At 40.9% G+C, this 144,179-nt stretch overlaps 1 protein-coding gene across 2 annotated transcripts; it reads left to right on the top strand.

The window, feature by feature from the left end:
* The first annotated feature begins 7,530 nt into the window (after window positions 1-7,530).
* Window positions 7,531-117,064, top strand: LRRC8D (leucine rich repeat containing 8 VRAC subunit D). Of its 2 annotated transcripts, none has more exons than XM_046645732.1 (2): window positions 7,531-7,817; window positions 114,124-117,064. In XM_046645732.1, exon 2 carries the CDS (start codon window positions 114,126-114,128, stop codon window positions 116,700-116,702), a length of 2,577 nt encoding a protein of 858 aa, XP_046501688.1. In that variant the 5' UTR covers window positions 7,531-7,817; window positions 114,124-114,125; the 3' UTR covers window positions 116,703-117,064. The 2 variants fall into 2 exon arrangements, with proteins under 2 accessions (XP_046501688.1, XP_046501687.1); XM_046645731.1 differs by lacking the exon at window positions 7,531-7,817 and adding an exon at window positions 28,100-28,216.
* Window positions 117,065-144,179: the final 27,115 nt, after the last annotated feature.

Here is a 144,179-nt window from a genome sequence, read left to right on the forward strand (position 1 = left end):
GAGTTCCATGAGGATTTTTAAACAGTCAGCTCACCATTTGGCAACAGCAATTACTCTTTCTTCCTCTTTTCAAATGACCGTACAAATTAGTTTGCTTTGGGGGCTGATTTTGTTTTGTTTTGTTTCAAAGTATTGCCCAATTCCTTTTTTATGGTGCTTTTTCTCAGGATTTTTGTGTCATTTCAACTTTCAATCAACAAAACTATAATTAAGATCCCCACTTGCTATTTTATGTCACGTCTACGTCCCTTCATTTCACTTAAACCTTTTCTTTTAGCCAGATTAGAAGAGATAGCAACTTTACTACACAATATGACAGTTTTAAAGTAAGTAATATGTTACAAGGAAGTGACTGTTTAATCTGCTGTAACATTCTTTTCACTATTGTGTTACTTTGCTTAAATAGTTTCCTTAATAAGAATATAATTTAGGACTTTGGAATTATTATTTTATAATTTTTTCTGTTCACTCGGGTCAGGTTGTTTTCCTTTTCCTGCTTGCTAAGGGACTAGCAAAAAGGCAATATGTTTTGCTGTTTCTTCTTTGCCACATAAACTACTCGGTGCTGTTCTAGTAAAAGGTCTGAATTTGGAGACTCTGACTATGAACGGCTTTTTCTCAGTTAACAGATACTTAGAGAACAGCATATGAAAAAAATCTCCTCCTCGGAAAAATTTCCCTGAGTTCACGTTGATTAGAAATCTGGAAAAAATTCATTCATTCATTAAACCATAATTACTGAGTGCCTACTATGAGCCAGACACTATTCTAAACACATGGGATAATGAGTGAGCAAGACAAACTCTTTTTTATTGAGTTCATAATAGTTTACATCAGTGTGAGATTTCAGTTGTACATTATTTCTTGACTGTCACCACATAAGTTTTCCCCTTCACCCACAGTGGCCCCCCCATACCCCTTCCCCTAGTAACCACTGAACCGTTTTCTTTGTCCCAGTACTTGTTTATATTCCGCATATGAATGAAATCATATGGTGTTTGTCTTTCTCAGTCTGGCTTATTTTGCTTAGCATAATTCCCTCTAGGTCCTTCCATGTTATTTCAAATGGGATGAATTTGTCTTTTTTTCTGGCTGAGCAGTATTCCATTGTGTGTGTGTATATATATATGCCACATCTTCTTTATCTAGTCATCGGTCAATGGGCCCTTGGGTTGCTTCCATGTCTTGGCTATTGTGAATAGTGCTGCAATGAACATAGGGGTGTATATGTTACTTTGGATTGTTGATTTCAGATTGTTTGGGTAGATGCTCAGTAGTGGGGTAGCTGGGTCATATGGTGGGTCTTATTTTTAGTTTTTTGAGGAATCTCCATACTGTTTTCCATAGTGGTTGCACCAGTTTGCATTCCCACCAGCATGTGTGAGGGTTCCCTTCTCTCCACACCCTCTCCAACATTTATTTTTAGTCTTAGTGATTATAGCCATTTTAACAGGCATAAGGTGGTATCTTAGTATAGTGGGGTTTTTTTTTTTTCCAGGAAGATTAGCCCTGAGCTAACATCTGCTGCCAATCCTCCTCTTTTTGCTGAAGAACATCCGTGCCCATCTTCCTCCAGTTTATATGTGGGATGCCTGCCACAGCATGGCCTGCCAAGCGGTGCTATGTCTGCACCCAGGATCTGAACTGGCGAACCCTGGGCCACTGAAGCAGAATGTGTGCACTTAACCCCTGCACCACCAGCCGGCCACCTTAGTGTAGTTTTGATTTGCATTTCCCTGATGATTAGCGATGTTGAACATCTTTTCATGTGTTTATTGGCCATCTGTATATCTTCTTTGGAAAAATGTTCATCTCCTCCACCCACTTTTTGATCGGGTTGTTTGCTTTTTTATTGTTCATTTGCATGAGCTCCTTATATATTATGGAGATTACCCCCTTGTCAGATATATGACTTGCAAATATTTTCCCCCAATTGGTGGGTTGTCTCTTTGTTTTGGTCCTATAAACTGTCTTTTTTTTAAAGGACTTATATTCTAGTAGGGAGAGATCGATATTAAACAAAAAATATATATAATAAGCAAATGATAAGTGCTCAGAGGAAAGTAATAAAGCAAGGTAAGAGGAATGAGAGTAGGCAGAGAGTTCCAATTTTAGATATGGTTGTCAGCATATGCTTCCCTGAGTAAGCAACATTTGGGGCTGGAGGGAATGTAGATCATGTGAGAACCTTGCAAGTCACTGCAAGGACTTTGGTTCTACTCTGAGTAAAATGGGGAGCTATCATAGGGTTTGGGCAAAGGAATGAGATGATTAGACTTACATGTTAAAAGGGTCACTTTGGCTGCTGTTGAGAACAGACTATAGGGAGGGATGGGCCGAGAGTAGAAGCACATAGACTAGTTAAGCAGCTAATGAGTTCATCCAGGAGAGAGGATTGGTCGATGGAACTAAGGTGGAGCAATGGAGGGGTATATTTAGAAGGTAGAGCCAACAGGATTCCCTGATAGTTTCAATGTAGGTTGTGAGAGAGAGAAGAGTCAAGGATGACTCCAAGGCTTTTAACCTAAACAGTTGAAAGGATGGAGTTGCCGTTTACTGAGAGGGGGAAAGCTGTGTGAGTTGCACAGGTTTTGAGGGGAAATCAGGAGTTTGGTTTTGAACTTAAGTTTGAGATATCTATTAGATGTCTAAGTGGGAAAACCAAGTGAGCAGTTAGAAACACAAATTGGAGTTCAGGAGAGAGAACTATGCTGGGGATATAAATGTGGGGTTGTGGGCATAGAGAGGGAATTCAAAGCTATCTGACTGGATGAGCTCCTCAAAGGGAGTCAGTGCATGGTCGTGGAAGGCAAGACAAGGCAGTTCACCAAGGAGAAGGGAGTAGTCAATGGTGTCCAACGCTGCTGAGAAGTCAATTAAGGACCAAGAATTGAGCACCATATTTAGCAAAGTGGAAGTCACCAGATACATTGGGAGCATCAGTTTCAGTGATACATTGAGAGAAAAACCCTGATTAGATTGAGTTGAAGAGAAAACGGGAAGAAAGGATTTAGAGACAGTGGGTTTATACAATTGTTTTGAGATATTTATACAATTCTTTTGAGATGTTTAAATGCAAAGGAGAGAAGAGGAGTGGAGAAAGCAGGGTCAACAGAAATTTTATTCCTTAAGATAGGAAAAGTAATAACATTTTAAAAAAATAGTGCTGGAGTTCACCGAGTAAAGAAGGGAAAATCAATGATATAGAAGACAGGAGACAATTTCTGGAGTTATCATTTGAGATTGGATGAGAGCTGATGCAAAAGTGAAGGGACTGACTTTTGATAAGAGCATGGATAAAGAAGGCAGGGGATATGGGTTCAGATCCTCAAGAGGTTGAATTTGGTGTTTCTTTATGTTTTTGTTTTTAATTTCCCCAGTGAAGGGCTATCAATGAAGAAGCACTAGTTTACCTAGATAGGCAACCCTAATTTTATCACTCTATGAATCCATTTTAGAATGCATAAGGCCACTTCTTTCTGCTCATTGTGGTTGATTAAGACATGTACCCTTAGTTTTTCTGGTTTCAATTTCACCATGTTATTTCTAACTATAGCAGTCTGGCAATTTCTCTTCCTCTTTGGACCTTACTTTATGTCAGAACTCATGGAGAGTTACCCCACACACTCTGCCCAGTTCCATTTCCTCCACACTCTTCTCCTCCCTCAACCTGCTCATTTCTAGTCTAGTCTCCAGAATTGTCCAGAATTTCATTTTCCTCAGCTATGAAGAAGGGAGACAATTTGCTTCCTACCTCTAAGGCTGAGAGTTTAAATTAGTCTAAGAAGTGAAAAGGTTTAACCCATCTAAAGAAATAGAAAGAAGAGGAAATTGGGAGGCAGTGCAGAAGAAGAAAGCTGAGAAGACAACTGCTTTACCCTTTGCTTAGGCTGAGCCCCTCTTCTATAAGTGTAAACATATGTATATGAACTCCCAGATGTCACATATTATGTTAGCTCTAGTATTCATAGAGTCACCATAGATTAAGAAATCTGGTCACACTTATAATACATAGATACACTTATAATAGGTAACATTTCCTGAGCAATGTCTATGTTCTAGGCACTTAGCTAAGCCCTTTCCATACATCATTTAATCCTTGGCCTCAAAATAACTTGATATATGTTATTATTATTTCCATTTCAGAAACCAAGAGAAGTGAGAGAAAAAGAGAGAGGCTCAAATAATTTGAAATCCTGCATCTCTTTAGCTCTTCAGCATTACTGCCACTTTCCAAGCAAACATAGTCTACATTTATCTGTGTACAGTTATGCAGGTATATTCAGACTTAGCCCCTTCCCCCCAGGGCTATTTTTCACTTTACAAGGAATTCATCATGATACTATTCATAAGCTACCCCACTGTATTTGGGACCCATTTATAAACCTTGATCACTGCACAGTATTTCAAAAACACGTATACAGATTATTGAAATTCATATTGCTTACCACATGTTGGGCACTCTACTAGCTGATGAAAAAAGGAACAATGCAAAATCACTCCTCCAAGGGGCTCAGCTTCTTCTCTAGTAGGAAAGTCAATTATTTATTCATTCAATAAGTATTATTGAGTGCCTTATGGCATGCCAAGTGCTATGGTTTAGGTAAACAGAATCACCTCAGAATTACAATACTTGGTAGAAAGAGATGCACATACATTGGCATTTATCTTACATGGTCCTTTTAGACAGTATTGTAAGTGCTTGGACTTCTGGAACCAGGCTGCCTGACTTAAAAGTCTAGCTCTGCCACTTAAAGACTGTGTGATTTTGTGTTACTTATATAACCTCTCCAGGCCTTTGTTTCCTGTCTAAAAAATGAGGACACTAATAGTATCTACCTTAGAGGGCTGCCGTGAGGACTCAAAGTGAATATCTGTAAAGTACTCTGAGCCATCATAGGCATTGCATTAGCTGTTGTTAGTTTGTACAGATTTACCATGTGCTGGAACAGTTGCTGATCCCTGACCACAATAACTCAGCAGAAGACAGTAGGTGCGCTCTAGGTTTTCGTTCCCTAGAACTTCCTTGAAGCCTTATTGCGTTTCCCCCAGCTCATCCTTTCAGACATGTCTCAAGTAGCCTCAGATTCCTTTTCTATCATATTTCCTAACTTTGAATCCAATGTCAAATCAGTCATTGTCTTTTGCTGCCTCCTTCCTGTTTGTTTTCCTTGGGGAATAGGGGAAGCTGACAATTTTTTACATCCTAGACCGTCAGAGTGACCTTTCATTATTTGTCATGGGTAGAGCTTTTACCAATTTTATCTTTAAAAAATTTTTATTATTTTCCTTATTATCAAAGTAATATGTGCTCCACATAAAAACAATTCAAACACACAGCACTTTTTAACAGAAAGTGAACAGCCCAGCTAATCTCACATCCAGACAATCACTGTTAACTGCCTGATATGCATGCTTCCAGGTTTCCCCTAAGCATACATTTAATAACATGTATATTTTATGACAAAAAAAATACAAATAAAAATGGGGTTATGCTATTGATAATGTTCTGCAACTTGCTTTTTTTCACTTACAGATTTTGGACATTCTTCCACATTGGTATCATCTTATTTTTAGTAATGACTGCTTGAGGTTTCCTTCTACAGATCAAGCATAGTTTGCTTAAGTAATTCCCTACTGGGATTTTGTGTTTAGACTTTTACACCATTACACACTTCCTCTATTACAAACAATGCTGCATAAACAAACTTGCACACGTGTAAATATTTCTGAATACATATTTTTTGCAAACATATTCCCAACGTATAAATTCCTAGATGTGCAACTGCCTGATCACAAAGAATACACAGACTTATTTTATCCAAAATTGCCAAATTGTCCTCCAAAGGCAGTCACCCAATTTGCACTCACATTTATAGTGTATGAGATTACCTGTTTCTCCACAGTTGACTATTTTCTGAATATTGCTTTTTTCTTTTCTCAATTTATACCCATCTTGAAATGACATTTCTCTCAAATCTAGAATAATAGTTTAAAACCCAGGGAAGATCAAAACGTGGAACAAAGTGTTTTTACAAACAACAAAACATTCCAAATTAATTATAATAGTGGGATGTTTTCAATCAAAATATCACACCACTAGATGTTGACAGTTGTAAAAGTGCTTTAACCTCCCAGATCGGCAAATCTGGTCCGGGATGAGATCACCCGTCACACAGCCCCCGCCCACACACCTCCTTCTTGGCTGGGTGTGTGGAATAGGAGAGGCTGCTGGCATGAGCGACAGGGCAAGGGAAGTGAGAGAGCAAGAGAAGGTCAGAAGAACTCAAATTCTAGTGTCATCCTGTAAGCAGTCTAGGACAGTCCCTCGAGTGTGCTCTGGACCTCTCTGTTCATACTCTTTCCTGTCAGGCTGCTCATCTTTACTTCCAGCGCCTGGTGAACAAGTGCTCACTATCCAAGAGTCAGTTCTATCACCCCTTCTCTCTGAAGCCTTTCCCGAAACCTTGGAAAACCACTCTCTTTAGTGCCTCGCTACAGCTGCGCCCACACCGTCCTATCTGTAACATTTTGCGCAGCCAGCTTATGAAGACCATTTAGATGCCGAGGGAATGTTGATTGAACATTCAGTGACACGGAGAGATCTTGGGAGAAAAGAGATGAGACTTCCCATTGTTCACACAAACGGGTGGATTCAGATAGAAGGAGAGAGGGATCAAAGTACTGGGGTGGAACCATTGGTCAACAATTCCAAACATCTCTCCTGACTATTTCTCGACCCCTGCTTCTCCCCACCCACGAAAAAGACTGCAAATCTACTTCGATCTTATAACAAAAACCAGAGGGAAAACTATCAGGTTGGAAAACGCCTCCAAGCAGAAGACAATCTTTCATCCGCCTGCGTCAGATACAAGATATTTTTGGCAAAAAGCAGTGGAAAAAAGAGTAGACTCAGATTAAAACAAGAACTTACTGTCTAGTATATTCTAATAACAGAGACCGAACGAACGTGGCCAGGAAGCTCTTCGTGCCGAGATAAAATTGTGTGCGCCCCAAATCCCACGTAAGTACTTTCTCTTTAGGGTTGGAAGCCGCTTAGATTACTTTTACGCAAATTTCCCCCCACCCTATCATTGCATTTCTCCCTAAGTCCTAATATCCGAGTTTTAGTAAAGAGGACAGACTCAGAAGAGGCCACCTTGCCGCGCTCCCCGCTGGCCACAGCGGCTGCCTGGCACCGCGCCCTGCCCAGGTGGCTGTTTGACAGATGAGTGTTTCGGCGACGGCGCTCTGCGGCTGCGGCTCTTCCCCGCCCCACGCACCTGCTAGGCGTCTAGCAGCCTGTCGCCGCCAGTCCCCGACCGTGGGCCCCCTCATTCGCCACACACGCCCCTCTAGTCAGCCCGGCCGGCCGGCTGCGGAAGCGCCCCTACCCTCGGCGGGCGCCACAGGACAACCCAGGGAAAGCGCTCGCAATCACATGGAGGCCCGGGCCCGCGCCATTGGCTGCGGCCGAGCCAGTCGCGGCGCTCGCCGGCTGCGGTTGGTCCCGGAGCTGCAGCGCCTGTACGGGCCCGGAGTCCATGTTACGCTTTGTCTAATTCCCCCCGTTACAGAGTCATGTGCTGCTGCTCCCGTCGCCGCCGCTGCCGCCACCCGTGGTGCCCCGGCTCCTGCGCCGCGCTTCGAGGTGGCAGCCGCGGGCGGGGCCGCGGGAGCAGGGTCCAGGGCGCCGCGCGCCTTCGCCGCCCCGGCGCGTCCCGGTGCAGCCGCCGCCCGCCGCAGGTGATGCCGCCACCTCCCTCCTCAGCGTAAGCCGGGGCTCGGCGGCCAGGCTGCCCGGGCTGCCCCCCAAGGTTGGTGCGCCCCTCTCGGGGCAGGGGCCGGGGGCTGCGCGGGCGGGAGCCGCGCCGGGGTCGAAGCGCGCCCCCCGGCGCCCGCGTCCTGCCCCGCGGCGCCGCGGCCTGAGCCGAGGCTGCAGCCGGGAACTGGGGGCGGGGGATGGGGGGCGCAGGCGGCGAGCGGGGCCGGGCTGGGCTCCCGTCTCTGACCGCCCGGGCCCGGAAGATTGTTCCGCTTTGGGCAATGGGAGCGGCGGGCGCCTCGGCCGCCGGCGGTGGGGCCTCGAGAGGAGCGCGCGGACGGCCTCCCTCCCGCTCGCCCTCGCGCGCGCTCCCCTTCTCGCCTCCCTCCGCCCAGTCGGAAGGGCGGGGAGACCCGGTTAGGGCCCCGCGGGTTCTTCCAGGAGGTGGGTGTTCGGCGTCGGGCCTTGCTGGCCCGGGGCCCAGAAGGTGAGCCCTTTAACTTCTCCAGAAACGCCTCCCCTTCGCCCCCTTCCCTCACGGAGCGAGCTGGGCGGGGAGTGCGGGCCGCGCCCCGCCCCCGCGCCAGGGGGAGGGCGCAGGGGGCCCGCAGGTGCAGCAGCTCGCCGCGGGCCATCTCCGGGTTGGGTACCGGTATAATCCGCTTCTAGCTTGTTTGGAGGCGTGGGCACTCGGGAGCGGGACTTCCCCGCGAATCCTGTCCTGAGTCTTGCAAAGGAGTAGGATTTGGGGGTGGTTGCCCAGAGAACCATCACCTCCGCCTACTGGAGGGTTGAAAGGGACCTTCCTCTTTCTGTCCCCCTTTATCTGGGGTATCCCTTACGGGTTAAGAAATGAGTTCTTTTGGTTTGTTAAAAAGCCAGACACAGTGAAGAAGAGCTGCTCCAGGTCGAGGGGAGGAGAGGTAGGTCCCTGCTAGAGGGGGAGAGGCGGGGTGTGCCACCCCAGCGGTTACGCGGTTGCGGGGGGTGTGGCCCGGGTGGGAAATAGGCTTGCCGGAAAGAAGCTCAAACGTGAGAGGGAGGGAGCTTTCCGGAGGTCGGCAAAGAGATGGGGACTAGGAATGAATTGGGGAGCCCTGGCCGACTGTGAGCCCAACTTGAGCCCCTGTGCTTTGCAGAGTTCATTCTTTCCTCCTCCTCAACTTTGAAAAATATTTCTTATTCTGCAAAGAAAAGTGTAAGGACATATTTTGAAAGAGACACCGGAGTAAAGAGAGAGAGAGAAAACTTCCTTAGCAGCTTTGATAATAAAATTCCATTTAGGCAACGTTTATTGAGCAGCTATTACGTGTACTGTGCTGGACGTTGGAAGACTGGACAGGCAGGGAATTCTGGTCTGCAGAAATGGTGAGGGCTATTTACCTCTATAAACAACCAACGGGCACTTCCAAGTGCCAAGAATGACAGTGATTCAGATCTTCCCCGTCAACGCTTCTGGGGCCTCTGCTTACAGACCTGTGGGAAGAGTCCTGCGCCATAACCAGTAAACGGGGTCTTCAGACAGCATTTATGTTTACGGTCCATAAAAACTGACCAGATACGGATCATCTCCCAGGACAGGGATAGAGTTGTGGCTTCTCCTGTCTTCGACATCAGTTGACTAAAACCCTGTTAAAATGCAAGAGCAAGATAGGAAAGATCCTGAGGTGAAAGTTAGGTGGTTAAAATAGGGATCCTGTAAAGGTGATTTGGAGTATTTGATGTCTAGGTTATTTAGGGAGCCTCCCATAAAATGATTAGGTCGTCCACGGAGCTGGGGGAAAAAAAAATCCAAAATCTTGACTTGGCATGGTTCATTTCTATATGCGAGCATTTTATTGTAGGTTTGTCTCGTTTTTATTGAGGGCGTGTGAGTGTGTACTTTGTTGATTAAAACTGAACACATTAGAAGGTTGGAGAGGAAACTGTCCTTAGCTGACCCAGTCCCCTGGTCCTTTCGTTACCACGTTGAGTAGTGTATGATGCAACAGTTAAAGTATTGAGCCATACTTCTATCTTTTTCTCCCTGCCAAGGTTTACAGAATTAAAAAAAAACTTGGTCAAAACTTGGCCTTTTTTCCTTATTTTTATATTGTACAGGGCATTTTTTGATTACTTTTAGATAATGTTGATGTGTGTGTCATGTTCCAATAGCTAAATTGTTTTGGTAGCTGTGTTTTGGAAATTAGTCTTGGTTCAGTCTCACTACCGTAGGAAAATTGGCACTAGCTATGAAAAAGTCAAAGTTTTGTCGAAACCGTACTCATGATCACACATGTTCTTGAAGTGGTAGTTGGTAAGAAATTTCACATATTTTTAACGTATAATTGGAGCTGGTGTTTGATGTTCTAAGAAACACCAGTCAGTGTTTATTGAGTACCAGCAGTAAGCAGAGAACTAGAGTGGGGGCTACGATGCCTTAGCAATGAAAGAGAGGATTCTTGTCCTAACAGAGAGTGGACAGGTACCGCCGAGGACACCACCAGAAGCAAAGGATTGTGTTTGTCTAGGAGGTCAAGGAATGCTGAAATGGAAAGGGTGTTTGGCACCTGAGGGGAGTGTTCTGTGTGTTGGGGAAGGGGGCAGGAGCACGGATTAGGGGAAGCTTTGAGGTGTGTCATAGGTCAAAACCAGTAAATAGGTTTGCCTGGCTGGAGCAGAGAACAGGACTGATGAAGGAAAGTAGAGGGAAGCTGGTTAGTGGAAAACTTGAACCACAAGGCAGTAGTGTTAATCATTTGCCTCAAGAAGAGTGGTTCTCAACAGGCGGTGGTTTGGCCTTCCAGCAGACATCTGGCAATGTCTGGAGACATTTTTGCTTGTAACTGGGAGGGAGGTGCTGCTGACATCTAGTGGGTAGAGGTCAGGGATCCTGCTAAACATCCTGTAACGTGAAGGACATCCCCCCACAACAAAGAATTATCCTGTCCTGACTGTCAGTAGTGCCAAGGTTGAGAACCTGGCCCTAGAGGGTGAACTTAAAGCCTGCTGTGAAGTTGGATCTTGGAACAGGCACTGAGGAGGGTGGTTCTTGACGCGTGAGTAGGGACGCTGAGGTTAGGAAGCCAATCTACGAGACTTCTGTTGTGCGTAGGCCTGAAGTGCTTAGGATCTGGGCAAATCCTATTCAGAAGAAAAGGGCATTTTCAAGAGATCATGGCAAATGAGCTAGCAGGGCAGTATAATATTGGGTAAGTGGGGAGTCATAGATTCAGATTTGGAATTTTAGAGAGGCCCTGGTCTGACTTCTTTATTTTAGTAAATTCTTACACTTGCTAGGCAGCCTCTGTTTAAACACCCCCAGGAACAAGGAACCCTGTACTTGTGAAGACATATCATTATATCTTTGGACTGTGTGTATGATTATTATTTGAAGTGAAGACTGCCTCCTTGAAACTTTGTTCCATTGATTCTATTCCTTTAGAATGACCCCCTTCCACAGGACAGCCCTTTGAAAGCACAAAGACAGTATGATGTCCCCCTTCCCCCAATTAACTTTTCTCAATGCAAAATAGTCCCAATTCTTTTCTCAGTCCTGTGTGGGACATGGTTTCTAGCTGTCTTCTCAGTTTGTCAGCATCTCTCCTGAAGAGTAACGAGTGTCTGGAATTGAAGATGATAATTAAGATGTGATCTGGTCAACAAAGAGTACAGTAGGACAGCTCTTTCCTGAGACCAAGGCATAAGCATCTACTTATGCAGCTTAAGCTTACAAAACTGCCTTTTTTTTTTTCCAAGCAGTGCCTAGCACAGACTCATGTATAGGTTCTGGATAGTCAGAACTCCCAGATATTTGTTGTTTGGGCTGCTGCATCCTGTATTTGTTGAGCAGATTTTTTTTGAGAAGTTGAGTGGAAGTTTTTTGGTCACTTTGTTTGTTTTTTGTCCCTGTTCAGTGCTATCCTGTTTATTTTGGTCCAGTCTTCAGGTCTTTTGAGATTTTAAAATCTTGATTCTGCCTTCTAATCAATATGACAGAGGAGTGGAGGATGACTTTGCCAAAAGCTTTGTAGTCACTTGTATTAATACTATATGAAACATGGTAGTTTGGCAATGCTGGTCCTATTTGAGAGCCGAGGGTGCTAAGTGATGGAGATGAATTGCAGGGGTTGCTTTTAGTTTAGGGGCTTCTGAGAAATCTGTGTTCGTGGCCCAACTACATTGCATTTAGCTCTTGCAGATGTTTGCACCTAAGGTGCCCTTTTGAAATTATTTGAGTCTGTTGCAAGCTTCTGAAATCCGTACTCCATCCTCTGGGGTCTTTGTAATTCTGTTTAGACATCTGGAAGAGAATTTGTAATGTTCTGTGCAAATCTGAAGCTTGCCAGATCAGAGTTGCTTTTGAAATTTGTGAAGAGGTAAACAGGATGATAACTGGTACTGGCAAAAACCATGTATGAGCTTGCTTCCCACTCAGGATAAGTTTTTTTTCCTTTTCTTTTTGCCACTATGCCCAAAATACTTAATTAGTGATAGCTTCACATTTGGGGAAGGAAAGAGGGTTGGGACTTAGAAACAAGCCTTTTTCCCAGAACTAGGCTTTAGCTTGTCATCGATGTAATTTTATACTTATCAGATTTCCTGTGTCTTCACTGAGAAGACATTAGGAAATTACGATTCTGAGGTGTCTTTTGAAGCAGGCAGGTCAGAAATCCTAGGTAACGTAGTGTCAGATTCTCCAAATGTTCTAGATCTATCCAACAAACTAGATTTAAATAAATTACTTGGTTCAGGTGGTAGCCATCCAACAGTGTCGAGAGTGTTAGAACAACATTCCGGTTCTCATAGCCAATATGTGCACCCTCTTTGTTGTGAATGTCCATTGTGCCCAATCCCTTGCTGGTGTGTTATCTGTCCAGATGGTACAGTCTGCCTGCTCTCACTTCTGTACTGGCCACATGGGAAACCTGTCTATATCCTCTGGAGATGAAGGCTATGCCTGTGAGAAGAAGGGATGTTTTCTGAATAGATGAGATTTCTCAAGGGGGAAAATACTTGAAAACCCTCAGATATTGTCCTTTTATATTTTCAAAGGCTGTATCAAAGTTGAAGTCATCTTGGAATTAAGGATGCAGTGTATCATTTTGAAAAGAAAGAAATAATTTTATAGATGGAAGGGATCGATGCTTGAATTTGTGGGTGAGCAAATGGAGGCACAAGGAGGTGATGGGATTAGCTGCAGCTTACACATGTAGTGACAGAGCAGGCATTAGAATCTATCTGCCTTAAAGACCACAAATAATGGCCTGAGGATAAAGATTTCTCCTCTGCTTGGAGGTGTGTAAACAGTGGGGTCCCTCAGGTCTTATTTACATAATTGATCCAAAAGAAGATGCACACAGTGGAATTTCTAGGTTTACAGTTGACAGTAAGCTCTTCTGAATTATGAAATCTCTAACCAATGGGGATTTACTCCAGGGAAACCATACTAGGATATGTTAGTCATCAAAAGATTTGCAGGTGAGTTTCTTTGTGGACAAATATAAGGTCAGGTATTAATCTTGGACCTGTCGTAGGATGGTATTTTGGTGGGAGAACCCAGGGAAGGGCTTCGAAAATACTTCTGTAATGTCGTCCCAACTTGCTGTTGCAGATTAAAAAGGACAGGAAATGCTAAGCTTCATCAAAAAGATTTTGGAAACAAAATAGAAAATACAGTATTAAGTTTCTACTATGCTCTCTTCATAGCATGGACACCTGACTTTAGGAAAGACACCAGGGCTGGTTGACCAATGTAATGGTATATATGTAGAAAGTATAGACATTCCTGCTAGATGGAAGCTCCATGAGCACAGGGCCTTGCCCATCTGTTTTCTGATAAAAATCTTAAGATTTTTAGTATCTGGAAAGAAGACAGCTGGGAGGAGAGATTATTGAAGCCCATAAAACCACTACGATAGGGACAGAGGAAACCTGGATTATTCACCTAATCCCAGCAAATTAGAATGTGGTATTTCAGTTGCCTGCTTCCTTGTCTTACAGGTTCCAGTGCTCTGTCAACGTGGTAAAGGCATAATATACCTGTCTTGTTCTCCACTAATTTCCTAGTGCTCCTCACATGTCAGGCCCTCCATCCATACTTGTTGCCTGAAGGAATGCATAAAGAGGTATACCTTAAAGCCTTATAAGACGTCAATTCAGGCTGAATGCAAAAAAATATGGTACCAGTTTTTCGAAACTCTGGCTGCCATCAAAATCAGTCTGGGGAATATTTTAAAGTTACACAGCCCAGACCCTCCTCCATTCCTGTTGAATCAGAATTTCTGGGAGTGGAAGTTCATTTTGAAAAGAGTCTTTTGTGCCCACAAGGGAGTCTGATGTGCAGCCAGGACTGAGAACCATCATCTTACATAGTTGTACACAAAGGCTGGGGTCTGAGTGAAGATGCTTTCCAAAAGGTTTTGAAACATCTGTGGCTGAGCAGCCCACAATTCGTTATTAAGACAAACAAGGAGCTTTAAGGATACATCTGTATCCTTGGAAGGTGATGACCAAGACAGCGGATGGTCCACAGTGTGGCCCTTGGTGCCTCCATGAGATACTGCATCCTGGACTGGATAGCGTGATGGGGCCAACTCACAATCCGTTCTTGAACAGTCTTTTCTAGAGTGGGTGCACAGTTTCGTTAGCCTGTGGAAAAGTAAGAATAAAGACAATGCAGCAATCTTTTCCATTTTAATTTTAGTGCTAAGTTTATTCAATTGAATTTGAAGGGCCTTTTTATTAAAAAAAAAAAACTTGGGTTGTCCTACTTTGAGGAGTTAATATTTTTTTTTCCTTTTATGAAAGGATGGTGATGGTTTGCTTTTTGTTGTCACTTCTTGGTCATCTAAAACCTGGCAATTTTAGGATAGTCTTCCTTTTGAAATTTTACTGATCTAGGAAATCAAAAGTGTAGCAATTACCACTGCTCTGAGGTTTCCAAGATGTCTGTATCCTCCTCTTGACACCTGCTCTTGGGGAAGGCTCATATATATCGATGTTAGATTCCATTAGAACATTTCTTTTCTTAAAAACCTTTTTACTTTCCTCCTCTGCTTGCTGGGAATAGTTAGGAACATTGCCAAAGAAGGCTTCACTTCCCCAGCAACTCATAAATTTCGCTGCTAAATCTCAGCATCAAGAGATCACCAACACTGCAATGAATTGTACAAAGCAGGGAGAAGAAAGGAAGTGCAGACAACCCTTCTCTCTGAAGGATATTGACCACCAGGAAGCCGTCTCTCTAGATCTCACACCATGGGCACAGGACTGTTTCATGGCCATCACATTGTGTATGAAATGCCATCAGTCAAAATTCTCTTCACGGATTGTTCCCAACCCAGTTCTAAGAGATGTTTGAAAATTAAAATTCTTTGGAAAATGGCTCCCATGGTGCTTGCAATGGCACCCTACTGAATAAGCTTTTAAAATCAGTTTATTATATATAACTAGTTTTTTTAAACTTAACTGGTCAGGAAGTAATTGGACACTTTATGGAATACTCAAAGTTAACAATAATAGCTATTTATTAGGCATTGACTGATTGTCCAAACCTATGCCCCTGGAATTTACATGCATTCTCATTTAATCCTCAGAACAGTCCTGAGTGGGAGGTGGATTTATTCCCACTTTACAGATGAGGTAACTGAGGCTTGAGAGGTTATGTGATTTGCAGAAAAATCATACAGAAGTGATGGAGGTGGAACAGTAGTCTTGTTTATTCCAAAGCCTATTCTCTTATCTACTGTTCGCGTTTCTCTTAGATTTCTTTGTATTCATTTTATAATACCTATTAATATCTCTGTTAAAAAAACAAAAATGAGAGTCAGATTTTGAGGTATAGAGACAACTCATCTAATTTGTGCTCCTCATTTATGGATCAGCTCTGAAAGGTGAGAACCCAGCTGTGAAGAGTAGAGCTGTGCTGGCACCCAGGTCTTCAATGTTCTCATCAGCCCACAGCGGTTTTAGAAAATATCAACCTGTTGGTAAAACCACTTGCGTGAAAGTTTATCCTAGAATTGAGAGAGTAGTTTAAAACCACTTGTTTTGGTGCTTTCTCTAGCCCTATTCTCTTTTGTCACCAGTATTGGTGATAGAATGCCACTTGTAATAACACACGTTAAGCACCCTCCTCCCAATTAGATCTGACCTTACAGTAACTACTGTACACAAATATTAAAGATGTAGCTAATATTTGTTAAGGTGTTATATCCAAATACTTGCTGACTAAATGCTATATGCCATTAGGAACAAGTAATCATGATCCATCTTCTCTCAAACTGCTAAGGTAGAAAGTTTAACATAATGAATCTACTCTACTGAAATGATCACACTTGTCTGTTTTACTTAGAGGTTTATTATGCTCAAGTGTGATCATTTCAGTAGAGTAGATTCATTACGTTAAACTTTCTACCTTAGCAGTTTTATTTTTCGTATTAACATGAGCCATTAATGAGGTACAAATTGGGAAATGGTCTGCAGTGTTACACAGCTTGCACAAGTGCTCCCCCTTCCTATACACACTCGTACGGAGAGAGACTTTCCTCTTTCTTTAACTTGGTTCTTTTCAAATATTTTTCTATTGTGGAATGTTTTCCTTTTTGCTTAGTTTTATGTTCTTTTCCTTATACATTATTTGTACCTGGAAAATTCTGTACCAAACAGAAACTTTATAATTACATCTGTAATTTCTGCACTAACCAAAGAGAGAGAGAGCGAGAGAGAGAGTTGGAGACTAGCTATGGCCTGGGGGTCTCCAGCAAAGACCAAACAAGGCCTCCTGTGAGATGATTTATGGCAGCTGGGACTCAGCCTCAGGGAGGGTGATCAGGAGGGAGTGGGGGGTGGACCTGGGCTCAACTAGAAAATGCAGGTCCTGTCTAAAGGGGTCTGCTTAGCAGATCTATTCAGCAGCCAATTGTTGCCATATGGGAATGTGGGCCAATCTTGCCAGATCTTCTGATTTTTCACTGTAAGTCAGAAATCTGGATTATTACTTAAGTATCTCCTGATTTTAAAGATTGGCTAACTCAACATTTTAAATAAGAACTTCTTGCAGACCAAACAAAATAGCTTTGTGGGCTGGATATGGCCCACGAGCTTAGGCCCTTAGAGGTAGATAGCCCTTTCGTGGCCCAATAAACAGAAGCATAGGATTTGAATAAAAGCACAGGACACTTTTAATATCAGTTTAAGTGGAAACAAATCAAAACTTGATTTCATTGTTTTATGCTTCTCTCCCCACCCCAAGCAGAACAAAACAAAACAAAAGCCCCGTACTTGTAATGGTAACAGTTTCTGCCCTTTAAATTTGGTCTGGAGTGGGTGCATTTGAAGATTGTCCTGTCTGAGGAGTTGTAGATTCAGGGAGAAACATGTAGAGTTTGAGAGTGAAGCAGCTAGAAGATGATAACAGGTATGGGGGCGGGGCAGGAGGCGCAGTAATAAGAATGAAGGGTAAGTGCCACTTGGAGGTGAAGAATGGAGCTTGGAGGTGAAGAATGAGGTCATCTACCCCAGAAGATGAGGGAAGAGGAAGATTTATTTATATCTTAAAATTGTTTGAGGGACAATAGGGAAGAGAGGGAGAAAAAAGAGGAGTCCTTACATGAGAAAGGGAAAATTATGACCGGATAAATATTTAGAAATAGTGCAGAATCTATGTGGGTGGGCAGGATGCTATTAGTTTGCCATACCCAGTGTGTGCACGTTCATTTGTGTTATGGCTCCTGCAAAAGGAGAATTGGCATGAAAAGGAGGGGAAAGTGTTTATGTCAGAACTGAGAATATGGAGTAAGGGAAAGAAGAGGGGAGCACAGAACAGCCAATAGCAAAAAGCCAGAAAGCTGGAAAAGGTTTGCATTGTAGAAAGTTGGCTATGTTCGAGGAGAAACCAACAATTTTTTTTCCCAAATCACAGCATTGACTAAGGGGGTATGCATGGCAGCCCCCAATTCCCAGATGCCTCTGGACGCCAGCTTGTTTTGCTTGTGGAGTGCTGGTGTGCTCAGCGCCTCTTGCAGCAGCCCCCACAGTCCTTTGTGTGAGGTTCAGGGCTGCATGGCTGGGCTGCATCTGCCCCATCAGGCATGCTGCTCGGAGAATGGCGTAGGCTGAATGGAGAGGGGTTTGAGCCCCTCTCCTTGACTGGGTGCCCCTGTGCAGGATGGGACCCCAGGCCTGTGTTGTCACCCAACTAGGGCTCCTGTCCTGACTTTTATCTGCTCTTCTGGGGAAAATCCTTGTATCATTGGAGTATAATTTGTTGTACATACGTCCTCTCTGAAAGAGAAGGGAGGTGGTATTTTAGTAGATCTCTATCACCAGCTGAGTCGAGACTCTAGCCTGAGAGGGGATTTTTAAAAGCATTTTTCTCTTAATCGTCCCAAGTATAGCACATTGTTCCTGGAATTTCAGCATTTTCTGGGAAAGAAACCTTTTGATTCATCAGCAGGTTTTATTCAGCATTAGGGCTGTCATCCCTGTGTGACCTGAACCTTGTCTTTCTCAACTGGTGTAACTTTAAATGTTTAACACTTCAGTTGCTTTCAGAATAAAAAGCACATTTTAAAAATGCACCCCACATTAGTTGGTTTAATGCAATGAGGGTCTTAGTTTTTTGCTCATTATGGAAGCCAGTTTGTAGTATTGGGAGAATGGGTATGGATTTCCTTGCACTGTTGCTGGGAAGAAGAAAAATTCTTAGAATTCCACTGTTTGTTCTTCCAGAGACTCTAGTCCACAGATGGAAATCATGGAAGGTCCTATCAGGAAGCGAAACTTGTAAATAATCTTTATGCTGGTTTGGCACATTATGGATCAGCGAATTGTACAAGAAGACTTCTTTCACATTTTTATAAAGATGCACTTGAGAAAAGAACACAATCCTAGAAACTAACCTATTCTGGAAATAATAATAGGAAACACTTAACGTGGTACTCACGCATGCCTGGCACTGTGTGGAGCGCTTTATGTATATTAGCTCATTGACTCCTCACAGCGTCCCATTTTGTAGCAGAGGACACCAAGGCCCAGGTGCCCAGTCTGACTGCACTTCCCCATCACTGTGAGCATCACCGGGAGCAGCCAAGGAACTCAAGCCCACATAGCTAGAAGTGGGAGAGCTGTGATTTGAACCCAGGCAGTCATGGCTTCAGGATCTGTGCTTCTGAGGACCGCATTATTGCCTCTGGTATTTTCTCACAACAAGGATCACAGATTTGTTTTAGAGAGTCTTTTGCTTTCCACATCACCTCAGCTTTAAACTCAGGATCAGGGTTTGATTAAAAAAAAGAAAGGAAATTATACTCCTTCCCTAATACCTCCTCCCCAAACCAAAAAAACAGACAAAATTATGGGAAGACAGTTTCCATCCAGGAAGAGAAAGCTAAAGGGGCTTCCTGGAATGCTGTGCTAGAATGCTGGCCTGGTCACTCTCAGGGCTGCAGTTGAGGGCGTGTGCTGTGACAGTCCTTACTCTGGGCACTACATTGTTTTTAGGAGCAAAAAAACTATTTTAGCTTGACAGCTAGTGGATTTGGTGAGTTGAGAACATTTTTAAAATTACTTTTCACACTTACTGTAGGGCAATGGGAAGGACCAAAGATTTGGAGTCTAGAAGACTTGAGTTCTGGTCCTGGCACTCTCTTCTGCTGTCTGTATGACGTTGAATATGTCAAGACTTTGGTTTTATCCACTGTAAATGGTGGAGGAGACAATAACAGCAATATGATTGGTTTGGAGAGGAGAAGAATCTCTTAGATATCACAATATTTTATTAACCACAATAGCCATGTGTGTTAGGCAGTGCGTGGACCAGCGTGTCCTCTGTGAGTCTTGGGCGTCCTTTTCCATGGGTGAGTGGTGAGGCGGATGCTTGGGAGAGTTGGGGAAGGTCTGCCTTGATCTGAGCCTCTTTCCTTTTCTGTTCTCTCCTTACCTGTGTTATAGTGTGGACCGTGGTGCGGGTGTCGACTCAGTTTCTGGCCTGAACTCCTTTTCTTGGTTTTTCCCCCTCCTACTTTGGGCTCGCCTCCAGTTTGCCTACAAAGTACTGTTTGTTGTAAGGGTGAAGCGGGCGATTCTCTGGGCAGCGACGCTGTGGCTGCAGGCAGTTACTGTAGTCCAAAGCAAAAAGCCAAGCTGGAGTAGGAGGGACACTGACTGGGCTTGTTAGTTAGAATTTTGTACGAAAGGAAGAGGAGTAAGAGATGACTTCTCAATAGAAATATTATGAAATGCCCTTCATAACAGAACAAAATTGGGTAAGGAGAAAGGGCTTTAAGAAATCACTGCTTATTACTTTGAAAGCAAATGCTTTTTTTTGTTTTAATGAAAACAAATGCTTTTTGAGCACTTACTGTATCTGCAGTGCATTCTAGTACGATAGGAAATAAATTAGTAATAAAAACAGCTGTCGTTTTGGTGCATTTTAGGTGGTCCACTTTGGGCTCCCTTTTCATGTTTTATCCTCACATCAGTTATGAAGGCAGGTATCTTTTTTTTTTTGTCCCTTTTCAAAGATCATAAAATTGAGGCTCAATGTGTTTAAATAACCTACCGAGGGTTGCAGTGCTAGTAGGTAATTGGAAGAACTTCAGTTTGAGCCTAGGTGTGTCTTTCATCCACAGTCGGAAAAGTGAGTAAGATACACCCTGCATTCGGGGGGAGACCAGCCTGTAAACAGTTGAGTATAAGTCAGCACGGAGTGCAGCGTATGCTGTAATTCCTGCACGAGCTAAATGCTTTTGACCTTCTCTCAGAGGAAGGAGAGGCTGATTTTGACTGGAAAGATCAGGGAAGATTTCACAAAGGAAAATGACAAGCGGGGCCTTGAAGGATGAGAAAGATGGTGACTGGTAGGGAAAGAGTGGGAGAGCTGAGGGCACATTGGGGCAGCCAAGTATGGAGACGTGGAAGAAGTAGGTGATGTGTTTGGGGAAAGGTGCTGTGACAGAGTAAGAGATGCAGGAGGAAGGGAGGACAGGAAAGTAGTTTGGGATGGATTACACAGGGCCTGGAGCTCCGACTAAGGAGTTTGGACTTCATTCCGTTGCCTTTGAAGGTTACTCCATTAAAGGCTCTTGAGCAGGGAAATCATTTGCTCTCGTCCCTGACTCCAGTGACTGTGGTGGTGTAGTGAAGAAGAGTAGAGTGTCTGCAGCAGAGGGCCCCAGCCGGGCTGCACCTTAGGGTCACCTGGGAGTTTCCTAAAGGTACAAACTCTGAGAACAGCCTCCCCACCCCAGTGACTCTGATGCTGTGGATCTGGGGTGGGGCCTGGGAAATTGTGTTTAAAAGGCCCTGCATGTGACTCTGAGTGCAGCCAGTGGAAGGAATAGGACATCTTGGAGAGGGTTCTGGGCTGAGGCTAATTGTGGGTTTGTCATTGTGTGGATGATTTTTAAACCATGGGGTGGGGACCAATAATCACACCTTGGGGAGGATCTGTCTATTTGGTTTTATGCTTTGCTTTTTATTCTCTATAAATATTAAATAATAATCTCAGATCATCGTCATTTTCATATAAATTTTCCCATTCATATCTAGAATGTAGTATGGCTCTAATCTTTATGTCTTTGTGCTATATTTCCCTTATTTTTGTTTATTTAGAAGGAAATGCAATTTGTAGGGTTTCCTTGGTGACTGCCTCTTCATCATAGAGCTCAGGCTCTATGAGAGACCATCGATGAACAGTCACCAAGGAAATCCTACGTATTCCATTCTAAATAAACAAACAAACAAAAAAAGATGGTTACAGAGCTAAAAGTTCAGTTCTTCAATCTCTTAGGAGTTGAATGAAATGATGCTCACTTGCACATTTCCTGGGACCCAGCCCAAATTTAGACTATTTTTTCCAAATGTTACAGACCTCTCTTACTCCCATTTCTTGAGTTCTAAATCAACTACTGACTTTCAAAGTATAATTTTTGCTGGGAAGGCAAACACTTCTACCAAGGGAGAAGTGATTTCTCAACATTAAAGAAATTAGAAATTATAATTTATGCTTAAAAAAATAATGTTAGTCCAAGTTTTAGCTCTCTTCTCTCTTCCTTCTCCACTGTTCTTTATTCTGTTGTATGTTTGCAAACCATTCTCATGACCTTCTGCCTGTGCAGCATATTTGTAGTGGGGCCAGATTATACATACACCACTGATTTTTTCATCTGACCTCTAAATTCAGTCTTTGAGCCTCTTGATTTCTTTGAGTTTTGCTAACAAAGTCTTCTTGTTGAAAGGAATATTATTTCCCATGAAACTTTACTGGTGGCGTATGAAATAATAAGATCATACTTCCTAAAGTTCAGACCTAAGGTCCTAGAATTTTAAATATATCAAGCTTACTATTGCTTACTTTATTTACTTATTTACTTATTGCTTGCTTTACTTTATTTACTACTGCTTGACTTTGCACAGTCTTGGCATTTCGGGTCTAGAGGCGGTTCCTAGCCATTGGGCATCTTGGCCCCTCCCTGAAAATTAAAGGGATCTCAAAAATGAAACCGAACTTCTTGTTTTCCTTTACCTCTCTGTTAATTTAACTAAGTCAAATGGCTTGCCCTCATTTGCCCTTTTCATACCTCCCAGATTAATGTTATGTGCAAATTTGATTATAACAGTGTATAATTTCTGTTACGTTTACATACACATTGAATGCTGTTCCCTGTGGTTCTTTCCTTCATCATACTAGTAGATAGATCCAGGCTTTTTCTTTCTAGCCTGCTTAATTCCTGTGTAGTTCTTGTAGCCACATAAGTTTCAGTTGATTTAGTGATCCTGATTTCATGAGACACTGTATCAAATGCTTCTCCAAGATCAAAGTACACGGGGTTCATTGCGTTCCTTTCTTTGCTAATTCAGTTGTGCTGTAGCCAGACAGTCCTGGAGCCTTGCAATCCAGGATTCTGGTCAAGGTGAGGAAGCAGCCCTTCTTCTTGGCTTTTCCATTCTGCAGATATCTTTTCAATATTCATTATTCAGCAACCATGTAGCAGGCTCTGCATCCTTGACCCCCTGCAACCAGTGGTTACATTCTTGTTGCAAAAAGGAAAACTTCTGAGCCTTTCACACTGCTCCTTCTGCCATATCCATGGGATAGTCCCCGTGAACTTTCATGCTGGAGAAAGCAAGCCCAATCCAACTGTGCCCTGTCGGTAGTAAAATGTGTTGGTTGAAAGTAGACTCTGTGGCCAGCCAGGCTGCCCAAGTTCTGGTATTTGCTAGCAGTGTTATTTTGAGCAAATTATTTAATATCTCTGTGTCTGTTTCCTGATCTGCACTATGGAGGTAATGGTAATTCCTGCCTCATAGCATTGTTGTCAGGAATAATTGAGTCAATGCATGTAAAGTGGTTGGAATTCGTTTAGCTAGGTTTAGTTTAATAGTTGATGAATAATCTGTCAAAAGTTTATAATAACGTTTCTGGATTTTCCAGGCACTTTGTTTCTCTTTCATGCTATTTGCCTTAGTCGTTCCATTGCAGGCAAAGGAAAGGAAAGGAAAAATCAAACTACCCGATTTTGCCATCCTCAATTATTCATAAACTGCTTTTCTTCTTCAGGTCTTCCTTACAGTAGGTAATTGATAATTGATACGTTCCTTAGACAGTGATGTGTGTAGCTTATTCTCTTTCAGCACGTATATTTTGCTACCTTCTGATGTGTTGTACAGATGCTTATATATTTTTAAGTCCTTTTTAAGACCATAATTCTCTTAGTCATGAACATTATGTTTATTTGATTCGTTAGGACCAATCCATTTAAGTTGTTGGATTTTTAATGTATATATTTTAATGGATGCCCAAAGAGAATTAAAAAATATTTTTTTAAATAAGGAAGCAGAAACACCCACCACAGAAGATGAATAGACAAAACATGCCTTCCAAAGAAAAATGTCGCATAGGACAGTGTTTAGTCTACACAATAGACATCACCATCAGCAGTCAGTAAATAACCCAAGGCTGCTCGTTGCTGGCAGTCTATGTTGGACGCATTTTGAATGCTCTTAACTTATGTACAGGTATTTGCATTTAGTCAAACTTTTGTGGTTTCTTGCTATTCTTTCATATTTATGCCCACTAAATCACAGTACATCAGTCAGTATGGCCCACTTTACACATATATTTGCATACTAACTGAAGAATGAGAGAGAAGACTTGGAAAACATGTATTAAGATTTTGTCCATCACAGTTTCACCAGTGGATCTGCCTTGTTTATATTTTATAAAATAATATTCAGCTGCAGCGCAAGAGCATATTTAACTTAATTTATACTGACTTATATTGTTGGGGCTTAAAATCAGTTGGGCTGTTGCAAAACACAAGTTTAGAGTTTACACTTTACAAAAATTTGGCAAGGTGATAAAGTGACATGCAGTTGAGAGAGAACATTGCAAGTTGTGTTTTAAAAGTGAGATTCTTCTGAGTAAAGAATGTGTAGCACAGAATAATAAATCCACAGCCAAAGTGCACCCACTCATTTCTCTTCAGTTAAAAGGAGGAAGAACAGACACGGGGTGAATTTTAGCTCTATTACCTACTGCTTTGAGAAAATGACTTAACATCTGTGAGCTCCACTTCTAACACCGTGATAAAGACTCCTTCCTGCACAGGCAGTTCTGAGAATTCAGTCAGGCAGGGCACGTGAGGGTCCTATGTAAATGTTGCTAATTCTGTGCGACGTGGGTGAGTTCATATGTGTGTGTTTGGAAGCTGAGGAAACTGAATCACCGAGCTGAGGGACTTACAGCTCAGGCCTGTAGCTACCCTGGCCCGTGTTTCTTACTCTCGCTGGGTCTTCCAAGTCATGCTGTGGGCTGCTGTAAGTAGCTTTCCTTCTCTCCTTGCTCAAAACCGGGAAACTCTGTGCCCAGGAGGGAGCGTAAGCCATCTTGCAGGCAGATTTTTAAAAAGATGATTTGCGCCTTCTTGCTACATTTTTTCCATGAAATGACACTCTGGCTCATTGAAGATGGCTAACAACCCTCTGTGAGTAAATGCCAATCAAGCCAGCCAGTTGGCTCTGAGGACATCTTCCTTGAAAGCCAGGGCCTAGGTTTTGCAGAGGCCAGAAGGTGAGTGTGAGTGCCAGAGACCTCCTTCACAGAAAAGCCTGTTGATTGTGCTACCCTGGAGGTGAAGACAGAGACAGGGACACGGATGTGAAGGCTGCTGGTACAGAGGCAATCTCTTAGGTAACCAGACAGCTTGTCATTTTCTTATTCTTGTTTGCAAAATTCAGCTATAATAATGGCCAAGCATCCTCATAGAGAGAAATCTTGTGAGAAACGTTAACTACCAAAGTAAGGTCTTTCTCTTTTAAGATGAAGAAAAATAAACAGCATCGTTCTTAGGTGTGAGTTTATCACTTTCTCCTCCACACCCATTAGTCCTCAGAAAAGCTATCTCTTGTCAATTACTTTGGAGCCTCTAAAATGGCTTTCACAATGTCGCTCTCTTCATCCATGGACTGTAGTACTTAGGGAGTGGAGATTTTCAAAGTCAACCCCCAAAATTCTTTCAAAATTAATTTGCCCTTTTGTGGCATTATTTGTGCCTACATGGGAGCATATTTTTGCTCATCTTATGAGATTGTGATTTCCATATTGTTTTTCCTACTCAACAGCATTAAGGAAGAAACACTTCTCTATGAAAAGCAGAAGGGGCAAGAGAATAGCTGAGCCATGGGAAAGTACGACGATGCTCACGCCTTGTGGTTTTTAGGAACGTCAGGAACTGATGTCATCTTAGGAGTGTTGTATTATTTGACCTATGAACTTTGGGATCCATACATGTTAATTTTAAGCATGTTTCCTTTGCTCTTTCTTAAGAATTTTAATTTTTTTCCAGAGTTTTTCCTCCTAGGCTCTTGGAGTTATAATGAGTAACAGAAATGAAGGTAGGGTAACAAAAGATATTTTAAAATAGAATTGGATGTAAAAACATGGTAATTATTGACAGGGTTTTTTAAATGAGAGAAGGGAGAGAAGTTTTGAGCTGAATGCCCTCCTTCCCTCCCACCAGGTTCTTTGTGGGAAAGAAATGGCAGTGCTTTGGGAAGAAGCATTATGTTTGTGAAAGGAGATGAAGAGTTGACAGGTGCAGGGTAAGCAAGGGACAGAGAGAAGGGAAAAGCTGGCAGCAGAGGCAGAGCTGGACCCTAAAACGATGCTAAGACCCCTCAAGAAGTTGTTAGTAATGAGCCCTCATTCAACTGTGTGTGCCTGAAGGATAGGAATGGTCTCAGCCTTGCCCAGCCACTGCCCTCACGCTTGGACTGCCCTTGCCTGACATTCACTCTCCAACTCCAGAGTGTGTGCTGCTTTGTGAGGTGGTGGGGAAGGGCAAGTGGGATGCGGTTCATCTGGAGGCAAGACGGAACCACTCACTGTCTCCCTCACTCTCTCTGCGTGTGTCTGGGGTCTCACATTGCCCATTTTTAATCACCGTTCAGTAATATGCTGTTTCTTGGCTTGTCAGGATAGTAGCAGCAAGCTACTGACAGGTGAGTGTGAACTAAGTGCTAAAGCAGAAGGAAATGGAAAATGAGAGGATTTCTACGGGTTCACTAAGTTGAGGCCATGCATATTTCTTTTTCTCCTTAAAAAGGCCCGGATAGAGAAAAAGAGTTCAGGGAACAAGTGTTAGCTGATTAGGTTCTGAACTGGACAGACTTTGTACCTTGACATATGAGTTGCTATCCCAGAACCTTTTGAACTTTTGCCACCAAGTAATTCTGAAAAGGCTGACAGAGCCAGTAGTAGATAACTGAAAAGGGCACAGTGTCCTCTGCTCAAGTATTCAAGGTACATATTATTCAGATGGATAAGGAACCTAGCTAGTTCAACAGAGTAATAGCATGTAAATTGCAGGGTCATTTGGAGATGAAGGAATGGATCACAGATGGTCACTGTGCTTGATTTTTCTCCCGGAATTCACTATGGTTTTGAAAATTAGCAGTGTGTAGAGGAAATAGCCCAGATTTTACACTTAGGAAAGACCTATTATTCAACTCTCCATTTGACCGCTTTCTAGCTGAGACACTGGGACAGTTACTTGGCTTCACTGACCCTGTTTCCTCAATTGGGAATATGAGCATAGGACTTTTGCAGATCTGTTGGGGAACGTTAAGACCAAGAGGAGATTGAAATGAGATGCCGTCTAGCACTGAGTAGGAGCTTAATGTCAGTCAGTTTCTTTGTACTTCAGTCAAAATTTAGCTTTTAGTGAAGAATAAACATCCTTTATAGTCTGTTCTCCATATCGAGTTTTGAAACATGAATAAATTTTATTTAAGTCATCAGCTCGATGATAAAAGAACTGTTTATCAGAGACAGTCCTATAAGTGCCATGTAACTGGATAGATTTGTGGCAAGGGCAGGCAGGGTACAGATGGAGCCGTCCACACCTGGAAGCCCAGAAACCCGGCACTGAACACATATGTGAACTCCTAGAGCTGGCACACTCTGCATGTGGCAGATTCTTAAACCATCTGTTCATTATTTTTTAAACACTACCCTGACGTTTGCCTAAGTCAGAGGGTAACAAAACTTTGGAACTGCTCTGTGATTCATACACAGAAATACTGAATTGTTTTTTCGAGGAATGCACTTACACGATTATCTTTCGTGTGGAATTGGTGTATATAAACGTTAGGAGACTGTGAGGCTGAGGAGCCCAGTAGAGAGAGAGCCTAGGAACCCGGAATACTTTTTTTTCCTTTGCAGTTCGTGGCAGCTGTGTGCACGCTCTGTCTTTTGCGTCAGCGAGGCGCAAGACAAGTAATTTCCCATCCTGAGGCTCTTTAGGCTGCTGAGCTGTAGTGGATATACTGGGATGTGGCTCTTAACTTTAAATTTTTGCATAAATCCAGCCTCCACTCCCTTGGAAAGGCTGTCTTGTCTTTTACACCTTCTACAGGGGATTTTTTTTCCGGGGCGGGGGCGGGGAGGCGAGGAAAGGAGGAAAAGGCAGGCAGACTGCACTCAGGGCCGGGAGGAAGCGCGGAGTCCATCGCCTTAGGTACAGAGGGGAGAACCCAGGCCGGAGCTGGAAACGGAAGGGCTGCGAGCGCGCGGCGGGCGGCGAGGCCGCCGGCAGGGGGAGGCCCGCCGGCCGCGGGAGCCACCTCGCGGGAGGCGGCGTGGCGGGTCGCCGCCGGCCCGGGGGAGAGCGCCTGGTCCCGACCATGGCGATGCTGGCGGCGGTGCTTATGCAACCCGCAGCCCCCTCGTCCTCGCTCGCCGCGGGCTGCGTCCCTCCCTCCACACTGCCGACACTCGGATCTCTCTCGCTCTTTCTCTCCCCCGTGTTTTCAAACAGGAAGTGCACGGCTGTCTGTAGCGTGCTGCCGGGTCCCAGGATGGAGGAGTGAAGAAGTCTCCGCGTCGCCGGTGCCAGCCTGCGGAGCCCGCCAGAAGCCGAGTCCCCGGAGAGCGCCCTGAGGGAGCAGGGTGGCCGCCTGGTCCAGGTGCGTGGGACCGGGCTGTCACTGGCCGCCACCCCCAGTGTCGCTGAGCCTGATCTCTAGCTCTGCGCTGCAGCCTCACTTGCATGCTTCTTCTTGGTTGCGCCCCTTTACTGCTTTCTCCCCCAAGGTCTCTGCCAAGCTCTGTCGCTGCGCCTCCCGGGTGTGCTGAACCCGGGTGGGAGGGCTTGGGACCGCGCGCTGCGCCCGCGGGACCTGCGCGAGCTTACCTTGGGCGGGAGCTGCTGGGCTGCCTGAGCCCGGGAGGCCTCCGGAGTCCTCAACTGCCCTCTCCACCCTCTCCTCCTCCTCCTCCTCCTGCTGCCGCCTGAAGCGGCGGCTCTTTGTTCCTCCCTCGCCGGCCTGGAGTTATCTACATGTCTGTCGGGGAGGCTTGGGTGTTACTAAGAGTGTGAGAGGTGGGGCCGTAGGGCTTTCTCGAGAAAGAGGATGAGTTGGGGGTGAAGTGTATGGAGAGCAAGAGTCTTGGTGTCCAGGCTCGGAAATCCCACCTCCTCAGCCTGAGGAACCCCTCTCTTTGCTTTCTGTTTGGGGAGAGCCAGGCCGTCAGGAACTGAGGGAATTAGTGATGCAGACACACACCGGAAAGGTAGCGACCAGGAATGAGCGACAGCTAGTTCTGAAGTGTTTAGTCTGGTGTCTGGCTTGTTAACTCCAGTTGTGGTTTCCTAGCCGGGCTCCCTTGCTGAGACAGAAAGCACTTTTAAAGGTAGGAGCCAGACATCTTTATTCATTAAATTCCATTTTTCATCAGAGTAAAATTGTGAATGACTTTTCTCAAATTCACTAGGTAGATTGTAATTTCACATGCCTGTCTTCCTCCATCTCACATGTTCATAGGTGGACAATAAAACGCTAGAGAAAAGATTGGTTTTGTGTACAGACTTCTTGGTTCTTGCTTTTCCTGGCAGCTCCTCTCTCTGCAGACCGAATTATATTGGCTTCTCCCCCAGTGAAATCCTGGCCTTGTTACTCCACCTATATTTATCTACCTGGTGAGACTCCAGTCTTGTGGAGGGACACTAAGGGGGGTGAGGTTGAGAAGAATAAGTTTGATGGGAAGATTGTATGGTTTCAAATTAAATATTTGAATAAGGTTAAAGCCAGTAGCATCTTCTTACCTCTATTTTGGAGGAAGGGATGTGAACAAAGGACTAGAGGGGAGGAAAGTGAGATTCTGCAAAGAGGGAAAGTACCTAATCACCGTACTGCATGCGCTTTGCTCTTTCACCTTATTGGACGGCCAAGCTTCCTCAGGAAGCAGGGTTAGTTGTAGGCTTTAAATTCCTGGTGTCGTATGCCGACTGTGCCATTCTAATTTGAAAATTTTATGATAAGTTATATTTATTCCATAATTAATTTTGCTCTGAAAGGAAAATCTTTTGTAGTCAGGTAGCCTGGTAAATTTGTACTAGCCCATCCTCTCTTTTTTTCCCTAGCCGTATGGTGGTAATTTGAATTATAAGATCCCATTATTCCAATAGTCCTTCAGAACCTTAATCTCTTTCAAAATGCAGCTGCTTTGAGCATTGCAATAATATCAATACGTGGCATAATTGTATTAGCAGTAAGTAGCCAAGATACACTATGAGAACTGAGCAATTTTATCTTTTTCTGGATAGATAGACGTGGACTTCTTAAATTTGAATTTATTTATGAGATATCTGTGTCTATGCCTCTTCTCTTGCCAAATACATCATAAAATTAAAAGTGAAAACTAGTCGTTAAGAGAGACTCTTGAAAGACCTTTACAACCATAGTATTTTGCCTCTATTTTTATACCCAGGTATACTCCTGGCCCTCTGGTTCATTAATTTATTTGAAGACTTTCTTCAGTATCTATCACTCTGCTTTAAGATAAAATAGAACAACCTCTGTGACCTCCCATACCTGTCCCCTATTTTGGAACAGGATTTACTCCCACCCTCATGGTATTTCATAGTAAATAATAATCAAAGAGTAATTATAACTGGCCTTTAGATCCTCGTTTGCTGTCTACAGAACACGTTTTCTGTATCTCATTTATGATTTGTTACTCCTTTTAACACTCTGGTGAAATAGGATTCTTGTACTCCATTTTCTGCAGAGAAAACTGAGGCTGATAAAATGTGGCTTGTCAGTGGTCACATTAGTAAATGGAGGTGCTGGGACTTGAACAAGAGTCTTCTGATTTATAGCCCTTGGCTCTTTTGTAATCTGGGAAGGTCTCCACCTCAGGAAGAGATGACAGTGATGATTCAGGTAGTCCTTAGCCATTCCAAAAGAGAGCTGGTAAACACTGGCTCATCATTAGCCTGATCTCAATCTCCAAATCTTTTTCCACTTCTCTCCACCCAGAACTCGGGGTGTTTGGGGTTTTTTTTCCATGTTTGAAATTTACACTTCCTCTATGTTACTGACTAGAGTTAGCTGTGTTTAGATCCATGTGGTTTGTTTATGTCAAGTCTTAGTGAACAGTATCTTTTTTGAAGGGTCAGATTAGCATATTTTAACTTTTCAGAATAAAAAAACAACACTTCTGGTTTACCCCAGGACAGTTTACGTCCCAGAAAAGAAATAATAAATTGCTAATAAATTAATAAATGAGGTATGTGACTCTCCCATATCCCACTACCATATATACCATACTACCACCATACATAGCCCCTCAACTCGCCCACCCCAGTGCACGATAACCTACTGAAAAGCTCATATTGCAGAAAGACATGGGCAAACCCATATACTCTTTAAATTATATATTAAATATTTTTGTAATATTCCTCAGATGGATATGTTTATTTTTCTTATCTTTGCAGTGCTTAAAATTGATGCTCTCTTTAGCTAGGGTTTTATGTTGCATCAAGAAGAATATAAATTAAAATTAGGAGTATGTTTTCACTGGGAAGTGCTGGATAAAATACTTTTCTCTTCAACACCTGGAGTATCTGTAGTGATCTATAACTTCCCCTCTATGGAATTGTGTCAAAGCATCAGAGAAGGAGAAGAAGGTGGCAGGGAGGAAAGAGAGATAAAGTGAGTGGTCTTTCTTTTGTAAGTGAGGAATGAAATGATATATGTATATTTTCTTAATTACACAGTCCACTGCCATTTCTGTCTGTTTTGGACAGTTGCAATGGCTTGTGAACTAAGAATGAAAAGGTAACTAGCTTTGATGTTAAATGCCAAGGAAAAGTTTATGGCCAAGAGAGAAATAGGAGTGGAGATAAAAGTGTGTTAGGATTTTCATTTTTTCAAAACCCTCTCTCTTTTTCCTTCATGTCTATTATGAAATAAAAATTATCTTCAATAGGAAATTGTAAACTTTAAAGCAGTGGTTCTCAACCCTTGTAAAAATAGGGAAACTTTTATTTAATCCTAAAAGATTTTTGCTTGTTTAGAGTTTTACTCCTTATATCTGATGATTGTTAATATTTAGTGACAAAGTTACTATTTATTATCACTCAGCTGAATATATATTGTAAATAATGACCACAGCATCTTCCTGTATTTGTAAAATAGAAGTACCTATATGTGTGAGACGGGTTCAGTCCTCAGACCTCTGCCAGTGCCCCGAAGTCCACAGGTTGGGAATCAGGACCAAGGTAAATAAAGCAACTACTCCAGGCTGAAAATGCCAGAATGGTGATATGAAAGGTACAGTGTGTTAGCCATCAGGTTCTGAAGAGACCCAGGTGGAATTTTTCCTCTTTGTTGTACATTAAATAGGTGATGTGTAAAGTCTTGACTTTGGATCTGATCTTGTTTCTGGGTTGTTTTTCATGGTCGGCTGTGAGGTCTTGCAGTTGCTCAGTCATGGAAAACTAGTTTTCGTCTAAGAGCGTTTTCCCTACAGCTGCGAATATTCCTTCCTTGTGTTTATAGAGTCAGGACGCTGACACCAGTTGCAGCATCACCCCGTCGTAACTTTCACCAGCCAGAGCCTTAGATTCATTTCTAAGAAGCTGAAAGAGGCCTCCCAACCTTAACCTTTACAGTTTTTGATAAGTATATGGAAGGGGAGATATTACGTATCCCTGTTTTGTAGTGGAAAAAACTGACTTAAAAATTCATATTGAATCAGTCTCTCTGGTTTCCATGCCTGTTGCTGTGACTTTGCTATTCTATTTAAGAAGGGTTAGACAGGGCACCAAAATCTATGAGGGTTAGTACATGATGTTCTCTTTTCTTGTTAAAAAAAAAAAAAATCATTCCTATTTATTGAATACCTTGTATGTCCTAGACACTTTACGTGGATTATCTTTAATCCTGATATTGTGCAGGGTGGGTAATATCCTTGTTTTATAGGTGAAACCGAGGCAGGCAGAGATTGTAACTTATCCAAGTTGTAAGTGGACAAGCTAAGGTTTGTGCAGTCCCCTTGCTAAAACATTTCCCTCATCACGTCTGCTGCTTTTTCTGTCCTTAACCTCCCCTATGAAGAGAAATGGTAACATTTTGTTTAGTCTTACCCATCTTTTCAGCAAAGGTTCAGTTAAAACCAGAGAGAATATGCAGATGTTAGGAATTGGGACATGGAAGAGTCAATATTTTAATAAATATTTTTGGCTTTCATGCCATATGTGTTCATTTTTTTCCTAAGAAGCCTGGGTATATTGGATCTCTTGGTGAGAGTTTCTTGAGGCCATACAGTATTGCTCACAAGCAGTTTTGCTAGATCATAGGATGTAAGGACACCAATTTTACTTTATGTTAAATAGTTTTATTTTAACTTAATTTAATTAAATTAAATTATTAAAAAATTAATTTGATTTTAACTGTGTAGATCTTTGTCAGTTTATATCTCCACCAGTACTGTACAATGATTTCATTTTTTAAAGAAATAAATTTCCTGATTTTTGCTAATCCAGTAGATGTTAATTGTACCTCATAGTTGAATTTTACCTCTTTTTGGTTACAAGTGAGGTTGAGCATATCTTCATTTACTTGACTTCTCTTTTCTATGAATTGAGTCTCTTCCCTTTTTCTTGTAAGAAGTTCCTTGAAGGAGTTCTTCTGGAGTTTCTTGTATGTTCTAGAAGTTAATCCCTTGTTAGCTTTGGCTATTGTGAATACTTTCTCCCAGTATGTCACTAGCTTGGTAACATTGTATTAACAACAACAACAAAATCTTTAATTTTAATGTATTCTAACCCACCAATTGTTGTTTTGCTTTTTTTTGTGAGGAAGATTGGCCCTGAGCTAATGTCTGTTGCCAATTTTCTTCTTTTTGCTTGAGGAAGATTGTCACTAAGCTAATATCTGTGCCAATCTTCCTCTGTTTTATGTGGGATGCCGCCACAGTATGGCTTGAGGAGCAGTGTGTAGGTCCGCACCTGGAATCCGAACCTGTGAACCCTGGGCTGCTAAAGTGGAGCGTGTGAACTTAACCACTATGCCTCGCGGCTGGACCCTGAACCCACCAGTTTTTAATGTTATTATGGTCTGTGCATTTTGAGTCGTTTAAGAAATCCTTCGCTATTGTGTGCTCACAATATAGTCTCTCTGTACTTTATTAACTTTATAGATTTACTCTTACTTGGGTTTTTAAACTATTTGAAATTTAAGATATGAGGTATAAATCCATTTTTATATTTAAAAAACTGGTCATATTGTGAGCCAGTTTCCCCAATGCTAGTTACCAAATAATCCACTCTTTGTCCACAGATTTTTGGTGCCATATTAGCATATGATTGCACATTTGTATGTAGAGATCTCTTTCTGAGATTTTGTCCAGGTGGCTTAAATGTATATTCCTGGGTCATTGATACACTTTTTAAATTACTATGGCTTTGAAATATATCTTGTTACATGTACATTTATTTATTAGCACGGTTGATATAAATTTAAAAATTCAAAAATATTTTAGATAGATTTCTTGCCCTTATTTACATGTGTTCATGCTTTAAGCTGCAAATGTATTTTCTAGAAGTGTGTTTACTTTTCTGGGAACATTCTTTAATTTATTTAGTAACAATTTAATTCAATTTCAACATTCCTAACCTTACATTTCCTTCTCAGTTTTATTGTTATCTATCTATCTATCTATCTATTTTTAGCAGTTATAGCTTCCCTTCCAACTTGGTCATTTATGTAGGGTAGTCGGTGTCTCGCTCAAAGCCTTCTCTTTCTTCTTCAGTGCTCTGCATGTGCTTATGCAGCTGGGTTGTGTCTTCCTGGTATGGCTTTTGAATGAATGTTTTATGAGGTGTGATGCCGTAATACAGGGCTGAATACTCTTGAAAGCCTGTTAATTATAGATTATTGGGAATAAACATTGCCAGTTTTGGCTTTGTTTTCTTCAAGTTACAGTGCTCCACTCTGTTCTCAGTTCGTTGGTTCTCCTTCCCCCTGCAGTCTCCAGTTTATGTCACACTGAATACTAGGGCACTTTATTTGATAAGCCGACATTTACATGCCTATGCAGAGTACAGTGTACTTTTTCCTTAGTTTATAAAATGCGATGAAACCATGTTGTACATAACATGGCTTATTATTATAAATAAATTTGAAATTATTGTGAGGGATAAATTGTGATCTCAACATAGATATTCTATGACATGGTTTGTCTAGGCAAAAGATGTTACCCTTAGCCATCAGTTCTAGGGTTACATGGGTGAAAGGCTCTTTATTTTTCTTTTATCTAGTTCTTAAGGTGCTTTATGGATATGGGAGAGGGTTGTAATCTAACTATTGAAATTTACTAAGCTTGCATGAAGTCTCATAAAATTACAGTGTAGAATGTTCTAGGGTCCAAAACCTGCTTAGATTGATAAGACCGTTGTCCTTGGGCTGTTGGAATTGTTCTCCTATAGTGCTTCAAACAGAGTGTATTCACCTGAGTTTGATTATAACAGGCCCAGCTACGGACCTGACTGAACTTGCATACTCAGGAGAGGACTTCTTCAGTGTGAATGTTTTCCATTTCTCATTCAGGTTCCTCTGTGTTCACCTCACCAGCTATCAGATCCACCTGTCTTACCAGCCTCCTCTGTTACTCAATTATTCTAATATAATTGACAGCCAAGCTACTTCATCCGTTTAACAGACATTTGCTGAGCTCCAAACTATTAAATCTTAGTTCCCTTGTTTCTCTTCCTCCTGCCTGCTGTGTACCAGTCATTGTGCTAAGTTCTGAAGAAAGAGTGTGAGTGCGATAGAGTGCCTGACCCTAGAAGATAGACACATAAATCATTAACTGTAACTTAGAATGTGCGACACTTGACAGCAATACGTTGTGATAAATAGTAACAGAGAGTGGGGCACAAAGAAGGGAGTGATTGGTTCTTTCTTGTTTGTGAGGAAAGAATCCATGAAGGAGGTGATTTTGATGCTGAATTTTGGAGGAATAGGATTATTTACCAAGCACTCAACAACAGAAGAAACAACCCAGGTTCAGAGCCCAGAAATGCTCAGAGTGTGAGGAAAATGGAGTATGAGTGACTGGAGCAGAGAGATCGTGGGGCAGAGCGGGGAAGAGGCTAGAGGTCCATCTTCAGATTCTTGGTCCAGCCATATTTAGGCCATGTCTAGGGCCATGCATGCTGTTTCTGAGGACTTGTGTGGACTTTTTCCTGACAGCATTGTGGAATCATCAAAGGTGAAATAAATGCTTAAATCACTGTCTTAAGGTATGTGAAAAGGAAGCAGAGAGAAGTCCAATGGCTACTAAAATAATCCAGGTAAAAATAATGAGGAACAGAGCTAAGGTGATGTTGGAGGGAAAGGAAAGGAGAGGATGGATTTGAGAATCATTTAGGAGAAACAGTTGGTTACCGATTTGATGGAAAGTCGGAGTGGGGAGTAAGAGGGAAGAAGAAAGATGACTCTTGATGTTTCTGGTTAGGAAGATTCACTGTGTGAAGGTGTCATGAGTCAGGATGGAAAATGTAAGAGGAGCAAATTTGGAGAGAGAACAGTGAGTTCAGTTTGAAGTCAAGTTGGGGTTCCTGTGGAGCATTCAGCTGATCTTGAGAGGACTAGGCCCCAGGAGAGAAGTCGGGGCAGGAGAGTGTATCAGGGAGGGACTGGAACTGGTGGTTGTAGCCCTGAATGTAGCTGAGATCCCCAGGGGTTGCCCAAGGACCAAAGACTGAGCAGACAAAAGAAGGGGAGAGAGGATCAGGAAAATCCACAAACATGATGATAATGTTGAGCACTAGGGTTTTTAGATTTTCTTTCCATATATTATGTCATACAATCCTTATAACAATACCGTCTGAGATAATTATTGCTACTGTCTTTTACAGATAAGCTATCTAAAGCTCAGATAAGCAACCTGCCAAATGACCCAGGTAGTAAGTGGGGAAAATCTGGCTGGTCTGTCAGAGGCCACAGGACCATCAGGTAGAGTTAAAGGTTGAAAATGGGAGATTGGATTTGGCAATTAGGTGTTCAGTTGGTAGTCAGAAGAGTTCTGAAATCTAAATCTAGCATATCAGGGGTGAGGAAAGAGGAGGAGTTGGGAAGGCAGGGCAGCAAGTGGCATGTGCATGTGTACACATTTGTCTGTGAAGGAATACTTTTTGTGTGTAGTGGTGACTGGAGCTTATATTCTGGTTGAGGATAGTGGAGAGGAAGTGACCAAAGGTAGAAGAGAGAATAACTAATGGAGTGAGGTTCCAAAAAAGAGAAAACAGCCAGGGTCTGGTGTGCAAGCATGCTGAAAGGGTCGTCTTGGGAGGGAATGGGGACATTCATTCCTTTGAGACAGGAGAGGAGGAGAAAACGATGTGTGTGACTGTAGATGAGTGTGCAAGTGGAGGGGAGGGAAGTTGAGAAAGTTCATTCCTGATGGCTTGAGTTTTCTCAGTAAAGTAGGAGCAGAAGAAATCTGCTTCGATTGGGGAGGCCTTGAGAAGACAGTTGACAGTAACAGTTAACTTGGAAAAAGGAACTCACTGATTTAGGATGAGTAATAATCATGCCTCACTGAGGGCCCTGTTGGGGTTTTGTCAGTGGGGATCAGGTGCTGATGGTGGGTTGTTTTTTCTGGTTGATAGAGTAAGATGACTACCATGAATGACCTTTTAAAACAAAACACACAGGCCTCGCCTGAAATGTTAAGTTTAGATGGTGATTTAAGGAAGCTTAAGGATATGGGGGGAAGGGAGGAAAAGAAAGCGACAAGGAGCAGTAGATTGAGCATTAGGGAGCCTGAGTTCCACTCTTAGTTCTTCTGTTAACAGAGGATGGCCTTAGGGAAGTCAGCCACTCTCTCTGAGCTTCAGTTTCCTCATCTTTCAGTGGAGGAAGTTACATTAATGTCCTCTCAAGTCTCTTGTAAGTCTGAGAACTTCTGGGAGACTTGTACATCATTAGACGGAAATGAGTGACCGAAGGATAAGAGTAGCTAGATTCGTGTCAGTTATCCTTCATGAATTCTTCGGATAGCAACTCTAACACCAGTGCCTTTGGGGGAGTTGACAGCGTGAGACCAGGACAGCTGTCAGATGGCCGTGCCCAAGTGTCCGCGACAGGGCTGCGCCTGGCAATGGGAAAGAGGCAGCAAGTCAGGAAAGGGGGAACAGGAGCATGGGCTGTGATGGAAGCTGTGTGAGGGGTGGACAGAGTAGGTTTGCTGTGTGCCACGGCTCCCCAAGACATCTGGGTCATTTCATAAATGTGGTGATGGCCATCGCATTCATCTGTGTTGTTTCTTTCCCTGCAGGATTACATTTTATTTTCCCTGAGTTTATTTCTCCCTCTTAATGAAAAGTGTAGCATTGTAGAAGAGAATTTAACAGTTGAAGAAGGTCAAGCTTTACTTATAGTGTCTGCCTTAAAAGTCCTTTCTCCTTCCCATCTCCTTCAAGACACCTTCATTTTCTTTGCCTATAGAGAAATCAGAAACAGTTTGAAGCATTTCATCTCTCCTCACTTGGTCATGTTCTTCTCCTGGAAGGTTTACTTTTCAAAGCCTTTTAACTGTCTCTGCCTCCTATTAAGAAGAGCGATGACATCTTAAAACCCGCAAGGTATGGCTAGCATTAAAAAGTGAATCCCGATCAAGTGAGTGGCTCCAGAGATTATTGTAAGAATTTAACAAGCCTAAACAGGTAATAAGATACTCTTTTTAAAATTAAGCCTCTAATCTTTCTCTATGCTGTTACATATTTGAGAGAAACTTGGGTATTTCCTTTTTTCCTCATTAAACTATTACACAACTTAATGCTTGGAAAATTCTTCACAGGAAGAAACAGGGTGTAACAGTTTGTGTGAGACATTTTTTAACAATTTACCCTTTTAGCTGAAGCCTGAGAATACTATTCTCTCTCCACCCCACTGCTCTAGTTTCTTTCTGAAAGTCTTAATTTCTCCACATAATTAAATATTCTTCAAAGTGAAACATAGTTAAAAAATTAAAATGATTTAAACACGAAGTTAAAACATAGTGTATAAATGTGTTCTTCTATTTCCTGAGAAACAACAGGAAAGATTTGCTTTCTCAAAATAAACTAAGTAGCCTGACTGTGAACTCAGAGTAGTAGAGATCAAAGATTCCAGCATCATCACACAATGGGAAATTGTTAGTCACTTCTTCTAATCTCAGAAAATCAAGTCTAATACTGTTTTGTTTTGTTTTTTTAAAACATGAGGAACCAGGATATGTATGTACAATTCAGAAACACACTTTGGTGTATGTGAAATTGTCTTAGCCTCAATGTTGACAATCTAATATGTCTGGGACAGTCCATTTCCAGGATGTATATGATCAGCATAGGCGTGCTGGACTTGCAGCAATGGAAAATATCCTTCTTGCGCATTACATTTAGGAAGAATCGAAAAAACCCAACTGAGTTCTGCATCCATATGGCGTCTAAACTTGCTAGATCAGTAAATTGTTTTACAGCTCTGCTACTACGAAAAGTTTAGCAGCTCATATTGAATGTTGAAGTACAGTCAAGAAGGAATCTGCTACAATAATTACATATATATGCAGTCTCAGGTAGAAATAAGGACATTTATTAGTATTGCTGTACTTTCAGACACAAGGAGTGAGAACCCGTTTTAAAGAAAGGGAAATGTGTTGTGTTATGGCTGGCAGATTTCTATTTGTGAGATACAAGCAAGATTAGGGAGAAATAAGTGTGTTAAGTATCATTAATTGGTGGGCTCAAATAATATACAGTTCTGTATTCCTCAAATAGTATAAAATAGGTCAATATTTTGAAATATTTGTTAATGTTTATATATATTGGGAAAATTATATATACATTGAGAACTTTATAGAATAATCTCAACAGACTAGTTTTTTTCTGCACTTGTCTTTCAAGAAAAGGTAGAAAAACATCTCAAAGCAGTGTACAGCTTATGATCTCAGTTTCTATCTCAATCTCTTTATTTTTAACCTCAGTCATTCTATTTACAGTGGGTCTCTTGGAAACAACATATATTTAGGTCTGGGTTTTCTTTTTTAATCTTCTCTGACAATCTTTGTCTTTTAATTGGCGTATTTAGATGATTCACGTTAAAAGTGATTATTGATATAGTTGGGTTAATATCTACTATGTTTGTAACGTTTTCTATTTGCTGCATTTTTTCCCCTTCTTCTGCCTTCTGTGGGTTTAAGTAAATGTTTTATATGATTCCATTTTTATCTCCTCTTTAAGCATATCAATTTATACTTCATTTACAAAATTTTTAGTGGTTACCTTAGAGTTTACAATTGATCTCACTTTCTTAAAAAACAGAAAGCAAAAACATGTTTGTGTCTTCATAGAAAAAAAATTGGGAGGTTATATGCCAAAACATTAAGAGTAGTATCTTTGGGTGGTAGGACTGTAGAAGATTTTTACTTTCTTTTTATAGTTTTCTGAATTCTCTGATTTTTAATAGCAAGAAGGTATTACTCTTATAATCAGAAGCAACAGAGCCCTTTTCATTTTGAAGAGAAAGGAAAAGGCAAATCTCAGCAAAACAAACCAAAAGTCTTCCCTGGTTCTGAAATGTACACCCTCTCTCTGCTTCCGGCTTGAGATAAGCATGTTGTCCCCCAGCCACAAGTGCTCTACTGGTGAAAAGGGAACGGGTTGGCTGCTTCTCACCTTGCACTGGAGGGTTGTTAGCCCCTATCCTGTGCCATCTCTGCCTGCACAATGAGAATGAACCCTCAGAATGACTTAGGGTCCATCCACCCTGTGGTTTGACATAAAAAAGATGTCCTTTAATACACTTAATACAGAGTTAACCAAAAGCCTCTATTTCTACGTAACTCAGTTCTCCTCTACATGGAATATCTTTATGCCTGTTAAATCTTTTTTGAAAAATAGTGCAGAATAAGGACACTTGAAAACCAGTATACAGTATAGCTTTCTCTGCAAAACTTGTACGAGTTCTTTGGTTTGCTGGGATGAAACCGCTCTTTGGGGCAGGGTGGGGAGTGGGGTGAGCGGTGCTGTCTGTGCAAACAGTGGAGAGATTGTGCTTAAGGTGAGGCTCTTGGTCTGCCTACATTTCAGGGAACTCAATAACCCTGGTGAAATTTTAGAGAAAATTACCATTACTGTTCCTTCGATGTTGATTATATCTTCTGAATTTATTTGGGTTTATATGCAAACCAAACCCAAATTAAGGTCTAAGTGGCATGGCCCAGTGCAAACAGGTGAAATGTAGATTTTTGAAAAAATAGTTTTATTACCAACTAACCTTCCAGGTGTTTTCAGGAGAGTCAGAAATTTTATAAATAACGTAGTTGGTTAGCCTGTAAAATTGAGGCGGTTACCTTTTGCTGCTTACCTGCTGCATTCAAGTAAAAAAAAGACAAGTGAAGCTTTTTGAGTCTTAGAAAAGAGTCTAAAAAAGCAAACTGTTTTTCTCTACTTCCAGATGAAAAATTATAGGTTTCCATCTTAATATATCTTATTATTAGAGCCAGAAACTATCGTTTAAGGTAAGAAATGAAATAGTATTCATATTCGTTTTAAAGGTGATAGAACTAAACATTTTGATATAAACAAAGACAATTAGAAGAAATATGAAATAAGTGTAAAAAAGAATTCATTCAAAATACTTTGATTATTGTACCTGTTACAAGTATATACAAATTTTGAAGGAAATACAAAAATATAAACAATTGCTATTTAAAGGATTATGAGTAAAATTTAATAATTTTCCTTTTAATATTTTCATGTTAGATATTTCACAAGAAGTAGGTCAGAAATCAAGTTTCTGGGATGCTTATTAAGATAAGCTTGAAATGTTATTAAATTTTTATATTTGCAGTACAAATCATTAGTATTCGGTAGGTGTGGAGAATAAGGGTAAAGTAGTTTGACTCTTTTTTTTTTTTTTACTCATTTTTGAATGACAGACTTGATACATGGAGATATTAGTGGAGAAACAATGGTGAAAATTCTAGGGGTGGTTACAATGTTAGCCCATTTTCTAAGCATCAACTGTGTTGGCCTTGGCACGTTTGACTTGCTGCCATTGGTCCCCTCACTCTAGTTTTAACTTGTCAGAAGTCTATATTGTAACATTCTGTCTGCCTTTTAGCTCCTCAGGTACAGCTGTGAAAATTACTTAAGTGAGAAATGGACTGGGGCTAAGAAGTGTGAATGGAGGAAAGAAATAATCCTCTTATTATTTTAAATACAGGCAAGGAGGCTTATCTGCAACCCTAAGCTTTCACCCCAAAAGAACTGATAGTATAATAGGTTATCTTTACTTTTATAAATGTAAACCATAATGCTTTAATAACTACTCTTAGGCTACTAATTTCGATCTGCCTTTTCATCCATTTATTTCAGGAGGATTCCTCTCTGTGTTTCCTAATCATTTACTCTTTGAAAGAAGAGCTTGTGATCAGTCCTGCAACAAATGCCCAGTGTGAGGTCCTGATATTAGAGCAGTACATTGACAAAGAGGCTAATTCCCATTTTATGCTTTCAGGAGATGGTTGCAAACAGTGAAGTTGAAATTTAAAAATTGCAAAAATGATTTGAGCAGTGCCTTGTAAAAACACTGAGCATTAAAATAATATTTATATAATTGCCAAATTAATATACATTTTGTAAATACATATAATGTATAAAATATACATGAAATATATATTTGCTAAAGTAAATTTCCCTTCCTTTTTTAGCATTTAATTCTGATGAGTAATTCATATGTTTTAAGGAATGGTGAGGCATAAAAGTAGCAGTTTTAGGACAATCTTAAAATACGATTTACCAAGTAATGTTCCCACTTTATGGATGGACTTTAAAAGCCAAGTAAAAGTTGAATGTCATACATTAGATGAGTTTTCATTCTTTAAGTAAGCTTTCCTTAGTCCTAGAAAAGAAAGTTTACAAATCTCCTACTTAAGGCATACATTTTTCTGAACCATTCCAAGAAAAAGGAAATTTAAGCTTTTCTGGAAGAAATGAAAACCTCTGCACTCTGATCTGTCTTAAATCAATAGTATTTTAAACTAAGTCGTTTTTAGGTGAGGAAGGTTGACCCTGAACTAACATCTGTTGCCAATTTTCCTTTTTTGCTTGAGGAAGATTGTTGCTGAGCTAACATCTGTTCCAGTCTTCCTCTATTTTGTATGTGGGCACTGCCACAGCATGGCTTGATGAGTGGTGTGTGGGTCCATGCCCAGGATCTGAATCCACAAACCCCGGGCTGCTGAAGCGGAGTGCACGAAGTTAACCAGCACGCCATCAAGCTGGCCCCTAGACTAAATCTTTTATGCTAAAACTGAAGGCAACTCTGATTGCTTGCTTAATAGAAATAGGTGTACATTATCCCCTATAAAATAGCTAAGTGAAGACAAGCCCACCTTCAGTTTTCTCTGTAGCAGGTTTACTAATCCCAAGGCTCTTTACTTTTGCCTTACAAGTCCTATTTTGGAATGCAGACTGTGGCTTCATATGAGGAATGGACTTCCTTCCAAGCCATGCAGAGCTGGACTGAACCACCCGGCACCAGCAACGTCTGAGGCCAGCCCTGAGGGCACCTCGGAGAGGCTGTCCATCCTTGGCCAAGGGTATAGGGAGACTTGAAACCTCCTGTGGGAAGGTGGGCCAGAGATGCTTTCTGAGGTCACAAAGCACACACAGACTTTCAGTCTCCAAGCTTTGTGCTAGAAAAACTCATGTTCAAATACTAACTCTGCCATGTACTCGCTGTGTGACCCCAAGAAAGTAAGCTAAATTCTCTAAGCCTCAATTCGCTCGTCTTGAAAATGAAGATAAAATGATGGTGAGGCTTTTCACGTGAATTTAATGTATGTAAAAGCACTTGATGTAGTTATTCCTTCCAACTGACTGTGATGCTGTAGCTTTTCACTCTATGCCCCTTTTCTTTCTTCTGATCTTCTTTTTCTGCCCTCCCATTCATTCTTTTAGAATCTTTAATTATTTTTTCTCCTTTTATTGTCGTCTTCTCTACCTGCTCCTTAGGGCATTCCCGTGGTGCCCAGGAATGCCCCGAGCTCCTTTGGTAGCATTACCATCAATGTGTGATACCTGAGCAAGCCAGTGAACAGCTATTGATCCCCTTTGGCCTTTGGATTTTGCTCGAGGGGCTGCCCTGAAGACCTTGCTGAAGCCGGGCTGCCCTGCTGCTCTAGCTTTCCTGTGAGCTTTAACCGGAGCACCTTCTGCTTCATAGCTGATGATCTTAAAAGCATTAAATGGGAGTTGGAGATGAGAAAAATCTTTTTATGCAAAGGGTTATGGAGGTAGAAATCTGTATTGGTAGCATTTAATTTTTCCTTTATTTAAGTTTCTGTTTTGGAGCCAGGCTCCTAATTGCAAATGTTGTATTTGAGAGAGAATAGTAATATTGGGAGCAGAAGGGCCAGAAGCATTCTTTGTAACAGGAACATTTAACATACTTTTGGGGAATTGCTGTGGGTACTAAAGGGGCAACATAAAAAATTCAATTACAAGCTCTTTGAAGACCCACTTGCTTGACAGAGTGGTATCACCTAAAAATTTCATGGGATCTCATTTGTACGTACTTCATGACTAAAAGAGTTCTGGTTATACCACTCAAGAAATACAGATTGTTAGAGCTGGATGGAATCGTTGGGGCCACTCAATTCAGTGATTTTCATTTATAAATAATGAAATGGAAAATCAGAGAGGTGAAGTAACTTGTTCCTTGTAACATAACTCTCCGTATTGAAAAAGCCAAAGCAGGGAGATATGGCCCCTGACAGTGTAGTTATTTCTTACATTCCAATCCAGCACCATGACTCCCGCCTCTGGACCTGGGAGTCATTTCTTTGTGGCTCAAAGATGATCTCTACCCTGTTGGCCCTCATTGCTAACTAAGGCGTTGATAACAACTTTCTGTGTTCTTGCTCAGATTCTTTCTTTTGTCCATGTTTGATGATTTCATGAAATCTTTGTTTTATTTTATTACTCTGGCCAAAGAATAATCTAAGTAGGCAAATATTTGGACAATTTAGTTCTCTGCTTCAGTTTTTTGACCTCTTACTCTATACCAGGCACCGTTAAGTTTTTAAGTGATTTATGTGAGTTAACTCTAGCAGACAGGTATGACTGTACCCATTTGTCAGATCAGAACACTGAGGCTTACAAGGCTTAAGCAACTTGTTCCAGGTTATATAGCTTGTAAGCTGGAACTAGATCCCAAGTCAGTTTTCCAGACCACGTGTTCACAATTGCTGCCCCTTCTACGTTTTCTGCTGTGTAATGGAGGAACCGGGTGTAGACCTGAAGATTTTGCAGCATGTGATTCAGGGAAAATCATCTGGCCTATCCCCTTGGCCTCCAGCAGATGAAGTGTTTATTCCTATGATTTCATACATAAGGTATTTGAACCTTGTTTTTATTTATTTTTTATTTTGCTGTTTCAAAGTAAAAATGATCTTTTAGTTTTTTGTTATAAAAATAATAAATCCTCATTTAAAGAAAATATGGAATATAAGAAATAAAGGAGAAAATTAAAATAACCTTCATAACTCCATAGTCAGAGATAGTTATGAGTGGGTTCAAATCTCAGCTGAAGTACTTACGAGCAGTTTGACTTTGGGTAAATTTTATAGCTTCTCCATGCCTTAGCTCCTGTATGTAAAACAGGAATCATCATAGTGCCTGCCTCATACAGTTGTGATGAGGAGTAAGAGGGTTCTTGTTTGTGAAGCATTTAGCATGGTGCCTGGCACATAGGAAGTGCGACTCAAGTGTTGCTTAAATAAAATAAATGATCACTCATGTAAACAGTCCCGTCTGCAGCCCCTGGAGGAGCAGGTAGAGAGGCTGAGCCCGAGTGTAGATCGCACGGTGCTGTGAGGCGGTGCTGGGTTGGGCTGTGTGGAAACAGGCAGTGGAGGCCGGCCTGGGTCCTCCTCTTCTGTTTGCCTCCTTAGTATCCTAAGAACCTGGAATATTAATAAAGTTCTACTGTCTCTCGCTGTCAAGATGTTAAAAATGATTGTGATTCTCTTTTTTTCTACTCCTTGCTTTTAGGGAGCCCACAGAAACCAAGCTTGTTATTTGAGATTTTTCTGTTGTAGGCTAGACCAGACATGAATTTCCTCTCATGTGATATTTTCTGTGGTCTGTGTTGGTTTAAGTCTTCCTTTGTTTTCTTGTGCCTTGGTGTGAAGAAGATGCCCTGTTTATAAAGGCTTGGTGTCTTTCAAGTATAATCCATTATTAAACTAATTCCAGTTGCTTTGACCCTTTGAGATTTTTTAATTGCTTTGTTCCAGTTTATAAGCATTTTTGAAATATTAAAAATGTTCATGTGGGAGCGGGTCGTGGGAAAATTTTCGCAGAGTTGTTTGTTCTTAAGAAATTGTGAATTTGCATGAAGAGGTTTAATGCTGGGTTAAATTCTGCCAGGTGCATTGGTCACTTGAACTTGAGTTCCCAGTTCTTTTGATATTTAAATCCTTGTTTCTTAGGCATAAAGTGTAGAGCGGGAGCCTCTTAAAGTTAAGTGCCTGTGTTGAGCTGTTGCCCATTGTACCATCAAAGAAAGGTCTAAAGTAGTGCTTGGTTTGCATTGAAGCACCGTGTCAACAGTAAGGATCAAAAGATTTGACTGGGGAGCCAGGAGGCTGGTCACTCTGGGATCTTGACAAAATAAAAAAAGATTTGTCTCTTCTCTGATTTTTCTCTTTGAACCAAGACTTTCCAAAAAGAACACAGACTTGTTTTGAATATTGCCGCCTCTGGGTATGAGTGATTATATGCAAGTCAGTAGTATTTTTGTTTTTAAAAAAAAAAAAAAAAAACTAGTCATAATAGATGCAGAGGTATGAAATTGCAAGAAAAACAAAAATGCTTTTTCAAACAACTTGTACAAAGAAGTCTTTGAATGCAGGTGGTCCTCAACTTACAAGAATTCACAATTCTTCCTCCATCATGTGAAAAACACCATCCACCACTAACCACATGGGCATTTTCCATAATAGATCCTTCTCATTTAACTCCCACTGCAGTGATTGCTAAGTTGTCTCAGTTCTATCTTAAACTTAAATTTTATCTGATATCTCTTGAAACTCTCTAATATGCTGCTCCAGTACACAGCGTCAGTGTGGCCGCCCTGGGATCTTGCTGGGACTGCTGACGTTGCCTCCAGCTGCCCTCCCTGCCTCTGACCTCCAGTGCACTCTACCCACTGAAGCCTGAGGGTTTTTGCAAAACAAAACTCAATATGACAGTGACCTATGTAAAACTGTCCAGTGACTTCTCATTGCCCTCAGACTCCTTCATAGGGAGTTAAAAGCCAGACTTCTTAAGAAGACTTCAAGACCTTGCAAGAGGAAGTCCCCGCCTCCATCTCTGGTCTACAGCTCTTGCCTACCTTACCCATCACTTTTTCAGACACACACTCCATTTACAGCCTCACAGAACTTCTTTCTGTTCCTCTAATCTGCTATACTTTCATGACAACAAGCTTTTAGGGTGTGTCTAAGGCTTAGAACACTCTTTCACCCTCTGCTGCTTCACTTTTGTCTAGCTACTTCCTGTTTCTTCCTTTACTCTGAACTTAAATGTCAGATCCTTCAAGAAGCCCTCAGTAACCCTTAAACTAATGAGGTCCCCCTGCTATTTGGTTCTCTAGTACCTTGTACCTCCCCAACATTTCACTTGTTACATTTACTTGCCTTTTCTAATAGATTCCAAGCCCGGTGAGGTCATAAACATGTATGGCTTATTCCTCACTGTATCCTTGCACCTAGCACACAGTAGGATCTCAGATGTTTTTGAATGAGTGAACATGTTCCAAACCACTCCCATATTACTTCTTATACTAGTGCTTATCAAACAGCCCGTTCATGCATTTCTTTCCTTTAAAAGGAGTTTTCAGCAAACTCCTTTCGTTGACTTAAATTAGCTTTGCTTAATTGTGCTAAATATGTACCAACATGAAATAAAATGTATACTTCTTTTACTTATAGCTTTTATGCAACTGTTGAAACATTTGAAAAATCACAATGCAAACCATTTTAAAACCATTGAAATTCAAACTAAAAATATTAATATGATGAATGCTTTTACTGAAGCTAAATCATCTATGTTGATTTTTTAAAATAATATTAAGTTGTTCCCTTGGGTTTTAATATATACTTAATGCCTGTGAGTCTTTGATTTTGATAATAGTAATGCAAACTTGTTTGCAATAAATATATTATCAGAAGCACATAATGGACTTGAAGGCCTTGCTTGCTGTCTCAGAACCATCAGACTACAACTCTATCAGTTCTTAAACTACAATTTTATGATTTCTGATTTTCTTGCTAGTGCTATAAATGTCTTATACATTGGAGCTAGTTAGCAGTACAGAGTTACTTAAATCAAGATCAAACATATATCTAATTGAACTATTACTAGAATCAGAAACAGGAATATAATGTTTGTTAATTTTAGTTCTTACAGATGTGAAAATTTTTTAGTTTCAACATGCAGCTAAGTGTCAGACTGCTGAAAGAAGTCAATAGATAACAGAAGTGACTCTTTCATACTATTTTGAAAACAACTTGAACATAACTCTTGTTCTTATTATTTCCTTTTTGTAATTTTTGAGCCACTAAAACAAAATCTTTATTCTGCGACACCTTCCTACCATTATGAAGATATTAATATGAATGCCTTAATATCATTTAACCTTCGCTTGATGTGACTACATTGATTATGTATCAGATCTGCCTCTGTCCTTTCCTTATTAGCCTGTAGTAATTAATACAGAACAGTACTCCACTGCCTGTCATTTCATGGTGTCATGAAATCAAAGTCTTACTCGATAAGTCAGTGTCTTAAACTGACCTTTATCATTGCCATGTGTGCTTACCAGCACATCATAAGTGCCATCGGTGATGAGGTACACTCAGTGGCCCTGCAATGATAAATGCAGACTGGGCACTGGTGATTCAGATGGTCCAGTGTGTACTTATATCAGTTTCTTTTAGATTAACCCTGAAATGAAAACACAAAATTGAAAGATTATTTTGGAGAAGCCACAGACTTTTGAATGTGTCTGTGGTCCTCTAGAGATCCTTAGACGCCCATTTGAGAACACTTGCTTGTAGCACCTGTAGCAGACCACAGACCATGCAAAAAAACATAGCCAGATCATTGTGTTTCCAGAGGTGTTCTGGCTCATGTGGGTCATTCCCTTGGTTTTCTCCCTTTTTCTAGCTGCCTAGCCTATCTCTGCATCATACAAAGCCCCTACTTGGCAAGAGGGATGGAGAAACCTTGTTTTCTGGTCTCACTAAGGCCTTACAGGTGCTCTGTTGGGAGTCTTTCTCTGGCTATTTGTGGTTACCTAGGTAACCCTGCAGCCCTGTCGCTCAGGAGCATGGAGCGCCTGTTGAGGAGGGAGTGTAGTAAAAGCATAGAAAGAGTGGCTAGGGGAGGCAGTGAGGATTTCAAGTATGTCAGATCCTTATACTTAACATTAAAAGGAAATATTGCTGCAAAACTGCTGAGGTAGAGCCCAAAGTTGAAGGCATTTTATTAAGCCAAACATAGCATCGTGCGTTTAGCCTAAGGACTTAGCAAGTCACTTAAATTTTTTTGCATATATATTTTTAATAGCTTTATTGAGATATAATTCACATACTATGCACTTGGCCCATTTACAATGTACAATTCAGTGGTGCTTAGGAATTCATAGAATTGTGCAACCATCACTGCAATCAATTTTAGAATATTTGATTGCCCATGAAGAAACACCATACCCCTGCAAGTCATGCCCATTCTCCCCAGTCCCCCAGCCCCTAGCAACCACTGATCTACTGCCTGTCTCTGTAAATTTGCTTCTTCTGGACATTTAGTATAAACAGAATCGTATAATATATGGTCCTTTGTGACTGGCTGCTTTCACTGGGCATAATGTTTTCAAGGTCAGCCATAGTGTAGCATGTGTCACTATTTCATTTCTTTTTATTGCCAAATAATCTTCCATTGTATTGACACACCAGTTTTATTAAGTATACTGTTCAGTAGTGTTATATGCACATTGTTATGAAACAGATCTCCAGAACTTTTTTATCTTGCAAAACTGAAACTAGATATTCCAAATTTTATTTATCCATTCTCCTTGGTTGATGGATATTTGGGTTGTTTTCCACTTTTTGGCTCTTGTGTATAATGTTGTTATGAACATTTGTGTACAAGTGTTTGTGTGGACATATGTTTTCATTTTTCTTGGTATATACCTAGGAGTAGAATTGATAAGTCATATGGTAATTCTATATTTAACAATTTGAGGAACTGCCAAACTGTTTTCCTAAATGGCTGCATCATTTTACATACTCATCAGCAATATATGAAGGTTTCCATTTCTCCACATTCTGGTCGACACTTATTACTATCTGCGTTTTTGATTATTAGCAGGGGTGAAGTGGTATCTCGTGATTTTGATTTGCATTTCTCTCATGACTAATGATGTAGAGCATCTTTTCATGTGAAGATAGTGAGTTAGACATTTATTTTCTTTCCTTAAAAAGAAGTTTTCCTAGATTCTCAGGATTACAACTGAAGAAGGTAACACACCGTTTGGGAATTCTCAAAAGATGTAAATTGTGAGCCAAATTACTATGATTTCAAGGATTGGAAGATCGAGAGAAAATAGCTGGCTTCATTGGAAGGACTGACTATTGGCAGGTGCATTTGAACAATCTCTAATTCTCAGGAACCTGTTAAATGGTGTCCTTGTCTGTAATAAGCAAAGGAAGGAAGAGAAGGTGTAGGACGGGCCCAAATGTAAGAGATTCCCTGTCAAGGTGCTAAGTTACTGGTGCAACCCAGCCAAAGACTGGCCTTCAAATGGTGGGACTGTGCGGAAGTCATCTTTACATTCCCCAGTACCTTATTTGGTATCTGCCACAAAATATTTATTCTTAGTTTTGAAGTAGATGTAACCTCGAATGCAGCAGACAAACCAAAATATAAGAATTAGAACCTAATGGTCCTAGCAGGGAACTTTCCATTATGTAAAAAGAGGTTGCAAATACAGCATCCCTAAATTAAGTTCTTAAAGGTATCAGACCCCCTCAGACTACAGATTTCTTTGAAAATATCTGCCTAACCTCTCCCATAGCTACCACCATACACACATGAGAGAGATTTGTGAATTCCTTAATGCCAGTGAGGTTTCTTTATATAAACATATCTCACTTTATTCCCCCCTAAATAAGACAAATCAACTCTTTTTTTTTTCCTGCTTTTTTACTCCCCAGATACCCCACTATATAGTTGTATATTTTAGTTGTGGGTCCTTCTAGTTGTGGTAAATCAACTCTTATAGTAATGAAGAGCTAATTGTTGAGCTCTGAGTATATGCCAGGCATTGTACTGTAAGCAGCGTATATTGTGTCACTTAATTGACACAGCACTTCAGTGACATCGGTGCTACTCTTATTCCCACGTTACAGACAGGAAAATGTAGGCTCAGCATCCGTTAAGTAACTTGCCCATCCCAGCTCTAAAGAGGCAGGCTGGGAGGATTCCAGGCTTCCAGCCAGTGCTCTCAAGCACCATACTCAGTACAAAAAAAGTCTTCCTTAGCCCTCTGAGTCTGCAGCAGGAAATGGGAAGTGTAGAATGAGAGCTTTGTATACGTGTTGATGCAGTATTATTTTGATGGAGATTTAGTCAGCTCCCTTGGCCAGCCTGCTCGCTGCAGCTGCAGTTGAGTGCGACTTCCTTCACCTGAAGTGGTCCTGGCCCCTTTGCGCACACCTGGGAAGGTTGGACTTGATCCTCAGACCAGCAGAGGATTTTAACCTGGAGGGAATCATGATTAGATTTTCTTTTTCTTTTCTAAAGAAATGTAACCAGTGGCATTGTTGAGGACAGGCTGGAGTAGGTGGAGGTGGGTGGTGGGAAGTTCAGTTTGGGTTAAAGTCTAGTTTTCGGTAATGAGGAGAGGACCAATGTGAAAGATTTCTAGGGTGATGCCATTAGGACTTGGCAATCTTCTGGATGTGAGAGTTGAGAGAGAGGACTTGAAGATGACATCAAGAATTCCAGCTTGGGAGACACAGAAAAGATGCTATATTGATGCAGAATTGTAGGATTGGGGGAGAGATGGGGTGAGGAATATAGAAGTGGTAAACTTGTGTTCAAGGCTCTGCTGTGATATCTGAAAATCTTTGTCGCTCTCATGATTTTGAGTACTTTAGTCAATTCACTAGAAGATAAAAGAAGTTAGATTGTTTGCCTGCCTTTTAGTTTTTCTGGAGAACTGGTGAATGCTCAAGTTTCTCCTGGTCTCAGATAGTTGTATAAGGCAATAAAAGTGTTTAGTTAAAACTTGTTAAACTTTTACTACAGTTTTCCTACATTTTTGCAAAATTTTCGTTCTTTCTTTATTTTTTTTTTTTGAGGAAGATTAGCCCTGAGCTAACAGCTGCTGCCAATCCTCCTCTTTTTGCTGAGGAAGACTGCCCCTGAGCTGACATCCATGCCCATCTTCCTCTACTTTATATGTGGGATGCCTACCACAGCATGGCTTGCCAAGCTGTGCCATGTCCACACCCGGGATCCGGACCAGCAAACCCCAGGCCACCAAAGTGGAACATGCAAGCTTAACCGATTTGCCACCGGCCAGCCCCATCAAAATTTTCTTTTAAGTAGGAGCCTTTGGAAGGGAAAGTCAAGAAATGGCATTTTGTCACTGAGGAGATGAGAGGTGTTTTACACTTCACCCCTCTACAAAGGAATTCAGTCTGATAAAGCAGGTGCTTTCCCACTTGTAGGTCCCAACATCCTTCCTATCCTTGGCCGTAAGATTCCTCAAAACTGAGCTTTAGTTCAAGAGAAACAGAATACTGTGGGGGAGCAGAGTCAGCCCGGAACTGGGTACCTCTGTCGATTCAGCTGTATGAACATTTGTTCAGTTTAATTTTCTTAATAAACTAATAGTATTCTCAGTATTTTATTCTTCTGAGAAGAATTAGTTTCTGTAGGACACTCCATACCTTCACCTTAGGCATAGAACTGAATAAGTCTACTTCAAAATGTCTTTCTGAGATGAGATACTTAGTAATAATATAGCATTGAAGTGGTAGATGATGAAGTTACTTCCTGTGTTGTTTCGTTCTGCCTCAAGGTTGCAAAGTTATGTAAGTTGTTTACAGATAAAATCCCAGTGAGGAAAAGTTCATTGGCCTCTGCTGGAAGGTACAGACCCCAAGCATTTAGTATGATGAGTATCTCTGGTCTTTTCTTGCAGCTGTCTTATGTTTACAGAGTCAGATTATTTTATGTGTATCTGGGGTTAAATGTCACAGTCTCATGGATGATACAATGTAACAAGGTTTCTATTTTGTACTTTGTTAAAGACAGTGAATAGATGATTACCTGAGGTTGAGTTGGTATTTGGAGCCTCATTAATGATTAATTAAAAACACACAGGCACATTTCTTCGAAGTGCCTGTGTATAACGGTCTTTCGGGGTTCAAATATTCAAGAGCTCTCCTCTTACCACTCCTAAAAAATATAGTTACTCTTAGACTTAAAATATATTTGAACAGAATTCAAAGCTTAGAGTTCTTAGACTGTCTGCATTTATATTAATTTACATAGGGCATAATTACTCTGAAGTCTGACTGCAATAGAGTTCCATTTGTTCATTTACTCTCTTGTTTCTTTCGGATACTTGGAGGAATACTAACAAGATAACCTGAACTGTCACCTCAAGAGTTAATGAGCTATGTCAGTCAGCTTCATTATCAAACTTGCTGGTGATTTGCAGTTGGAAAATGTAGTGTCTGTTTACCTATGAGGTGGTACCAGTGGTGGACAGATTTATTTCAATACCTTCAGTGGCTCTTTTCTGTAGTAAACTTTATTGAAAATACTTTGAGGTGTTTTTTGGTGCTTTTATTGTCTGTATTTTTACTTGTTTCCTTTCAAGTGCTACCTCCTATTCCTCCAGTTTTCCTTTTGGCACCTATAGCTTTTACCTACATTTGGCATCAGGGCCATTTTATCTCTGTTGGCCTAGTACGTAGTATAGCTCAGTTTCTCGAATGATCTCTTCCTCAGTACCTGGCAATCTCTTGTAGAATTTCACATTTATATTTTATAAATTGGGATATAGCTTGGGTCTATACATAATCACTTCACTGAGAATACATTCCATCTCCATTAAATGAAAGTTCTTTGGGACAGTTCATATAGTTTAAATGTAAATTATCTGCTGAGAGCAAGTAGTGTGATGCTAACTACATGGTGTTCATGGTAAGTGCTCACTGAATTGAGTCGCCCTGGCTGCATGATGGACAGCTTTATTATCTGGAAGTGGAACATACAGTGTTCTACTAGCTGTCTTCAGAAATCCACACCAAACTACTCATTGCCAAGACATGAGGTCTGAAACTGCCCAGTGAGGTGGGGAGTAGAGGCAGGCAGTTAGCTGTGGATGCTCTCTTTACTCTCTATGGGAGTCCATCTGCTGTAGTGACCAGGACTGTTATTCATTACAGAGAAGCCCAGCCATATTCCACACCAGACACACTAATGGTCTGTTCTGCTTTCCCCAGCTGTGGTTTCTTCCTTCCCCATCTCTGGTTTCTTCCTTCCCCATCTCTGAGAGAGTTTCCATAAGGATAGGCATGGTCTGAGAAATATGTCCAGTTGACATTGCAGGGCTACCTCTGTGCTCTCCTTTGGAGAAACTAAACAGCATCTGTATTTAGCTACTTGACTTTCCTCTGGGTTCTATCTGCTTACTTAATGCAGCTGCATTTTTCTGAAGTGAATGCTACTCCTTTTTTGTTAGCTTCCCAACTTTGCCCCTCCCCTCTTAGGTGACTAACCACAGGGCCAGTACCATTCTACCTCCTGCTTGTGCCTGGTATCTAAGAAGTGCTTATGATTTTTGTTTAAAGCTTGCGTGAATGAATATTTCTAAGATGTTTAACTCTTAATTAACAATATTTTGCTTAATTTACACATATTTAAAAGAGGATTAGTATAGAGTTGAAATTGGGATAGAATCTTGGGAATTTTAGTTGGGAATAGATTGTGACCTGAGAGGAATAAAGATGGATTTTCAAGCCATATTACCCCAGGCTTCTAGTGCAAAAGATTTACTTATTCTGTCCAGACTGTGAACAGTTGTCTTGTTCTCACCAAAGGCAATTTTGTTGAAATGTTCTTAGAAATAGTGTGTACAGACTTCTGTAATCGTGCAGAGGAGAGATCGTACAGATCCAAGGAACATGAAGATACTAATTCAACCTGTCCTCTTTGAAAAATATTCGACCCCTTCCCTCTAACTCAGCAACCCCTCAAAGCTGTCAACACAAAGTTGCAAAATAGGAAAGAGATCAAAATCAGCTTCTGTGTTACAACCTTCTGGGAAGAGGATGCTAAGAGAAAAAAAAATTTCTAAATGTGTAATTGCATATATACTCTTCTTAGGTTCTCTTGTATTTTTAATGATCAAATACCATGAGCATTCTTTTGTTTTTGAGGAAGATTAGCCCTGAGCTAACATCTGCCCATCCTCCTCTTTTTGCTGAGGAAGACTGGCTCTGAGCTAACATCCATGCCCATCTTCCTCTACTTTATATGTGGGACGCCTGCCATAGCATGGCGTGCCAAGTGATGCCATGTCCGCATCCGGGATCTGAACCAGCAAACCTGGGCCGCCGGAAGCGGAACGTGCGCACTTAACCGCTGTGCCACCGGGCCGTCCCCACCATGAGCATTTTTGATAAGTTTAGTTCATACAGAAACACAGAACTACCCCCCACAAAAGGCAGCTGGAAGCAGTGAAGGGCTAGGTGGTTATTGAAGCTCATGGTACTTTCCATGGCTTCTCCTTTGTACATCGCTCCACATCGATGTCCAAAATGGGCTGACATCATTGTTATATTCCAAATATGCTGGAGACAGTAGAGGAGGGGTGTCACTATCATATAAAACAAGATCATTCTGTAAAGCTAAAACCATTGAAGAATTAAAATATGAGATATGTCTTTGTCATTATGTAGGATTGAAACTATCTTGATTTAAACTATTGAATCAAATTTCTGATGTAGTTCTCACAATCCTAAATTTTATAATTCTGTCTGAGTTTGTTAATAAAGACCAAATGTTTATCCTTATGTTTCTAAAACAAGTTTATAGGGTAAAATATCAGCTATATCATAGAACACTTAGAGTGCCTTTTAATGCTCAATGACCTAATCAGTTGTTAATCTTTTCTATGGGGAATGTTTTTTTCCTCATCAGCTGTCTAAAATATTTAGGAAAGTATATCTTGTGGGAGTTGCCATTCATCAGGAAATGCTTGTTCATAGATGTCAGCCAGACCACATGCAGCCGTAAATGTTATTTATCACTATGGAAACCAAAAATCACAAATGGGATAGTCTTAAGTATTAAGCATTCAGCTTCTTATGGGGATAAGTCATATCCATATTCGGTTCAGTTCACTCAAATATTTATGGGGCACTTAACAATCAAAAGGTCTCTGGGTACTTTGTTTAATGACTAATTTTCCCCTACATGAAACTGAAAAGATCATTAAAGGAAAAAACTAGGAGGAAAAGTTCCCGGTTTAGATGGATTATCAAGCTTGTATGTGAAGAGCTCTGGGTTGAAAGGCAGGAGATTAGAGTTTGAGCTCTGGCTCCTCCAAAAACTAGCTGTGTGGCTTTGGACAAATCTTTTAACTTATTTGGGTCTCAGTTTTCTCATCTGTAACAAGATGGAGTTGGACTATATGACCCCTGATGAATGACTGTTTTCCTTCATTGTTCCTTCAGTAGTATGAAGTTATTTTTTTATTTATTGAGAGAGGTGTTACATTTGGATGTGTCTCATTATATCAAGAGTAATGAAAATTGTTATTATCTGCAATGACTTTATCACCTAAAAAAAGGAAAAATCCGTGCTCAGTAAAGATCGGGGCCACATGTCCACTTGTTGCCATTTGTCTGTGGATCTTGCCTCCCTCTCCACTCAGGATGTATTGACATAGGATACCAATATCATCTAGTAGTAATGAGGTATGCAATCCTATGAATTGTAGATGTTTAATTTGACTTGTAGCCAAAAGGTGGCATTTAAAGAATGCGAAAGTTAAAAGTATACCCATTTCCATTCCAAATGTACATCCAATATCCATTTAATTCTTAGTTCTATTAAGACTTTGCCATGACTATTTCAGTAGTTTCTATAATAGGAGTATCTCATAAGTGGAATTTGAATCATTTGGCCCTAATGATTCAGCAGAACTTGTGAGACGGGAAGGGTGTCCCTATTTCCAGCCTTGTTCCTGATCTGGGTGTGTATGGACAAGGCAACTTCCCTTGACCATTTTCCCATTATTAAGTGGGGAAAAGATCTATCCGTCCTTACCCCTCAAGAACATTATGAGGATAAATACAATACCTACGTGAAGCTATAAACAATGTTATTTAATATGTTAAGTAGCCAAGTAGAATCTTTGATCTTGACTCAAAATACAAATCTCCTTTAGATAGTTATTGCTGTTTTTTTTTTAATAAGGGAAGAGTTTACTAGATTACATGTTTTAAAATATGCATGTGATTAAAAGTGAGAGGCTCCGAAGTATTTGACTACTTGGCCTATACAAAATACCATAATATGATAAAGGTTCATTAAATGTTCTTCCTCCACGTGTTAGTTCATATCATAAATAGTTTTTGATTGTTTTTATGTACCAGGTACTGTTTTAGGGGCTGGAGATAGAGCACTTAGCGTAACAAAGCGCTTATCCTCCAGGAGACCGTGTAGTGGGTGGGGCTGATAAGCATACATCCTATGGATATCTGTTAGCTCTGCTGTGATAAGTCCTAGTAAGAAAAATCAGGGATAAGGAGACAGAGCAGCGGAGAAGCGGGTGTTTGTGGTCAGAGAAGGGAAGGCCTCTCTGATGAGATGACACTTGAGCAGAGACCTGAAGGAAGTGAAGGTACAAGTCAGATGGGATGTCAGGAAAAAAACATTCTGGGCAGAGGAAACATGAGTGCATGTGCCTTATGGCAGCAGTGAGGTTGAGGAAGGGCACCCTGGCAGAGCGGAGTGAGCGTTGGGGGCAGAGCAGAGGAGACAGTTCAGAGGAGGGTACGGGGAGCTGAGGGCCTTGTGGGCCACAGTGTGCACTCTCCATTTAGGTTTCTTTGATGGTGGTTGTTTGTTTTTTAGGATAATTAGAAGATTTTTATTTTTTGACAGCTTGACAAATTCTTACTCTAGGAAGATACTACCACATATCACAAAACGCACCAACCACATAAATTCGCAATGAAAGTGATTACTAAAGAGTCTTTGTGAAACTGTTTTCTCGTGGAAGCAAAGTAACTTATTTGTAATGTGAGAGCCAAATAGTCAATTTCCTTAAAAAAAAAAAGTTACCTTGATTTTGATTGATAATATTAAGTCCCAGTAAATGATATTAAAGAATTAGTGTTAAGATGTTGGGTTTTTTTTTCAACTGCTAGAGATTTAATAATGAACAAAATAAACACATCTCAGACTGCTAGCCTAACTCCTATCCTTCCCATGTTTCTTCTCCAAGCTCCATGCCTAGAGTGTCTAGAAATCCAGTCTTCTACTTAGAAGCTGAGTCTTCCATGACATCCCTTGTGCATCCCTCTTGCTTCTGTCCAATCCCAGATTACCCTGGTCAACTTTCCTTCCCGTCTCCTCACACCCTCCCTTTAATTTTCATTTGTGATTTTTTTTTTTTACGTGCTAAAAAACACATCACATAAAATTTACCGTCTTAACCATTTTTAAGTGCACACTGCAGTAGCATTAACTGTGCATATTGTGGTACAGCAGCTCTCTAGAACTGTATCTTTTGTGTTCCCACAGCACTGTATTTTATGTATATAGTACATAGTTTTTTATGAATATAGGACATACAACAATGTTTCAACTTCCATCGCCTTTGAGGTTCTCTTGGTTTCTGTATCTTTACGTCTAACACTGTACCTGACACATAGGAGGAGATTATTAAATGTTAAATGGCGTTTTTAATTTATTTAACAAGCACTTACTCTGTGCCAAGCAGTATTCTGAGTGCTTTGCAAATAGTCACTTGATTTTCACAAGAATTCTTTGTATATTTTGTTTCATTTTAGGAAGAAACTGAGGCACTAAGATGTTGAGAAACTTGTGCAAGGTCACAGTGACCTAATGAGTGAATCTACTTATAAAGGAAGAAAAAATAATGTGAAGAAAGATAGACTCTTGAAGATTGTTTGTGCTGCCCCTGGGCTCCAGGAACAGCAGGCAGGGTGGGACTCCACACCCTGGGAGCATGGTGGTGTAGAGCATGCCAGCTCCTGAGGTCCTTTGGAAAAGCATCTTTTTTTTTTTTTTTAAGATTTTGTTTTTCCTTTTTTTCCCCCCTGTACATAGTTGTATATTCCAGGTTTGAGTGCCTCTAGTTGTGGCATGTGGGACGCCGCCTCAGCATGACTTGATGAGTGGTGCCATGTCTGCACCCAGGATCCGAACTGGCGAAACCCAGGGCCACTGAAGCAGAGTGCACGAACTTAACCACTGGGCCACAGAGCTGGCCCCTGAAAAGCATCTTTGTCCCTTGCCTTCCAGGCCAGGCTGACCCTGCTCTTCCCAGGATTCCTCCTACCCAGAGCTCTTTCTGGCTGGAAACAGGAAACCCATTGAGGCTTCATTCGCACTCTCATCTGCTCAGTTGACACTTGGACTTTCTTGGGGCTGCTGGGTTTAAGTGATAGCTTCTCTCTGTGGTTTGAGGATTACAGATTCTAGAGGGGAATTTACCACCTAACCCACCATCCCTTCTCTCACCTAGTGTTTAAAAGGCTAGTAGTGTTTTTCATACTGTGGTCCCCAGACCACACCATGGGGTTCATTTAACATGCAGATTCTAGGACTCCACTTCAGACCCACTAAATCAGTTTTTACAGGTAGGGCCCCCAAATCTGTATTTTAAGTTTCTTAAAAGCTACTGATTTACAAGATGCGCACTTACCTTGAGAGGGGAAAGATGAAATTAGAAGAGAAAATTATGTGATACAAGTTTCTTTCCACAGAGAGCGCAGGGAGATTTTATAATCCTACTGTTCTTTTCTCGGCTGATTATGGAAGAGAAGTTGCAGAATAGTGGGAGATCAAAAATAAAGGGGGAATCTAAATGAAATCTCCAGAGTCATCTGGAATAAGGGTTAGTAAACTGTGACCTGCTGTGCCTCCTTTTGTTTATGTCTTGTCTATGGCTGCTTGCACTACAATGGCAGAGTTGAGTAATTGCTACAAAGACTGTACAGCCTGCAAAGCCTAAAGTATTTACTATTTGGCACTTTACAGAAAAATGTTTGTCAGACAGCTGACCTATCCAATAGAACTTTCTGTAAAGATGGAAATATTTTGATCTGCTCTCCCCAATATGCTAGCCACTGACGCTTGAAGTTTGGGTATTGAGCACTTGAAGAGTGGGTAATGTGACTGAGTAACTGAAAATTTCATTTTATCTAGTTTTAATTTAAAGTTAATTTAAATAGCCACATTTGGCTAATGGCTCCTGTATCAGATTGTGTGGATAATTTGCACATTAACCTGGCTAATGTAGTCTGTTCGTAATTTGGAGACTGGCTATGCTTCACATCCTTCCATGTAGGTTCATTATGCTTAACCTGGTTGGATCCAGCACATGACCTATGTGGTGTGGTATCATCTGAGTTTTACTGATGGTCACTGTAAACGCTGATCGATGGCTGGATTATTTTGCAAAAACTCTTTACAAATAAACTAGGCATATTTAATTAGAAGCAGAACATTTCTTAGTGTTAGTGCTTGTTCCTAAGCTGAAGAAATCCTAGTAATATTTGAAAGGAAGTATGTTTCTATTTGATCTTGAGCCGTGTCAGAATCTCCTAACATGAGTAAGCTTGATGTCTTCCCTTTTATAGAAGCATGAGTGGGGCCAGCAGGAACATCCTGGGAGGTGGGAGTTGCAATTGTCTGTGTAAATGATAACAGCAATACAAAACCAAAATGGCAAAAAAAAATATTCAGAATGATATCACTATGGGTTTTTTAAATTGAGTAATTGTTTAACTTTCTCATCTTCAATATTGTCTGCTAATAATCCAGTGCTATATAATTGCCATGGCTACACAATATCACTTTAAAGACTTCTCGGAAGCCGATGAATGGGGCCTCTTGAAAATCTACTTTTAGGTTTTCTGAGACAGTAATGATGTAATAGTACTTTTCAGTCCTTAGATCTGTTCTCCAAGGCTGGAACAACAGAGTGTTCAGCAGATATGCTCAACAGTTGTTCTCCAAGGCTGCCTTTTTGATCTGTAAGACTGTGTCGCAACACTCCTTGATAAGCAAATAGTAGAAGAAGAAAGCCTTGCCCAGATGACAGGGGCTGCTGCATTATGCAAGTAGTGACCCCATCCTTTAGGCCAGAGTATCCTGTTTGTTTTCTATTTTCAAATTCTGGATTGTGTTTGAATGTATCTGTGATGTATTGAACCTGCTGAGAGTTTTCCTGGGCTCATTTTACATAGAGCAGAAAGAATGAGAAAATAGTCAACTATTAATATCCTCTAGCTTGAAACCATCTACAGCCTGAAACTTTAGTCATCGTAGGGAGGGAGGCTATGAAGTATCCAAGTCTCTGATGTGATGTGGCCCATGAGGGGTTGGGTTGACCAGTAAGCACAGCTGTTTGACTGCAGGCTCTGTGTTCACGGGCACTTCTCTGCACCTCCCTGCTCTGTATCTCCCCGCTGCATTTGCTTCCTAGACTTTATCTACTGCTCTTCCAGCACATGTATCTGCAGCCCGTTGGCATCCATTTGCATCACTTCACCTGAAAGAGTAAACAATAAGAACTTTTTTCCTGCTCTGAATTCCATACTTTTCCCTCGCCTTTTGTTTGAACTGTAGAGAGGGAATGCACCTTGCGCTTTAGAAGGCTGTGGTTCCAATTATAAATTTCCTTGAGGTAGAAACCTTATTAATAGAAATTGCAGAGCTAGAATTAATAAGTAGAAGTTAGGAGAAGACTGACTGAAGCTCAATATAAGGAAGCATTTGTTAAGCACCTGAGCTGGCCCGCAGTCTGCTATTAACAGACCTTGGACGTGCTCAGTCAGATGATTCTGTTAGAGATGTAGAAATAGGTAGGAACCTAGATGAGATGGTACTACATGCCGTGATATTGTATGGTCTGAAGATATTATAACAAAAATAAATGTTTTCTTATTAAATTTGTCCTATTACCTTACTTATAGTTTTGTGTACAAGGAACTATTTCTTTTTTCCTAAACCTAGGTAAATGAGACTAACTTATTAAATGTGGCACTCTACTAGATACATTTGTTCTAATGATGTACGTTGTATAAGCATTTTCCCTGCAAATTCATTTTAAAATTAATTAGCAATTTGCTAATTAAGTATACATGAATAAATTCAGCAGTTATTTGTTTGGGACCTGCTATACCCATCACACTATGCTAGCTTCATGGAAGGTAAAAATATAAGAGAGATACTGCCTTTGTATTCTAATTGGAAAAACAGACGTGTGCCCTTTAGCCAAAACATAAATGAGACTATGAAAAATATTAAAATCAAATTGCAAAAAAGTGAAGAGGGAGTCATTTAATTCTTCCTGGAGCAATCCAGGCAGTTGATATGGACTGAACTTTAAAAGACAAATAAGATTGGAAGGGGCAGATTTAATTATTCACATTTATTTGTTATCTGCTATATGTGTGACATTTTTTTTTTTTTTAAGATTTTATTTTTTTCCTTTTTCTCCCCAAAGCCCCTCGGCACATAGTTGTACATTCTTCGTTGTGGGTCCTTCTAGTTGTGGCATGTGGGACGCTGCCTCAGCGTGGTTTGATGAGCAGTGCCATGTCCACGCCCAGGATTCGAACTGACGAAACACTGGTCCGCCTGCAGCGGAGCGCGAGAACTTAACCACTCGGCCACGGGGCCAGCCCCTATGTGTGACATTTTTTATGTGCTTTGCATGTCTCTCTGAGGTTTGGTACTGTTATCATCATTCTGCAGATCAGAAAACTGGTGGGGGTCAGGAGAGAATTCGGTCAGGATAGGTGAGGGAGGGAATGTTGAGTAGTCTAGTGTAGCTGAATGTAGGGTTTATGGGGATGGGGAACTGGATAAGAGATGGGAAAAGTATATGGGAATCAGATTGTCGACTTTCCAGAGTCACTGCTGGGACCATCAGAGGCAAGTGTTTCATGCAAAGTATATTGGCGTTGGAGTGGTGAGCTTTAGATTCCAGTTCTAGACTGTACTACAGAGAAATCTCATTAGGCTAGACATTGGTCATAAACCAGAAAGAATACCCAGCTAGTAGATAAGAAACTTGGGTTTGATTTTTTCCCCTGCCACTTACATGCCGAGTGTCCTGCACTTAGTCTTTTCATCCATAACATGAAGGGCGATAATACTGCCCCATGAGTATGTGACAGTTCCAGGCTTGGTGTCTCATGTATGTGCGTGTGTGTGTGTGTGTGTGATATATTGTATCATATGTATATATATATTTGAAGAACTTAATAAATATCAGTTGCGTCTAAATCAGAAAATGGGATTTAAAGCAGCAGCTCTTGCCCAGCCAGCCAGATATCCTAAATATATTTCCTTTCTCTCCTCCTTCAACCTCCTGGGTTTAGCACCTTATTTCTTCTTGCATGCTCTATTGCAATAGTCTCTAAACTGATTTCCATGCTTGCTATCCTGAATGGAGAATGTCAGACTAATTTTTTTCAAGTACAACATATATCATGTTATTGTCATGTTTAAAGATCTTCAGTGGCACCCCATCTCCGACAGAATGAAAAGCAGGTTCTTACCTACTGGCTCCAACTGTTCCAAAGTTAATCACTCCTTCTCACCTGCCTCTCTTTGGCCTCTTCTCTTTTCCAGGTACGTTTCTATCCCTAATCCTCTAGTCCATACTAATTTCTCCTTTATTGCTCTTTATACTTCTTGTGACATTTTTCATTCAATCATATATTCAGCCAACATTTATTGAGCACCTGATAGGCATCACACACTTCCAGGTGGTGAAGACACACAGGTAAATAAGATGGAGTCCCATCTCCATGTGAGTCACCTCATAATATTTAAAAGTGTACATATCTTATCACTACTTCCAGACCATAGGCTCCCTGAGGACTAGAACTACGTATTTGTACGTTTCTATGTAGCACTAGGCATCTTCTATTAGTGACATCTAAATGTTTGTCAAATAAATGGTTGAATTTATGTTAGTTTAACAAAATGATTCCAACTTCTTATATGAAATTCTAGATACAGTGGAATTTTTAGTGAGACAATGAACCACTCACTAAAAATTTACAAAATAAGTATATCATTCCTTTATAATTAAAAACATGATGGGCAGTAAAGGAAATGGCTATCCTTTGGGATTCTTCATACAAAAAAGTGATATCAATAGGCGTTTGTGTGTAATTTGGTCTGTTGAAAGAGGTTACATTTCAAGGTGTCTGTTACCTTCTGTATATATTTTTAAGTTGTAACTTTTATAGAAATCTAAACTACTTGGAAATTAAACCAGCTGTGAAGTAGAGAAGATTGAAACATTTAAAGAGGAAGTTAGGAATGACTGAGGATTTGGAACAGCGTGTGGACTCAAGCCTCAAGACCCAGTAGGTCACAAAATAGCAGGTGTAATTGAGCCTTTTTATGTTAATATGTTTGTGTCAAAATTGCCTATATTTTCCTAATTAAAAAAAATTTTTACACACTTAAATCGTAAAAGCAATATGATAAATTTTAGAAAATAGAGAAATGAAAAAAATACCTTTAACACAATCACTATTACCATCTTGATGTCTTTCCTTCCTGTTTCTAAAACTGTAGTTAAGGTTGTGGTATTCAGCGCCTTTGTGATACTACATTTTTTCAAATTAATATATAACCAGCACTGTTATATGACTAAATAATCCATTTGGTGGGAACACCATTGTTTTTCTATGATTGGAAAATCAGGTTGTTTGCAGTGCTTTATACTGTAATGCAAAAATGCTATAACCTGTAATGCTGATTATCATGTGCCTATATTTTTTCGTAGGTTTTGGCATATTTCCTTAGGTGAGATTTCCAGAATCTCTACTCTTTTCTTTCTAATGTTAAAAATAACAGCTGAACCATTTGATGGAATAGTTTTTCCCAAATATAATGCTTGTTTTACTGATCCCCTCCCTGGATAACTGATGAAGAAATGATGGCATCATTTTAACCAAACAGTAGGTTAAATGTGTGACACGGACCACAGCTTTGAGTGATTTGGAAAAAAGAAATTTTATGCCTGTGTCCACAAGTGACTTTAGCATCTGAATGGTTGTGAAATCATCTTGAAAACATGGCTCACAAGCATCTGATTGAATAGAGTTTTACACTCAGTACAGACTTCTTTGTGATTTAGTGAGTGGCAAGTTTGTGTGTGATCCATCACTTCAGGATATCAGAAGACTCGCATTGGGTTCTAACTACACTCTGTTGGAATGACGCATCTAATCTGCTTCCTGTCAGCCTTCCAACCCCTCCTCATCCAAGAGGTGCAGATGTGTCTCCCCATAGAAAGGAGCCTGCTGAAGAGTGCAAGTTACGTATTTGGGATTATCAGCCTCTGGATAACCCAGGGAGTATGCTGTCATCTTAGGATATCCACAGGTCATACAGAATAAAAGCCCACACACATTTATCATATTCAAAACTTAATTGTGAGAAAGCTAGTGAGAGGGGAGAGAAATTTAGAATATGTCATGTGGTGATAAGGGCTACGGAGAAAAATAAAACACTAGACGGGGAGAGGCCGTGTCAAGGTGTGTGTATGAGAGGACGGCGGTCAGGGAGGCCTGGTGGAAGTGATGGTAGGAGCCATGAGGATCTGTCTCGGGGAAGAGTGTGCCAAGCAGAAGGCCAATGGAGGCAAAGGCTCGAAGGCAGAGGAATCCTTGGTGTGTTTGAGGATCAGTGAGGAGGCCTAAGTAGCTGGAGTGGAGTATTCTGGGGGAGTAGAAGGGATGAAAACCTATTAGATGGGTTTTAAAGAGAATGGGAATGAGTGTAGACATCTCTTTTGAGGAATTTTCCTATAAAGGGGAGCAGGGGAGTAAAATAGAACCTGAAAGAGGATATGAGATGACAGGGGGTTTTTAAAGATGGGGAAAATTTTAGCATGCAGTTGGCCGACAGATGCGGTCCAGCGTTGAGAGGGAGATTGGCGACGGAGGAGAGAAAGAGTCCGTTGCTAGAGGAATGATGGTGTGGAAGTTAGACCTGTTGGGATGTAGTATGCAAACACAGGAGTTGCTTTAGATGGGGGCCGATAGTTCATCCACAGAAACAGAGAGACAGGGAATGTGGGTATAAATGCAGGAAGGTTGGCAGAAGTGGAAGTGGGAGTGGGTGGAAATTCTCCTTCCATTGCTTCTGTTTTCTCAGCAAAATACAAAGCACACGGTTTTGCAGCTGAGGATGCGGAGGAGATTTCTAAAGAGAGGAGAATGTAGGAAGTAGTCATCCAGGAGAGGGAAAGAGTGATGGACTTGGGAAATACAGTAGGATTGCCAAGGCTAAACTAAGGACCCACCTGAGATCGGTGGTCATGAATTTAAAATAGATCTTGTCGGTCAGCGTGAGTGTGTGTTTCTCTCCAGCCATGTGCAGCAGCCCGGGTACGGACGCAGAGTAAGCGGAGGTTTGGGTTTATAACAAGAACTATGGTTTGCCAGATGAGTAGGATGAAGAAAGAAAGAGAGGCGGGGGGAGCTGAGGTGGAGGGATAGAAGGACGGAAGGACGGATTTATAATAGAAGGCATGTGGAAAGAGAGGACGTGAGGGGGCTGAGTGACAGTGAAAAAGTACAGGGTCAGCAGAATGTAGTCCCAGAGGGAGTGATTTGGAAAATTAAGAGTTTCAGAAATGTTTGGAAGATAAGTAGAACTTTCTAATTGATTAGATGTGGGGAGTGAGGGAAGTTGGGGAGGATGTTCAGGCTTTAGCTTGGGTTGACTAGGGGAATATGGTTTCCAAGCTCAGGTATTCAGGAGGCCAGGCAGGTAAGAATATCAAAAAAATGGGTGGATGGGACTGTGGTAAACTGGCAGGCACGTGGTCCTTCTGAAAGGAGGTGGCTCAGCTGTAGTTGTTATTACCATGGGGTATGTGGGTCCCAGGCTGCCAGATCTTCCAGTTTTTTAAAAAAATGAGTCAGAATTTTAATATGCAATCTCCCAATTTGTAAATGCTGGCTACCTTTTGTTTATTTTTTTTTAACTGAACACAGTGGTAAGTTGTATTTCGACTCCTGACTGCCGCTTTTTCCCATGAGGATATTCCTTTCTGTCAGGGAAATAAGAGTTATATACGTGGAACTGCATCTGTACCTCACGTTATTCAGGAAAGAGTTTGAAGCCACGTGAGGTGGAGGCGAATGAAGTACTGAGTTGTGTTGTCCAGGCCACAGACACTAGAGCAATTCTGAGAAGGGGCCTGTGAGAGGTTACAAAGTGCGAGGCAGCCCCATGCTGATTATGTGCTATCTCCCAGAACCACGGGCCTTGCCCTCAGGCCTGAATTCTTTGTGGTTTGCATTCCATTAACCTTGAACAGTTTCACTGAACTTTATTTTTAACTTATGCTTTTCATTTCCAAATTGATAACCGAGTGAAGCAGTCATTGGCCCAGTGAGCCTTGGCTCAGAGCGACAAGGCCATGCTGAGGGTACCTCTGGCCATGAGATAAGAGGTGGAGTTGGCCCCGGTCACTTGAAGCCTTTCTATGAGCTGTCTAGGAGTCTCATTCTGGAAGCAGTTCGTCCGTGCCCCTGCCTCAGTGATGGAGGGCCTTGGGAGGGTTGAGTGCTAAGGCTCTGCCCGGCAGGGCAACTGCCAGGAGGATGGACGTGAGACTAAGGCCTTGCTCCCATTGGAGGTGGAACCAGGACTCACAGAGCTTCCTTTGGCTGCACGCTGGGAGAGGAGACTAGAAAGCTGATAGTTGGTTGAAAGACAAGTTCTTCAAGGACAGGGGCTATGATTATTTGCTAAATGTTTATGTTTCCATTATGTGCCAAGCCCTGTACTGAGCCCAGGGACACAAAGGTGAACAAAGCAGACATCCCTGCTATTATGGTGGTTTGCTTCTTGCTTCCTTCCATTCGTTCATTCCTCAGATTTACTGAGTGACCACTAGGTGCCATACGCTGGACTGGCTGTTGGGAATGTGAAAAAATTAATGTCAGTCTGCCCAAGGACAGGCAGGTATAGTGTACTGTAGTACACTTAGGTTTATTCTGTAATTGAGAGAACTTGAGAGTTCTGTGATCCACAGGTGGTATTAAGTGATGAGGAAGCTACTGAAGAGAAGGGCTCGTTCCCTGTCCCCAGGGAGTGTACAGTCTACTCAGGAGAAGAGGAGCCACAGTACCTCCAGAAACACATGCTGCTATTTAAATTTTTCACTGTTTGATCATTTGTATTTCAGACTGCAAGTGTCTTTGTATTCCCAGCAGACTACGTGATGCTTATTAATAATTGTTGGTTGAATTAAAGAACAAATATGTGTGTGTTGCAAGACAGAAATTAACTTGTTGCTATAATAGCAGTTCTTTTAGAAAGGGTGACATTTGAGCCAGGCCTGGAAAAATAGGTGGCAGTTCCACATGAGAAGAGAGGAGGTGGCCTGAGGCATTCCAAGCACCAAAAATGGCATGAGCCACCCTTGAAACCCAGCAAACAATGTGGGGTTCTGTTTGGTGGTGAGCATAGGGCCTGGGGAAACGTGAGGAGATGAGAAAGGATGAAGGCAGATAATGGAGGGGCTTCGACTGCCCATCAGGTGAGTTTAAATTTTATTTAGTACACAATGGAGTTTTTAAAGGGTAGTCCAGAGGGTACTTTCAGAAACGACTTTTGATGGCACTGTGATGGGTAGAGTGGAGGAGTTGCAGGATCAAAATAGAAATTGATTATTGATGGACTGATTTCCAGTTTTACTGAGATATACTGGGTTTTGTTTTTTAGAACTGGGGGAGACCCAAGCATGACCGGAGGCTAAGAGGAAGGGACCAGTGGGAGAAGGAGGGTTTTTTGAGGTACAGAGTCACTCCGAGATGGTGAGAGAGGGTGAGATGAACAGCACGCTGTTTGGGGGGCCCAGTCAGCACAGGTGCAGGACACCCTCACAAAGCCTCCGCTGGAGAGAGATACTCCTGGAGGAGTTGGCCTAGGCTGTGGATTCTGGGCCTTTGAGGCGACTGTTAAAGTGGCTAACCTTGGAGTTTCAGCTGGGCAGGAGGACAGGAAAGGAAAGCCAGAAGAGACTAATGCTACACCCCTTGTGTGTTCCACAGCATCTAACTTGTACCAGTGGTGTAACTGGAATGTTGATGGTTGGGCAGAAGATGTAGGACACTGAGCACTTATCTCTTGGGGCCTTAATTACCTCCTTTGTCAGATAATCCTTCAGATCCTGTTGAGCACTAGCCGTCTATGAATCTGTCAGCAGAGATGTAAGGGACTTTAGAAAAGCTGGGTGCTGCCACCCCCACCAGCATCCGGCTCAGGGAGGGCATCTGACCCAGGCAGACATCCCTTTCTGATCCCTTTCTTGCTTACTCATTATCACTAATGCTTTGTAGGTAAAGTTTATAGGAAAACAAACCAGCTAGTTTAGAGCATGTTTGATGTTAACCGATTTTTCCTTTGTCATTGCTGAAGAAAGTAGGGCATGTTGTTTGAACAGCATCTGTCGCGCTACAGCTGGTACCTAAAACTGCAGGTGGGCCTTTCTGCAAGAATCCCAAATGCGTGAACACAGACTCCTCGTTTGTTCTGTGTATCTTGGTATAAAGGAAAATGATCTCACAGTAAGCCTTAATAAGTTCATCTTTAGGGTGGGCTGTAGATGAGGTAGACTGTAGTGCAGCCCTTTCTGTTTCCTGACATTAGTCACTGAAGGAAAACGCCCACATAATAATAAAAATAATACCTAACATCTGTTCAGCACTTTAGAGCTCCCAAGTGTCATATATAGTCACATCCAGATATCAGAAATCATAGATGTGACATTATACTGTAAATTAAGGACAGCAAGGATAGGCGTTAGGTATATAGGGGACTGTGTTAATTTGGGTAAGGATTTGTGGTGAAGAGCAGAGGCCTTCTGTTTTTTCAAGCCTTGACGCCAGGGAAGCAATAGGGTGGATAAAAGCCATGGAGTTAGACAAACATGGGTTCAAATCTTAACTTGCTCAGCTCGGTGACCTTCTCAATGTCTTAATGTCTCTAAGCCCCAGGTTCCTCATTGTAAACTGAAATGATAATCCTCTCAGAGTTGGTGTGACAATGGAAAGAAATCAGGTTTATAAAACCTCTCAGACACGGCCTGAACCAGAGACGTGCACAGACTGATGAGTAATAACATGGATCACGTACTTAGATCGCATACTGTTAGATCTTGGCATCAGTGGACTTTCCTCACCTTTGTTCCCATGTCCAGACTGGCACAGTTCCCACCCACGTTTCTCCTTGTGAGACATGACATTTGCTTTTTCTGCCTCAGACCCATTGATACTGTGCTTGACCTCATCTCCTGCTAAATTATGGCAGCAACCTCCCAGCCAATCTCCAGTGTCTCTCATCCCCCCACACCCCCATCCCGTGTTGTCCCCACCCTCTATCTCATGTATCATGGTATGACTGTGCTCTCTAAAGCTCTGTTTCATGTTGTCATGAATTTGTACTGTCTCTCTGTTGCCTGCTAAATAAAACCAAACTCTTTTTGGAATTCAGTGTCCTCTGAAATCTAGCTGAAGCTTACCCTTTTGACTTTGTTTTGTATGACTCTTCAGGAGGAATTCTTTGCTACTGTCACACCAGGCGTCTTAACATTACACATATAATGAATTCAGTCCTGCCTCTGTGCCTTTGCTCACCTTGTGCCTCCTGCCTAAAATGCTGCATACAGCAGTTTGTTTATATTTTGAAATATGCATGTCTGTATGTAGGTATCATTAGTCATGAAAGAAATATGAAGGCTCAGAAACATATCTTTCTTCTAAAAAATGATGAGCAACTTCCAATCTTGACACATAGCCCTCTGCTTTCCGTTTTATTTCTGCCTTGGTAATGAATTTTCTGACAGTGTTGGGGTACATTACCTTCATAATGGCATCACTACATCCTAGTAAGGATAGTGCTAGCATATTAAACTGTGCAGAGGAAGATGTTTTTGAGTTAGGAGATTTAAAAAAGGGCAAGAAAGCAAGAATAAGTTTCCTATTTATGTGCACTAAGAAACATTTTTCTAGACCCCTCAGAGAATCCTTATTTTGCTCTTGCTGGTATTACCTGTCTCTCCTTCACCCTTTGCTTAGATGGAATAAACACATCGGCTTAGGCATTAGTGAAGATCTCGTTTGGAGCCCTGTAGAGGAAGAGCATGCTGCTGTCTGCCTCTGCCAGGAGCCTCAGCTCCTCAAATCGTGGCTTCATGCCGCAGGCTGTGGAGGCAGAACAGGCAAAAAGGCGTTGAGGTCAGTCCCCAGGTTTCTTTCCGTCAGTTTTCTTTAGGCGTAACCAGATGTTTCTTGGACATATAGGCAGATGATATTTGGCTTGGTCTTCACAATTTAAAATTATTCTGGTTTGTTGACATACTTGACCTAAGGAGAAGGTGACAGGGATATTAATGAGACAATCTCTTCCATGTCACACCTTATCCATGTTGAATTCCATTAACCTTTGAAATTCTCTCTCCCATTTTCTAGAGTCTAGTGCTCCATCTATGGTAGGTAGAAGGAACTTAAATATCCTAAGATTTCTCTTTTTGCCAATCCATTTAATCTCTGAAGAGCAGGAGACACTACCTTAAGACGGGGAGGTGCTCTTCTCAAGAGGCCCAGACAGGGTGGTAATTTGTAATTGCCTAAGAGATAGCAGTCACATTTAGGATTTTTTTTTTTTTTTTTTTTTTGGTCCAGGTTTCTTCTTAAAAGTTTAAGTAGTGGAAGAAGGATCTGGTAGCTCTTGTGGTGTAGCTCACTCAGTAAATTTCTCCTTATCCAATATGATAAGTGCTCCTTAAATCATGGTAGCAATTAAGAGGCTGCTTCTCTTTTTTTATTAGCATTGATTTACAAGGACATCTTTTTAGAAACCTTAGAGCGTTTAGTAATAAGTGATTTTAAATGGGGTGGAGGAGTAGACGTTTTCCTTCATTTTTATCTCAAAACATATGGCATATTCACAGCCCATAAGTTGACAATAACACAGCCTATTTAGTAAAAGAGGAAACTGTTTATCAGGTTAACCGTGTCAAATACAAATATGCATATGCAGTGTGATAACTTCAAGGTAAACTGAAAACCACAAATTTATTCATAGCACAAAGTACAGAGGAACACCACAAATGTTAACACTGGTTGGAAAATTATCCGATTTGTTTCATTTCTTTTACTTTGCTCTATATGTCTATATTCTATATTCTCTAATTTTTCTTTGTTGAGTGTTAACTTTATAATCAAAAAGTCACTTTAAAAAAGTCACTTTTTGAAAAGTTATGCCAAATAATGACAAGTGTGTGCCAATTTGGTGTTTAATTATTTAAATTTTATTTCTTTTAAAAAGAAAAATGAGGGGCCAGCCCAGTGGTGCAATGGTTAAGTTCACACATTCCACTTCAGTGGCCTGGGGTTCTCCGGTTCGGATCCCAGGTGTGGACCTATGCATCGCTTAGCAAGCCATGCTGTGGCAGGCACCCCACATAGAAAGTAGGAGAAGATGGGCACGGATGTTAGCTCAGGGCCAGTCTTCCTCAGCAAAAAAGAGGAGGATTGGCAGCAGATGTTAGCTAAGGGCTAATCTTCCTCAAAAAAAAGAAAAATGAGGGAAAAGCATGCCATGTAAAATGTGGGAGAATAAGTGATTAAATATGACCTGTTGAATATAGTGATTGTTTACTTGGGCAGAAATCTGGAAACTCAGATATCGAGACAAGTCACCAAGAAGCAAAATAAGTTATCTGGTTAAATTAATTAATATATAAAAAGTGTTTTGAGATTGGGATATGATAAGCTGGTTATTTTCATTGTTATTATTTTCATCATTATGACCCTGGTTGCTAGCACATTTTAGAAAACCTTGAACAATTCGTAGGGCTCACTAAATGCTTGTGGAGTCAGTTTTTCTAGACTCCTCACAGCTCTGCTTCATCTGGTAGTGGTGTCACATTTGGACTTTGATGCCCAGAACTAAACTGAACACAGAGTGGCAGGCGTGATCTGACATGTGCAAAGGTTAATGGGACCGTCTCCTCCCCTGTCCTGGTCATTGTCCTTCTGGTAATGTTTGTTTCATCTTTGCCTCATATTAAGCTCCTGATCTATGAAAGCATCGAAGTCTTTCTCATTGGTGCAATAGCTGTTAAGCCAGTTCTCTTACACTGATCTGTGCTGTTGAATTTTTTTAATTAAATCATTTAACTTGATCCCTGCTAAATATAACCTGTTTTGTTTTGGCCCGTCTTTAAGCCTCTTGTGGTATTTTTATTGCTAATTCTCTTTCTGTTCCACTTGCGGATCCTCTTCAGCTTTGTACAGTGAAAACCTTTTCTGTAACAATATCACTGATTTAAAATGTGGGCCAGAACAGAGAGCCCTGTGCAGTGGCATTCAAGACTGTCCTGTGGGTGGCATGGAGGCCCTCATTCACTACCTCTTATTGTTATTTCTGTGTGTGTGTGCTGCTTGCTACCTAATTTTATTTGAAATTAATATACACAATAGCTTCAATATAATTCTGTGTCTAAAAATCCAGATACATTTTATTACTGATGATACTGCTATCTAGGATTAGATATGAATAATCAATTTTTGATCATTTCAACTTTTTCTTTTAATCAATTCCTATTGACTAAGTATAATTTCTATTGACAAAGTATAGACAAAAATATAACATCTTGTATTTTTTTGTTCTTGTTATTTTATTTATAATGCTAACAAAACTCATCTGTTTAGTTTTTTGCCTAATGACAGATTAGGAGCCACAGTTGAAGAAGGACAGAGAATTCTTAGAGGTAGATGGACTGACTGAAGCCTGAAATGATAGTCTGATGCCTCAGGGAGAGACAGACAGATGTAAAATGGTCCCAGGGAACACATGACATTTAGGGGGTTGGAGGATCCCAAGACAGAATTCAGGCTATAACAAAACAATCTAGTGGTATTGCAAATCTGTGAAGTAACCTTACCGAAGGGAGTGGGTGAAACAGGTACTGAACTCAGTAACTTTGGAAATGAGTGGAGACTGAAAGTCTAAAGGTAAAAGACCTGCACATAAGCACTTTGTCAACTTCAGTTGAAAAACTTATTCCCATGAGGGTAAGATACAGGTTAATGATTCTGAAACCGCTATATATGTAAACTGGAACTGAAGGATTAAGGAAATGGAGAGTGGATGGTGAGAGCCAGGTGTCTCGTTTTGGAATGAGAGGTTACAGACAAGCCAGGGAAGGAATGATCCATGTGGTAATGGATTACAGGTGGAGATGTCAGTATGAATTCATGTTTAGCTTAATATAGATATGCATGGATACATACAAAAATATTTTTAGATATGCATGTATGCACAGGTTAATATACACACGTATATTTCTTTGCTCTGTCAGCTGGGAGGGCCTAGAAGCAACAGCACCCCCGTAGCAACGAGCATACCTAGCACCCACCTCTTGGTTTCTAATAACTTTCTCTAATAAAAGGAACCAGGCCTCCTTGCAGAATGGCTGATTCTAGGGCTCGGGCAGGGAATATAGAAGATGAACCTGGAGCATCTTGTAGTATTGGAAAGTAAAGGAGTGCTCTCAAAAACCTTCAATGATGAAAGTTTGTCAGAAGTGCACAGGAGCTAACTGAAATAGCTGAAACATTTGAGCCAGAAAATAAAGTGGGAATGAATTATAATCTGAGTTATAAAATAAATACTCATGAATCCACACTGATATAAATAAATTATTGAATCAGTAAATAAATGAGGGAGGACAAATACATCTGTGCAGAAAAATTGCAGATGATGTATGTAGATACTCCACCCTCAAGGGAGTGAATCATAACTTGCTACTCCACAAGTAGGGGGCTTGCATAGTGACTCTGCTCCAAAGAGTCCAGTCTAGAAAGGGAGGAAACCAGACAAATATGACCTCAGCCAGGTGAGCAGGGTTACCATCAACCGTGATATGTCATGGCAGTATTTCCCCTTGATATGATGTGATGAAAATGGCACTTTACCTCTAGGGTCTTCCTCCCCAAAACCTGTAATTGCAGCCTAATCATGAGAAAAACATGAGACAAATCTCAACTAAGGGACATTCTACAAAATACCTGACTAGTACTCCTCAAAATTGTCAAGGTCATCAAAAACGAGGAAGGTCTGATGAACTGTCACAACTAAGAGGAGCCTCAGGAGACAGGACGACTAAAGGTAATGTATCCTGAAACAGAAAAAGGACGTCAGGTAAAACCCAGGAAATTTGCGTAAAGCATGGACTTTAATGAATAATAATGTATTGATGTTGGTTCATTAGTTGTGACAATTGTAGGACTGATGTAAAATGGGGAGACTGAGTGTGAGATATATTATAACTCTTGGTATTAGCTTCACAACTTTTCTGTTAATCTAAAACTATTTTAAAATAAAGAGTTTATGTGAAATAAAAAAAAGGCACCAGGTCTCCCAATGCATTGCAAGAGAGAGTCCCTGCACACCACATTCCAGGACCCTGGGGGCCTCCATATTAGAAAACAGAGTGTTGGTTGACGCTCTTGATGTTGGAGCTGAGTCATCAACAACAGGTTCAACTATACCCCGCCTACTACTTCAACTCAGAATAGTTCTCCATACACATTCCTGGTCAGGGCCAACTTTTTGGTATTTCTAGCCATGGGCTCCGTATACACTCTATCATCAGTTCAATCTTCCTGATATCCTTTGGCCTAGGAGTCCCGATATCCAAAATTCAGGTCTGACAGCAGCCTCTTCTCATTTCTCATATCTCCTGGCAGAATCTCTGGCTCCTGGCTCAGGTACATCCACTTTTTTAACCTTTTATTTTGAAATATTTTTAGACTTAAGGAAAAGTCACAAAAATAATACAGAGAGTTCTCAAATATCCTTCGCATAGCTTCCCCTAATGTTAATGTCTTACAGTTATAATTGTCTGTAATGCAGAACAATTATAGAAACCAGGAAATTAACATTCATACAATATGATTAACTAACCTGCAGACTTTATTCAAATTTTGCCAGTTTTTCTACTAATTTTCTCTTTCTGGTTCAGGATCTGCTGGATCCCACTTGGCACTTCGTCTCCTCCCTTCTCTGGTAGTTCCTCAGTTTTTCTTTGTCTTTCATCACTTTGATACTTTGAAGCATATTGGCCAGTGATTTTGTACACTGTTCTTCAAATTGGATTTTCTGGTGTTTTCTGATGATTAGATTGGGAATGTGCATTTTTGGCAAGAATACCACAGATGTGACATGTTCTTCCCAGTCCTTCATACCAAGAGGTACATGATGTTATGTCTTATCTCTGGTGATGTTAACTTTGATCTCTTGGTGAGGATGCTGTCTGCACTGTAAAGTTGCTCCTTTCCCCTTTGTAATAAGCATCTTGTGGAGAGATACTTTGAGACTATGCAGATATGCTATTTCTCATCATACTTTTGCCCACTGATTTTAGCGTCCTTCAATGATTCTTGCCTGCAACTATTAGTATATAGTGTTTGCCTTATGGTGATTTTGTGTTTCCATCATTCTCTCTACGTCTACTAATTGGAATTCTGCTGTCAGGAGAGGTGCATTCATTTCAGGGTGCATTCATTTTTAATAATAACCATAAAACAGCAATAATTCTGATTATAATAATAGCAGAAGTACCCAGCATCATTATTATGACTTGCTATGTGCCTGGCACTGTGCTGAGCTCTTAGTTTCACTTACTTTTCACAACACCCTCTGAATTAGGTCATCCATCCCCAAGAGTTATCTTTTCTGGAGAACCTTCTCCAGCCTGTTCTCTGTGGATTGAATAACTCTCTTTGTTCCTGTAACTTAGAGTTTGCCCCTCTGCCATTGGGCGTCCACCCTCTGTGGTAGTGCCCCCGTACTAGACCTTTGGTTTCTTATCCCTGCATCTCCAGGTCTGTGTGTTGTGCCCATCACATTGTAAGTGCTCAGAAACGTGAATGAAATAATTTGTTCTTAGCGCCTTTGTAACTCTGGTTCATCCTCCCTGATCATGCTCCATTGTTCAGTTTCACATTCTTGTAGTGGTTCTTTGGTAGCCAAGCCATGTTTTTGCCCCATATGAAGCTCACGGTCAATGATAAAAACTGGACTTTTTTCATAGGTGCTGCTGCTGTTAAGTCAGGTGTCCTGAACTCCATCTCTCTACTCTTGAATTTTTAAATTAAGTTCAAAGCATTGGGGTGATTTCTTTATAAATTCTTCTTGTTTGTTTTAGCCTGTCTTTTCAGCCAATGGGCATCTTTCTGATACCAAGTCTATTCTCCAGCCCATTTGCTATCTTTTCAGCTTTGTGCAAACTAAACATTTTTCTCCTTCCATAGTGATTGATAACATTGATTGATAATGATATGGGATAAGACAGGACCAAGTACACGGAGAAACACCCCTGCATTCTTTAGCATTCTGCAGGTGCGGTGGTTCGACCTGGGAGGAATCTACACAGCTGTCACTGGATTGATATTTCTATCAGATTCACAGTTATGTTCATCTTTGTTAAAGACTTGTCTGAAATCACGATAGACCGCTCTTGTATTCCTTACAAGAGCAAAGAAAGGTAAAATTCGATGAGACAAAGTTCATTTGAAATTACTGTTTTCTGTATGACCTTTAGTTAACATCTGGTTAATTTTTTCTTTCATTTATTCATTCATTAAACAGATAATTATTGACCATATGACAGACACTGTTCTAGATGTAAGACTATAATGTGAACAATAGACAAGGTCCTGGCTTATGGATAAACAAGCAAACAAAACATAAATAAGATCATTTCAAATAGTTATAAAAGCTGTGAAGACAATAAAGTAGAGTGGCAGTTAATTAGGAAAGACTTCAGTAAGAGGTGATAGTTGAGTTTGGGTCTAAATGATAAGAAGAAGGAGCCATGAGAACATCTAGGGAAAGAACAGTCCTACAGAGGGAAGAGCTAGTGCAAAGGCCCTGAGGCATCTGTGAGCTTGGGCATACTCAAAAACAGAAGGGCGATCAGTGAACTAGAACATGCTTATAGCTTCTAGTTGCTTGACAGATATACTTACTGCTTTTTTTCCTAGAAAGCATCTAATTTTATATTAATTTTTTTTTTAATTTTAAAATTTGACCTTGTTTGCTCAGATAGCTAGAAAAAAAGGTAGAACAGAATTGCAAGAAGGAATTGGCACATTTCCCCAGGAACAAAGTATCATCTGAAAACAAAAACAAAGCAAAATATTGCTCCAAGTTTGGTAAGAATAATCCTATCTTTCCAAGTGTACATTTCTTCCCTAGGGTGGATACAAAGATATTTCATAAGTAGAAAACCCATCTGTACTGTAATGTTATTGTTTTGGACACATTAATATCTAGTGTAAAATACTGCCTTGAAACATGCACTTGGTTTTTAGACAGAGACGACCTGTTGATGATTGCAGACTTGGTATAAATCAGATGATTATGAAATGCATTTTTAGTCTTTTCAATAGAGCATAGTGGAAAATAAAAGTTTTGGTTAGATATATATCTGGAGAAATTTAATTATTGGTTTGAATTGTTGTGTTTTGGTATTTGCAAATAATTGGTTTTTTGAGTTTTTGACTAATTCTTTCCAAGTGGATTTCAGATTATAGTGTAGTAAGCCTTCCCTCACAGCTCTCATCAGAATAGTATATGCCGAAAGCAGAGCACGCCGTATCTCCATGGCACCGCTCGCTTCTTTAATCTGCGTCTCAGAGTGGGCCAAGTGCATGGCAGTGTTGGCATCAATAGCACAAGAGTATAAAAGGAAATGCCTAGAAAATGACTGGAATGCACAGTAGTACACAGTGCTGTAAATAAGAGTCAGTGTCTGGTTCTTATTTATCTCTGAGTGTTAACTTTTAGTACATAGGAAATTCACATGGTCCCTTATTTTAAACATTCTTTTAGAGGGAAATTGAGAGGTGAGTTAAATCCTTTTGGTAAATTGGACAGGGTCATATTCTTTGGAGTTCAGAGGTACTTAGTATAATCAAGGATGGTGGCATAGATTGGCTGAAAGTGAATTGAGAGCATAGTAAACCAAGAAGATAAAGTTCATGTACATTATCAGCACAATATTAAATAAGCTGGATTATATAAAAATAATTTATACTTATCACTGTTTGAATGTGTGACATAAGCATATTTTCATAAAAGCAATTAAAATAACTACTTAAATAGTCGTTTCTTTCCTTTCTTCAGGATACAAGCTATTCCGTATATTATAGCTAAGGAAGCTCTTGGCTTACATATTCTGGAAAGTTCTATCAAGTTCAGAAAGAACCATGCAGTTGAAAAAGGAAAAAGCTGTATTCCCTGCAACATACTCATGTTCTTTCCTTGTTAGCCCCAGAACCTGAATATGTCCCCCCGACCCCACCTGCCCATTACTCACTGAGCAAACAGGCTGGTATTTTGGTGGCTACAGTGAATAGTATTCATTGACTCCTATACTTGCTTGTCTGAGGACAGATAGATGTGCTGGATAATTAATAATGTGTATGATAATATAGTGACCATTTTTGAGAAGCAAAATTATTACATATTCCTAAAACTATAACAATGTACTGGGAGCATATTACATTACTACTCAAATAAGATAAGCCTACTATATTCATAGAATGTATTATGAAGTCTCTTAAATGGTGTTTAAATTTGCTTGTTTTTCTTATTTGATGAGAGTTTTAAATCTCAGTGTATTTACAAACTTGGCATATTTTCTTCAAGCTATTGTTGTAAACAAGCAAACAGAAAAATTCAAAGCTAGGTAATTTTATCCCAAATATCTGCTTAAATTTCAAAGGCAACTTAAGTTAGCCCTGAGCAAGCTCAGAAAACTGTATATAAATGTGTATAGTGAAATTTTTTTCTGTGTAGTACATGTAACTTCTAAGTAACATGTATGTCGATTTGAAAAATTTATATAAAGATGTATCTGTTAATTCATTTTTTAACTTTAGTTTCTTATTTTCTTGTGAATAGCTTTGACTTACGTATTTTTTTTTTAAGATTTTTGTTTTTCCTTTTTCTCCCCAAAGCCCCCTGATACATCGTTGTGTACTTTTAGTTGTGGGTTCTTCTAGTTGTGGCATGTGGAATGCCGCCTCATCATGGCCTGATGAGTGGTGCCATGCCCGCGCCCAGGATCCAAACTGGTGAAACTCTGGGCTGCTGAAGCAGAGTGTGCGAGCTTCACCACTTGGCCACAGGGCCGGCCCCTGACTTATGTAATTTTTAAAATTATTAAAAATAACGTCATATCCACAAGTTTCTATTCATGTATATTTCATTTTATACAGCTGTTGAGCTTCTGAAAAGTTGAGACTTTGAACTTTTGTAAACGAAATTATTTTTAGATGTCCTAAAAGAGCTCTTAAAACAAGAATAATCATCTCTAATTTTTTTTTTATGATTTTAGTGATCTGTTTCTCATGTTTTCTTAAAGTGGTTTGCATCTGTGCATAATTTGTAAGGCCCAGGATAGAATGTCTCTGGGTCTGACACTCAGAACTCACTCGCAGCTCTATGCTCTATGGGGGTAACGTTTCCATGGGAAACACCAGGAGAAGAAAGGAATACCAGAAAATGTTTATTAAACATTTTACATAGTGTATATATTACATTTTCTCCTAAGAGGCAATTGTTGGAATCATAGTAGACATTATAGTCTTAACATAATTTCGGGGTAGTTTACAAATACATTCTCTAATAGACATACTATGATATATGAGTTTTAAGTTTCCAGATTAGCCTCCAAAAATCTGTGTCTTAAGTGGCTTGTTATAAATACTTGGCCACCAGTAGTGTGTTTCCAGGGCTTGGGCAGAAGTCAGAGTGCGGGGAGAGGGTAGGTACTTGAGGACTTCCCTTTGGTGAATGGGAAGGCAGAGGGTGGATTGAGAGTGGAAGGATAGCTAGGAAGAGGCTGGGAGCAAGAGGGTTGGGGGTGGGGGATCATGAAACTTTGAATCAGGAAGAGACCTTAGAGATGATATTGTCTGATGCTATCATCTTATAGAAGGGGAAACGGATCCAAAAGGTCTGTGTGGCTGGCCCAAGGTCACATAGCTTGTGGCTGAGCAGGACCTAGAATCCAGATCTCCTGACTCTCAGCTCACTGTATACACCAGCAGGTGTTGATAGAAGCTGAGAAGTCCACCTGGGACTTGGAGAGAGAGAGGCTGTGAGGAAGGGCAGAGGAAGGGAAGGGGGGGCCCCTGTATGGGGATCAGGTTTTACCTCCCCTGGAGGACAGAGATGGCAAGAACTAAGCAGAGAGATCAAGACCCTAGCCAAATAGATTAGCATTCAGGACAGAGTCTAGTCTAAGAATGGGAAATTGCCATCCCACAGTAGTGATGATAATAGTTCGTCTTCTACTTTTTGGATACCTGTTATGTACTAGGCATTGGGCTGTGCATTTTATTGTAGTATATCACTTAATTTTCATAGTAACCCCTCTAGAAAGGTGCTGTGTTCCCATTTTCACAGAGGCGAGTGCTGATATTCAGAGAGTGAAATGTCTCGCCCAGAGTCACATAGCTTGCTCTGAGAGACAGCACTATGATCTGAACCTATCTGCATTAGCAAAATCTCTGATTTCTGCAGTTTTATGCTGCCAAGCCACAATCACAGATGAAAAAGGGCTGGGCAAATGTAACGGAGGTCAGAGATGGAGTAAGACACAGCGTGGTGTGTGCCTGGTCCTGGAGACTTACAGCAAAGGAACAGCGTCGTCATGGTGTAATAATTGGAGGCCACCCCTCCCAGCACAGCAGATAACAGAAGGAATTCCCACCTGATCCCCATACTTATCCCGAGGAGCTGAATGAAGATGACTCATTGTCTCTGAAATGTATCTGAACCTCTGTTTATGGTTTAGTGCCCACAGGCAGCTTACATCAGGAGGGAGAATCTTGGGCTCCTAAAACTTGTAAATCATCTGATATATGAGCCAGTATGCAGTTGATGTATACCACATTCACTGTACCAGAATCCATCGATTCTTGAAGTGAAGCCACTGCAGACATTTGTCAAATCTAAAGAGTTCAGAGGAGAAGAACTGTGGGATGGTGATGAATGGAAAAACCACAATCTGATGAGGAGTCATTAAATAAGTGTGGATTGCTAAACGTCATGGATGTTTAGCCTAAGAAGGGAGAATTTTGGGGGAAGACTTGCACTCCACCTTTCTGGGGAAGGGAAGGAAAGCATTCACTCAGCATCTTAGTGTTGAGGATATTAGGTGCTTTCCAGCCCTCACAAATCCTACAAAGGAAATACTCCCACTTCCTATGGCTCAGGAAGCTTATGAAACTTAGAGAGAGATCATTTGCTGTGGGTCGCTTAGGTAGTAAATGGACTCAAACCCCAGTATGCCTGAATCCAGAGTCAAGTGGAAGAGGAATTGGACTTAAATCTGAATGGCCCCAGTAGTAAAGCTAGAACCAGTAAGTATAACATATAGCATGCTTAATCCAAAGCACTTGTAATAAGTGCTGTTCCCAAAATGAAACAAAGTGCCTTAAAAATCAGCTTTCCTGAGATATAATTTATATGCTATAACATCCCCCTGTTCTAAGCATACAATTCCAAACTGCCTTTTAAGGTAGCAAGTTTCCTCTCATTGGATATGTTTGAGTAGAACATCTCCAAGTCAAGGCTATAGTAGAGAAAAGTTGGTTTTAAGTAACTCCAAAGCGGTTTCAACACTCCCAGAGTGCTGATCAGCAATTCGCTGAAGTGTTGTAGACTTTGATGGACACGTGGGAAAGGAGGAGCCGGAAGATGTTGCAGCTGTGCTGGTCTTCCTAACTTGGGCTGCCCCCTAGGATTGCAGACAAGCTTGAGCTTCCGAACACTTCAGATGCAGATGTGAGGGCCACACCCCAGGACCAGGCAAGTCAGCACCTCTGGGGGTGGGACCCACATTGGATACCTTTTAGAGCTTATTCTAGGGTGCAGCTGTGCTGAAAACAACTTTCGTCGGCTGAGGAGAGGCTCAAGCGCTCTGAGACGGTCAGGAAGGGTCAAAGACCCAAACCAACCCGATCCTGCGAGCTGCCCGAAGTGGCTGCCTGTTGTTGCTTCTCTGAGCCCTAATGGTGAATCAGCCACATCCGAGTTACTTGTGGTTTGGCAACCCCTGCAGCCGTCCCACATCCTGCTCTTTCAAGATGTGGGGGGCAGTGTTGGCAGTTTAACTAGACACGGTTTGTTTCATGACCTTTTAACCAGATGAACCTGTATCTGTATCGAATTCATGTCCACTAGACATTTCTGCAGAGCTTTAGGATGGAAAAGTCCTCAAGAAAAGAATTAGTGGAAACTCCATCTGTGTCTGATCAGTGTTCCTGCTTCAGAACACTTATTTAGAAGTTTTTGTGTCTCTTCTCTTCAGTTGGGCAGGTCACTATGGATAAGTCCACATCAGAGGATCAGTGCTTTCTCTTTAATCTTCTATATAGAACTTCTTCAGTTACCTGATTATAAAGTGGTCCAGTGAAAATCTAGCCTGAGAACCAAAAGATGTCAGATGGCCTTGGGGAGCCTATAAAACCTCTCCTAGCCTCAGTTTCTTTGTACAATGAGACCAACAATTCCTGCCTCAGTGTCACTTTAAGAGTCCAGTTAAAGAATGTGTGTGATAATGCCTTACAACTGTGTGTTGGTTGCCCTGCTGTGTGCCGAGTCCTGTACTGGTCCCTAGGGAAACAGACATCAATAAGTTTTGCTTCCTGCGCTGGAGAATCTTAACAGCTTAGTGAAGGACATACACTCAAAACTGGATATTCATGAAAGGGGCAGGGAGGGGGGCGTGAGCAGAAATGCACAGGATATTGTGGGAGCATCAAGGAAGGATTAGGATTTCTCTGTCTGTCCCAGTTTTACAGCCAGCAAAACCACAGCAGCGTCCCTTCAAGACTATTCTTAAAGCAGCTGCCTTGGTTGGTTTACATGCCTTATCCTCACCCTGTGCATCCTTCACAACTGTACTCTATTAGAAATCACAAAGCCAGGTATCCAGTGGTGATTTCATTTCTTCTGCAATGGCCAGTGAAGGCAGGAGGCAGGCAGGGAGTATAAGGGGTGTCTAATTCTTGTGTTCTATGCTTTCATGCCGTGAACTGTCAAGCCTGAGCCTGAGCCTGAGCCTGAGCCAGCCAGCCTTCCTCCTGCCTGGGGAATAGACTGTACTCATACGTCTCTAGTCCCTCGAATCCTATCAGAAGGCCAAATGGCTTCACCAAAACAATGTGATAACCAGGGGCCTCATCTCCGTTGCCTCTTCTGATGACTCTGTCAGCAGTCGGCATTGAGGCAGGGGAGACTAGAGGGTTTTGTCATGGCTGCATGAGTTCGGAGCTCTTTGTCTGAGCCCTGATTGCGCCTGCCCTGTGAGCGTAAGGAAGAGATGTGCTGAATGGAAAGAGCTCTAAGGAGACGGCCAGGAGACCCAGAGTTCAGTTCTGGTCTCAAACCAGCAGCTTTGGCCTTGAGTAAGTCATCATCCATGGGTTATAGTTTCTCCTCTGTAAAAGGAGAAGATTGGGTTTAGATTATCTGTGATGTTCTCTCTAGATTTAGGCTGGCAGGAATCAAGTCGCCAGCCTTACTCTAACTGCATCATTGCCCTATCTCCAACTCTCCTCATTCTGCCCCTCCCCTTCGGGGCCCACTGTCTCCTTCATTCTTCCCTCTCCACTCCCTGCCCCTGCCCGACTCCATTCTTTCAGATCTGCCTCTCTATCTGGAGGGAGTCCTTTGGTACCCAAGTTGGGCTAGATTACCAGATAGGCAAACTAAACACGTGTTCAGTGCACCTGCAAAGCAAAGGCACCAGTAGAAGATGTTTTTAGAAGAATTTGATAGTCACTGCTAAAAAAAGTATGGAAGCAGTCATCATGGGAAAAAAGCTGGACTTTCTTATTTTTGTTTTTTGGCTTGTTAATTTAATTTCTGTTTGGAGGAACACTATAGTCTTTTCAGTACTTAGGACTGCTGAAGACTTAAAATCTTCCCCTTCTAAACTTCTTGGACTCAGCCTTTTCACTAAAGCCTCACAGAGGTAGTGCCCTTTCTCTGTACCAGCCCTGTGTGTGCTTCTGTTAGTACCGCAGCCTGTGCTTCTACAGCACCAGCTTACTCAAAGCTTTCCTTTTTTTTTTTTTGAGGAAGATTAGCCCTGAGCTAACATCTGCTGCCAATCCTCCTCCTTTTTGCCGAGGAAAACTGGCCCTGAGCTAACATCCATGCCCATCTTCCTCTACTTTCTATGTGGGACGCCTGCCACAGCATGGCTTGCAAGTGGTGCCATGTCCGCACCCGGGATCCAAACCGGTGAACCCTGGGCAACCGAAGCAGAATGTGCAAACTTAACTGGTGTGCCACCAGGCTGGCCCCTCAAAGCCTTCCATTTTATTGTGTATTTTCTGGTTGAATATTCCCATGGTGGGGGTTAGGCCCTGGAAGAGGTAGGCCAGGAAGAGAGACACGAGAGTGTGAGACACACTACCCGCCTCCAGAGTTTATAATCGATTTGAGACATGTTATTCTCCAAAACGGTTAAATGCCAAAAGTGGCCATAAATATTTGAAGGAGTGCTATAGGAACTCAGAGGCAGAGCAGTTTCTGGAAGATGCTCCCTGCCAAAGGGACCTTGAAAGAAAGGTGGTGGAGAGTTTTGCCATGTTAACAAAATGTGCATATCTGAACAGCCTGTTACTTTATTTCTAAATTCTACATCCCATGATTGTGGACTATTGGCAGCTACCTATTCTCAGAGCTGCCCCAAACTAGTTTCTCCCAGTCTCGGGCCCTCTGTCTCTGTTCCTCCACATCTCTCCTGCCCTGGCGTTGGTCCTGTGAGCCTGCCCCTTCAGATAAGCTGCTGTAGTCACTGAGAAGAAGAACCCAGTTGAGTCCCCTGGGCGCACAGAATAAGAGGGCTTTTTTCCAGTGGACTCTGTCTGGTTGGTTGCCTAGGGGAATGCTTGGCTTTTCCTGGGCCCTGAGGAGTCCCCAGTTCCTTATTTTCACCACAGTCTGGTTAAGCCCATGCCTTCGTCCTCATCATCATCATCAAAGTTAAATGTATTGAGTGCTTATTATGTACCAGGCTCCGTACTAAATGCAGTACAGGGATGAGTTTATTAAATTCTCACCACAGCCTACGAGATGAGTGCTATTTCTTTATCTTACTGATGTGGGAAGGGACCAAGGCACTAATAATGATGGGGCCAGGATTTTTACTCCAGCAGTGTGATTCCTAAGCCCTACTTTAAATCCTTCCATTGCACTCCGTGTTCAAAGAAAGAGGAGCTGGGGCACTGTGGTGGGCTGGGGACAGCGAGGAGCAGGTAGTAGAACTTTGAGGAGAGGAGAAACTGATTCTGAGTTTCTTTCCATCAAGATGAAAGTTGTTTGAATTCCAGCAAGTGCTTCCTTTTAAATATATCAGATGTCTTTTCTCTGTAATGCCATCTTTACAGTTCTCCCATCACTGTTTTTTACCCAGTATTTGATCAAAATAAAAGTTGTCTGATATGGATGCCTTTTCAATGAAGTGCACAGTATCACATTGCCAAGTGTAATTTCCACTCAGGTGACACTGTTCTCACCACTGAGGGAAATGGCAGGATAAGCCAGAAAGGGTGGTGTTCGATGTCTTATCGCTCTCATTTGACAAGCAAGCACAGTTAAACACATTGAAATGTGTCTTTTCAGGATTCTGGTGTTGATTGATTTAGGAAGGAGGGTTTCCTTCAGAAAGTTAAACATCATTTCTTCTGCTTTACCACACTGACTTTTTGGGGTGTTTGTTGATGTTCATAACTGTGGTGATAACCATGATTCACAAAAAGGAGTCTCGTACTTTATGAACATTTCAATCTGCTACTTCCCTTCAGTGGAGTTCTTAACACCAATTTAATGTCTCGAGTTGAGCCCAGAAATTTTATAGTCAGCTCTGAGGTGATTTCTTCCAAGACATAAGTATACCTTTAAGATTTTCTTAATAACTCTGGTATATAACATCCACTTGTCATTCCATTTAATGATTCTAGTGGTTTAGGAGGCTTCGATTACTTATTGTTTTTGCCCCTAAGAGTAATTATCTTCGTGGAATTTCAGCTTTAGTCTGAGAGCACCCACCTTCCCCCAACTCAGGATTCAAGCCTGTTGCTGTTATTCCAAGGACAAACCAGAGAAGGTGGGGTCTAAAGATTTAAAGTGAGGGGTCAGGATGAAAACTTAACAGTAGAGACATCTTTCTAAGCACTCTGGAAGGATCTCTCTTACCTTCCTCCCATACTTCGGTCAAAGCCAAAGGCATTTCACCCTTTGCTTGGCTCCTTCAAGGGTCCCCAGGCTCAGCTGTGGTTTTCATCACAGCTGTAATGACCATCTGACCGCTGGAGAATTCAAGAAAGTTGGACCTTCAGGTTCTCTTTAGAGTTACTGGAGCATCCTATAGTTTTACAGATGTGAAATTGTTTTTAAGAGCTATCAGCTGCCCACTGGTCTGGTTCCTGGTCTGTGTCTTTGTGGGTCAGGCCAGGGAAAGGAAGAAAGGAAATAAAATGAAATGAGTTCACTCGCCTTTCTTCCTTAAAAGGACCTGCAGGAACACAGAAGGCGGGGGGAATCTGAACTCAGTGAGCTAGCTTGCTCTTCTGTCTGCTCCAGGTTTCTACTTTTGGTTTTTGCTGGCATGCCCTACCTGGAGCTCTGCTTGCCACTCCTGCAGTGCCTGGGTCTCTGTAAAGCTGCAGGGAAGGATGTTCCAGAATCATGACTTCATGGGAAGCACTTACATTTTACCATCAGAAGACCTGTCTTTGAGTCCCCGTGCCACCACTGTGAGTTAGCTGAGTAATCTTGGGCATGGAGTTGAACCTCTTGAACACAGTTCCCCGCCCCGCCACCCCGCCCCGATCTGAGATTGGTAGTAACGCTTATTTCACAGGGCAGTTGGGAGGATGAATTAAAATGATGACACATGTTAGACTTACTTAGTTAGCTGTCCAGTATCCTTGCTGTTAAGGTTCTACCCATGGCTGGAGTTTTTAGCTGCAGGCAAATGGCTAGCTACATGAATTTCTACATGGAAACACTTCATTTTGAAGTTTTTAATAACTCTTATAAAGGATTGATAGTGTAAGATATCTGGCTGTAAAGTGGGGAAGAACTGATGAAGAAATGTCATGGTGCCCTTCAGTTTACTTCAGCACATACAAAGAAATCATCCTAAGGGTTAAGTTTCCGCCTTTGTCATTTGGCTTGTAAAATATTTAGCAGAAACTTTCCAGGTGGTTAATACTCGTCAAAGGTCAAAAACCTGTTTCCATGTGCTAAGACATCAATAATAATTTTGAGAGGGCTGTTTCTCTTTTGAATATACTTTAGATGAATTGTTTCCGTCTAAGAATTCACACAGAAATTGGATACCTTCCCAAGAATTTGGTAGGATGGAGTATGGTCACATACCCACCTATGAACAAATAAGACTAAACAGATTATTTTAGTTTCCTCTCACCACATTTTTGCACATATATCTTTGATAAATAGTCACTAAAAATTATAAGATATTGAAGCCAAGGAGACCTACCCACTCTTGAGGTTTGAGGGGACTCATAAATCCCCCTCCTCTATGCCAGAATTAAAGAGCACTTGAGAGAGAAAGGAGTCAGGCTGATAGACAGCAAAGTACCATCTTTATTACTGAAAATACTTTTGCAAGAATGTGGCTTTGGGTCTGCAGCCAAGTAGGCCTTCTGAAATTTCATCCTTGAGTTGGATAGACTTGCCCACTCTTTCCCTGGCATAGCAGGACAACGGAAGCTGGCAACCAGCAGGGAAAGCCTCCTACCTCCAGCAGGAGAGGAGTCCAGAATTCACTGTCTCTGCAGGCAGGCACGTCCTAAAGAGAAGAAAGAGGAAGGACGAGGTGGAGAGAGGGGCCAAGTCTAATATTGTGGGGAATTTTCTCCAGGTGATAACATGAGGAAAGGGAACAAAGTCCTCTCACGACACCTGCTGTGGAGCCTTCAGACGTAGGTTAGACCTGGCCCTGCTCACCAGGGACATTCAGTGAGGGACGGACATGAGGCGTCTGTCCAGCTGTGCTTGAACCTGAGATGGCCCTTTGCCCTGCTTTAGCTAAAACTTTAAGTGTGGAGTAGGAGTACATTTTATGTGGCTGCCACGTTTTTCCCTGGTATTTTAACTCGCTCCCATCCCTTTTCACTTCTTGCCCCCTTCCTACATCTGAAGCTTCTTTTACACATCACTTTTAGGCTTTAAAAAATTAATTCTTATTTGACTGAAAAATGACGAGAGGAACAATTCCTCTTCATAAACTGTCAAACGGTGCTGCCTTCCAAACATCTAGTGTGTATATAACTCAGCCAAGGGTGAATTTTACCCTAAATGTAAGCGGGATCCAGAGTATATCGCATGGTGCCACTCAGCCCCAACAGAAGCAAGTGCATTGCAGCGGCCGAAGAACGGCAAAACCTAGAGTCACTGTCATCACCGAAGGGAATTTATTATTATTATTATTACTGTGATGAATTTAATAGCTTTGGCAACTGATTTGTAGTACTTGACTGACAGAACCCCACAATCCCACCTCCCACCAGGCTCCTCATTTCTTCTTTCTCCAACTTCTGTGCCCTTTCTAAAGCACAGAAGTTAAGGTAGACTATGACTTTTTGTTGGTGTTCTCAGCCAAACTTTTGGAGCTGGTTGTCAACCAAGGCCTGGGTCTGCCTGTCTTCCGAAAAACCTGCCCGTGTATTGTGCCAAGTTGTGTTAGCCACTCCATGGTGTTCTCAGATGGGCTCTGGAGTAAAGCCAGTCCGTGTGTGTGCATTGGTAGTAGCCAGTGGATAAGAACCAGAATAATGACTCTAGAAGTAAAGGGTCACAGCTCTAACCTGCTGAGTCATCTTGGCTCAGCCTTGCTGGCAAGGGCTCTCAAGCTGCATTTTGTTTGCTTAACTGCTCATTCCATTCCAGCCTGTTAGAGACTCTTTTGCAGATCTGTGGGGGCTCATGGAGAAGCGGGTAGGTCTGGGTGGAGCCCAGGAATCTGTATTTGTAATATGTACCCAGCTCACCTTAGAAGAAACACAAGAGTGTGTTAGTTAAGCTCTTCTATACAAACCTGTCAGCGTTTATTCATGTGGAGAGGCCGTTGTGATTTGTCATGTTCAGAACACAAAGGGTCCCAGAGGGCTTCTTGGCCATCCTTCAGGAGCTGGGCTTCCTGTCTTCCACTGTGCCTTCGTGCACAAGTGCCAGCAGCCTTCACTCCCTTTTGTTCCTAACCGCGAGGGATGTGCATGAACAAGAAAAATAAATACCAAAGAACAGACAAGTGTTACATGAAATTGTGTTTTGGAATTGGAAAGCTAAACACTTCAGGCCAAAAAACATATATCTTTACTTCTTTTCTTTTCCCTGCCCTGGCCTGATGTAACCTCACTCATAACTTACACCACCCCATTAAAATTTCTTGTTGACTTTTCCTAAACTCTTTCTTTTGCTTGTCTTGAAGTGTTTTAGTTTTTTCCATCTCTGAATCAGTGTCTACCCTTTTGAGACTGTTTTTTCTCCTGAAGAGTTGAATCATTAAAGATAAGATAAGCATGACACAGATTCATGCCCATAATATAGAAGAGGAATGGAGGAGGAAAAAATGGTAAGGCTCTGCAGGGTGGGTCACAAAATGGGAAAGCATTGAAGGATCTTAGAGATCTTAAACTCCAAGAACCTGTTTTCTCCTAGGGAACTCACTTAAACTTATGACTTAAAGTGTACTAAACTTTTATTATTCATCATCACACGATTGCCCTGCTTCTAAACTGCACATACTTAATGGGTGGGAACTTTGGTATATCTCCAGAATGTGGTCGAGGACCCAAATAAAGAGGTACCAAACGAATGCTTGATAGAGTGGTTCCAAAAATTTATTACACTTATTGCATATCTTTTGTATACTAGGCAATTAGAATCTGTTAGATGATGAATGTACAAAGATCAAAAAGACGCAGTCTCTCCTCTAGAATAACTTGCAGTCTGTTGGGTAAAAAGATAATTATATCCTAATGATGACCCTGATAAACTGTGAATAAAGTAGTGTGGGGACTCAGCTACTCTGACCAGCTAGCTCCCCCTTGGAGTGGGGATGGGAGGCAAATGGCTTTCGCTGAAGGATATATTTGAATTTGTATTTTCAGCGTGACTGAATCTTAGAATTTTGTATCAGGAAGGAAGAAACAACCTCATACAGTCGTCCAAATTTACAGATAAGGAAACTGAGACCTGGAGGTTTGAATTGCCATTCCTAGGATCCAATAGTTAATCAGTGTCAGAACTAGAGTCCTACCAGAACTTTACTATTTCTTCTAGAAATAGAACTTGGGGCTACCCAAAGAAGTAAGTGTTTTGAGAAAATGGGATTGACTTTGAATATAGTTTCTCCTGGAACAATCTGGTGTTCTAAGAGTCACGTTTATCGTAAAGCTGTCTTAGAAGGATTGATTAACTGTTAAATTCTCTTTTGTAGGAGCCTAAATTAACAGCTCTCTTGGTACATGGACTAGCTGCCTTATTTTAATATTTTGTTACAAAAACAGTAAAAGGCAGGGCAGTCTAGAAACTTGCTAATTGGAATAGTTTGTGGCCCCCCAGGTAATCTAGGAGCTATAAATCATTGTACCAAATATACCAGAACATCACACAATATAATTAGGCAGATGAAAGAATGAATGAAAGAATCTTATTCATCTGCCTTCTGAGTATAACTCCTGGTACATAATAGAAGCTTAATAAATGGCACTGAATTATTTGAATGTTGAATCCTATCTTAAATAAACCTTTTCTATAAAATTATTATAATATCACTGTACTTTTTGTATTTAATTAATTTCAATTATAAGGATTGGTTAACTGAGTGGCCTTTTGATCTTCTAGGGGTACCTAAAATTATCTGTTCCTGTAAAGTTTATTCCTAAATTTTTGATCATGTGTCCAGAAAGCAGTTATAAATTTATGTTATCATATAATTTGTGATTCCCGATTACTAGAATTAAGTAGACTAATCTAATACTCTCATCAAGAAACTTTTGAATGCCTTCCTTCTTTATATTTCTCTAAAATGATTACCTATACAACTTGCAAAACAGTGTGTGTGTGTATGTGTGTTTAGTTTTGCTTCCTGGTCTATCAATTTTTAGCTCTTTAACTTTACAAGGACATTATCTAACATTTCTAAGCTTTACTTTTTTTTTTCACGTGTAAAATTAGGGAAGAAATTTGCCTCAAGGAGTTGTACCCATTAAATGAAATAGTCTTTGTAAAACCCTCCTCCAGTGTGCCTGGCACATACTTGACTCTCAGTACATTATAGCTTGAATTATTTTGCTTCATTTCCTGTGGATATGTTATAAAGCATCAAGAACAGTCAGAAAGCAAACTTGTTCTGTATTGAGAAAAATTGTCCTATTCTTTCCAGAACATAGTAAGAGTGGGATAAATATCCTGTCCGTCTCTTTATTCTTTTGGGGTTCTGGTGAACATTTTTTGTAGCACCAAGTTTTAATGATTAATTTTGAGGCCTGAACCTAAGCATTATTGACTAATAAAAACCACAGGTCCCAGGAGTCAGTAAGTATTGATGTTGGTTGAGAGCCACTAGATGAATGATGTTTAACCTACTAAATATTAAATGCAGAATCTTTTGGTTTGGTGAGTGTTGCTAATGCTGCCAATTAAAACATGCAGTTTGGTTTACAGAAGTTTAATTTTATCTGGATATAGTCCATTTCACCTGACAGTTACTATATAGTAACGATAAAATACTGTTAGCGACCCAAATAATTTCCTAAAATCCTGTGTGAATTTAGTGAGAAAAAATGAAAATAACTTTGTTATTTAAAATGCTCATATTTTTGATGGATGCCTAAATTTACATCTTTAACATTACCTTGAATTCTTTTAATTCTGATGTACTGTAAATTACATTTTAAATATAAGACTAAAACAGTAGGAAAAAAGAAATTTTGAGAGAATATGGCCATCCCTCCCCTTTGTTTTCTGCTTTTCTGTATTTTTCCAAAATATTCAAAACTCTGATGTAGTCACTTTAAAAGCATACAATTTTCTAAAATACAAACATTTCCGATTCTGTTACCTTAAACCTATATTGTCCATGTCAGTTTCATATCTGCCACTGGAAATAAGTTTTTAAAATCATATTTAGTGTATTACATTCCCCAAAATTCTGCTTAAGTGTATTTCTGACCTATATTTCAACCTATATTTCATCATTGATTAATTGAACTTCCCATAAATTTCTAAAAAGTGAAAATTGTGAATTGAGGCCAAATAAGAAACTTTCAGGCTTATGAGAGTATTTTTATAAGAGCTATCCAAAAATGCCAATTACTATACTTTCACGGATCACAACAGCAACTAACTTAGAAAGCCAATATTGGGTGCCAAGAACTCTTCTAAGTCTGTATATGTTAGCTCATTTAATACAACAACTCTATGAGGAAGGTGGCATGATTATTATTATTATTATTACTACTCCTCCTCCTCCTACTGCTCCTCCTCCGACTACCACCACCAAAGATGAGGAAACTAAAGCACAGAGGGATCAAGTAACTTGCCTAATACAGCTAGTAACTGGTAAAGTCAAGAGTTTAACCTAGACAGTCTGCTCTAGGATTTAGTCTCATAATTCCTACATATCGGGCTAACTTTGACCCAGCACCCACAAACTTCCACAGACTTACAAGTATGATTTGTATTTGAGTAATATTCTGAAAAATCTTATTTTTCAGAGTTTTCTAAAATACGGTTTTCTAGCACTATAGATATCTAAATTATTTTAAATGATGTATTGGCTGTGAGCAGATGTGTAAGAGAAGTTGTGCTGTGTATTGATAATTGCTGACAAGCTCTCTAAGGCTAGTTTTCTCAGAGATTTAGCCCCAAAAGGGACGTTGACAAATATGTAGTCTGATTTCCGTCTTTTCCCAGTTTACAGATGAGAGGAATTCTTCCATGAGTCCCCCAGACAAAATTAGTCATTTCCTGCTTCGTGATCCCAAGGCACTTTGTTCATACTCTATATTTTAAGTAAAAGCTATTTTGTAATTAATCTGTTTATATGTCACTTCTTTCCATCCCCCACTCTTTCCTCCAAGTGAGTTCTTCAGGAGCTGAAACCAGGTCTAATTTATTTTTGTCTTCTACCAGCCTGGTGACAAATGGATGAATCACATTGCCTGGAGAGGTTAAGGGACTTGCCCAGAGTAGCAGACCTGAAATGTGAACAGCTTTTGTAACTCCCAATCTAGTACTTACCACTCACGTGCTGCCAGAAATGTTTTCATATGATTTGGATGCTTGTTAAAGAGTTAGGACACAATTCTCCAATTGTGTTCCTCTAGGCTAGCTTATTTATAAAACAAGAATAATAATAGTGTTGATGATGGTGATGATGACAATGCCACCATCACCACCTATCCCACTCTTATCAATTTGAGGATCAAACGAAATGATAATGTTTGTGAAAGCTTTGGAACTGGTAAAACTCCTTCTACAAGGATGAATATTGCTGTTACTGTAGTCTGTTATTATTTATGTGTGATCTACAAAGTATTTTCACATTCCACATCTCATTTACTGTTCTTTGCACCCCTCTGAAATCAGTGGTCTCATTGCTATCTCACAGATGAGAGAGCTGAGGCCGAGAAAGATGGGAGACTTCAGCTACAATCACCAGTGGCTGAAAGAAGCCTGAACCCAGCTCTCATGCTCTTTGCAAGATAGCCGCCAGAACAAGGCTGCAGGGTCCCTCAAGATGAGTTGTCCTCCCAAAGCCTCCGGGACTGAGCCCAGGAGAGAGAGACCTGCAGGAGAGATGAGAGCCAGGCTCTTCTAGGAGCAGCACAATTATATATGTGTTTTTAAATTCTAGTCAGATTTTTCATTTTATCAAAATGCAACACCTGGGCACAGAGAGCTCTCTCAGATTAAGTGAGCAGTTTGACTGCAAGTGGCAACCGGCGCTGTAACAGTCAGCAGCAGCGTGCAGGTTGTGCGGGTCCAGGCAGGAGGAGGCTAACCCTCCACTGCTTGTGTCTCGCTGGGGAGTTCCTTACGACCATCCTTACGATGAGTCTCAGAGGAAATGAAGGATGATAAATCCAGCTGCTGCTTCCTGTTTCTATAATTCTAGATTGATTTATTTTTTAATGGTAGAAAGCTTTATCTTTAAACCAGTGGAAAATACCCTCAACCTGTTCCCTGTTAGTATTTCCTTAAAAACTAGATGTCCTCATGGGAGCTTTAAAGGCTCTGTGTGTGTGCGTGTCTGAAATTGCCATGATGCTGCCTGGGCTGGCTCAGTGTCTCTGTTTTTCAACAACAATAACAGAAAGAAAACCAACTAAGGCAGATTTTGGTGGGCAGGAAGCTCTCTGTGAAATGGATGATGGTCTCTGATTTAGAGAAGGCCTGTAATTTATATCAGTGGTGTTCCTGTCTCTCGGCGATGCTAGTGCTGTTCAGGTCTGATTTTTCTTCTGCTTGTGATTGTGTTATTAGTGAAGAAAGACTCAAGGCATTTAAGAAACACACTGCCTCCTCATGTGCCATATTTTATGGAAAGTAGCCATTAGGTATAGGTTACTAGGAGGCAACTTGCTGAGTTTGGTTATAACCAATGACTCCAGAATTAAAAGTAATAGGTAGAAATATTTTTTTCTAATGCCAATTTTTTCATTGCCTAATTTAAGAGAAGAGAATGTTTATAGGGGCACCAGCGGTGTATCATCTTCTCAGAAGCACTAAAGGAAATTTATTTGGCAAAGTAGAATTATAAGAATATAGTAAATATAGCCTATCCCCTCACTAAGAATCTTAGCTCTAATGTAGGTCCATTGGCCCCTCCTGTAAGATTCCTAAAATCAGAGCTATGCTGGTACTTTATTCACAGTGGTAATCAGTACATATTTTGCACTTGTGAACTGGCTGGCCCAAGTGAGTTATTTACTCTTTAAGAATTACAGTTCCAGGGGCCAGCCCCGTGGCTCAGTATTTTAAGTTCCTGTGCTCCGCTTCCACAGCCCAGGATTTCACAGGTTCGAATCCTGGGCACAGACATGACACTGCTGTCAGGCCGTGCTGAGGCAGCATCCCACATGGCACAACCAGAAGGACCTACAACTAGAATATACAACTATGTACCGGGGGACTTTGTGGAGAAGAAGGAAAAAAACAGAAGATTGGCAACAGATATTAGCTCAGGTGCCTATCTGTAAAAAAGAAAAGAATTACAGTTCTAGTTTCTATTAAAATGAATTCAGAATAAAAAGGAAATCTTCATAACTTAAGTTTAAAGAAGAGCTTATACTGAATATTTGCTCTGACTTTGTTAACAGCTCCTTCTGAAGATATGTGAAATTGTGAGACACTTGAACACTTATTGAGAGCCTGCTCTAGGACACTTGATGTTATAGAACTCTCCGTTTGTAATCTCAGCTATGCCATTTCCTTATTGCAGCAGTTTCTTAGCTAAAAAATGAAGCTGACCCTATTTCTTTGTCTCTCAGCAATTTGTAAGGATCAGATGAGTTGGAATCTGTCCAAGTGCTTTTAAAAACCAAGATGATGGTAAAGACATTAGGTAATACTGTTAATAAATGGCAGTCAGGTTGTAATTTCACTTTTTAGACTTTGTTCCTTGTGTCCTGAAGCAGCCTTCGAACCTCAGGGCCTTGTCTCCTTCACTTAAGGATTCCTTCTAAGAATTTGTAAATTTTAATTTAATTTGAGCTCATCTCTAACTTAAAACAAGCTGAAGAGGGCAGGGATGGGCTTGGTCGGGCCAGTGAGATCTGGGTTTGAATCCTGGACTGCCATATTTTCTCTGCATGACCTTGGTCAAACTCCAACTTTCTAAACCTCAGTTTTCTCTCAATAAAAACGGAACAGAAATAGTACTGCTTCGGGAGAATGTGACCATTTGATGAGCTCCAGTATGTGAGAGCTTGGTTACTCAAGAGGGCTGGTTATCTTCCTGTCTCCTCCTGTATATTTGCAGGAGCCTCAGTGTTGCAGGATGAGGTACAGCCTGGGATTGCCACTCAAAGACGCCAGCCGTGTACACCACTCCGCCTGACATCATCTTTTCCCCTCCGTACTGCTGCCAGGGAAATGAGAAGTAAATTAAGCTGCTATGGGTCACTAACACTCTCCTGAGGAATAATAAATATTTCTTTTCCCACCTTCTTCCTTTCAGTGTAGTCTGACTTGAGTTCTTTCGATGCTTGACCTTCACAGGGAGTTTCAGCGGGTGAGGAAGCCCGCCACTGTTTGGATTACTTGAACATATGTCCATGTGCTGTGTTTTCTTGTCAGAGTTACATGAGTTGTGGAATTACTTTTGCAAGGCACCTTTTTTTGTCTTTAGTCTTTTCCCAAAAAGTACCCTTTAAAGTTTTACGACTGGATAAGTGATATGGTGGTTAGCAAGGTTAATGTTTACCAACTTAGTGAAGGGAAAAGCACACAATATATATCCTAACTCTGTTTAAGACTTTCCGCAGAACTATGAATTCTTCATTCTTGATACCTTTATTTAGTCAGAACATATGCTACATACTTGAGTTAGAGCTCCAGTAGAAATGTGTTTACTGTATATGTTTTAACTTTATGCTCAAAATAAGAAACAGCCGTATGAAAAAACATCTCTGTACTTTCTCACCCAGTTATTTTTAACTTCTAGTTCCCTGCTCCATTCCCATCTTAAAAAATGCCACGCTTCCATCCAACCTGCCTCCCCTGCTTGCTGTTGTCCCAGCCTTTTGTTTCCCTCCCCAGGCAACTTCCCAGAAGCAAAAGTTCCCTTTCCCACTTACTCCTTGCCCACAGTGAGCCAGACTTCTTCACTGGGGGTGCTTGGGCTGAAATCTCCATGACTCTCAACGCCAGATCTAGCAGTCACTCTACTCCTTAACTTCTTGACCAGCTTGTGATGTGTGATGCCGGTTGCCACCCTCTTCTTGAAGTGTTTGCCTCCTTTGGCTCCCAGGACAAAGTTGTCTTCCTCCTTCTCTGCCTCTTTCTTCTCCCTCTCCTTTGCTGAATCCTTTTCTTCTGCCTCTTCCCTAAATGTTAGTGGTACTCAGGATTCTTTGACCTTTTTCTCTATATGTACTCTCTTTGGGTCATCTCATCTTCTATACTAATTTATGATTAGTCATAAATGTGTAATTCCATCCCAGATACTTCTCTTGAGATTCAGGTCAACTGACTACTGGGCATCTCTGCTTAAATTTATTACACCATGCTAGCTATTCAACCTGAACAATTGAATTTACCTGGAAATCGTCTTGACTAGTGTAACTTTCTCATTCATTTCCCTTCCTCCAGTCTTTCCTCTCTCCAGTCCCACTTCCATACTCTGTGTAGAATTCTTTCTAAATTGGAGTGCTGATCTCATTGCCCCCTTGTTGAAACCTGTCATGCGTTCCTTATTGCCCATTTCTAATTTGGGTCTGACAATATTGCACTTTCCTGACCCCTACTCCTGGAAAATCCCCCACCCTTTCATGTTCTGGGAAACCAAAAAGGAGTACTTTGCTGTAGAATATTCTGAGATAAGACCCATCTCTATTCTTTCTTCTAACTCCCATAAGATTCTCAGATGACTTCCTCATTCACCTGCCTCTATAAAACTCCAGGCCCCTTTCTTGTCTTTGAAACAGCCCTTCTTAATGAATGTTCTCCATGTTGCAGTGGCCTGAATAAAATCATCTCCTAATTGTCCAATGCCTTTTTTCTCTCACAGGTCTTACCTTTTAAATTATTTATAGTTATTATATAATTTTATGATTACTTATTTTTAATATAATGTCTATCGTATATTTATTTGTAATAGATTATAATTATAAATGATTTTAATTAATTTATTTATTAATATAAAATATTTATGTTCTGTTTATATCTTCCACTGTGAGTCCTCAGTAGTTATGAAAATTCTTGTATTATAGATAAGGATCAACTTTATTTATTTATTTATTTATTCATTTATTGAGGAAGATTAGCCCTGAACTAACGTCTGCCACCAATCCTCCTCTTTTTGCTGAAGAAGACTGACCCAGAGCTAACATTCGTGCCCATCTTCCTTCACTTTATATGTGGGATGCCTGCTACGGCATGGCTTGATGAATGGTGCATAGGTCTGTACCTGGGATCCAAACCAGCAAACCCCAGGCCACCTAAGCGGAACGTGTGAACTTGATCGCTGTGCCCACTGGGCCGGCCCCAAGGATCAACTTTAAAAGGAGTCTATCCAAATCTTTCTATTTCTAAATGCTTTTATTTAAGAGGTATTTTTTAGTAGTTTGGAATTTTATTAATTATGGTACCAGCTAAACTACTGTAACAGAGACTATTTAAGCCAATTGATTGGCTTAAATAAGATAGTTATTTCCTTCTCATGTAACAGTCCAGATGTGAGCAGCCAGGGGCTGGCGAGACAGCTTTGCCGTGCCTCACCTGTGGTTTCTAAGGTTTGTGCCTGTTGCCCATTTTCTAGCCAGCAGGACAAAAGGAAAAGGAAGGCCAAATCAAGTAGCCTTGTCTTTACAGAGGTTACCAGGAAGTGAACACTCACTTCTCACATCCTGTTGGCCCAGCTTAGTTGCATGGCGGTACCTGCTTGCAAATGGGGTGGGAAATATTATCTCTGGTTGAGCAGCTAGTGCACCCAGCTAAACTGAGTGGTGATGGCAGCAGGTGTCTATTACTAAAAAGTAGAAATGGAGAATGGTTTCTGGAGGATACTTAGTCATCTTCACCACAGGAACAAAGAACTATGTCGATTAAAAAGTTAAACTGGGAGAAAATGAGGTTTTTGGTTTTTTTAACCCATCTGGACCTATTCTGGAAGGTTTCAGCAGTTACCATATACAGGTAATAGGATTCAACACCTCTTAACTTTTTTCCTTCCTCTTCCAGAAAGGATATATAAATGAAAAGGATAGTTTGTGGCTCTTATCCTCAACTAATGCATTTGTGGTAAAAATGGTTGGCACCGGATACATGAGCGTAGATACAGACTAATGCTTGTTGCATAGACTTTCCCCCTATGCTTTTTTGTCTCATCACTTATGTTTTCACATTCGGTACAACTTTTGGTATCATTTTATCACCATCTTCAGAATGTTTTATTTATTCTCTTAAGTGGAATTATCATTCATTTCCTGCCATCTTGTATTCTTCACTCAGATGTGTAAATAAACATTATCTATCAATGTGTTGCAGAATTTGGGTCGATTTCTCGGCCCGGTGGGCCATGGCATACTAGTAACAATAAGTATGTGTTTGCCGAAATACAGGTCCTCTCAGCCCACCATGCAGGGCCCCAGCCGTGAGCAGCTTCAGCAGTTTCCCACTTTGTGTAGTAAAAATATTATCATTTCCTAATTTATCCTGTGGAAAAGGTGGGAAATGTTGTTTAGATGGTTTATGTTTATTTCATTTTTTAAAAAATTCTAGACTTCCTATGATTGTAATATCCAACATGGCACCATGTTAAAAGGTCAGTCCCCATTCGTAAAGACTATCCTGAGACATCAACTGCTTTGAATCAACTATAGCATGAAATATCTAAGGTAGGATGTGTCTACAGATAATTTGCCTAGAAAAATCTAGACTTGTGTTTATGCATCAGCCTTACATAATGACGTCAGCTGTTTCTAGCCCATGTGTCCTGTACTTTGGTTGAGAACACTCCTGGTTTTCCTGGGAGAGTCCCAGTTACACCTTGTCCTGGCATCTCACCTTGTTTAGCATTTGTCACTCTCAAAAGTTTTCCTGTTCAGATGGTGAATTATATGTGTACTTATTGCATATTGCCGGTCTCAGCTATCAGTTTTCTTGGGATTCATACACTTACTTTGTTGTCATTTTAGATTAAGATGTATTAGGATGTTTACTCTAAATAATTCTGGGCAGAATGGTGGTAGTGGTTCATGCTTCATCTTTTCTAGAATTCTTAAGGTAAACACAGACAGATCTTTAAGCTCTGGGAGGGCAAGGACTGTATTTATCTTGCTCTACTGTGTATATGTTCTCAGCACCTATTTTATTACCGAAGCCAAATCTTTGTTGGAAATGTAAGTGGTATGAGCTTGACGGCTTCATGACAACAAAGGTTTGAAGTCTATGATGGGTAAGATAGATTGTCTTCAACTACAAATCTCTAATGCCTAACACAATGTATAGTATTTAAGAATAAATTGATGACTGATTGAACAGCCAGCCTCTATCTTAAATGTTTCTTAGCATTAGCAGCCTCTACCTAATGATATTGATCCATCAAGACAGTAGCCATTATTATAATTATAGTTCTGATGTGTCGCATGTAAAATCACACAAATGAGCAAATTGTTTCTTGGTTATAATGATCTGTTTTACTGTTTTTCGCCTCTCATGGGGAAGAAAGGAAGATAACATTTAGTCATTCCAAAAATTATAACACCTCAGATGAATTAATTCTATCATTTATAAGATTTAGACCTTAGTTTACATCTGATATCTGATACTTTAGTCTGGAATTCCCAGTGGGTGTGCCAGTGGGTGTGAAACAGCTGATAGGCACACCTTAGCTAGTGAAGAGCTTACAGTTAAGTGTCCTGTCAGACCAGCTTTTCTAAAGATCATCTGTGATTTTCACAAGAGCTATACAAATAGACGCTAAGTACTTAGAAACAGGATTAAGTAATTTGAATATGAATAAAACATTCCCCTTTTTCCTCAAATCCTTTGAAATAAGGCAAAACTGATACTCAGATAAATTTATCACTAAAATAACGCTCTATTTTTATTATTTTAAAAGCTAATCCTTTGGAAGAGTTTTTAGTTAACTTTAAGATGGTTTCTGATGTCAATAATGAATTCCACTATAATAGAGATTTTATTGTCAGAGGCCATTAATGATTTTTGGGCCTTGATTATCCCTAATGTCTGCAGTATTTGACTGATTTATACCTTCTTTCTCTTGAAGTCCCTTCCTTATCTTAGTTTTCTTGATTTTCTCTTTTCTTCATGGATTGTTTTCCCCCCTCAAAGCCGTTAGGGTCCTTCCTCCTCTCTGTTGCCGCCACATTCCAAATCGTGGGTTTTCCTCAGTGTTCCCAACCTTCCCCCGATTTTTCGGGTTGTGTAGAGCCAATTTAGAAGAGTAGCTGAGGTGAGGACATTCAGTGAATGTGCTCAGCATTATACAGGGTGGTGTGTGTATCTCATCACAGTGGTGTTTTGTCCCCATTTCATTGATGAGGAAAATGAAGGCACAGGTTTACACAGCAAGTGATGCGAGACATAATTTGTGTTCCCATTTTACAGATGAATTGGTAAGAGGTGGAAATGTGATGAAAACTCAAGCAGACTAACTCCTTAAGCCACATTCTTATCCATCATGCTACCAACTTGCTAAGAATTAAAATTCTATTTTAAATTATTAGCTCAGTACAAAGAGACTCTAGATTATTTGTGCATGAATTATGTCATTTCTTGATTACCTTTGTACAGGTTTAAAGTATTTGGTTTTGTTTTCATTCTGTTAGCCCCCATATATCTGTGCTCCGCCTTCACTGCTATCGCACTGCTTGGCTGTCGTTTACTTATAAAATGTAGACTAATTTTAATATTGACCTAAAGAAAACACAGTGAAGAATGAAATGATGCTCGCTTTCCCTATCTCCACTAGAAGGTACAATGAATATTTCTTGGTGTTATGGTGTTGGTTTTTGTTTTTTCACACTAGTTTTTGTTTTAGTTTATTCCAGAAACCAGATTTTACTGGCATGAATACTCACAGGCTTTGACTGTAGGATTCTTACAATATTATAAGCTAGCTCCCTTTTGATTAGATTATATTTAATGTTGTGCAGTACAGTGCTTTATATGTATGTGTTCTCTAAATATAGATGAAGACAGAACTATTTTTGGTTTTAAAATTGTGGTTTGCTCCGGAAGTGTTGTAGAAAGATAGTTATCAACCACCTGTATGTTGATAACACTAAGATAATGTTTTTCAGACAATGCTTGTAGAGTTCATGGTATATTTTCATGCCCAAGCCCGTGAGGACTTATGTGTCTTTTCATTTTTTACATCTAATCTGCCTACTTTTAAAAAGAATTAAAAAACAAAAAGGATTCTGAAAGATGTGTGAGGAAAAGAAGAATTTGAAGGGTTTATGAAAAAAGATTCAGTTAAAATAAAATCATGTAAATGTGTATAAAAGAACAAAGGGGCAGCACGATGAAGTGGAGAATTAAAAGAAATCTGGGAGTCATCCTTGACCTTTCTCTCCTTCACCCTCCCCCTACAATCTATTATGAAGTCCTGTTGTTATTACTTTGGCCTCTTAGCTCAACCATCCACCCATTTTACTCACTCGCTTCTCCACCACTCACAGCCTAGGCTTTTCCTCCATCCTTTTCCCAGAGTAATGCAATAGCTGCCTCCCTAATCTCCCATGTTCCCTCACTGAGCTACACCAAGCCCACAGTGATCGCTTAAGAGACACAAATCTGATTTTCACCCATCTCCCATCTCCAGCTAAAAATACATCAGTGGCTTTTCACTGCCCTTAGTTTGATGACATCAAAAACTTTCACTTGGCTTATGGGGCCCTGTGTCATTTCATACCGCATACTCAGCTCTCTCCCTCCGCTCCAGGCTACTGCCCTTCTCTCAGTTCCTCAGATGCTCTTTGCTCTCTTTCTCTCTCTCCACAGGACCTTTGGACATTCTGGTCCAGCCTACCCCTGCACCCTTTCTTCACACCTCACTTCAGCCTGACTTCTCAGAAAGTTCCTCCCTGATCTTGCCAACTGGAGGAAACTCCCCTATTATCTGTCTTTATAATACTGTGCAACCAGGGGAAGGTTTGGGTTTTCTGATCCAAAATTTATGCAATTTGAGGAGCTCTTTCTAAGGAAAAGAACACAAAGTTAGAGATAGAAAAGTAGGCTTGAAAGCGGCCTGTGCAAGGGAGGGGTCCTGAAGCTTCATCTTCTTGGACTGCAAGACACATCTGCCTCAACCTGTCCCTCTTCTTGGTAGCTCTTCTCAGTTGACCATTTTGTATATTCAGCTAGGTGAGTATTTCTCTCCCCTTGACTGAATTCTGAGAGAGGAACTATGTCTGAATCTGCTCACCAAGGTTTCTCCAGGAATTTGCATTGTGTTAACACTTGAGTATATATTTCATGGATGGAGGGATAAATGAATATGTGAATAATTAAATGAAAACTCAGTCTAAGGGTTAGTGCTTATAATGCTTATATAAAATCTAGCTGAATTTCCTGGAAGCCAAAGCTAAGTGGAGAACATCTGGATTCCATGGCTCTTTATATTAGTACATCATGAAAGACAAACTTCTCTTAGTACCTAGTGGCAAAGAGAATTTTTATAGAGTTCTTTGTATAAAATGCCTTATTCAACACACTGAATAATAAGAGCAGCTAACTTTTATTGAGCACTTACTGTGTCCTGGGCACTTGCTCAACATTTGGACACGGTATTCTGATTTAAGTGTTTACTGACCCCAGTAAACTGTGCATAGACATACAGACAGAACTTACGCATCCGTTGCCTATGTGGAAGGGCAGAAAACCCAATGAGGACAAGGAGAAGGAAGGCCTGAGGCTCTGGCAGCTTCATTGTCTCAGGGAGTCTGCCTCTCGGGAGCTCCTTCCTCCCTGGCTTTTTATATCACCTGGCTGTGTGCTAAAATGGTGCTCGTTTGCTTCTGCCCCAGAGCTCATGCCAGCTTATCACCTGCCCTCCATCAGGAAGCTGATCTTGGTCTTATCTCCTGGTGAGGGTGTGCCCAAACTTACCTTTGTCTCTGTTTTCCTATAGAATGTTTAATTATGAGCCAGACTGCATGCAGATGGTCTATCAGAATGAGTTATCTTCAGAATAACCTGTTAAAAAGGGTTGTCCATCTGGACATTGAAGAACGTCCATCAGAGCTGATCATCTTGACTGTGGCATAATTAATAGTGACCTTATATGTCACTATAATTAATAGTAACAGTCTTTAGCGTACAAGTTCACTGCCCTCTGAGACCTCTCCTAGAACTCTGTTCTAGTTCTGCGTGATTTATTCTGTTAACAGACCTTTATTAAATGTCTGTCCTGTGCCATGCCCTAAGAACATGCAGATAAAAGAAACTCTCCTCCCTTGAGGGTAGGAATTCAGACCCAGGTGGAGGGAGAAAGGGAGACAGATGGAATTTACCGTTCAGCAAGTGTCATGAGTAAGCATTGTCTAACTGCCTTCATTTTAGTCCTGATGGCTAGGGTCTCCTAAGATACTGTCGAGTAGCCTAAATAAGCTACCTAACAAAGGCATATTGTATCAGTATCTGAGCATCCTTGTCTCTCACTAACTTTGAGAAGTTTTTTGAGGATTGGTAAGATGCGCAGGGCAGGGTCCTCAGGTGCTTCCTGGCAGTCTTTACCAAACAAGGAATAAGTACTGGTGGGCTCCCAGCTGTCCACATCCAGAACAGATAGCCATGAGTCGATGATCAGAGGGGCTTTCTGTCCCAAAGACAACTGGAGGAGAATGTGGCAAATGTCCCGGGACCATGGAAAGCTGCTCAGGATATCAGGGAGCTCTGTCCTAATTTACTTTCCTTAGGAACCTGTGAGTCAAACTCTAGAGAAGCAATATTAAAGGTGAGTAAACTTAAAAGGAAAATGGGCAATTTTGGCTTGAGATGTCTGTCTTACAGATGGAAAGAAGCAGAGAGTTTAGAAATGCACACAAAGTTCCCCTGAGAAATCCTATTGGCCGCCTCGCCAACTGGACGAAGTTAGAATGGTAAAGGTTGACCAGGCCTTCACTCTGAGTCCAGGAAGGGTTTCTCTGGAGCCTTTATTAAGGTCCATTAGGCTCTCGTTTTAGGGACTAACCAGACCATTGCCCTAGCTCCTTTTCTGTTTGTTTCCTCTAGGCTGCTTTCTCAGTAAGGACAGCTTCCAATTTTTTTTTTTTAATATTATTATTCTTTTTATCCCCAGAACCTGTATCTAGCACATAGAGGATACTCTATAAAGATTTGTTGAATGAAATAAAGTTTCTGGTAGGGGGTACACTAAGTGAGGCCTGTAGATATTGAAGCATTTGTGAAATTCTGTTGGCCTGAGCTCATGGTTAAGGGAATGCTTGTGATAACTTGTAGAAGAAACTCTGATTTGTATGGAATAAAATGTGGAGGACATTGATTTAGAGGCTCTTTTGTATTGTTCCATGAATAAGGTCTCATTTTCTAGCTCTCAAACGTGGGCCTTGACTTTTAGAACTAAGAGCTAGAAGAAAAAGCAAGAAAATTCACAAGAGTGTTATTAATGCACTTTTGTTAATTCCTGAGATATTTTGCCTTAGATCTACTAAAATGTATTTAGAGTTATATTCTTTAGCTTTGAAGAACTCTAGAGAGAAACTCCAAATAGATGCTAAAATATAGGCACTAAAATGTACTTTGTGTAAAGTGTTTTCTATAGTTCACAAGTTCTGAATTCACTGTAATCCTCTAGTTTCAGTGTTAAATGGATTTATAAAAAGCTTTTGGAAATTAGCAAAAATGGGTGGGTGTTGCCCACTGTGAAATCTGATTTTGGTAGGTTTTCTATAAGAAGTGTTTTGTAAAATCTGAGGGTTTTTTCCCTAGACATTATTTTCAGTTATTTTTGAAGTATCTAAACCAAAGTAGTACTAGAATAAAACTATTTTTTAAAGTGTAATTTCTTATCATAATCTTTTAAAAGGGAGTAACTAGTGAATTGTTTTATTTGTATATAGAATTATATCAGCTATAGAGTATTTTGCATAATGGTAATGTCCGTAACTGTTAACACTTGTATAATACCTGTAATATATGGCTCTCCTGCAAAAAACTGCATCATTCCTTCTTTCTCATTTTGCATCTGAAGCATTTGTTTTCTTCAACCATATGAATTTTTGACATCTGAATTGGGTGTGGTGTATGCGTGCGCCCATGTGTATATATATATGCTTATGTGTATATTGAGTGTTGAGGAAGATTATTTGTAGTGATGGTACAGTTTGCTACCTCTTCATGAACTTTAATTTATTCTCCTTTGACTTGTTTCAATGAAGCGTTTCAGAATTTGATCCTCACCAGTCTTTTGGGTATTCTCCCATTTGCCCAGTTTGGCCAAGAAAGCTGTTTTTTCACAGAACCTAGAAAGAAAATGAAAATTGGTATTTGATTGGGTAGGGGAAAATTTATGTATTAGGTTGATTAATCAAACTATTTGCTTCTTCACACATTAAACTCTTTTCATTAAATAACGTTTCAAAGCCATTTGACTTCCTTCTTTTAATAGGGGTACTGAAGACCTCCTAGTGCAGATGGGACTAATTTTTAAAGTTTTAAATTCAGTTATCATATTTTTCTGTTTTGATGCCAGAATTTTGATGTATGCTAATAATAATCTCATTAATGTACATTTTCCAGCAGACACTAAGTTGCCCACATTTACACTGCTACTAAATGTGAACAAAGAGCAAGATTTGAATCTAGGTCTCTTTGCCATCAAAGTTGTGCTCTTTCTAGTATAATTTGCCACCTCCTAACGTAAGTAATTTTAACTGAAATGTTTTTGAAAGAATAAATGAAATTGAATACAAAGTTTTATTGTCAATCATTTATGTCAGGATTACTTCAGTGTACGTAATGCTATATGCTAGCACAAAACTCAAGAAATTGGCCCAGTCATCTTCAGTTAAAGACTGTTAAAATGGGCTTACTTTTCTGCTCAGTGATTCTCTCTCTCTGCATTCAGGTTCAGCAAACATCTTTGGGGGCTTGCTTTATGTCACACCCTGAACTGGGTGTTTCCAATCCACAGCCCTGTGAAGCAGGTATTGTTATTCTGATTTGATAGATGAAACATGGATGCTCAGAGGATAAGTCAAAAGCTAAAGACTTTTGTCTAGAACCAGTTCCACGTAAGCATAATAACATAGCAATCATTTAAAAACATATTTGAACTTAGAATACAGTCTGGCATGAATATCTACAATTGGGCTGCAATCCTATGTAGTGTCACTATCCCACTTCTGTTGGAAGGCAGTTTAGCAGTAAAATAAACAATGATTGAGGTCTAACTTCTAAATTTTAACAGCTTTATTGAGATATAATTCATATACCATACAATTCACCCATTTAAAGTATGCAATTCAGTGTTTTTTAGTCTATTCCCAGGGTTGTTCAGCTATGATGGCTTTTAATTTTTGAACCTGTTGGATATTGATTTATTCCTTTATTATTGGCCATATTTTAGGATAAGAAAACAGAATCGTATATTATAAAAGAATTTAGATTCAATTTGTTATTTTCTGATTCATCTTTGTCCAACTGAAGTCCCCATTTCAGTTCTAGTACAAAAGTCTGCCTTGACTTCCATGAGAAACGTTTACTTACAGGAATGTTAAGCTGATTTTCATTACGTGCTGTAGACAAAGAAGCCTTGGAATGTGAAATCCACTTCCTCATACTGTCATGCTTTAAGTCTTTTGCAACAGACGTTATAGAGGAGAGCCGAAAGAATGTATGCAATTAATACTTACTAAATGTGCCTTCCTCGGGTTAAAGAAAAAAATCTCCCGATAACCGTTTATATCCATTCTGAGTCCCGATTCAATGAGGAGATCAAACCTCAAGATATGGGATTCAGAAAGCTAGGTACTGATCTCTCTCATGGACTTGACTTTCACATTAGAAAGTTACTGGCGAGTCATAATGTACTTAATATACTATATTATATGACTATATGTTTAATATACTTTGTATGCACACACAATAGCACACTTATTGCTTGTCACTTCCCATTAGACTGGGAGCTCCTTGAGGACAAGGAATAGGTTACATCATTTCTGTATTCACCTCCATGGTGCCTGGCTCATAGTTTCCTTGAATTCTGAGGGAAAGTCATGAAAGGTTGCCTTAGGGAAGGTAATAATTACATAATTTCATTCCTCTGTCTCCTCAAAGCCAAGGACAACAGTGAGAAGGTCCTTCCTTCAACAGTCAACCCTTAGATAACAGTGCAGCCATTGAATGACTGCGTGATAGAGAAGGAGATGTGGAGATGAAAGATTCTGTTAGCTGTCTCAATTAGCTCAGGGAGGCCATTTAAGCTTTTTGTGCCTCAGGTTTCCTCATACTGTTGTATGAGGGCAAGAGTAATGCCTAATTCACTGGGTTATTGTGAGAATCAGTTGAGATATTTTATAGAAAAGTAGTTTGCAAACTGTAAAGCACTGCGAATTGAGAAGTAGAGAAGAGTGGCAATGTAACCTGGGAGAAAGAACATGTGGTTTGGCCTTAGATGAGATTTTAAATCCAGACGCCACCACTAATTATTTGACTTCCACAACATAACTCCTGTGAGCCTATTTCTTTATTTGTCAAGGGAAAATAATAACACTTTGGCAGCTTAGAGTAATGTTGTGAAGGTTAGATGGAATTCAGGCAATGTTCCACTTGGGTTCCATCTGTGTATGTTCAACTGTTCCAGCCAGAGCTTCTGCACAGTCTGTATTCGTACCTCTTTTCTGCACCCTCTTTTCTGTGGCAGTTTTGGTCCCTTGTACTCCAGCAGGCCCCTTCTCTCGGGCCAGGGAGATAGACAGCAAGGGGAGGCTGCCAGAGGAAGGCTATGGGCTTCCTTGACCTGTGACCCTAGCCAGCCTGGGTGTACCTTGGGATGGGGCTGAGGCAAAGCCTGTCTTCTGCCACAGTCTGGTGTCACAGCACGTTCCTAGGGCAGCTGTTTCTGCTGCAGCTTCTCTTGCCATTTCTTTTTGAAACTTTTTATTGAAGTTAAAGCATACATACTAAAAAAGACATATAGCCTAAGTGTACAGATCGCATTCTACAAACTGAACACACCCATGTAATCAGATCGTCCATTCTCATTGCTGCCTGACATTCCACTGTGTGAAGATACCACATTTCATTTTTCCATTCTACTGTTGACAGGCACTTGGGTAGCTTCCAGTTTACAGCTATTCCAAAGAGTGCTGCTGTGAATGTTTTTGTACATGTCTTTTGATGAGTATATGTGTTTTTCATGAGTGTATACTTAACAGTGGAATTGCTGGATCATAGAGTATGCATATGTCCGGTTTTAGTAGACACTAATCCAAAGTTTCCCAGTACGGTTATATCGGTTCACACTCCCACCAGCAGTGCTTAAGAGTTCCAATTGCTCTACATCCTCACCAGCTCTCAGTATTATCTGTCTTTTTAATTTTAGGAATTCTGGTCAATTTTACAATATTGTGCAGGATTTTGGAAATGGAACTATTCCCTCAGTCCCCAAAACCTGAAACTCTGAGCTTTCATGCATTCATTTTCAGGAATGCACTCTGTACAAAAGCAGAGAATTGTATCAGGTGTGAAGCTCCTAGCAGAGTGCTTGGTATATGGAAGGAAGATGACAAATGATAATCATCATCATCACTAAATGCCTTCTGTGTTCCCAGGGGTGAGAGTAGGACATGGTAGATACAAAGGTGAGTAAGACATAGTCTCTGCTCCCCAGGAGCTCAAGATCTAGTTGAAGAGACCAACACTGGAAACAGATTATTATTAAATAGTGTGATAGGAGTTGGGGAAAGAGGTGCCCGAGCTGGGACCTGAAGAGTAAGTAAGAGTTCCACAGCAAGAAAAAAGGGAATGGGCTAGAGGAAATGGCAGAGACGTAGACCCTTGGTGGCAAGAGGCAGAGCAGGCAGCCTGCTGGAGAAGAGCCCATCTGAGGCTGGAGTGTCCCAGGCTGGTCTCAGTTGTTCCGTGTTCGGGTGTTGTTGCCGGTGCAGAGACCAGAGGGGGTCAGTGTCAAGTTACAGTCCTCTAACACTATGCTCTCTGGCTCCACCTTTTAATTCTTTCTTCTTCCTCTGGGAAAGTAATCAGCCTCCTCTTCTCTCTCCTGGAATCAAAGCCTGTCCCGAGTACAAGGTGCTTGAAAACCACCATTGAAGCTTTCACAGCTGCAAAATACTACTGGTTACAAGGATCCCACAACTTCTCTGCTGTGTGGTCCTTTAGTTATTTATTTTTATGCTGAGGCTTGGCTTAGAGTCTTTATTCTTGTGTGGGCCCAGGTTGCTTTGTGGTGACAATTAAGTTTAATAAAATGCTCTTCTGCCCAATACCGTATATAGACAGCTAATAAGTGTTCTCAGAAATCTTGGTGATGATGATGATACCGCTGAAGAGGATGATCAAGAGCCCATACAGTCCTTTCACCAGTTGGGCACCTACTTTGTGTCAGGGACTGGCTATATGGCAATAAGGAAGACGGACATGGTCCCTGTCCTCGCTGAGTTTACAGTCTAATAGGGAATCACACACTAAACAATTGGTTCTACCATGGTGTGATAAAGGCTGTGATGGGTGGAGGTAGAGAGTCCTGTGGGAGCGTATCACCCAGACTTCCTGGAAAAGGTGACAGAAACCTGATAGCCTACTGAAGGGGAGTGAGGAGGAAGTATTCCAGGTAAAGGAAACAATGTAGGAGGAGCTGAACACAAGAGAGAATGGGTGGTTGGAGAAGCTGGAAGAAGTTATCAACCCAGAGCATAGAGAGTGTGAGGAAAAGAGGAATTTAACCAAAGGGGCAGCGGCAGGGTCGAAGATGGATTGAAGGAGCTCAAGACTAGAGGCTGAGAAACCAGTGTCATAATCAAGGCTTAAAAGACAAGTAACTAACATGCCCAGTACAGGAGCTTTCAAAATTCTCTTCTCCCTCGGTCCTCCAGCCCAAACATCCTGGTGTCTCTAGAGCCCAGTGCAGCTATTTGAAGAGTAAAGAAAAGTCCTATTTGAAAGAATTGTTATGTGCAAAAAAATTTAGCTTTCCTGTCATCCATACGAATGGCTCTTTAAAACTGCGACCCCTGGGTGTGACCATACAAAGTTCTTCGCCAAATGAACCTGTTCGAGGTGCTTTCTCCGGTCTCTGTACGTGAAGCAAGAGTCACTCTGTAACCTCTGGCTCGGAGCTGGGTTTTGTGCATTCCAGTAGCCTTGCTTCCTGCTTAAATTCCCAAGCGACTCACAGAAGGAAAACACACACACGAGACAGGAGCTCAGAATAAAGGGGTTCCCCTGTGCTTATCTCCCCCTTTCCCTCCTGAGGTACAAATATTTCTGTGTCTTTTCCCCACTTCCTTGGTAATTTTGTACAAAGACTGGGCCCCAGGCATTTCATACTTAAGCCCTGAAGTCTGGAAATGTGAGTTCTAGCAATTTTCACAAAATATAAGTACAACTTAGTAGTTTAGGTGCGTTTGGACTTCTTGGCCTCGTGTTTACCTGATTACATAAAAGATATTTCACTTAAAAAAAATGATATGAGAATTGCCAGTACAACTGAATAGATCCTCATTGTATTTTGTTAAAAAATACTATGCACCTGCTCTGTACGGTACTAGGTGGGTGGGAGAGTTTCAGAAAAAATAGGACATGGCCCCTGCTTTCAGAGACTTATCTACAGCAGAGAATGAGCAGAATCAAAGTCCTAAGGCCACCACTCTCCATTTTGTCATTCCAGAAGAGACTCTAGTAATCAGTCATAACACTATTTCCTAGTGAAGCCAGAGTCAGCCTCAGAATCCTTTTCAACACAGCACTCCAGGCAACTTTTGCATAGATAGGTAAAAATCTTCCATCTTTTATTTAAAAAATAAATGCATTCCCAGAACCTTGGGTACTTGCCTGGCCTTTTATCTTTTTGTTTTTTACTAATTTTTTAAAGAAGTAAATCATTTTACACATGAATATTGGAACCCAAGAACCTCCTGAGAAAGCACAATGTGGTCATGTTGCTTTTCAAGAAGTTGAAACTTCCAAGTCCAAGAATATGAACATTTGTTTCCCATACCTGATTAACGAAGCCGATTGCCATTACTTCCCACTATAAGCATCGTGTTTTTCTTGGTTACTTCCAGAATGATTGTCCTTGTACTTTATTATTTGTATAATTAGTTTCAGGACTGTAAAGCAGCCAGCTGTTAGTGAATGGTGACCACATTTTTGAGTGTTCTGGCACCAGGATTCTCTTTGTTACTGCTGGGGTCACCAGCTTTGGTAGAGATCAAAGGTCTTAGTGGTCCTGACTTGGTGTCATCATCACCGATCATTCCATGCCCGCCTGTGTCTTTGGCCCTGTTCTCATTCCACATGCTTTCCATAGGTGCTGCATCAAAGACCAGAGTTTCAGCTACATATATTGATAAATTCCAAGTATGTATACTAGGACTCCTCTTGCACTCTAGACCTTAATTTCAACTGTCCATGGGACATTTCCACCAGGGTGATAAGAGGTAATATAAAGAGCTAACAAATACTTGTGGCCAGGGGATGTACAAAGAGCTTTACATCGTTACTTGATTTAAGCTTTCCAACAACCTTTAGAAGTTATCATCCCCATTATACGGGTGAGAAATACAAGCCTGGGAGAATCACACCATTAGTAAGTGGTAGGTATGAGGCTGGTACACAGGCTAGCCAGAGTTTATACACAGACCCTTCAATTTTGGCTTGTACAAAATAGAAGTCATCCTACCCCTCTACCTCAACACTTTAGTCCACACCAAATACCATCCTGTTCTCATATCCTTCTTCAAGGTCCAGTAAATTACACATCTTTCAACTTTGTTTGCGAAATGGCATTCAGATCCCCTCTCCTCTTTCTACTCTAACTGCTGTGGACCTTGTGCAGACTCTCATTATTTCTTACCTAGAAGGCAATTTTTATTCCCCAACCATTTTTTTCTCTTCTCTCAGGCTAGAAGAGAAAAATCTATTACAACAAATCACTGTTTTTCTCATATACGTTCCTTTCAGTTTATTTTCTACTGCACCTATCCTCGATAAAAAGATAGCACCTGGATGAGAAAACTTTAGTTTGGACCAGGTAAAGGGTTTTTCTCATTTAATGTTTTTCCCTTGCATCTCTGTAATAATGTCTTTTGTTTGCTTGTTTTCTAGGAATGTTTACCCTTGCAGAAGTTGCTTCACTTAATGACATTCAGCCAACTTACCGAATCCTGAAACCATGGTGGGACGTGTTTATGGATTACCTGGCTGTCGTTATGTTGATGGTAGCCATCTTTGCAGGAACCATGCAGCTTACCAAAGATCAGGTGGTCTGCTTGCCAGTATTGCCATCCCCTGTAAATTCAAAGGCACACACCCCCCCAGGAAATGCCGACGTTACTACCAACATCCCGAAGATGGAAGCAGCCGCCGACCAAGACCAGGATGGGGGGACGACAAATGACATTTCCTTTGGCACATCTGCTGTGACACCTGACATACCTCTCAGAGCCACATATCCTCACATAGATTCCACAGTTCCAAATCAGGAGGCAAAGAAAGAGAAGAAAGATCCAATAGGTCGACAAACAAACTTGGATTTCCAGCAATATGTATTTATTAATCAGATGTGTTACCACCTGGCGCTTCCATGGTATTCTAAGTACTTTCCATACCTTGCCCTTATACATACTATTATTCTCATGGTCAGTAGCAACTTTTGGTTCAAATATCCCAAAACATGCTCCAAAGTAGAACATTTTGTTTCAATATTAGGAAAGTGCTTTGAATCTCCTTGGACTACTAAGGCGTTGTCTGAGACAGCGTGTGAAGACTCGGAGGAAAACAAGCAGAGAATAACAGGTGCCCAGACTCTACCGAAGCACGTGTCTACCAGCAGTGATGAAGGGAGCCCCAGTGCCAGCACCCCAATGATCAACAAAACTGGCTTCAAGTTTTCAGCTGAGAAGCCCGTGATCGAAGTCCCCAGCATGACCATCCTGGATAAAAAAGACGGGGAACAGGCCAAGGCCCTGTTTGAGAAGGTGAGGAAGTTCCGTGCTCACGTGGAAGACAGTGACTTGATCTATAAACTCTACGTGGTCCAAACAGTTATCAAAACAGCCAAGTTCATTTTTATTCTCTGCTATACTGCAAACTTTGTTAACGCAATCAGCTTTGAGCATGTCTGCAAGCCAAAAGTTGAGCACCTGACCGGTTATGAGGTCTTTGAGTGTACTCACAATATGGCTTATATGCTGAAAAAGCTTCTCATCAGTTACATCTCCATTATTTGTGTTTATGGTTTTATCTGCCTCTACACTCTCTTCTGGTTATTCAGGATACCTTTGAAGGAATATTCTTTTGAAAAAGTCAGAGAAGAGAGCAGTTTCAGTGACATTCCAGATGTCAAAAACGATTTTGCGTTCCTCCTTCATATGGTAGACCAATATGACCAGCTCTACTCCAAGCGTTTTGGTGTGTTCTTGTCGGAAGTCAGTGAAAATAAACTTAGGGAAATTAGTTTGAACCACGAGTGGACATTTGAAAAACTTAGGCAGCACGTGTCACGCAATGCCCAGGACAAGCAGGAGCTCCATCTGTTTATGCTGTCAGGTGTGCCCGATGCTGTTTTTGACCTCACAGACCTGGATGTGCTAAAACTTGAACTGATTCCAGAAGCGAAAATTCCTGCTAAGATTTCTCAAATGACTAATCTCCAAGAGCTTCACCTCTGCCACTGCCCCGCAAAAGTCGAACAGACTGCTTTTAGCTTTCTCCGCGATCACTTGAGATGCCTTCACGTGAAGTTCACTGACGTGGCTGAAATTCCTGCCTGGGTGTATTTGCTCAAAAACCTTCGAGAGTTGTACTTGATAGGTAATTTGAACTCTGAAAATAATAAGATGATAGGACTTGAATCTCTCCGAGAGTTGCGGCACCTTAAGATCCTCCACGTGAAGAGCAATTTAACCAAAGTTCCCTCCAACATTACAGATGTGGCTCCACATCTTACAAAGCTAGTCATTCACAATGACGGCACTAAACTCTTGGTATTGAACAGCCTTAAGAAAATGATGAATGTCGCCGAGCTCGAACTCCAGAACTGTGAGCTAGAGAGAATTCCACATGCTATTTTCAGCCTCTCTAATTTACAGGAACTGGATTTAAAATCAAATAACATACGCACAATTGAAGAAATCATCAGTTTCCAGCATTTAAAACGCCTGACTTGTTTAAAATTATGGCATAATAAAATTGTTACCATTCCTCCCTCCATCACCCATGTCAAAAACTTGGAGTCGCTTTATTTCTCTAATAACAAGCTCGAATCCTTACCAGTGGCAGTGTTTAGTTTACAGAAACTCAGATGCTTAGATGTAAGCTACAACAACATTTCAATGATTCCAGTAGAAATAGGATTGCTTCAGAACCTGCAGCATTTGCATATCACTGGGAACAAAGTGGACACTCTGCCAAAACAATTGTTTAAATGCATTAAGTTGAGGACTTTGAATCTGGGGCAAAACTGTATCACCTCCCTCCCAGAGAAAATTGGTCAGCTCTCCCAGCTCACTCAGCTGGAGCTGAAGGGGAACTGCTTGGACCGCCTGCCAGCCCAGCTGGGCCAGTGTCGCCTGCTCAAGAAAAGCGGGCTTGTTGTGGAAGATCACCTTTTTGACACTCTGCCACTCGAAGTCAAAGAAGCATTGAATCAAGACATAAATGTTCCCTTTGCAAATGGGATTTAAACTGAGCTAATACGTGCACATGCGTGTGCAGGAACAACTTCCTAGATTGCAAATGCTCACGTACAAGTTATTGCAAGATAATGCATTTTAGGAGTAGATACATCTTTAAAAATAAAACACAGAGAGGATACATAGAAGGCTGATAGAAGACATGACTGAATGTTCAATGTTTGTAGTGTTTTAAGTCATTCATTTCCAAATCTTTTCTCTTTTTTTCTTTTGGGGAAAGGGAAGGAAAAAATTATAATCACTAATCCTGGTTTCTTTTTAAATTGTTTGTAACTTGGATGCTGCCGCTACTGAATGTTTACAAATTGCTTGCCTGCTAAAGTAAATGATTAAATTGACATTTTCTTTCTATACCACCTTTTCTGAGGTGTCTTGATTTACTTCGCTTGATTGGTGCAATATTGCTCTAACCCAGACCGCTTACAGACACGTCAGGTCCAAACTTGTAACTTTGGATTTACGGAAATGTTGATTTATTTCCTATTTTAATTTAAAGCGCCTCAAATAAGCACTTCTTATAATATTTGACTGGTGCTACTGCTTCTGAGAATCCCATTTTATAGATTTTACACTCTTAAAGGCCTGGAATGCAGTAAAGGTTGTAGATTGTTTCAGGGGCGGCGGGGGGTGGGAGGGGGTGGGGTTTGTTTGTTTTTAAAGAATACTTGACAAGCAAAAAGTAAAATAACATTCTCCTTACTAATAGCTGTTTTTCCATAGTCTGGAATTCTGACTATATGATACATTTTTCTATCAATACTGTAGGGTTGCCAATAAGTAAAATGTGTTTTCTAAAAATAAATTAATTACAACCAAAGTAAAATTTTTAATGGCTTAATGATTAACAGTCTTCTAATATATCACAGTTTGGGAGCTAATACAAAACCAAAGCAAGTATCATTTAATTTCTTTCCCTTTTCACTGTTGTGAGGAAAAAATAGGACTCATAGTTCATTGAGTTGGACAAGTGACTTTCTCTATTCATTTTAGTGACAGGCTGTATTTCCTGTGTTTGTCTGCAGCTGGGAGGGCCCGTTTCCAGGGAAATGCTAGCAGAATGTACTTTTTAGATGATAGTTTTCTTTCTTTATCTAACTTACAAAGTATCTAAATCCATCTCAGAAAATCAGAAACTTCCCTGCCCCCTGCTTAGGCATTGGTTGGCAGGTATTTCACAGATCTTTCTACAGGAGTGTTTTTTCAAGAGAAGAGAACTGTTTGGCACTGTGGATGACAAAGTCGTGTCCTCTCCGTAGAAGAGTGGACTCAATTAATGAAACACTGGACATTCTCTTGTCACACCTCAGTATGGCTTGAAGAATTTCACAGACAATGTGAAAAGATGGACCCACATCCTTGCTTTTCCTTCCCAAAACTGACCTCTGAGAGTACTGGCCTGTTGCGAGTGGTGGTGAATCTTTGCCTGCTGTGGAGCTTATAAATACCCTGAGAAGTGTTATCACTGCTAGAAAAGTCTTCGGCCACTGGGGCTGAATCAGGAACTGACCCCAGCTCTAGCATCCCGGCCACCCCCTCTCCTCCTAAAAGACTTGAGGTAGAAGACTAGCTTATGAAAGCCCAAGTTTAGAAAATCAGAGGACAGCGGTGAATTGTTGATATAGGCAAGTTCTCTCCCACATACACATCTTCCATTTCTGTCAGCATTCATTGATATATTCACAAGTATTGATTATGCACCTACTGTGTGCCTGGCCAGTTCAAGGAACTGGGGATTCACTTGGAATAAGTCACAGCCCCTGGCTACATTGAGCTTTATTGCAAAGTGAGGGAGATAATATTAAGGATGCAAATAATACAGATGATTAATTACAATTGTCGTATAGAAGGTTTCTAGAATCTATGTGAATGAACCATGTGTGGAAGGGGACGCCTAGTTAAAGAGAAGCTTCAGGGAAGTTTTGCACTTACAAACTCTGGCTGTAAACACTGCTGGACATTTCCCTCCACCCGCCACAAAGGGCACTGTTCTTCCCGCTTAGTAATGCCCCCACCAGAAATTGGTGCAGCATTTTTAGAAGGATGCCACACTGTCTTGCTTGTGAGATAAACAGGCCAGATCTTATGATCCTTGCTTTACAAACTAGGGAACTCGTCTTCCATTCTTAAAACAAATGTGTGTCATTTTTGAAGGGCAGAAGTAGTAGGACGCCCACCGCTTACCTTGCTTTTCAGAGGAGAAACCTCTGTAGGGGTCTGTGACACTCCCAAAGCTTGACCACTGGCACCTGTTTCCTAATGGACACTTGGCTTCAGTCACTTAGAACTGACTGGTGTTACACGCCTTCAGACAGTATCAAGGGGTATCTTTTCTCTTATGGAAACTCCTATTGACTTTACCAGCCCTTAATGATTTCCTGGAACTCTGAAGAGTTCAGGGTCGATTGATTTAAATGCCGAGTTCCTTGCCACTGTTCGCAAATAGAAATATTTTACAAGAGGTTTCCTAAGAAATGCTGATTCATTGAACAGACTTTAAATATAGTGAGTCTTGGAGTCTCAGCAAAACAGCAGACGAGAGAGTTATGCGCCCAAATATACCGTCAACCCACGTGTCTTCACAAATTTGTGTCGGCACCACATGCAAAGACATGGCGGGGGAAACAAGTAAGAATGTAGAATGTTAATTTTGGCTGACTAGTATTTTCATATCTTTCTCCAAAGTCCCTTGAGCACCCATCTGAAGAAAATTATTTTAAAGTGTCTTTAAATGACTATTATGAATGATCATTTAAACCAGTACGTCTGGAGCATTTGACATTTTTCATATATGAAGGAAAAAGTCTTATATTTCATTAATATTCTTGCTAGTACTTTCTCTGATGGCCTCCCCTGGACTCTACTTGAATCAGCAACTAAACTCTAAGTTGCTGATGGCAGCCACTCAGAGTGCCCTTGAGACCCACGCCCCGTAGTTGTTTCCATTCACCTTGCTGAATGGAAGCCAGGGTGCTGTCCTCTCACTAAGATTTCTGGCAGCACTTGCGTCAGTAATTCATTCCAATAAAATGGTCCCTTTATCAACTGAATCCCTAAACAAAGGCTGTGCTAACAAAAAGCCCCTTTCATGAGAAGAAGAAGAGAAGGGGGGTGGGGACCCTGGAAAACAGTTTGGAAAGGTTCTCTGACTTGTGACTGCGACACAAAGAAGTGGCTCCATCTGGTCTAGCCAGCTGTGGCTCTCCTAGGACAAGTGCACCAGGTATTCAGAGTGGGGTCTGCTGCAGGGCAACGGGGAGAAGAGGGGGCAGAAGAGCAGCAGGCCACAAACTGTTGCCTCTCAAGTCTGGCCTCAGCTAGGGTGACAGTCATGCTGCCAACATCAGGCGAATAAGCCGCTTAGCTCCCAAATCTTAAAATTCCCAAGAAGAACACTTGTCCTGCCTTCATCCTTCTTCCTCTGGAAATACAATGTATCAATTGTCCCAGGTAAGCATCATCTTTCTCGTGGAAATGCACAAGATTTTTCGCTTAGTCTGCAGGATTTCATCTCACAGACCCATGATCCACCACCCTCCCACTGCTGTGGGACTCCTGATGGTAGAAACCGCCCAGTCCTGCCTGCTGGACTGCCTGGCTGGAGTGAATGCTGTGAATCCTATGCATCCTGTCTCAACCTCAGCTGTACGACCACAGCAAGCTACTTAACCTCTCTAAGCCTCCATTTCTTTATCTGTAAATGAGAATAATAATAATGCCTACCAATGCCGTTCTTTGTGAAGACGGAATGAGGTGATTCATTTAAGGTACTGTGCCTGGCAGATAGTACTTCATAACATTCTGCTGTTATTATTTTTATCCCCAACTGTGACAGAGTCTGTTAGCCTCCGCTAATATGCATTCTGTCCTTTGGTCATGGAATTTTCAGGGGACACCTGGGAACACAGAATAAAATGTGTATAAAACATTTCCCAACTTTACTTGGGGCTAAATGTGGCCATGTGACTAAATTCTAGCCCAAAGAGTGGAATGTGCAGTTTCTGGATGGGACCCTTAAAGGGAAGGGCACGCCGACCCCTTCCCTGTGCCTGCTGGTGAAACTGCCGGTATAGAAGCGAGTCCAGTGTAGACTGTGCAGACCAGGGCAACAAACCAGGCATGGCCTACCAACAGGATTAGAAGAAGCCTGGATCCCTGACAGCTTCAAGGAGCAGGGTTGCACAAAGGAGGAATAAACTCTGTTTTGTTTAAGTGTGTCTTGATTAGGGGGCTCTGATACATGAAGCAAGTTCTAAAGAACTTGCCACTCACACTGCCATGCAGTATTTGGACATGTATTTGGGAGCTTCTTAGAAGTGCAGAATCTCAGATGCCTCCCCAGACCTATCAATCAAAAAGTATATTTTAACAAGATGATCTCCAGTTGATTTACAGGCATATTAAAGTTTGAGAATCATTGTCCTCAATTACATCCCTATCAAGAACAAGCCAGCTCGTCATCATCAGGAGATGGGAAGAGGATGGTGTGTTGGTGACCAACAATTCTACCACCATTGGGTTCTGCCTCTCCCATCAGCCTGCTGGGAGCTAGTTGGAGGGGAATTGGGGTTTTGCTGGTGCTTGTAGTTTATATCAACTTCCATGCCCTTTATTTGTTCCTGTTGGCAGCCATACCATTCATATCACCATAGCAACCACAGGAAGGAGGGGTGATAGATTGCCATTGTCAACTGCTTGAAGAAGTACTGGTAAAATATATCATCCTCCTGGGAGTATGAGGTTTTGAAGGTCATGTGACTGCTTTGATGACATATATACTCGTGCTCAGCCCAGGGATACCCTTCACAAGCCGGGGTAGCTAACCAACCCCATTCCATTGTTGAACCTTCAGGCTGGTTCTGTGTTAGCTGCTTAAAGCTCACTCAACCGTGGGATAACCTGCCCATTTTAAGCCTTTTCAGAATGTCCTTGGGAAACTGCCAAATAGCCCGGCAGGAAAATTGGCTGGGGTAGGTTCACCAACTGAGCAAGACGCGCCCAAAAGAATCACCCAGGTGTTAAGCCAACCTGCATAGATACTGTAAAGAAATATATTTTTTCAATTTGCCACTGGAAAGCTATAAATAACAGCCACATAATTCAGTACTTTAAAATGAAGTGCTGCCTGGATAGAAACCTCTTCAAGATGTGTCTTCAAGGATTTAACCCAAATCTTTCCTGCAACTTAGGCCTACTGGCTCTTTATCTGGCTTTGGTTGCAGTGGAAACAGCTGGTCACCATCCAGATGATAACCTTTCATCTTCTTGAAGATGGTGATTAAATCACTCATCATCTCTTCTTCCCCAGGATGTTGTGAAGATTATGTCAGCACGGTGCCTAGAGCTCCCTGGAGATAAACTGTGCATAAATACAGTTTGCTATTAATTTATCATCACGGTAGGCAGGAAATTCAGTTGAAGACAGTATTTTCATCTCTGCCTGAGAAGTAGCTGACGCATATTCAAGCCTACACCTTCCACTTTATCAATTCTAAGTAACTGCTATTCTTTAGGGGATTATGTGTTGCAGGTCTCCATTTCTGAAGGTGGAAGAAGACATCAGGAAGTGGACTGGACAATATGAGTAGCAATAATAATAGCTTGGACTATGCTACATGGGTACTTGACCTACTCTGATCCACTTGTCACAGCAGACCTGGGAGGTGTGGATTATCCCCATTTTACAGATGAAGAAACAGGTTGGGCAATCTGCCCAAGGTCACCTAACCAGCAAGAGACGGGTATTGCTAAATTAGACAACGTGCTTATTTTATCTCACTTACTCCTCACAAGACCACTAAGAGAAAGGCTTGATCCCCATTTAAGAGATGGACAAACACACTGAGAAGCTAACTTGTCTCTGGTTCCACATTGTAAGCAGACTGAGACTAGGCTGAGTCTCAGGCGTGCCTACAACCAGAGCTGTGCTCTTCCACCAAGCTACAGGGCAGATGTCTGGTGCTCTGTCAGCAGTTCAAAAAGATATTTTGCAATCTGTGTTGACATCCGGTTATGTAAATCTGCCCCAAGCTAGGATTTTCCTTCATTCTTTAGGATTAGAGAGAAGTTTTTGATGTGTCTCAGCATCTGTCCTTAGCGTTACTACTTGTTTGCTCCGTTAGGCTGTCTGATGGTCATGAAAGGGCAGTCCACCCAGGGCAATGTAATTATTTTCCCTCGCTAAATGTTTGAGGCATGACCATCTTTACTCATGGTCGTTTACGCAGAAATGAGAAAGCTCTGTCTCAGCTATTTGATGCAGCGTAAATGTGGTGGACAGTGACATTCAACAGGTCCAGAAAGGTGGGTGCAGGAAAACCCTGTAACATTTGCTGGGCCCTCAGGCAGCTGTGGCTTTTCTTTCCACCGTGGCATTTCAGACACAGATTCTCAAGCTGTTACCAACCCAGGCGGCACCCGGCGCCTACATCGTCCTGACCTTTATTTTTACTGGATCTATTTCTTCTTCTTCTGACAGTCACTGTACCCCACCATCTGGCCTAGGACAAGAATCAGGTATTTGTGGTCTGTGAGGACAAAGAACCTAGTTTTACATGGAAGAAACTGCTTAGAAGCGGAAAAAAAAATGAAGAAAGCTGAGGAAACTAACATTCCCAAGCCCTGCTGGTACATACGTATCCTACCCCCTCCAGATTTGCATTTCAAAGCCTCCCTGTGTTTTGATTTTTTTTTTTTTTTTGGCTTTTCTTCTTGCCTTATCCATTGTAACTTGTCTTAATACCTTACCTCAGGTGAGCTCAGATTGGCAGAGTGAATTTTAACCAAAACATGAATTATCATTTGAAAAACATTGGTGTGTCTTTTATATCTATGACCCCTCATGAAAGTGAGTTGAGCTTTTACAAGATAACACAAGTCATATACAATCAGTATGAGCCAAAGAATCTTCTCATTCGCCAGGACTAAAATTAGAGTCAGGAGTGACCACAAAAGTCTGCAGATGGAGCAATAAGAAGGAGTCCAGAGGAGGCCTGGAAAGAGGTAGGGATGTTTTAAAATATTATAAACAGTTATCCTATTATTTACAGAATAAAATTAACCCAATGACACACTCTAAGTATGGCTTCAGCTCTTCCACCAGCCAGAGCTAAAGACATTGTAAATAAGATGTGTGCTCAGCTGCAGTGGATCAGGACCTGTCGTAGTCGTTTGGGGGAAGATTACAAGAGGTAGTAATTTAACTCTACTCGTATGAAATTCTTAGTTGCTAAAGTTCTCCTAACTGTATGAAATTAAATTAATTTTCTTGGCCTCAGACTTCATTCCCTGTGTATAAACAGAGCATCCTGCCAACAGTTCAACCACCTGCTCTTTGTCACTGGAACTGAGAAGCTGCAGATTCTGGTGGCTAGGGTTCAAGCTACTGGAACTGCCTTGTAGGTAAGTTGCTTAACACGGGTGTGCTTTTGCATCCTTGTCTGTGATATGAGGTTAATGATAGTATTTCCTCATAGCAAAGTTGTGTGGATTAAATGAGTTAGCACATATGAAGCACTTAGGACCATGTCTGGCACATGTAGTGCTTTATTCGTTTTAGTGGTTTTCATTAATAATGTTTCTAAAATATTTGGGAGATGTGTCCATAAGCAAAAAATAAAATAAAGTAAATAAAAAATCTGGGAAATAAAGGTATTCAAATGTCATATTAAAGCTAAGGAAATGGACACTGCTCAAGAACTAATTGTGCCTCTCTCCTTTCAAAAGACATCAAAGACCAGTCATTGGTGACTTAATGTCTCGCAAGCAGCTTTTTATACCCTTATTAATTTGTTTATTTTGCTTAGCAAATCAAAGTAACCAGACTTTGTAGTATTAAGAACCCTCTTTGGTTGGTTATGAATGTTTCTAAGTAGTTCTCTAAACTTGGGTCGGACCCAATGACCCATCTGGCCAAAGGCCTGAAGACAGATTTCCGAAGAACAGCTGCAAGGAACTCTGTCTTGGGCTAATTTATTGGGTTGTCCATAAGGAATGTTGACTATTTTAGTTGTACAGAGAATAAGGAATTAGATGCTGGTATAGGGGAGAAAAAAAATCCCTCTTTTCCCTCCACCAATCTTATGATCGTTGGCTGGGGCTCTGTAAATTAGACTGACAAAAGATGGATTCACAAGAGAAAAACAGAAGTTTGTTAATAAGTGCATTCTGCAAACACATGAGCACACCCAGAGATGAGTAACTCAAAGGGGTGGTTAGAACTTGGGCTCACATAGCATTGTAACAAAAGAACAATAAATTTTTAGAGAAGTGACAGGACAAAGGAAAAGGACTTTGAGCTTCTGGAGGTGGAAAATTGTGGAAAGGCAAATATATGGGGAAATTAATTGTAGATAAGGGCTAGTTTTAGCAAAGTTTGTTTTGTGGATTCCTCTGAGTTGATCAAGGTCTAGAGGTGTTTCCCGTGATTGACTTCTATCCTTCCTGGTAGAGAGGGGAGGGCAAAACCTTCACACATACATGGCCTGCTTTTAGGCAAAGGAGGAGTGGACAGAGAGCTTTTCTTGTATCTGTTTCTTCTCAGTTGCCTTCAGCTCAAAATAATCCTTATGCCAAAGTGGCACATTTTGGGATGGCATATTTCTCCTCTTCTCTTCACTGGGCTGATCAGTATTTTCTAATTCTTTTTGGTTAACTTGCAACTTGTACTAAGACTGGTCATTGGGGCTGACAGACTTCAACCTTTTCTATTCTACTCAAAAACATGAGAAATCATGTCTATCATCACAAATGGTTGGTCATTGCTGCCTTTAAAGAATTCATTTCAAATATATATGTGTGTACCCTATTTTAAAAACATCTGATCCATAAAATTCCAAGTTTATAGAACAGATGACTAAGGGGATGATCATTTGCAAAACAAAAGGAATGTTTCCTTCTGTTCATCAGAGTTCATGGGGAACTCAGAAAAAAGTAGGTTATACACAATGTTTAGGATATGTATCTGTTGGTTACAGCAAAGTACACTTGTACTTTAGACAGAATGCTCTTCTAAAAAGTACTCTTTGTCCGGGCGTGCACTGAGCATCTTTGTCTATTTGTCTATACCTTTGCCAATCAAAGAAGGGAAAAAAAGTGAATAGAAATTTCACAAGATAACACAACTCTTACAACGTTTCCACTGCACTTTCAACTCTGCCAGTCCCAATCCACACTTAGATATAAACAAGATAAGATGTAAACAGTTATCTGAGAACCTGTGAGATCTCAACTTTACGTGAAGGTTCAGCTCAATTTATGACATTTTTAAAACTAGACATAGACCATGAGGTAAGCAGGGTTAAAATATGCAGACTTTTACTGCAGACGTTTTGTTATGTCAAAGATCAACCCTCCACTATACCCACTCTTTGTTTTAAAGATCCACTTTAGAATTCAACTGTAGCAACAAAGAAGGAGGATGAAAATGGGGAGAGTGGAGTGCAGAATAATTTTAGGGACACTGCTTAGTCAGTTCATTCATTTCTTCAACAAGTAATCTAACTCCTACCCCATGCAAGCTGGGCAATGTGCTAAATGCTGGGGTAAATCAGATGTACTTGATTCCTATCAAGAAAGAATTCAATCCATGCTTTGTTTTCTGTTCTTGCCCCACCCCCTGCTCCCTGCCCCCATCTCTTGCACAGCACCATTCCACAGAGGTGCAATTATCAGTGGGAGAACAGTCAGAGAACACAAGTCCTTAAAGAATCCAAGGGGAGTGACAAGGTGAGACTTGCCCTCTAATCAGCGCCATCTCTCCCCCTACCCTTTTATTTCCTCCCTCCCTCTCTCCTCTTTTCTGTGTACCCACATGTTGGCATTAAAGGACACAGCTTGTACTTGTTTGCTTATTCTTATATAGTCTCCTAAGTATTCTGATGCCTTTTTTTCTGATTGCAAAAGTAACACGTGTTCATCGTTACATAAAAGTCAAATATTACAGAAATGCATGTCCTTTGAAAACATATCACTCCACCCCTCAAACTACACACAGACTTTGCTTTTAACTTAGAATAAAAGGCAAAGTCTTTAAACGGCCTCATGATTTGTACACCCTTACCTCTCTGACCCCGTGTCCTCCACTTTGGCCCTCATCTGCTGGGTTCCAGCATCACAACATTCCAGCTTGCCTGCACTTCAGGGCCTTTGCATCAGCTGTTCCTTCTGCTGGAATACTCTCCTCCAGATATCTGCATGGCTTCTGTCTTAGTCTGCTCAGGCTGCCGTAACAAAATACCACACGCTGGGTGACTTAAACAACAGGAATTTATTTTCTCACAGCTCTGGAGGCTAGAAGTGCAAGATCAAGGTTCTAGCTGATTTGGTTTCTGGTGAGAATTCCTTCCTGGCTTGCAGACAGTCACCTTCTTGCTGTGTCCTCACATGGCCTTTCCTTCGTGTAACCTCCTGACCTCATTTAACCTCAGTTACTTCCTTAGGGGCCCCATCTTCAAATACGGCCACACTGGGAGTTATGGCTTCAGCTATGAATTTGGGGGGAACAAAAACATTCAGTCCATAACAGCTTTCTTCTATTCTTGTTTATATATTGCCTTCTTGGAGAGGCTTTCTCTGACCTCCTCTTAAAAACATGGATTTATTATTTCTCACAATTCTGTGGACCAGCTGGGTTCAGTGGGGTCAGCCATGAGCTGCAATCATCTAGCAGCTCAACTGGGACCAGAGGGTGTAGCCTGCCTCGCCGACATGGCTGGGGCTCATGCTGCTGTTGGCAGGGCCCCTCTCTTCATGGAGTATCTCATTCTTTTACCATCTAGTTGGGCTTTCTCACACAACAGCATGAATCTTTCAGAAGGGCAAGAGTGGAAGCTTCAAGGCCCCTCAGGGCCTGGGCTCCTGAGCTCCTGGTAAGCAAGTCAGGAACAGTAGAGTCCATTGCAAGGGGATGTGGACACAGAACAGTAAGATTTGTCAGGGGCCATGATTGTAACAATCTGCCACATGATCTCATTTAAAAGCACAACTCAACTCTTAGTTGTTTTCATAGTGACTATCCTTGGCAAACAAAGTACAAATTATACACAAATAGAGATAAGAGATATTTATCTGTTTTTGTTCACTGAGGTGTCTCCATCACCTAGAATAGAACCTGGCCAAAGGTGGGTGCTTCATAAATATTTGTTAAGTGACTGAAAACGTTAATTTGAAAATGTTTTCCAGAACCCTTCATCTTTAATAATTTTATAACTTTGCTTTTACTGTTAAAAAGCGCTTTCCCCATAAAATCATCCCATTTTACTTTTCACAACAACCTCACAAGGCAGGCAGGATAAGTATCATTACTCCCACTTTATAGATGAGGAAACTGAGACCTAGACAGGGAGATTGACTTGCCCAAGGTCACACAGCTGATAAGAAGAGAGCTTCTGAATTCATGTCCCAGGCTTTCTACCAGCCGTCCTACAACTTTCCAGGTGAAATGCACTCCCTGCCTCTTATAATTCCTTCCCCAGGGCTTTGTGCTTACAGAGCTCTGTGGAGTAAATAGATTGGGTTACCCACCTAGCTACAGGCCATCAGCCGAGAGGAGAAGCTTTATCTCTTTGAAATCGCCCCTGGAAGCCAAATTCTAAAGGTTTCAATGATCCAGAGCCATGAAGACCCTAAAAGGGCAGGGTGTCAGGTATCTTTATGGACCTTGCCCTGCACTGCACTGCAGTGTTTGTATAAAGTTAAATTTTAAAGCCAGCATCTAACCAGCAGTTGCCAGGTTGTTCTGGTCCGGATAAGCCTTGGTTCAAGCCTGTTGGGAGCAAGAAACAATCTCCTCTCAAGCTTTGAACTGCTATTCCACTCAGAGAAGGTTTGATTAGTAAGCGAATCTTAATATCAAAGGGAAATGGTACCAGATGAAGAAAGTTCTTAACTCTGTACATTCAAACTGGGTTGTGAAGCACGACCACTTATGCTTCAAGGGGGTGGAAAGGAAGCCCTGTCCCCTTTAAGAAAAGCCCCCTGAGAGACAGACTGTAGCTAGAAGCAAGTTAGAGGTTCAAGTTAAAGAAGCCATTTTTCAAATAGAAAGTTTAATCGTTTCTGTCTCATTCTTTCTCTCAACTTGTCATGGTGTTTTTAATTTGCTATTTAATGTCATTCTAAGTAAAGAAAAATTAAAATTTTAGATTATTAGCATAAATTTTACCATTCATCTTTGTTTTGTGCAGTGTCCATTTTGAATGCAAATACAAGCATTAAACTTGTATGCAGAACAAAGTAATCCCCCCCATCCAAGGGGGATGCGTTCCAAGATGCCCAGTGGATGCATGAACCTGAGGATTGTACGAAACCCTACATATATTATGTTTTTTCCTATACATATATACCTATGATAAAGTTTAGTTTATAAATTAGGCACAGTAAAAGATTACCAACAATACTAATAATAAAATAGAACAATTATAACAATACACTGTAATAAAATTTACCATAGATCTTAGCAACTTCAGTTTACGAGTTTTTTTCTTTCCTTATTAAGTAGAGAACTTTCACTCTTTCACTTAAAGGAAGTACTTTATGGCTTCCCATTGGCACATCCAAATTGCCAGCATCACTGCTCTTGTGCTTTCAGGCCATCATTAAGTAAAATAAGGGTTACTTGAACACAAGCACTGTGATACTGCAACAGCTGATCTGATAACTGAGACGGCTACTAAGTGACTAATGGACAGGTAGCATATACAGTGTGGATGTGCTGGACAAAGGGATGATTCACAGCCCCAGGCAGGAGGGAGCAGGAGGGCCAAAGATTTCATCATGCTACTCAGAAGAGGGTGCAATTTAAAACTTATGAATTGTTTATTTCTGGAATTTTCCATTTAATATTTTTGGACCATGGTTGACCAAGGGCAACTGAAACCATGGAGAGTGAAACCATGGATAAGGGAGGACTACTATGGTGAAATTAAACAATTTGTAATTCGTAGTTCAAACGTGCATACAGATTTTGTTCTTGCCAGAATAGTGTAAATGCCAGACAAAATTAACGCAACTGTTTTTATTTCACCTGTTGGTACACACGCTTTTTACTAACACTATACCTTTGGTTTACTGGTGAGTAAGGAAAGACTTGAAAGGAAAAGGAACTTTCGGTTGCCATCTTTCCCTTTCTTTCTAGGTCATCGTTTTCAGCATAAGTGGTTGGCTAATTCGGGGAAGGAACATGAATAAGAAAGGATATGATAGGGTTCTTAACATTCTTTAACATTTGTTAAACTGCTAACATTTACATTTAGAGCACCATTACTTTCTTTCTGCATTCAAATCAAGTTCTAGTTCAAACAGAAAGCAAGGCCTCACAGGACTGAGTGCCCCCCCCACCCCCCACCCCCACCCCCACCCCCCGCTCCACCCTGTTATAGATGGAAATCACTTGCCTTGAATCTTACTGAGTGGCCCCCATCGTGGGGATCCAGGGGAATTCTGTGCTCATCAAGAATGTTATATGCAAATGGAGCAGTAAGGAGGAAGAGTAGACACTCATATAATACCTGTCTCCTTTGCCCTCCTTGTGCTCACCACACAGTGTCCGTCTTTGGCCAGTAGAGTGTTAATGTTTGTTTATGGAGTTACCTATCCTGAAAGAGAGCAGAAAAGGGAATCATTATTTTCTTAATTCATTCAGTACATAGGTATTGCTTGCCTATTGTGTGGAAAGCATATAGTCCTCATGTTTAATTCCTCAATTTGACTTTTATAGAACCTTAGGTTTTATGTTTCAGGCCTCAACAAAATAGAGGGAAACTGTCCTTAGTATGGTTACTAAAATTTCAGATTTTCTTGCAAATGCTTGTCTTTTGAATGCATCCTGTCTCCAAGGTATGCCAGGTAGAGCTTGGCCTGAGCATAATTAATAAATTTCAATGAACATTAACATTTGTCACATTTCAGCATTATGTTTCTTTCTCATTAACTGCCTTTATTTATTAATTTGCTTTGTGTGTGTTTGTTAACTTTTTACTATGCAAAATTTCAAGAATATACCAAAGTAGAAAGAATATTATGATAAACCCTAGGAGTACCTCATCCAACTTAACTATATCAACTTACGACCAATGTTGTTTCATCTGTAATATACTCAACTGTAATATAATCAACATATTTTCCCTGATTATGTTTTTAATTTTTCCCAAACTTTTAATTTGGAAAAATTTCAAATCTACAGAAAAGTTGCAAGAATATTGAAAGAATACCCATATATTCTTCACCTAGGTTGCCCAGTTTTTAACATTTGCTTCATTTGCTTTCTCTCTCTCTCCCCATATAAATATAAATATATGTATATATGTGTGTATATATTATTTATATATAAATATATATAAAATATATATTATTTATGTGTTATACATATATTTATGCACCAAGTTGTCATGTAATTAATTTTCTTAATTGGATGTTGTGAGATAATAGAAAATACATATATTCCTCTCAGCCCCCAGTTCCTGACACAGGACTCCCGAAACCCTTGCGAGTTCTTAGTGATAAGAGCACTGAGGGCATCTTTTGTTCTAATGAGGTGACTCTAGGTGGGCTCCTGGATGGCTCCTAGATGGGAGCTGGTCACCAGAATGACCAAGCCAAGATTAGAGGCTTGGAATTTTCAGTCACATCCCCCATTCTCCAGAGAGGGGAGAGGGGAGAAGGGTTGGAAATGGAGTTAGTAATTGATGATGCCTACATGAGGAAGCCTCCATAAAATCCCAGTAGTATGGGTTTGGAGAGCTTCCAGGCTGGTGAACGCATCCACATACTGGGAGGGTGATGCACCCAACTCCATGGGGACAGAAGCTCCAGCTCTCTGGACCCTCCTACATCTCGCCTTATGTATCTCTTCATCTGTATCCTTTATCATATCCTTTAATAACCTGGCAAACATAAGTTGTCCCCTGAGTTCTGTGAGCTACTCTAGCAAATAATCAAATCCAAGGGAGGAGAGGTTGTGGAAACCTCTGATTTGTAACCAAGTCGGACAGGAGTTGTGGGTAACCTCGGGACCTACTGCTTTTGATTGGCATCTGCAGTGGGAGGCAGTCTCAAGGGACTGAGTCCTTAACCTATGGGATCTGACTCCAGTTCCAAGTAGATAGTGTCAGAATTGAGTTAAATTGTAGGACACACAGCTGGTGTTGCAGAACTGCTTCGTGTGGGAAAAAACCCCTCTGACATCTGGTGTCAGAAGTGTTGTGAGTGTGGCAGAAGCGTGAGAGTAAAAGAGAAACTCAGGACTGAGATTTTCCCTACATAGATGTTGTTAACTACTTTTTCCGTCTTAATTCCTAACTGGTGATGTGTTCCTGGCAGTACCTATTTATATAGGAAATATAAAGCTTCAGTTTTCAGTGTTTTACAAGCTCTAGATGGTGAGAAATTAGCATAACTTACACCATGATGGGCAGCGCAGTATGATCTTCTTTGTCTTGCCTCTGCAGTCCTATCCGCTGCAGTCCTTTGCAAGGCTGTCTCATTGATCACCATCTCATGGTTCAAGGCCAGCCTTCTTTCTTTCCTTCCTTCCTTCGTGAAATTCAGTTAGGGTACTGCAAGTGATTTGTGCCAAAGCAAAGGATTTGACTCATAATTTTTCTGGCTGGCATTTAGGTCAGAAAAAGCCAGATAAACAGAAATCAAAAACTTTTTCTATTTCACCATCTCTTTGATTAAGATTAAATATGTATTTGAATATTCATTCATCTATCAAATATCTATTGATGAGATAGGTTAGGTGGTAAAACAGTAATGGATGATATAAACATGGCCCCTGCTTTCATAGATCTTACACTCTAATGGGGAAAAAAACAATAAAGACATTAGTTAATACATAAGGTATTTTCATCTAAAGTTAATTGCCGTAAGAAAAATCAAATACATGGTGTAATAGAGAGAGACTTGGGAAGCTGGTTTAGATAGAGGAGTCAGCTATGCCTTTCTGAGGAGGTGACAATTGAGTTGAGACCTAAGCTAGAACTTCTTAAACTATAACTTGCATATGAATCACCTGGGGATCTTATTTAAATGCAAATAATGATTTAGTAGGTGAGGAGTTGTGCCTGAGATGCTGCTTTTCTTATAAGGTCCCACGTGAACTTGGGCTGCTAGTCCATGGAGCAGTTGTTGGGTAGAAAGGATAATGAACAGAATCTCGAGAAGAGAGTTCCAGGAAGAGAAAACAGCAATTGCATAGGTGCTGAGGTGAGAAACACAGTTTTATAGAGTCTGAGAGTAGTGAGTGAGGCATGAGGGGTATGCAATAAGGTTGAAGAAACAGGCCCAATCATGAGAGGTCTTAGAGGCCTGAAGTTTGTATTTTATTTTAGTGTGATGGAAGACACTAGAAGATTTCAAGAAGGTGAGGAGAAACATGATCAAATTTAAGCTCTTGAAGATCAATCTGGCAGCTCTGGGAAGAATGAATTCTAGCGGAGCAAGAGTGGAAGGACAAGAGACTTTAGGAGACCAGAGTAGTTCTCCTTGTGTGAGACGTGGGCGGCTTGGACCAGGACAGTAGCAATGGAGACAGAGAGAAGCAGAACTTGCATTGTGATTTAGTGGCAGAGCCAGTGGGACAGATGGATGGACTGGATATAGGGGAGGTGGGAAAGAGAAATCAAGGATGTCAACTAAATTGATGTTTTGATCAATAAGTAGCAGGTGACACCGTTTCCTGAGATGCAAAACCAAAGAAATAAAACTTATTCTTTGTAAATGGAGAAGGGGAAAATCATTAAGAATGACTCTTACTTCCAAAGCTTCTATTTTGTATGTGTACTGATGCAAACTTCACTGAGAATCTTACATTAGAATGGAGATAGAAGGGCAAATACATCTGAGAATTCAGAATTATTTGGTCATGTATCATTAAAAAAAAAAAGAAGAAGCTACCCTGATAAGTGATGGAAGTTCTCTGGCAAACAAAGTTTTACATTATAATGCCTAAGCCTGGAATTTTCCAATAGAAGTAGATGATTTCTTAGAACGGGGATGGATGGAAAGTTAGGGTATTTCTGAAGACCCACTAGTAAAATAATAGTGCTTCTCCCTCAGAGATTGCTCCCTTTTGGATTCCCATGAATGATTTCTGTCATTTGAAAGAGTTTAAGAAAAAGTTACTTTCTTTTTTCCCAGTTGAACCTCTAAACATTTTTCTGGTACCATTAACATGGTCACATTTCCAGTTGAAAGAGTGGTTAAGATTGAATATCGTTCAAGTCTTTTTTTTCCACTCAAACTTGTTTTTCCTTGAAGAAGTTTCTTTGTTACTGTCAAGGTTAAGTGAAGTCACTATTGAAGGAAAGAACAGAAGGAATTTGGAATGCTATTCCACAAACTCTGAACTCCGATGACCTATCCCATGAGAATCCTCAGTATGGCTCAGGGTTTTTTGGATAAATCATTTTGGGAAAATGTTTTCTTCCTTTGCTGTTAGGTTGACATGGCAAAAGAAATAATACAGTTTGTGTCAACCTTTGTTCTAGCATGACTTCTCAAAGCAAGTTTGTAGAAACAGTGAGAATTTTTCCGAGTGATATAAAATTTCATTGCACATTTCATGTGCAATACTGCACATAGCAGATACTCAGTAGATGTTAATTGAATTACACTGAATTCCAAGAATCCTCTAGAAATCTTAGATTTGTTCCTTTCATCTTGCAGATAGTGAGCTGGAAATGGAGAGGGAAAGGTTGAGAGTCTCGCTCCTAGGCAAAAAGACACATGTTGGTTAGGAATCTCACTATTTCCTTTGAAATTGAAGACATTAGTTTCTTAAGGACACTTTATAGATCAAGGCCCTGAATCCATAAACATTCCCTTTCCAGTTATCTTGTTAATTCTACATGCAAACTTCTAAGTTTCTATTTACTGCAGTAGCAGGATAAGCAGAGATGCCCCCACCCCGACTCCATCTGGGGAGATATTTGGAGATCAAAAAATTCTAACATAGGAAGTAAACAAACATTCTCAATTAACGATGGACCTTTGTAATGAACTAGATCCAGGAAGGAAACAAGAACTACTTTATCACAATATTGCCAGAGTTTTAATAATAGGGTCAGATGAAAAACATGTTAATAGGCTGAAAAATATTTTGTTCTTCTGTTACTGGCCTGCATTGTCTTTGGAAGAAGAGTAATACTGACCATGAGGAGACATTTGTCCTTCGGTAATTCAGGAGGAAACTCGCCCTTGTCAGTAGCCTTCACTGCCTGAGAGTGAATGCATTTAAGGTACATTGTGTTCTGCTACAGGACCAGCCTGTGTTCCTCCCACTTCAGAGTGAGCTGCAGGCTGGGCAGAGGAAATCTTTCATTAACATCCAGCTGAAGCCCGTCATTAATTTTTGTACTTAATAAGAAGAGATAGCAGCAACTTGGGACCACTTCCTCTTTGGGGGAAAGGGGTAGTATGGGATAGTTTTCTGTGGCAGAGGTGTAGGGACGTTACTTAGGGAACTTAGAGGGAGAATATAAGAGGAAGACAGCAGAGGCCTGAGGAGAGAGAATTAGAGAGCAATGTCTCTCCATTTGGGATAGCCCCTGAAGGCCTAAATTGTGTGTTCTTGTCCTGTCTGCTCACCTCCACCTTTACCCATATGGTAATAGGGAGTAGGTTACTAAGATATGGTTATACCTATTGGTGTTCCTACTAGGAATGATTTTGCAATGCCTACCTAACTTTTTTGGTTACTCCATCAGTGTTCAGGGGTGTTTGGACTGAGGAAATCAGGTGAGGATGTGTTTGGGAAGAAAACAAGTTTCCTGGTTCCTTGGTGGACCCTGGTGGAGACAGATCTAAGAGGGACACAGGCCAGACTCTCCCCCGTAACTAACATAAAGAGAACTTTGCAGGCCAGCAGATGACTCCCTAATAATGGGAGACAAGATGGCTGCTATGCATTGGTACCCCCATGAGTGCTAGCAAAGTCCCTGCACATAGCAGGACAGAAAGGGGTTCCTGGCACACCTGGATCACTTGATATTTAATCATTGTTATTATTACAAAGACTTTATTCAGGATTGGTAGGTGCTGGGCACATTACGGCACTGAGTATTCCTTCCACAGATGCTAATTTAATGCCTTTAGATGGCAGCCTCTGTCCTACATTCTGGGGAAATTACTTCTTCTTGGTCTCTGACCTTAAGAATCTCATAATCTACTGGGGAAGACAACCATGAAGAGATCATTCATTTCAATTCAATTAGATTGGAGAAAAGACTGCCAAATGAGTCCAGTTAGTTCACCAAAGAGATGATAAGGATCTGAACAGATGCAGTGGCAAGAAGGATGTAATGGGAGAGGGAGGCTGAGTCTGAGCGACATTTCTGAAGTAGTTTCAGACAGATCTGATAGGCAATTGGATGCAGTGGGAAAGGGGGTGGAGTCTAAACATCAGTATTGTCAAAGCAAATGGAAAAGCTGAGAAGCTCCTCTGATTCTACTTGATTGAATTGACAGCTGAACGATTTTAACGTTGGGGGCTTTTAATGTGGGTTCCAAAGCCAGCCACAGAGTTGAATTCACTCCCAAGGAGTGTCAGAGCTGCCCTTGGATGTCTAACCCTACACTATCAACACCAGTGAAAACACTCAGCAGAGGTAGGGTGGGGCAAGGGTCAGGGAGCCACCGCACTTGCGGCCTCAGGCCTTAAGTATTCTGTGTCATGAACAAGGGTGTTGTTCTGCCTTTTTGGACAAGTATGTGTGTGTGTTGGAGAGTTTGTAGATTCTGGCAGTCCTAGAAAGGGTGAGGCAGGGGACTCACCTCAGGGAAGGGAGGGGAACAAAGAACATGGGCAGAGCAACTTGTCCAACACCAACAGCAGATTGATGGGGGTCAGAGCAGGCCACCCAAAATATACCACTTTGGCATATTGATTATTTTGAATTAAAGTTACTTAAGAAACAGCTACTACAAGACAGACACTCTGACCCTCCTTTGTCCCCCTGAAAGCAAGACATAAATCTTCCATGTGAAAGATATCCTCCCTGTACCAGGGGAAGGAGAGACATTCTTATTACCAGAGAGAGGGAATTCAGGGTTGAGAAGGCTGTATAAACAAACCTTGTTACTACTTCTTTAGTAATTTGCTACTCGAAGCCCAAACCGCTTTATCTTGTCAATTCTTCACAAATTTATTGTTTCTTTGTCTAAAAGGTATAAAAGCTGACTGCTCTAGTCACTTCTTTTAGCATCCTATTTTTATGAGCTCCCAGATGTATGTAATTAAATTTGTTTTTCTCCCTTTAATCTAGAAACCAGAAAGAAAAAGGGAAAAGTTTTCCTCCTCTATAAGATACATCATTTTCCTCTTGCAAAAAATGAAACTAATGTTGAGATGAGGAAGATACGATCAGTAGGACAGTAAAATACCACTTGACCGAGTACTGAGAGTATGGGCTCCTGAGTGAGATTGGCTGGTCTGACCTCTACTAGTCCTGAGGCCCTGGGCTGGTTACCCAAGCTGTTTGAACTCTTGGCAAGAGCCTGGCACATAGTAAGTGCTTAGTAAATATTAGCTTCTACTATTCTTAGTAATTTGGGGCAGGAAAGGGAAACCAGAACTATTTTTCTTCACTTGAACAGGAAGCTAGGAAAAAATAATTTTCAAAACAGTGCTAGATTGTAACTCCCAAAGCACAAGCAACAAAAGAAAAAATAGATAAATTGACATCATCAAAATTAAAATGATATGCTTCAAAGGATATCATCAAGAGAGTGAAAAGACAAGCCACAGAATGAGAGAAAATCTTTTCAAACCAAATGTCTAATAAGAGACACATCTAAAATATATAAAGAATGCTTACAATTTAATAATAAAAAAGGCAACCTAATTTAAAAACTGGACAAAGGACCTAAATGGCCCTTTCTCTGAAGGGGATATACATACCCATGACCAATAAACACATGAAAAGATGCTCAACATCTTCAGCAATCAGGGAAATGCAAATTGAACCTACAATGGGATACCACTTCACACACGCTAGGATGGCTATAATGAAAATGACAACTGACAGGTGTTGGATGTGGAGAAATTGAGATATTTCCACACTGCTTGTAGGAATGTAAACAGTACAGCCACTTTGGAATACAGTCTGGCAGTTTCTGCAAAGGTTAAACATAGAGTTACCACGTGACGCAGCAATTCTACTTGTAGACGTATACCCAAGAGAAATGAAAATATGTGTCCACACAACAAGTTTACATGGATGTTCATAGCTGCACTATACATAATAGCCAAAAAGTCCCAAACAACCCAAATGTTCACCAACTGATGAATGAGTAAAGAAAATGTGGTCTATCCATACAATGAAATATCATTTGGCAATAAAAAGAAATGAGGCACTGATATATGTTGCAACATGGGTGAGCTCTGAAAACATTATGCTTAGTGAAAGAAACCAAACACAAAAAGACCACAATTTGTAAAAATCTGTTTACGCAAAATGTCCAGAATAGGCAAATCTAATAGAGACAGTAGATTAATGGTTGCCAGAGGCTGGGGGTGTTTGAGGAGGAATAAAGAGTGAATGATAATGAATATGCAGTTTCATTTGGGATGATGAAAATGTTCTAAAATTGATGTTGTGATGGTTTCATAACTCTGTGGATATACCAAAATCCATTGATTTATACACCGTAACTTGGTGAATTGTATGATGTGTGAATTGTATCTCAATAGAACTGTTTAAAAAAAAAAACAGTACTAGGGCCATCCCCAGTGGCCTAGCAGTTAAAGTTTGGTGTGCTCTTCAGCTGTCTGGATTTGGTTCCCAGGCATGGACCTGTACTGCTTGTCAGTCAGTGACCATGCTGTGGCAGTAGCTCACATACAAAAAGAGGAAGATTGGCAGCAGATGTTAGCTCAGGGCAAATCTTCCTCAGCAAAAAAAAAAAAAGGAAAACAATAAAGCAGTACTAGAAGAAGGAGGTATTAGTATGTTAAGAAGTTTCCTGGTTAAGATACATCATATGTATTGCATATTTTAGATTAATAGTTCAATATCAAATGAAAAATTTCTAGTGGCTGTGCAAAAACTTTTCATTCATGGTCTTGGATGTGTTACATTTTAATTAATGACCCAGAAAAGACCACTTATACTAGATATCTTGCACTTGATCCTCCAGATCCACTCTCCACCCTCCATCCTGCTCTCTGTAGAGGCTGACTTGTGTGAACTGTGCTCCTGTGGCTTATGGTTGGGTCTGGCAGTGGTGAGCCCCAGCAGGAGATCAGATGGAGAGATGAGAGGGAGGAGTTTTGGGACGCTAACCAAAATATCAACAATGTATAAGCGACATAAAGCAGGATCCAAAGGGACTTGGAATGAGAAGAACAATTGGATAATTCTAACAAGATGATGTTTAATATAAAGTTCAAGTGAAGATGTGGTTACTACAAGGCTATATGAAGTTTTGATTATTGTCAACTCACTGTGAATCAGGAGTTGACATAATTCACCGTTTCCAAAATAAAATTCTAACTTCATAGTACCCCAGATAAAGGAATGTTTGCATTCTCTCCTTTGTGGCTAGACCATTCTTGAAGTACTGTGTTCAGCTATAGGTGACACATGAAAAAGCTCTCTGTCAAACTGCCACAGATTTTAATGCATCTATTTTATTTCCAGCCCCATCTCTTGGGTACTCAGACATAAATGAACAGAAGTGAGAATTCAGATAATTTGATAGGTAGACATGGGACTATTTTTAAAATTGCCTTTCTGTTCAGATTCTTAAGACATTGGTTTTTGAACCAAACTCTCACTTCCATTAGAGTAAATTCTTTCCCAGGGAGCTTCTGGAATCTTTGTACAAATAGACTTGATAACTCACCCTACAGACCTTAAAGAAACCCATACTTATGTACACATTTTAGCCTTAAACCTAGTGCATGGGGAAGAATTATCTCATCAATAAAGTTGACCAGAAATAGTTTCTTATAGGCCTAGTTTTAAGTATATGGTGAAATTCAAGTTGAAGTCAAATAATGTCAGAATGCTAGATGTGCCTTTGATATCACTCTGTACAAACCTCTGCTCTTGTAAGTAGGGAGACTGAGGCCCATAGAGGCTAAATGAGTTGCCTAAGTTCACTAAACTAATTGGTGATAGAATCCAGACAGCATCTGAGTTCTCCTGTTTTTAACCCAGAGTCTACTCACTACATTGCCTCCCTGATGAAACCATGCTTCTAAAATCTGATGAGTTTGAGCCGACTTGGAGCAGATTTGGTGGGTCTTATTTTCTCAATGTTTGGCATCTACATTGTGATAAGGCACCGTGTGTCACATATCCAGGGCATTTGTCTGCCTTCCTTGGAACTGAAAAAAATATTGACAGACTTTTTTTTAAGGTTCCCTGACTATTCTTATCTATTCATTACACAAACATTTATTGAGAATCTATTATGTTAGGCAGTGTCCAAAGGAGTAAGCAAATTAAACAGAAAAAAAAACCCTTGCCTTCATAGAACTTATCTTGCAATTCTTATTTTTGTCTTTGGGGTGGAATTCAAGTGAACTGAGAGAATTCTTGCCTTACTTCCTGTGGTAGTTGTCCTCCAAGATGGCCTCCTGGTGAGGATCCTTGGCTCCTGGTGTTCACATGTGTGTATAATGTCCTCCTATGCTGCCCAGGCACAATAGAATAACTGTGAAAGCAACAGTGTATAACTTGGAGTTTCAGTCATAAAAAATATTGCAGCTTCTCTCTTCACATCTCTTGGATCAGTTACTCAGGAGAAAGGAATCTCAAACTGCCTTGTGGAGAGGCCACATATAGGGAAGAACTGAGGCCCGCTGTCAAAAGCTAGCACCAACTTTCCAGCCATGAATGAGTCTTGGAAGTAACTTGGAAGCGAGTCTGGTGCTGTCTTGGAAGCAAACTTTCCAGCCTCTGTGAAGCCTTCAGATGACTGCAGCCCTGAACAATATCTCGACTGCAGCCTACAAGAGATTTTGAACCAAAACCGCCAGCTAAGCTGCTCCAGAATTTCTGACTCACAGAAATTGTGAGAAGTATGAGTGTTTATTGTTTTACTACACCACTAAGTATTGGGGTAATCTGTTATTCAGCAGTAGGTAACGGATACACCCCCTGAATTTTAGGAAGGCTCCCTACAGAAGAAGGATCTGAGAAACACCCGCATATTAAAAATTGGAAAGGAAGGGGCCAGCCCCGTGGCCGAGTGGTTAAGTTTGAACGCTGTGCTTTGGCAGCCCAGGGTTTCGCCAGTTTGAATCCTGGACACAGACATGACACCACTCATCAAGCCATGCTGAGGCAGCGTCCCATATGCCACAACTAGAAGGACAGACAACTAAGAATACACAACTATGTACCAGGGGGCTTTGGGGAGAAAAAGGAAAAATAAAACCTTTAAAAAAAATTGGAAAGGAAACAATATTTTCCTACACTTCTAGATCACAAGAAAAAAGAACCAACTCTTAGTGGGAAAGGCACATAGAAACCCGGGCCATTCAAGCCCATGGTTTCTGATAGAGCGTTCCATGCTTCTGGTGCTGCCAGAAATTTGAGGTTTCAAAATGTAACTAGGAAGAGTAAAAAGGAGTATTACATGAGAGAGAGGAAGAAGAGATCCATGGGGAAAGCCAATTTTCTTGACTATAATAAAGAAAACTACGGAAATTAATTCAGAGTGGTTAAACTCAGCAGTGGGCATAGCAACAGAAAATATATAGGAAAAAGTGCGGCAACTCAGCCAGACTATTTGCTAATAATTTATTTTCATCAAGAAAAGAAAAACATATCCTTGGTAACATGCCAGCTCTCAGCAAGCTAATTCATAACAAGTCTTTCTCTGGGAAAAGAGATAATTAAATCTTTCTGAAGACTTTGCTCCCTAACTACGATAGTCATTAGGACTGTTCACAAATATTCTTGTTCTCTTTCCTTCCTGACATATGGTGGGTAGTACTCTCCCACCCACTTGAAGTATTACCACGTGACTTGCTTTAGCCAATGAAATGTGAGTGGAAGCTTTGAAAGTCAGGATGCTTCACCATCTTATCTTTTTCCTGTCATGGCAACCAGCATTGTTCCTGCTAGTGGCTGCTGTGTCTGCCCGGGGCCTGGAGTGAGGATGACAGTGGTGTGGAACGGAGCCTCCAGCTGGCTATGGTAGAGAGTATGGTGGATAAGAAATACGTCTTCAAATTTAAGTCGCTGACATTTTAAAGTTACTTGTGACCACAGTATAATCTAGCCTATCCTGGCTGAAATGCTAATAAATAACTGAAGTCCACATGCATCAGTCCTGTCTCTTCAGATGCTGGCTCAGCAGCTCTCAACTGGTTAATAAGACCTACCATGTATCAGTCTTGCTGGGAGCCAGGTGCCTTCTATCCCACATCTTAGTATGTTTTCCCAGTAAACCTGAAAGGCAGGTATTATTAACCCCAGTTTCTCTGTAGGGAACCTGAGAAGTGAAGTGATGTGCCCCAGCTCACTGGCAAGCTGCAGTGTTGGGACAGGACGCCAGGTTTTCTGAATATAAAATCCAAGCCAAGTCCTTCAGCTGTACCAGGGCCTCCTATTACTGATTATGAACCAAGATAATTTTAGCCTACTTGATAACTCAGCCGTGACCTCTTCCCACTTAGTCACTTTTGTAACCTCCTCCTTGTCTCTACTTTTCTATTTTCTCCAAGAAACTGAGCTGTGGAAGCTTTGCCTTGTCATGTTCCCCCACCTAGAGGTAATTGGCACCCTCCCACTTAATAGTGAGGAAATAAATACTCAGCATGCAGCCCCGAAAGGTATGCTAAGCATTTTGTATATATTGCAATTTTATTTAGTCCTTATATGAACCCTGTAGCAGAAGTATTATTAACTCTATTTTAAAAGTGGGAAACTGATGCACAGCTAGGTTATATAAGTTGTCTAAGGTCTTAGTTAATCATTAGTGGGTGGATTTCAAACCTGTGTCCACCTGGCTCCAAACTTCTTGCTCTTGCCAATGCCTTGTCCCACAATGATATTCCCTGCATCTAAATCCTTAAGAGGGGGGAAATAAAAACAGAGTTGGAGAGGATTAAGACACCCTGCAGCCTGTTTGGTTGGGCTTTTCTCTATAGGAAGTAGGCTTTTGGTACCCCAGAGTCTGCAAAGATCCAGAGATGCAATCAGTATGAAAGAACAGGGCCCTCCAAGCTCCTCAGTGTAAATCCAGGGGTGAGATCAGCTAGAAATGATAATTTACTCTCCATCCTCTGATTTTCATATAGAAAGTGCCCAATATATATTTGTTCATAAATTTCAGTTCTCCAGGGGTTTATCAGAGTCAGCAGTAGACAGAAAAGGCCTGCACAGCTTCCAGTTTCAATGCAGCCTCAGGGATTTGACTGGTCTTCCAGGTGGGCATCTCTTGCCTCTGCATTTTCCTCGCAGCCTTCTAACACTTTTCTTTGCACTCCCGTGGACTAGGTTCTAAGCAGCTTCTTAGCCCTTGGCTCCAGCTCTAGTCTAGTTTTACTTCTCTGTAAATTAATTGCTCAGATCCCTGTGAGGAATGAAAAGATATAGTGTTCCTGGGTATTCAAGGCTAAAATGTGAGCACTTATGCTCAGCCTGAGGTGGATTTGATGTCCTTAGGTCTTAACTTGTCCATGCTATGAAGAGTTTTCCTTCCCTTGCCTGTATCAAGAGGAGATTCCAGAGGCTAGACTGGGAGATCTCATGGGCAGCCTTCTAATTCTAAGATCTTTTCAACTAGATAAATTTCAAGTTGAAGCCATGTCTGTGTTGGTTTAACAAGTCACTCATTCAGTTAGTATTTATTGAGGGCCTTATTCTGTGTCTGGTCCTCCTCTAGATGCTGGTGACAGAACAGTGGGTGAGACAGACAAGGTCCCTAGTCTAACCAAATTTACATTCCAGTGGGAAGAAAGAGACAATAAACAAGTAAACAAACGAACATGGTAATTTCAGATTGTGACCATTGCTGTAAATGAAAGAAACAAGGTCTTATGATGGGATGTAAGAAGGGATGGGGTTTGTTGCTTTAGATAGGTGGTTATGAAAGACTTCTCTGATAAGGGACCTTCTGCGCTAAGACTTGAATGATAAGGAGCCAGACTGGGAAAGAAAATTCCGGGCAGAGGGAAGAGAAATTCTAAGGCTCTCAGACTGGTGTAGGTTTGAGATGTCCAAGGAATAGAATAAAGTTGGGGTGATTACCATTCGTTGAGTGGTTACTATGAACCAGGCATTGTGCTATGCACTTCCATATATACCTCATTTTAATTACTCATAATACCCTACAAGGTAGATTATTATCTCCACTTTAAAGTTAGACTTCCAGTTCTATTAGCTCTTGGGGTCCCCTCACCTCTATGATGGCACCCTACAGACCTGGGTCTTAGTAGGGGCTATTCGGAAATTAATGTCTTGTCTCTACTAGCATTTTGTGGGTGGGGACCATGGAGGAGAGACATGCTTC

Source organism: Equus quagga, chromosome 18, assembly GCF_021613505.1.
Source record: "Equus quagga isolate Etosha38 chromosome 18, UCLA_HA_Equagga_1.0, whole genome shotgun sequence".
Taxonomy (NCBI): Eukaryota; Metazoa; Chordata; class Mammalia; order Perissodactyla; family Equidae; genus Equus; species Equus quagga.

Coding starts and splice junctions, on each gene's coding strand:
- LRRC8D (XM_046645732.1), top strand. CDS start 114,126: ATGTTTACCCTTGCAGAAGTTGCTTCACTTAATGACATTCAGCCAACT.